The sequence below is a fragment of the Ciconia boyciana genome, chromosome 8, assembly GCF_034638445.1.
Source record: "Ciconia boyciana chromosome 8, ASM3463844v1, whole genome shotgun sequence".
Classification (NCBI taxonomy): domain Eukaryota; kingdom Metazoa; phylum Chordata; class Aves; order Ciconiiformes; family Ciconiidae; genus Ciconia; species Ciconia boyciana.
The window spans coordinates 2,771,555-2,888,481 of NC_132941.1; the positions used below are offsets into that span (position 1 = coordinate 2,771,555).

Genomic DNA, 116,927 nt, shown 5'->3' on the forward strand with positions numbered 1-116,927 from the left:
GCTCCAGATGTATTTACTTTTTATACAATGCTCCAATGCAAAATATGATTATTTTTAATAAGATCTTTGTTCTACTCTTCCTCACTTTCTAACCCCATCTTCAAATTCACCAACAGAGGCTCAGGAATGTAAAACAGATACTTTGGGAAATTTGGGGAAAATAGTGCTGTTCTACAAAGCCTGTCTGAAACTTTATTTAAAATGCTTAAAATTGGTCATCCCACCAATAGTTTAACTGGATTTAGCAGCTAAAAATATAGTGCATACACAGTAGCATTTTAAATTGATGCTGGAACTGGATAAAAGGGACATAATCAAGATAAAAGCTGCAATTATTAAAAGTGCAACACTTGCAAGTATTAATTTTCCTTTTCAACTTCCACAAGGTTTGTTTCCCTTAAGTATTTAGGTGGCAAGATGTTAGCAGCATAATCACTCTATTTCTTGCTCCTACTCAACAATCACTGTTTGCAGGGTTTTAATTACTGACACTGGTGGGACAGTTTGAAATCCAGAACAAAACAGCTACCAACAAAGAGACTTTTAGTGTATAGTAAAGATAAGTAGCATGATGGAAAATATGCAGGGAGTGCTTTTAATAGTTATAATTTTGCACTTCTTTCTTCTCTCATTTTCATCACCCTGCCAGAAGCTTAACGACATCTTCCACTTAGCCCAAGGACTGCTTTTAGCCTTCAACGAAAATCATACCCATTCAGCAGAAAAAAGAAGCTTTTCCTTTTGATCACCCTAAGCCTACTTTGTAGAGCGGCAACACCTGACAATGCTTTTCTATTTTATCAGGCAGGAACTTGCAGAGAACACTTTGCAGTGATGAAATTAACAGCAATGAAGACTTACCTTTTGAGAATATGGTATATGCTTGTGCTGGTAATACGGCTGAATACAGCTGAGGATTTCCAGTGGACAAAGAAAAATCCAGGCTCCTTCTATTATGGCACTTTTCCAGCTGGTACTTTTGAACTACAATTGATTGTGGTTTTTATAATGCTCTAGATCCACTTGTCTGTTCGCACAATAAAGCTACCAAAAGGTTTTCCTTGTCCTTCCAGGGAAATGGCAGAAACAAAAACTCAGGCTCTTGCAGAATGCATACTTAATATCATCCTCTGCACCTAGCCCTGGAAATATAAGGATTTGCATAACTCTGCACTTCATATAGTCACTTAGAACAGTAAACTTAGAGTAAATGCTAATAGACTAATCTTTCATATCCAGATCTCCCTTTCCTGTCTATGATTAAGATGCACAGTATAACAAATCACACCTGAGAACACTTCTCCTTTTTCTTAAGTTATCTACAACTAATGAAGAATTATAAACTAAAAATATCCTTTGTGATGCAGCTAAGTTAAGAAATGAATGTGAGTGAAATAATTGTGTTGGGTTTGTTTCAAGCTGTTCAGTATTATCTAATTCACTCTTCAGGACTGCTTTATGAAACGGTGTCCTTTCTTCAACATATATTTATACACACTCACACATTTCATTCAACCAAAATCAAAACTAAAAAGATATAGGCACTGATTTGTTTTCATGCTCAAGTGTTTAAGTGGCTTATGAAATGGATTAATCATGTCCTTTTGTATAATACTAGGAAAATAATCCAGAATTTTTCTATATATTTTACATAACAACAGCTAAACTTGTACTCGCTAAAAAACCCATAAAAATTAGCAGGCAGAAATTATGTGGGAACCTAATTTTTTCTTACAGTAAGACATTTCTGCCACGCTATCAACGCACTACCTCATCACTTTAAAATAATAGTAACAAGGTTCAATATATGAAAGAATTAGATTCCTTTTTCAGTGCATGAGAAAGGGATACCTTTGGTCTATACCACATTTTCAGACTCCCTTTTAATGCACCAATAAAGTTTCACATAGAAAACCTTGGCCTCTTGTTGAGTAGGCATGCAGCCATGTGCATTTCACACCAAGCTATGCAGCTGTGAAGGTGTATCAATTACTTTCTCATACGAAAAGTTAGTACGAAGACGAGTTTTGCAGGAAAATGTCTAAATCGTAACTCACTTCTTTTTACCTTCAGGTTTTTTATGGGGTGTTGGAAGTTCTGCATACCAAACTGAAGGGGCCTGGGACACGGATGGGAAAGGACCAAGTATCTGGGATGCTTTTACTCACAAGAAAGGGAAAGTGTTTAGAAATGAAACAGGAGATTCAGCATGTGATGGCTACTACAAAGTTAAGGTATCGTTATCCCTCTAGAAACATTCTGGAGCTACCTCATGATACTGATTTCCCATTTTGAAATAACAGCAAAGATGAAATGCTTTGGTTGCTCTACAGCCACATTCAACTTAGGAAGCCAAAGGCTGATATTTTCAATTAGTTCAGTAAAATCTTCTTTCCTGATAATCTCATAGAACCAATAATACCCCACTATTCCCCAAATACATCTGTTTTTCAGGATTTTTGTGTCCAAATAAATACTCCAAATTTTGTGGGAAGTCAAAATACTTAGTTATAACAACCACAAAGAATGCATTTGAGCTTTGAATAAGATTAACATCTTTTTTGTGTTTGAGCAGCTTTGAAGGTTTTCTATGCATATTTAAGAACAACAAAACTATCAGGTGTTTTAAAATTCAGTCTGAATGTTTTCCATTTTTTTGAATGGATAACAAATAAATAATCAATGCAGCTCTATTAGCAATATGTTTCCAAGCTTGAAACTATCAAAAACAATTTTAGAATTACTGTCCTGGAGGAAAGACAGACACACAGACAGCAAGAGGAATCTAAATGACTGTGATAAGCCAATATTACATAACTGGAATTCCAACTAATTTGATAGAAATTATATTCCACTGAGGTTTTTCCACATATATGAAATCCAAGGGAGAACCAGAGGTCTCAGCAAGAACTAAGAGGAAAGAAACTAATTATGCCTTGCTATCCAAAAATGGGAAAATGCAGGAGAGATTTCATTTGATCTCTCTCAAACAAGTAAAAGCTTGAAAGAACAGCTTAATAAAAACCCACAGAGAGGTTGGAACTCTGAAGCTCACTGGGCTGTTGCATCAGAAGAGATTGACACGATGATCACAGAACCTATTTTTCAGAGAGGATTCAGGCATAAAAGATAGTATTTCAACATTTACTCACTACTGTAGGCTTGCATTTTGAGATACTTTCTAAAACTTGCTTGTATGTGTTCAGTTACACGGTCCTCTTTATATAAAAGCACTCTTCCTCTATTTGCTTTCATCATCCGAATTCTCTGCATTGGCTCATATACCATCAATTTCTAATTTCATTTAATATCAAAGATGTATGATTTCTTAGAATAACATGTATTTATACTGAATTTATTTTTTGTGCTAACTCCAGTATGACACAGTAAATGAAAGCCTGTGTAATCATTGTTTTGTACCTAAGCTAAAATGTTTGAGGTTAAGATTTACAGGCTTACGTTATTTTTTAAAACATGCACACCACAAATTCTGACGTAAATATAATTGTGTTGCAGAATACCTCAACTCATTTTTCCATCCTCTATTTGATGGTGAATCCATTGTTTCCATGGTTGTTAACACAACACATTACAAGACTTCTTTCCAGAGTCAAGAAAACAAAAGGTGCAAAAAGAAATATACAAGTAGAAAGAGCCATCATCTCAAAGCAAATGCAGTAAATAACTGATGGAATCCTCTTTTCTATAGATTTTCTGCATTCAGTACTATTTAAGACAGATGAACAACTGAAGAGTTATTCTGCTTGGACTTGAGATATGTTAACTGGATTTTCTTTTCACAGGATGACATTCAGTTACTGAAGGAGCTGAAAGTTAATCACTATCTATTCTCTATCTCATGGCCTCGGATTATGCCCACTGGCATCAAAAGTAAGCATAACAATTTCACCATATTCTTACCAGTATTAGTAGGCAAGTAATTTTACTCCTGAGTATACCATAGTTGTTTAACATTACAGTTAAACAGATTTCTGTTTCTTTGTCTGCAGAACAGAGTTGAACCATTACACATCCATTACAGTATACCCAGCACTGTAATGTAAAATTCCCTGGTTAAAATTTTTACATTTCTATTCTTCCAGTTATTTGAAAAACAGTCCAGGTAATTTCTTGTCTATGTGATTCATCAGCAGAGCAATTGAATGAGAAGGGAATACAGTTCTACAATGATACAATTAATAGTCTTCTGGAAAATAATATTATCCCTATTGTGAGCCTCTACCACTGGGATCTGCCACAGGTTAGACAATACTTAAGTTAGTGAAATGTCTAAAATAAATGCCTCTGACAGGAAATTTATTTCTAAGTTTAAGAACTATGTGTACTTTAGAAAAATCTTTAAAGATGCCTGCATGCTTTTAAGTGTGCTTAGTTATTTTCTGTTCATTTGCATTTTAGCTACATTGTAGTTTACATACATTTAAGTTTTGAAAAATCTCCTTCTGAGCTACTGAAATATAAATAAAAGTCTTTAATAGGCAGATGAACTTTAAATAACATTATTGATTCTTGAAATTCTTATTTATGAAGGTTCTCCAAGAAAAGTATGGTGGCTGGCAAAATATAAGCATGATAAATTATTTTAACGATTATGCAAATCTGTGTTTTGAGAAGTTTGGCGACCGTGTGAAACACTGGATTACTTTTAGTAATCCTTGGGTAAGTTATCCATGCTTTCCTTCCAATCACTCCCATTACACAGTTCTGTTCCCAAAATTCTGCAGAAGTGATGCTACAGGAAAGTAGGTTAAAAATGGGAGAGGAAGAGGGAGAGACTTACGCCATTAACCTTTGTGCCCAAAAATCTCAGTGGCCAGATTCTGCACAAGGGCAGAGTTTCAAGGCATGAAATTCCAGTGAAGTTTTGAAAAATCATCAGCTGGAGAGGAGGGAGGCACAGAAATCAGCAAGGCAGTTATAACTTGCCTTCATGCATTCCATCAGGGAACAGCAAGCTGGCGCATTAGTCCACTAACGCTAGCCACCAACACATTGTTTCCAACAAGCCACAGCATATTATCAACCAAGCAGTGGGGCAGCAGACGGGAGCCAAGGGGAGGGGAAGGAAAAAGGGGACTGGAGAGAAGAGACTGAGAGACACAGACCACACAGAAGAGCACAGGATCTTGGTCCACAGGATGGTAGCAAATTCATTAGCTCTGCTGTTCACAGAATAACTAACTCTATGTATTTGTAGGCAGTTGCGGAAAAGGGTTATGAAACAGGAGAACATGCACCAGGACTGAAGCTCGGTGGATGTGGAGCATACAAAGCAGCACACCATATAATTAAAGTAAAACTAAAACGTGCTTTAAATTATGTCTAAATTAAGAATTTTTGGCAGACTGATTAAGTTTTTTTTATTCTGCTCTTTAAACAGAAATATAGTTTTGCAATTATATCATTCATTTCCAACTAGGACATCAAAATTATCACCTGACTTTAAACTACTAATGCATATTCAGGTGTAGGATGAAATGACACTGTTGCAACAACTTAAATTTTCCCTTATAATTTAAGTGTCTCTCTTACAGATGTTTCAAACTGGTTGAATAAGAAAATATCCAGGTTACTCTAGAAACAAGGAATAAAATCCTGACCTGTTGAAACGAATTTGAATTTTGCAAGTGACTTCAGGAAGGCTAGCTCTCGTGAAAATAAACTTTCACTTGCCTGAATAACTTAGGCAAAGACATCCAAAGATTGGAGACGCTGGACAGAACACTATACTGAATGCTGTGTATTACCTTCATGGGGACCTCCTGGAATTTAGGGAAAGAATCTTGCATAAATGCTTTTTTTTGACATCTTATACGAAATGAAACCTTCCACAACATACATAAATTATGTGCTATTTTCAGATGCACCTTAGTGCAAAAACTGCTCTTGATCTTCACTAGCTTTCTATACTGACTGTGGCATAACAGATTAAAATGTGCATATGCTTTTTTTTTTTACTTTTAACTTTAACTTTTGAAACTTTTTTTTTAACTTAACTTTTTTAACTAACTGTAACTTAACTTACAGACTCATGCGAAGGTATGGCACTCTTACAATAACACATGGCGTAGTGAGCAGCAAGGTAATAAGGATTCATCCTGTAATTACGCTTCTACTTATATTAAGGGCTTAAAGATGATGCATAAACTGCAGAATTGTCGGTTTGTGTTTTAAGGTATGGTTGGAATTTCCCTAACTACTGGCTGGGGTGAACCTGTTGATCCACATAGCCAAACAGACAGAGACGCTGCTGAAAGATACATACAGTTTCATTTGGGATGGTTTGCAAATCCAATTTACAGAGGAGACTATCCAGAAATTATGAAGAATTATGTAGGTAAGCCCCAGTAACCAACTGTAACATGCATATTACAATGGAATAGCCCCTGACCAACATATAGTTTAGTCAAGTACGGGGACACAGGCGAGACAAGGCTAAGCAACAAATGGCTCATGGGCCAGACAGCTCCTGAGCGGTTTGGGGGGACATACTAGAACTAAAAAGTTGAGCTGCTGTTGAGCCCAACACTTGCACATCCAAGTGCTCCAAACTGGAAAAGCAGCAACTACCTCACTTTTCACGCACAGTCCATTTTTACCGGCCTAACCAAGACAGGGAGTTGCTAAATATTTTTCTGGATTTTCCACCTAAGGACAAAGAACCAGCAGTTTTTCATCACTAAAGCTTGTATTTCTACAGGCTCCACTCTTTGTTTCACAGAATGAATAAGATAGGCAATGTACCCAGCAGCAAAGCACTTCTGTTCTTGTCATGTTCTGTTTCCAAGCATTCTGTTGACATCTATCACGCTCTTTGGAAAAAAAACCACTTTAATTCACTGTCTTCTCCATGTATTGTACCCAACTTACTTCTCCAAACCAAAAGGATGAAAGATTATTTCATCTTAAAAAAGCAATCAAACTAAACTGTCCCCTACACTAACACTAAGTTCAGGAAAACCGTATTTATCATTGGTGAGGTAAAGAAAACAAATTTCTGTGCTCCTCAGAAGTATGTTTCCTATAATTATTTTGATAGGTAGGAAGAGTGCCCAGCAGGGCCTGGGGACATCAAGATTACCAACTTTCTCAGTGCAAGAGAAAACCTATATTAAAGGCACATCGGATTTCCTGGGAATAGGTCATTTCACTACTCGTTATGTTATACAGAAGAGCTTTCCCTTTCTACAAGTGTCCAGTTACCACACTGACCGTGATTTGGCTGAACTGGTGGACCCAAAATGGCCAGCTCCAGGACCTAAATGGTTATATTCTGTGCCTTGGGGATTCAGAAGATTACTCAACTTTGTTAAGGTGATTACAGAGTAAATCTTTAAAAGGAAGTAAACAAAATGTCTAGTTACGTGCAGGAGCTGCACTTACACTATTTTAGGTTTTCAACAGTTTCACCTGTATCTTTGGAAAGTTTATTTGCCAAAAAAAATCACCTTAATTTCAGTTCAGAAAACTATAGAATTAATTAATTTTAAAAACTGTAGTTAAATTCCTAGTTGCGTATTTTTCTTACTAAAGGTAACTGTAAGTAAATCTACAAAATTTATTTTAATACATTTTACTAAGAATCTCACGTTCTGTCAAAATAAGACAATTTTGTTTATATGAACCGGTCTAAACATATCTTTGTTTGTAGACACAGTATGGGAACCCTCTCATTTATGTGACAGAGAATGGAGTTTCTGAAAAGGTACAGTGTACTCAACTATGTGATGAATGGCGGATAGAGTATCTGAAAGGATATATTAATGAAATACTGAAAGGTAACTTTAAAAACATCTTTTTAGTGCATGAGCTTTTTGAGCATTTTCACCTTCTGATTATTTTTTATTCCTGTAATTTACATCCTACAGAAATAAATGTTCACAGATCAAAATGGACAGCAAACTAGACTAATAAATTTTCACAAAAATGACAACCTAGCCAAACGTACTGATACTGATAAATGCAATAACCTACATGAGATTTAATGCTGTAATAGATCATCAGTTTCCACTTTTAGAAAAGAGAAATTGCACCTAATTACCATTCTTATAGAGCTTTAGTACCTCTAAGCTAAAGATAACATTTTCAAAGAACCTAAATTACTTTATACTTTGCCACTTTTCTGTCCTCCTCCCCCGTCCCCATCTCTTTCTGGTCTAAAACAAAACACCTACAGAACCATATTTTAAGGATGATAAACACAAGCAACAAGCTTAACAGAATAATTTGTGTTCTGTTTACAGCTCTAAACGATGGTGTTAATGTCAAAGGTTATACTGCCTGGTCACTGCTGGATAAATTTGAATGGAGCAAAGGCTTCTCTGAAAGATTTGGATTTTATCACATTGATTTTAAAAACAAGAACAAACCACGATACCCAAAGGCATCCGTTGACTATTACAAAAAGATTATCAGTGCAAATGGATTCCCAAATCCAAGAGAGGTGACGTCAACTGCTAATTTTATTCTTTTTTCTTTTTCTTTTTTCTTCAATATATGGGGCAAATATCAACATTGAATTTCATGAAACAACTTGCATGAATACGGTACATGAAATTTGATGCTTTGGTTCTGTAAATTAGGCATGTGTTAAATACACAGGCCTCCAGAGACAGAGAAAGTAGAAACAACCTCAGTTACTGTTTCTAAAGCATTTAACTGGACTTAACTGACATGAACAAAAATTCTAAATCCTAAGTTACCAGTGCTCTGTCAGATTTCTAGGCAGAAAATTACACATATGTGCTACCTTATTGGAAAATAATATGGAATATATTATGTTGCTTTTTAAAAATTTCATTAAACAATTAACTATAAGAAATAGATTGCAATAAAAATCACAAAGATACAAAGAAACTTTCAGAAAATAATGTGTTGACAGAATAAAATAGTTTCAAGTCAATTGTAGCGGACAAATGTTCAGGGACAAAGACACTGCTATGAATGAGACAGAATATTACAGTCTAATAGAACTGCTGCATGTCAACTTTCTCAGGTGGAAAACTGGTATCAGGCAGCCATGGACAATTGCTCTACCACACACCAACTCCTCGCTACAGGTAATTATGTATCTTCTGTTTTGTTTTATAAAAGCATATTATGTAACTTTCAGATTTTAAATTTCTCTGTGAATACTGCTATTAGTGGGTCCTAAAAGAAATTTTCTCCCTGAAAGCACAACAGCTTTCAAATACAACAAGCCTCTAAAGACAAATGTCTTTATTTACTCCCTCCAACTAAAACCACTGTAGCTTAACATCCAAAGTTGATCCATTTATGGAATACACAAACTGTAAGAGTTACTACTTAAAACTAAGGCTAGGGATAACAGTATTATCCTTAAAATAATAAATGTGCTAAATGCTCTTTCAAACATAAAACAAAACCAGAGAAATCAAGACAACCATGCAGACAGAAAATCTCTAAAATGTTTGGCTTCTACATAAAATGAAACTATTAAAAAAAAATGGGCTAAGTACTAGCCCAAGGTAGTGTTAAGCCACGTTTCTGCTCTTTCATACTCCTCGTAACAAAGCTAACAACAGCACAACTTACAGCAGCTGCTCAAGAACACGTAAATACAGCAGACTTTGCCCGCAGTTTCCATAGTGCCAGACTAATCCACCTCTCTTAAGACCTTCCCAATGTAATTCAGGACCTTTCATAATTCCTGAACTAGGAGAATAGTCTACCGCAGTGGATTTCTGAAACTTTTAAGAAAGATGAAAGTCTCATAAGAAGGATGAGAGAAATTCCACATGGTAGAAAATGTCAAAGCAGTCATCCTAAGTTTATCCTACTTTGCCTCAGCTGCCAAGTGATATGTTCTATGTGAATTAACTGTGTTTACTGAACTCTTTGAGGCTTATCTGTGGAGCAAAATTCTACAAAATAAAACCCATTTAATTCTTCAAAGAGCTGCAAAACAATCATAAAAAGGCTAAAGTGCTTCCCAAGGATTTCTCTTTGACAATTTTCTTTGCTACCCTTCCCTTGGCGGGGGGGGTGGGGGGGCAGGGTTGCAAATAAAAATCAAAGGAACAGTAGAATACTGCTAATGCACTGAAGCTAATTCATAGTAAGCATGATTTTTGCAGCCCTTTGAGCACTGACATATCTTCAAAAATTACCTGAGAAAGAAAAAGAGGAGAGGGAAAACTATCATGGATTTGCTCCAGCTTTTGCAGACTTAAGAAATTTTGTTTGGTTTGTTTGCTGTTTATGCCAATCTCAACATTTAACAAAATAATCTTAGCCATAAATGGCCAAAAAATCCTTAATCTATGTTAACTCTAAGTTAACAATTAGTATATTCCAGAAGACTACGTTTCTTACATATTACTCATTTCTCAAATTTTAGATTCCCTGATTACTCACATGGAAGTGGTGACAGAGATTGTTCTTCCTACAGTTTTCACACTCTGCATATTCATCAGTATTGTCCTACTAATATTCTACCTTCGAAATCATAGATAAAATTGTATGCTTACATACACCTTCATTTTGCATAATAAATAAAATGCAACTGGTTTATTATATTGGTTAAAGTTTACCACAGATGCCTCTTTTTATACCACTGTAAAGGTAAAGAAATATTACTTTACCTATCCACCTAGCGCTTTTATAGTTTTTTCTATTCAATTCCCAAAACATAATTTAATTTTTTTTATCAAACCCAAAGTATATTTTCTTTCTGCATTACTTTCTACTAATTTTAAGCAGCGGACTTTATGTTTCTTATTATTTTGGAATCTACTATATATTTTGTTCACCAGAAAAATCATTAGCTAAGTCTAAAGTGATTCAAATCGTGCCAGTACAAATTTCAAGTGATAAAAAGCTGTTTGCAAATTCTGATTTCAGTCTGTTCATCAATAGACTTTTAATTAGCATGTAACAGCTATTTGGAGACAGACATATAATTTTAAAATGGAAAAGGATTTAAATATTCCAAGAGCACTGCTTAAACATTAGCTTACTTTTCATGTCTAAAAGTTAGAATAATATATGCCTTACTATTTAGGTGTGGAGAAGAATTATTTGAAGTGATTAATCAAAGATGACAACTGCTGACTCAGATTTAAACCAAGGACTCTTATCGCTCTAGTTTTGTTTACAGGGAACTAGGTTTACCTCATACGACTTTATAATATATTACACACAGAAATGTGTATTATAAGTAATCCAAGCACTTCCAGAATGTAATATTCCACCTCAAATTCACTTCTACTGCAGGTAGGAACAAGTTAAGTACATGATTATAAAAAATTTGTTCCAGAATATGGCCATCGGGCTATAGTTGTCCTTCTGTTGTGCTTGAAATTATTCCTCTAAAGCAAAGCAACAAACAAGTTTCCTATTTAGCTTGCACTATAGTTTCAACACTGCATGTGCATATACCAAATGCAGAGCAGCAGTACATAAATCCAAAAAAGGACCTTGTTCTTAGCTTCTCTTCAAAGGCTTTCACTATTAAACCGATAGCTATTAAAATGTAATATTAGGAAAGGGATAAGAAATAAGATTTACTGAGGAAAAAACAGAAATGATAGAAATTTATAGTTTTTAAAAAGCATGAATACTGGAGTTTTCCTTATTCTTATTTATCAATAGCTAATATTTTCTTTTATGCAAAACGTTTCTGTCTTGATGCAAAATGCTTCTGTCTCAAATGAGTTAATCAGCATATACTACACTATGTAATTGTTTAAAGTTACACTACCAAAATGCTACATACACTATCTAATCAGTGTAAGAACATATGCAACTGTCAGGAATTAATCCCAACAACATATTTAAATGATTATGCCCAGCCAATTATACTAAATATTTTTTTCAGAAAATTATGCAAAAGTATACAACACTTAAAATAATTCACTTTGCACTGAGGGAAAAAAAATGAATGTGAAGAGGAGAGAGAAGTATAACCCACGAATACTCCACAATATAATACAGGGACAAAGAAAATCAAACTGTCAGAAGTTCACAATGTCCTGGATGAACAGCTTTCCAAATGCATGTGGATGATGAAATGTCACTTGACACCAGGAAAACATGACAATATTGCTTGTTTTGTTGGGTTAAGACAATTCACAGTTTGAACAGTCTCTGACTGCATTCTTCATGAATAAAAATAAAATTAAAAACCCCAAAGTGCCGAACTTTATTGAATGTTTGTAAAGATACGAACAAAAATATCTTCTATATTTTCAAAATAATTATACTGTACATTCATAATTGCACAACATTTATAAACAGACTAGATGTGTACAGATGAATTACAGCTGTGTATGTCACACTCCAAGCACACCAAAGCAAATAACTCAGTAAGATGTACTGTTCTTCAGATCACAGAGTGTTTCTAAATATACTGTTGGGACACAGATAATACTGAACTTTGCTCTTTACTGTACCTTTCAAGTGCCTGCCTGTAGAGTAACATGCATTTATGTGAAATGCACCTGACTGCACTTAGCCATTGTAATAAAATACATTCTTTCTTCACTGCTTCCATTAACTGTGGAATCAGAAAAGAGTCCTGCATAGACAAAAGAAAAAGATGTGATTAGACACTATTCTCGGAAAGAGAAATTGTAGAGATTAGTTCCTGTAGCAGCTTCAAGAACTGGTTTCAAAACTTCAGTTTTACTGAAGGAGCACTTCATGACAAAAATTGAGAATGACAGGAAAGCTTTACCAAAGCATTACCCTGTATCAAACCTCACCCCAAAAAGGCAAATTATTTCTATACCTGTCTATATGCTTAATTCTTCCCCATTCTCCTGCTTTTTCACTTGTTCTACATTTGATTACAGCAAGGCATGTCTTCCCTCCTTAGCACCTGCTTGCTTCTCTGACTAGAGGCCAGCATTCAATAACAGATAAATTACTCTTCAAACCCATTCTCAGATACACTAGCAAAGACTTTAGAAACAAATTATAAGATACTGTGTAGAGTATTTAACAATCACATCATAGTTGGAACTATTCTGTCATTTTAACTCTAAAAACATAAATTCAGCAAAGGTGAGAAGGCAGAAAGTCACCACTTTGTGAAAATCTTTTACATTCTCTAAATACCATCTCACCTTTTTATTAAAAGACAAAACATTGTTTTGCTTTTGCTGAAGACATGAGTAAGAAAAAGTTCAGATCCACTGAACCCAGCAGAAAAACTGAATTTGAAATGCGTACTTTCATTATTTCATGTCACCACAAATATGCCCTACCTGTATTGTTTGATGTCGTATGTTCAACTGGAGGATTAGTACTAACTTGCCATGATGTTTTAACCTCCTTCTGTCCATGCCCACTACTTATGTCCACCTTCCATATTTCTGGGTGATCACTGATAGAATAATCAAGAAATGTCAAAATTCAGTCAGGTAGTCAGTCACATCTGAATTTTAATGCTGCAAAGACTGAAGTTTCTCTTACTTTTGATAGAACTTCCTGACAAGTGCTGGTCTGATCGGCAGCTGAAACACATGCTTCTCATTTAGAGGGTTTTCCTTATAATACTTCATGCAAATTCTACAATAAGAATCAACTAGTTACTAACTTTCTTTGGAGAAATTCTTGTGCAACACTGCATAAACCTTGTGCAAAATTAACTATACTTCAGATCTTATGATTTCCTTTGGTTTTCAATTTTAGTCACAAAGCAAATTTTAACAGGAAGATCCAACGGCTACTTCTGCAGTCTCATAATCATCAACGTTAAGGAGGGTTGCTTTTTTTTTTTTTTGAAGAGAGTTTCTTTACAACTATCGAGGAGAATCTATTTGTGATTTAAAGAGCAAGAAGTAAAAATGAAATAATTACTGTGTCAAAGGGAAGAGGTTCTCATGTTTAAACTGAAGTAAGACTGTACAGCTGACCATTATTTCCAGCATATGGTGAAGCTTTTGAACACGATGAACTTGTTCTTGTAGATCTACTGATGTGGAAATGAAGTAATCCTGCAACAGCAAACAGCTTCAGCTCTTAACTGGACACTCAATTTCTACACACACACAAGACATCCTCAGTATACTAAAATAATTTTCTTGCTTCTTTTGAGAAGCCAAAGTTTTAAGAACAGCCCAGCAGACTCAGAACAAAGTTCCATGCTATCGAAGTATGAACAAAGGTTCACTGTCCTGCCTGACAATGACCCCTATCAGATACCTAGAAAATAATATATGAATAAGGAAACAATACAATGCCATTTCTGCAGTATATTGTCCCATCCTCATGATTTGCAATTCAGTTTCTCAGCTTATAGGAATGATATGACTTGCATCCCACCATCAGCTAAGTGTGCTCTACTTTATACTGCTTTCAGAGTTAAAAAAAAAAAAAAAAGCATCTCACCAAGTAGGTTAGTGTTGCAAGTTCCTGGCCTGTAAATTGAACAGGGGGAAGAGAAACAAAAAAATTTAAATTTACTACATATATTTACTACATAGTGTCAGATGAAATGTAAGCAACATTCAGGTAATCAAACAGGGAATCTTCTACCAAAGAAAAGCACAAAGTCACTAGGACTGGAATGTTATTTATTGACATGATTACTCATTCAAAACAAGAAAGACCCTGTAAAGTGGCATGGTAGAAGCATCATCTTATTTACCACCAAGGCTGTACAATGAAGAAACCTACCACATTGAGACAACCATCTTCCTTGGGACATATAGGTTTACAAATAGTGACAATAAAAAAGCAAATGAAACAAAGAATGAAAACAGGATGACAAAGCAAAAAGGAAATCAAGAAATGAAGAGATGAAGGAAAAGTGGGTAACAATGGTAAAACACAACCCCCCTCCCACAGATTCAGAAAAAAAAATAAAGCTATACTACTGAAAACAAAGCCACAATGTTTTCAAGAAAAAAAAAAAAAATGTACTTTACAAAAATCTTTCCACTTTTGTTTCTAGTATAATATACATATGAGTAATCAAAAATATCTTCCTAAATACTACAGAATGTACAAACGCACCTATTACATATAAATACCCTTGCATGATTTCCTTTTAGCCCATGTAGACCATAAAGGAAAACACAGAAAGAGCATGAGGGTCTTATTTTTTCACCTACAGCAAACAGCTAAGAAAACTAAACAGTCCACAGTTATATAAATCTGGTATTTATTTTACTTGAAGTTCAACCTAAAGGTTTTTTCAAACTGAAAAAGAAATACACAGTTATGCAAGCTATAGTTATTTTGAAACAAATTAATTTTTTAAATGTTGAAACCATATACAACTGAAAAGTACAATTACTAAGGAGGCTGGAAACAGCACTTCAGCAGATGGGAGCAGAAGTGAGATCAAGGTTACCAAAAACTCCATGATTTCGTGCATGGAGTACCTTTTATCTTCAATTTCTAATCATGTTAACAGATATCAGGCTTACCTATGAAAAAACTGACATAATCTTTCTTCATCTTATCCAAACCAATCTCCAAGAGCATTTGAATTGGAGTGATGCCACTGAGGGAAACGACCTCTATCTTTCCATGATAAGACTGTTGAATCAATTTACTTAGCAAACTGCTACTCCCTTGATGAATCTAAAAATTAGAAAAGTTTTCTTGTGATGTAACTGTGTACAAAACATCATAAACATCGTTTAGAAGTACAATACCGCGGAAACAGAGGCAAACTGTGACATATGAAAGTAATTTAAAAACAATACAACAGAGAAACGAGGAGCAGTTAAGTGGCAAGAACTATATTCTACTTCAAACAACTCAAAATTATAAAATTTATTGTGAAATACAAATACATACCCATGGCTGTATCTCACCATGTTCCAAGGATTTTATGATCAATGTGAAACACTCTATCAACTCCTGATAGGAACTGACACCTTAAGAAAAAAAGATGCAATATTTTATTTATCAACCCAGGCTCACTCTCCAGCTGTTAAGTCAATAACAATAGGCTAACACAGACTTGCAAGAACGAAACCCCTCATTTAAAGAATGATAGCTGAAATGACAGACTGCATTGCTTTTTGTTAAGTTTGTCATAGCATGACTTTAAAAAGGGTTACTCTAAAGAAACAATGATCAAAAGAGACCACTGAACTGCGTATGACAGAGTACAGCACGCAGCAGAAGCAGACTGTCATATAACACATTTTGGCTACATTCTCTCTACATACACTGCAGCTCAACACATTTTATAAATTTAACGGAACAGCATCTATCTAGAATATGAACTATTAGTATCTATTAATCCAACTAACTGCTTCCTAAGCAAGAAACAAGCCTCTACACATCATTGTGCAGCTGACACTGCCCTTAAGCAGGACACTTGCAGTCATCACAGTACAGTTTAGCTATCTAGTTTTGATTCAAACAACAATGGTTGCACTAACAGGAATGAAAGGGATTTAGAAGTGACATACTCCATCCCTCAAACAGAAAGGAGTTGTTATAATCTCTGGAACAGCTTATCAAGTTAATGAGTAATATGAAAAAATAGTAACAAATAAATAAAAATGCATTTTACTGAAGGGCTGTGAGTTGCATTACAAGAACGATAAAGTTTGTGTGCAGCTTTATCAACTTAAAAATTGTCCTTCAGATCTAGAAAGACAAAAATTTTATAGATAAAGTTTTCAGTTTGAGAGCAGATGAGTACTACCAATTGTTTAGTACCTTCTACAATCAAATAAAATGAAATATAATATCTCCTGCTAGATGTTGGTCTACCTTTATATGTTGTAAGAAAGTATATCATCTTACGTACCTAAAATTAGCTCTTTTAGAAAAAGCATGTTGCTAATTTTCTGAAGAGCTGATCAGTCCTTAAAACTCAGGGAAATTTATATTCATTTCACTGAGAAAGCAAGACAGTATAGTAGATACAGAGAACAGAAGAATTGAAGGAAAACAGATGGGGTAAAATACCACAATACACTTACTTCTCATTTTGCACCATAATTGTTCAGCAAAATCAAGGTCTCCTCGCTCACTGAAGACTGATTTTATTGAACTGTCCACTGCAGCAGTGTCACATTTGATTTTCTGTAAGAGTTTGTTTCGCTTAAGTAAAAAAAGTATGCCTAAGATTCAAAGACCTTAAGAATTCAAATTTTCTCCAGATATCAAAATTGAGTGCATCACTAATCTTTCCCCTTTGCCAGGGAAACTACTGCACAGAAACTACTAGTGCATAGTAATTGGGAAGCATATTTTTATTTAAAAGTGAGAATAATTCTTTTCAGAATTATCATACTGGATAATTGCTAGCTTTGGACCAGGAAGTGGAGCCTACTATCAGAAAGACTTTTGATCATAGCCAAGTAAAGCTCAACCAGACTGTCTAGTAAGAACCAGCTGCTTAGCTCAAGATGGTCCTTTCCGCCTTACAATGGCACGATGCACAGAGCATTGGAAAATAGCAAGAGTACAGTCCAGCAAGCACTAACTCAGGATAAGACCTATGCGAGACTGAACCCAGAGAGAGTTAAATAACTGTACGTATACCTAGCAGTGCCCTGGGAGGCCAAAATTAATACATACGTGTATTTTCAGAACAATTTTCCTGTTCTGATCCTGAATATTTCTGGTTTAGCCAATATAGAAATCCTTGTATTTTTAGCTCATGAACAAAACGCAACTTCCCTCTCAATAGGAAAAAGACCCAAACCTTTCCTTGTAGACTGAAAGGGGAAAAAAAAATCGTAATATAATGGAAGACATTTTTATAATTTGAATTTGTCCGTTGCTTTAGAACATCATAAACCTCTAGATAAATAGGACAGATATCAAACTGATGCCATTAAATTGGCCCCAAACCATTAAGTTAGGCAAGAAAAGCAAATTAGTGATAGCACACAATGGCACAAAGGTCAGAGTTCCTGAAAGAAACTATGACATTATGAGACTGACAGCTTTAGGAGATGACAGACAATGGTTAAGAAAAGGGAGTGCAATTGCAGTTGATATAATACAGTTCAATTTGCAAGCTTGTGGTAGTGAAAATGGAAGGGAAAAAGGGAAAGAAGTAAATTAAAATAGCTTCACACCACTAAATTATATATATATAAAAAAAATGTATAAGGGACACTGGTAGACCATTTAGAATAAAAAAAAGAGGGAGGTTTTCTGAAGGTAAAAATTACAGTGGACTTTCTATTAGAGGATAGCTGTTGTTGTAATAATCAAGTGTAAGTACACAATTCACATAAAGACTGATGCTGCTATAGAAATCCACTGTAAAGCACTACCCTATCTCCATAGGAACTTATACAATGCACCTTTGTCTAATAAGCAGGATGTGGCTGTCGAAAAGCCGAAGTTTAACTGATGTATTACTAGTCTAGTTAGTAAACCACGAAGAACTGCTTAGATCTGCCAAAAAGGTAGGAAACTAGGGGAAAGGTAATTCTGGCAGGGGGGATCACGACCACCGACTCATGGACCACCTACCCCAATTATACTACTGACTCAAATGATGAAGTTGAAGAAGAACAACTAAGCATGCATGCTAATTTACATGCTGGGCAAAGAGATTTTAACCAATCATTTAATAGAGGAATACTGCATATGCATTAGAAAGTTGAATATGTTAATGCTTTGTGTATAAATAACTGTTAATTTGAAAGCTGGGTGTGCTGTCTTGAGCCAGGCACCCATATGTGTGCAAATATGCAGTAAAATACCTCTGCTCTGTGTGTATATTGGCATTTTGCACACCAGGTAAATGAACCCTGATTTTTGGGACAGCACTATGGAATTCCTAATTTTGCCTGTAAGGCCTTCTGCCATTATTTCTACACAGCAGAAACAGGAAGAGATCTATCTTTCTTTACATCTTTATGTCTATGTATTTACATATATACATAAATAATACACAAGACGTAGTCAAAATTTGAAATAACTACAGTTACAAGGCAAACAAGATGACACGGTAATGGGTAGGAAACTGCATATACCTCTGTTTCATTACTGTTTCCGGATATACAATATCCATCCAGTTTCTTCTTTAAATCTAGTAGAGGAGAAAAATAAATTTCACCACTATGAAAAAAAAATATCATCAAACCAATCAGATAAATTCCTGGGCACATCATAATTAACAAATACACTGACTGGATGGCTAATAGACAAAATTTATCCATTTTAAAATTGTTTTTACTGGGTAAGCACAGAATCTGAAAAGATCATTTCTTAATATTTTTTATTATAAGCTATACATTTTCCCCATATACCTTTACTACATTCTGTTATCTAAGCATTAGCTTGTTAAATTCCAGTGACGAAGCAGTAAGGGGTAGCAGGTGATCTAATAAGTGACTCTAGTTTTCTTCCACACGTATTTGTCAGAGAGAGTTTTTGTCTGTTTCTCCAAGTTTTATCTACATCCTAAAAAAAAATTACAGTTTCATTTGAAAAATCTCATGGTGCATTCCTACATCTGAGTCTCTTTTTAGATTTGTTTTCTAATATCTTAAACTCCTGACAAGACACATATTGTTCACAACAGTTTTCAGAAGGAATTAGTAATTTTGGATGCTTCATTTTAAGATGTCATCAAAGTATTTTTTTCCACCACCAAAGGGACACTTAGCAGGTTTAAAGTTCATGTGAATGTCAGATAACTTGAAAGACACATCCAGAACTCTCTCAATTGCTTTTTAAACATAATTGTGTCATTTTATAAAGAAACAATTATTACTTTTATACAAGATATTAAGACAAAGAGAAATGACAGAGATGTACTAACCTATTTAACTACTTTGTGCAGGTGGTTATAGCATAGAAATTAGCACCTCTAATTCTAATACTTTAAAAATTGTATGTGGAATTTCCTTTTATTTCTGTGAAATGTGACATATCCCTCTCCCCATGTAACAAGCAGCAATTACCAGTCAGAAATTCCTGGACCAGTTCAAGAGCTGATTCAGACTCTAAGGGCTCAGGCCACTCAGTCACACCTGTCTTCAAACCTTCTGCCAAAGCCTAAAGGCAGCATCAAAACCAAAACACCACAAATCAGTTCTTGTTTGAGGTTCTGCATGTGTCATACTTAAAATTGTAGTTAACATCTCCAAGAATCATACATCTCTCTCTGTACAGCTAACCACAAATTTAGAAACTTCTTGAATTTCCTGGCTTTCGTGTTCATTATTTGTCCTCTTTGTATTCAAGATTCCCAAAACTGAACTCAAAGTTTATTCTAAACTAAAAGCTTAAAGTTATCTGTGAAACACCTGATGAAGTTTTAAATAAAGTAGATTATTAACACATAAAATCACCATTCCATGTAAATCTGAAATTGGAATTTCTCACTCATACTTACAAGGAGAAACTGCAGTTCTCTATATAGCTGATATACAGGACTTCTGGGGTCCCCAGACTCCAGTGTAATATTCTGAAAGTTCCAGAAGTTTATGTCAGTTCCAAACTTTAGCAATCAAGTGTCCTAAAATTTTCATTAGTGAAATGCATATTACCATCAATCATAATGTAGATTATGAACACATTGTATTGCTTATATGAAGAAGAATGAACACAAATGTCAAGAGTCAAACTTATTTTCTCTCCTTCACACTACTCATGACTTAAACCGTGGCAAGAGTTTGGGGTTGTTTGCTTTTTCCTTCTTGACTTACCAGTGTGGCAGCTGAAATTAGGGGGGGTGTCTCCAGAATCTTATCTACAGTATTCCATGTAATATCAACATATATATTGCTTTCAGATTCTACAATTGTGTCTTCTATTGCAGCAGCTCTAATAAGTTCATACTGAGCAAATCCTTTTGTCGTCACCTAGAAAGAACAGATTAAAAAAAAAAAAAAAACACAACACCAAAGCCACCACAACATTGATTGTTTTGTACCCATGCAAAATACTTTTAAAAGCATTTCACACACACACACAAATAGATCTAATATCAGACAACTGCATTACAACACAGGGAGCCCACATATTACTTCAAAAGAGACTATTATACTACAGAATCATACTAAGATGAGATTCTAAATAGAATCTATACAGCTTCCCAAAACCAGTATCATAAATCCAAAACCAGAGTTTTTAAACTTAGATTGAAGGCATGATAGATCATAAAAACCTACAACAGATGAATGATGTTTCATTTTATGTGCCATTTTGAGCTCTTCCAGGTTTGCAAAACAGGTTTTATCAGCTGTGGGACCTAGGAAAGGAAAAAAGAAAGAATCGAAAAAACATTTGACGCAATTCAAATTTGGCACTTAAAATTAATTCTCAAATACTCCATTTGGTCAAGTACAACTCATGTTGTCCTTTAGAGAGCCAGCATTCTTCTTTCATTTGTCCTATTGATAATAAGAGCTGGTGTTAACATAGAAATGTTTAGTAAGAGTCAGTACTTGTACAAGGAGTTGAATGGGAGCAATTTCAATTTGCTAAGTTATTGCACCTGAGTGAAGGTGGGCCTGCACAGATACTGCTGCACTTAGTATATTAAAAAGTTATTTCCCCCACACAGCATGGGTTGAAAACATCTTTTCTTTTCTCTCTCTCTTCCCCCCACCCCCCTCTTGTTTTTCAAAACGAAGAATATAGAGCAGTACCAAGCCAACATCACACAAAGAACAAAGACAGCATCGCTACATCAATATTCCCACATTTTTAAGCCTTCCTCATTTAATTTTCTGTGTAACATTATAAACTTACCATCACATGTAACCACATAAAAATTGATTCCTGTGATTTTGTTTCCAGCTTTGAGAGGCTCAGCTCCAAGCCAACAAGTATGTTCAGGATCAGAACCGTCACACCTTATCCAGAGGGGAGGAAGCACAACCAGTTCGCTTATCTTCAAGTGGGTCATGTTTGGATTTTGCACCATTGTATATAAGGAAATCAACTGCCTAGAGATATGAACAGGAAAAAAAATAAGATGCCAGCAAGTATAGCTAAATCTATCCCTTACACAAAACTTAACACCTATCTATCATGTTTCCTTAGCAGACATCTAATCATTTTACAAAAAGAATGCAGTATTATGATCTTCTTTTTGCAGGTAGAACAATGAAGACACAAAGGAGGAAGTAAGATATCATAACTGAGAATATATTTAATATAATATTTTAATTTAGACTAAAGATTCTGAAATAATAATTGAATTTTACATTTTAAGCATGTTAAAAGGATAAGTTAGCTAAGCAAACTAGTCACCATGTTTTGGTACCATGCCTTGGTATTTTAATAACAGCCAAAGACCCCAATCAGACTTTTTTTTTTTTGTTTAACAGAAGCCTTACAAAAACAAGCATTGAAGTCTTAGTAAGCTTTCTTTGCTCACCTACACCCGGACAGTCCCATTAACCTAATGGGACAGCTCATTGTCATGGTTTAGCCCCAGCCAGCAACTAAGCACCCCAAAGCATCTGTGCCCATGGATTAGCCCATGCCAGAGCAGGTATATCTTGAAATGTCTGTGGCCATGGTTATGTCTGTGCCACAGCAGGTATACCTCTGAAGGGATTGTGGCCCATGCTGGATAAGGTGCACCTCGAAGCATCTGTGGCTGTGGATGAAGTCCATGCTGCAGCAGGCACACCTCGAAGCATCAGTGGCTGTGCACGAGGGCATGCTGGAGCAAGTTTACTTCTGAAGGTACTACATTCTGTGGATAAGTCCAAGCTGGAGCAGGGGCAAGGGGAGGACTTCACTGCAATGTTAAACCTGATGGTCTGGTCCAAAGGGACCAGGGGTGGAGATCGTAATGGAAATACCTTTAAATTGTTGTAACCCATGATTTGAGTTTCATGTTATAGGAATTACTACAGCCGGAACCACCTGAACAAATGGAGGAGAAGCCTTACAAGAAGCAGTGCAAGTGCAGCAGTGACCTGACCTGAGCTGGCTTTGGTGCCCAATAACTCCAAGAAACACACCACCTCTCCTGTCCTGAGTAACAACCATAAGAGATGAAGCCCAAAGTCATGGACTAAATGAACTCAGTGGACATCTTGTGGACATTTCTGGACATTTTACAGACATTTTATAGGGGTGGTCCATAGACTAAGGGAAAGATATGTGTGTATTATATCAAAGGATGGGAAGGGTGGTGGTGGGTAACGAGAATGTATTGGATAGTGTGAGAACTGAGCATGACGTAAATGGTATGGAATAAGGGGTGGATACTGTCCTGGTTTCAGCTGAGATAGAGTTAATGTTCTTTATAGTGGCTGGTGTGGGGCTATGTTTTGGATTTGTGCTGAAAACAGTGCTGATAATACAGAGATGTTTTAGTTGTTGCTGCACTGGTCAAGGACTTTTCAGCTTCCCGTGCTCCGCCAGGTGCAGAAGAAGCTGGGAGGGGACACAGCCAGGATAGTTGATCCAAACTGACCAAAGGGCTATTCCATACCACATGACGTCATGCTCAGTATATAAAGCTGGGGAAGAAGAAGGAAGGGGAGACATTCGGAGTGATGGCGTTTGTCTTCCCAAGTAACCGTTATGCGTGATGGAGCCCTGCTGTCCTGGAGATGGCTGAACACCTGCCTGCCCATGGGAAGTAGTGAAGGAATTCCTTGTTTTGCTTTGCTTGTGTGCGCGGCTTTTGCTTTACCTATTAAACTGTCTTTATCTCAACCCTCGAGTTTTCTTACTTTTGCTCTTCCGATTCTCTCCCCCATCCCACTGTGGGGGGAGTGAGCGAGCGGCTGTGTGGTGCTTAGTTGCTGGCTGGGGCTAAACCACGACACTCACAAATGCTTTTCCAGTAGCTTGACTTTAGTTACTTTGTTAGGAATACTTTTAGCCAAGCGAGGCCACTTTGCAGGATGAAAAATGGTCATATCTCCTCACTAAACTAATGAGTAATTTAATTTTGGGGGACTGAAAATAATACAGGTTCTGAATATTAGGAAGAGAGACAAAAGTTGCAAAAGAAAATGACATCAAAAGGGGAGGCAGACCTTTGACACTTACTTTGCTCTTCTGACAGAAAGAGCCACTGGTCCAGAACTCTCCTTTGGTAAAAGCTCAGAGGCATAAATAGCATCATCTGTTTTTGACTCTTCCATTGGGTCAGTTTCTTCGTTGTGCAGCTTTAAGAGAAGTGCACAGGTAAGTCAAAACACAAGGAATGTGAAAATATTTCATGGGAATTCAAGTCTAGATTACATTTAAAAATTAACAACTAACATACACACTTACTGGTTTCTGTAAAATATATATCATATTGTTTCCATTCCAAAATCCTTCAATGGGACTTTTGCAACTACCACCAATCAAACAGATCTCTACATCAGTCTGAAAAAAAAAAAAATTAAAACTTTTTAATACACTACCTATAAATGCTTCATTTCAGCAATTTTTAAACCAGAAATTGCAAAATTAACTAATTCCACAAACTGTTTTCCAACCCTATTGCAACCATTCATGAATCTAAGGCTTTCTTACTTCAGGAGAACACAGTTACTGTATGCCATAGGTGGAATCAAATCAGCTGTGAAAATGCAACAACTTTCAACTAACCAACAAAGAAAATTTAATTTCTAGCAGGTTGATTCCATGAGAAACTGAAGTTTGGTTCAATGAACAAAACTTCAGATAATGTGAGATATGAGGGATCATTGTTGTCAAGTAGCGCCTGCGGTCACTAGATATCCTCGAGATGGAGAATACTTATTTAAAGTAACATTAAATATCAATTGATCACTGCTCTGATTGCCTCATGAGAGCTCTAAACACTGTTTGGAGACATTAAATAACTCAAGCCTGTTCTCAAGAAGGAAGGAATATCAATCTTTACTTAGGCTTTTGCATACACACAGAGAAGTATTGCTTGAATCTTCATGTCTAGTCACTTTTTCACATTGCTGTATCTTTAAATAACCACCTGATTTTATTTTCAAACTATTATCAAACTCGTACAAATCCCAACATTAATACAACTAAATAGTGTTAAGGGATTTTCCAGCCATCCCTATGTTCCAAAAGCTATTAGAAGCAATTACCATTTTCATACCTACATCCCATTCCCTATAAAACTACTTAGATAAAAAGCATGCCATCAGAAGTTGCAAGTTTGAAGATCTGGATTACCTGCATGAAAATACTACCCCAGGGCAGCTGCTGTAGCAGCTCTTTCCTCTCCTCCCAGCAGCCACACACACTGCACCACCCACCTTCTGCACTTCGCACGACCTCCACCTCGTAGCACTCTCACGTCTACTTGATCCTTACAATCATTTTAAACAAGTTAGCTCTTAACAGGGGCAAAAGATCAGGGGGGACGCAGGAATGAGCGGGGAGGTGAAGGCTGGTGATGGCCCCGGGAGGGCGGCACTCTGGGTCTCTACCCGGGTCTCCTTCTCCATGGTGAGGTAGATCTAAAGAGGTATTGCTGAGGTAAACTTTCCTCGGCATACTGAGGTAAACTTTCCTCAGCAACGTGATATCCCTGCACGTATCTCGGCTGTTGATCAATGGCTGTGTTTTAAACATACAGACTCATGTTACATGGCTGTATTTTCACGTATGTATTTACCTCAAAGAGATACGGATGTTCGGGGATACCTTCCCTTCCTTCTTCATATAATCTGAAAGAAAATGAAAATGTTAAGGCACATAAAGTTTTTTTTCCTCTGTACTCATTAAACAGTAATTTTAACTGCGTAAACTAAAATGACGCGGGTCTACAATCAGAGCCTCAGCAACCTCCCCACAAACTGGGGCCCCACCCGGCACCCCCACCCCTGCCAGCCTCCCCGCCCCTGCCAGCCTCCCCGGCCGAGCCGCCTCCCTCAGCAGAGCGGCCGTCCCGCGCCGGGCCGCGACCCACCGGAGGAGGCGGCCGTACAGCTCGGCAGCCGCCCGCCGCCGCCGCTCCGCGGCCATCGCCGCCCGCCACAACCGAAACGCGCGCCTCGCCCGCCCCCCCGGCACTACATCCGGGGCGGTGTGCCCAATGCAGGCAAAAAAATCATTCTCCCCCCCCCAGAAGTGCGTTTTATTCATATTTATTCTCGCCGCACGCCTCTCCATGGAAAAAAAAAAAATCTTTCAAAAATTTTATAATTTCTGTGAGAGTGAATGACTCGTCACGCCGAATCCCTCCGCCAGAAAAGAGTCCCGTGGTTTGAGAGGCGACCGAGAGCGACGGAGGCGCCCGGAGGGAGAGGGCTGGGCACCGCGGGTCGCGGCGTCCGCGCAGGAGCTCGGGCCGGGGCTGGGGTCAGGGGCTGACCGGCCGGTGTGGCAGAAGGCGGCGGGCAGGCTGCGGAAGGACATTGCCCATAGCGAAGAGAGAGGAACAAGTCCTTCCTTTTCCGGTCGGGGCTGCGGCGGAGGCGGGTGGGAGCACGAGACGCTCCGCCGCCGCCACCATGGTGAGGCGCGGGCCGCGGGAGCGCAGCGGGCCCAGAGGGGCAGGGGCCGTCGGTGATCCGGGACGGGTAGTGGGTGGAGGCGGGTGGGAGCCAGGCCCGGCGGGCAGAGCCGTGCCGCGGGCAGCCCGAGGGCTGGAGGCGTGGGGCGGCCGGCTGGCCGCCATTTTGGAGCCGTCAGCCCTCGGCCTGCCGCGTGGAGCCCGTGTGGGGAGGCCGCGCTGGCGGGCGGGCGGGCTGAGGAGGGGCCGGGCCGGGCTGCAGAGGGGGTCGCGGCCGAGAGCTTGGCTTGGTGCGCTGGAAATCGCCTTTTCCTCGGGCTGTGGAGATGGGGCCCACATCGCCTTGTGGCAGGGCTTTTTTATTTTTCTCACGTATTTTTCTAAAGCAAAACAAAGCCCCACGGAAGCTCTTGAGCTCACGTTGAGATAAGAGAACGGTTTCTGTAACACCCATTTTTAATTTTTGTTTTTAACCTTTTTTTTTCCTTATTCTGTAACAGGCTTTAAAAGGCCTTGGTCTGAAAACAGGTTGCAAACGAACAACTTTTATTGCTAATACAATTCAGATTGTAAACTGGTTCCTTCACCCTGGTCAAGTTTGTTCCGTGCTTGTGCTGGAGTCTCTGCGCTAACTCCAGGAGTCAGTGCCTTGCTAGTAACCAGCGTTAAAAACACAGATGGTACTTTCATTGCTATTCGTTGGTTAGTTGTGCGTTTGGTAGTGTTTTTAATACCTCCCAAGTGAATTGTGGATGGAAAAGGGGAGGAAGATACTTTGCCTGTATTATTGCCTTGAGTTCTTAGTTTAATGACAAATACAGTATAACGCTGGAAGATTCCTTTTTAAAAGGTGTTGTTCAGAGTGGCAAGCTATTATTTGACATCTTTTCCGTTTTTTGAAAGGAAGCTGGTGCTGCAAGCAGTTGAATTCTTCACTTCACAAATTTTGAGGCACCAGGGGTTGTTCGGAGGGCCCAGACTTTACACAAAATTAACTCTGATACTAAGTTTGCTTGCTTGTAGTCATTGCGAGTGTCTAGATTGTGTTAAAGAAGTTAGTTACAGCATTTCAACTGTTAAACGTAATCTAAATAACAAGCTTTTGGTAAACTGCATAAACACAGGTGGGTTTTATATAGGCTTTTTTAATGGTAGATGGGAAGTAGTTTAGAAGTGTCACTAAAGAGCCCGGAGATTCAATTCTAGATTAATTTTACCCAAGTGACTTGGAAATCTATTGAATTTCAAATCTCAGATATAGTTTTCTGAATGTGGATTGTGCTGTGGAGCAGTTTTAAATGAAAATTATTGCTATGATGATGTAATTTGCGTCTTATCCAGTGTTCAGCGACAGTTGCCTGCTGTCAGTGTGCTGGTACTGTTGAACTGAAGACTCCTTCATTCTGAGCAATATCTGATGGATTCAAATACTAGCAGTTTACTTTACTTGTGCTTAAGAGTTTTTTCTTTTTCAGGCTTGCGCTCGACCGTTAATATCCGTCTACTCTGAGAAGGGGGAAGCATCAGGCAAAAATGTCACCTTGCCTGCTGTGTTCAAGGCTCCCATTCGCCCTGATGTCGTGAACTTCGTTCACACCAATTTGCGCAAGAACAACAGGCAGCCCTACGCTGTCAGTGAACTTGCAGGTATGGCTAAACCACAAAATGGAGAGAACTACTTGTATTAGCCTTCAACTTTAATACAGGTGGGCTAAAATTGAAACAAATTTAGAACTGAAATAAGAGAAGCACTGTTCAGGGGGATTCTGTATAGAAGGGAAGGCAACTGTTCTGGTTATTAACAAGCTGATTTTAAATTGTATGAAATACAACTTTTTTGTTATTCTGAAGAACAGCAAGGTAGTGTAACAAGTCTTTGACTACTCTGGGGTCTTATCTGAAATGTATATTACTGAAAGTATTGTGGCACCTACGTCCTCAACTGGAATCTATATTCTTTGCAAGAAGAATACAAGATGTCTGACAGCGTATCAGGCAGAAAACAGTGATGAAAAACTGCGCTTTATAATCCCTGCTCCATGTTGACCACAGGTGACTTACCTGAGGCATTCGCCAAGAAGAAACCTCTGCAAGTGGGTATTGGTTAGAGCTGCCTCAGAAGCTAGTAGGTGCAGACAGCTGCTGCTTCCCAAGAAGTTAGTGCCAAGAACATGCATTTTCAGGTTTATTTCTGATAGTGTTTCACATGAACATTTTAACCCACTAGGAACAGCAGTGCCAATTCAGACCTCCAAAGTGAGGATCGAGCTTAGAAATCAGTATGTTAATGTACTTGCTTCTGACCTAAACAGATCCTTAATACGGTAAGAGTTAATTTAACTGATCAGGATTTGTTTCGCTGAAATGATGAGATTCCACTTCATTGGTCCGTGTTTCTGAAGCACATGATAACAGTGGAAGTTCTGAGTGGCGGTCCTGAATTCTGCCTGTCAGTGACTTTATGCAAATTGCAGTGTTGTCACTCTCTGAATTAAAATCTTTCTGTTCCAGGTCATCAGACCAGTGCCGAATCTTGGGGTACTGGGAGAGCAGTTGCTCGTATTCCTCGAGTACGAGGTGGTGGAACTCACCGCTCCGGCCAGGGTGCCTTTGGAAACGTATCCTTTCGTAGCTGCTGTTTGCATTGGGTGTAAAGCTGAACTCATCAAGCAGAAAAATTATTTTAAGTATCTAAATGTGAAATGGAATCTTCTACTTGATGTAATGGCTACCTACAGGGATCTGGACTGCCGAGTTTGAGAAATTTGTAATGCGATTAGAACCTTCTGTATGCAAATTCAGACTTGCCTTAATGAACAGCAGCTTTCATTGATTCTTTTTTTCCCACTGCAAAAGCGGTGGATATCTTGAATCTCGTGATGCGTGCCGTCTTGCCGTGATGTCGTAATTTGCGTCTTACTCTGTGCTCAGTGACAGTTGCCTGCTGTCAGTGTGCTGGTGCAGATGGTTGACGAACAATTAACGCTGAGCAAGGATTAGAGAGTCACACTAGAAAAAGAAGCTTCAAAAAGGTGGTTCTTAACTGTCGATGCATAGATGTGTCGTGGAGGCCGCATGTTTGCCCCAACCAAGACGTGGCGACGCTGGCACCGTAGAGTGAATACGACTCAAAAGCGTTACGCCATCTGTTCCGCTCTGGCAGCGTCCGCTCTTCCAGCACTGGTCATGTCTAAAGGTGGGAATTCTGTCTCTGGAAATGTTTGCCCACAGTTCGACATTGCCTGGGCAGTGTCAGTTACTATGTGATTACTCTAAATGTTTATCGTGGATAATTAAATTCTCTTCTAAAGAGTTCAAGAGGCAGCCCGTTCTTCACTAGGGGGGTATTTTTGTTACGTACAACTTGGGAAGGTACTTTGCAGTTATGCGGTGTTGGAAGTTTGGTGATGCTGAGGTGCTTTGGTGCACGTTGCTGACATGAATCTCATCCGTGCAGTTTATGGAAACTGAATTTTGAACGGCATGGCAGTTCAGGTTGATTTCTGCTCATGGGAGCCAAAGGTCTGCTCAATATTTACTCGGGTACAGGAAGGACTGCCTGAGGCAGACCCACGAGACTCCATTGAAACTTCACTACTGTAGTTATGCCTGAATATTAGATCGGGAATTTAATTTCCACTGTTTATCCTGTTGTATCATTTCTGAATATGCAAGGCGATAACCTTGAGAAATGAGTACAGCCAAGATCAGTGGGTAACTTTGTGTCTTGTAAAATCTTTGCTAGGTCACCGCATTGAGGAGATTCCAGAACTTCCTCTGGTTGTTGAGGACAAAGTTGAGAGTTACAAGAAAACCAAGGAAGCTGTTCTCCTCCTTAAGAAGCTTAAAGCTTGGAATGACATCAAAAAGGTGAGTTGTTCTTAAGAGCAAAACCCAGGTGATTCGACTCTGCAGTGGTTACAGGAGGAATTCCAAATAGTTCTGTTTTGATTTCCCTTGAAATCCCTTTCCCCCTAGAAATCCCTTGGTAACAAAAATACAAGAAACTGTAAAAAAGAGTTTAAGCAAAGTCAGTTTCTTGCTGTGCTGCTTTACTCTGTGTTTAGTTGTCTTCATTTCGGTGATAGCTTTTTCTTTTTTGACCTTTAAGAATGATGAACTTCTCACTGGTCCGTGTTGCAGATGAGCAGTGATGATTGTGAAGTTCTGACTAAAGCAACTTTATTGTGTCTTACTAATGGGATTTGGACTGTTCTGAATATTCACAAGTTTCATTTTTATATAGGTTTATGCTTCCCAGCGTATGCGGGCCGGAAAGGGTAAAATGAGGAATCGCCGTCGCATCCAGCGCAGGGGACCCTGCATCATCTACAATGAGGACAATGGTATCATCAGAGCTTTCCGGAATATCCCAGGTAATTTGAACTTGGTAATTTTAGCCTGCTCTTGTGTTGCGAGGCTGCCTAGAATGATGAGATTCCACTTCATTGGTCCGTGTTTCTGAAACACATGATTTCATGGAAGTTCTGACTTGCTGAAGTAGCTAATATATTATTTCCAAGAATCTCTTTTGGTGATGGTGAGGATGTTTATGACAAATTTTATGGCTGTCACCAACCATAAACTGCATTTGGAGCAGTTAAAAATGAACCTGTCAAGTTTGTTGCTGGAAAAAGGCCAATTGATATTATTTTTAAAAATTTAACATGGTGTATGTAACTGTAGTGTAAAAGCTAATAAGGGCACATCTGTTTCTGTGTGCTTTCTGGTCTGTTTCTTTCTTAGTCTTGCATTCCTTGAGTTTAATTACAAATGAAGAGGATTGGTTTGTCTGTCTTGCTACAGGAATTACTCTTCTTGATGTGAACAAGCTGAACCTGCTGAGACTTGCTCCCGGTGGCCACGTTGGGCGTTTCTGCATTTGGACAGAAAGCGCCTTCCGCAAGCTGGATGATCTGTACGGCACCTGGCGCAAAGCTGCTACTCTGAAGAGCGACTATAAGTAAGCACAGCCAACGCGGGGGACAGCTCAACGGGGTAAAACAGGCTCGGGAGAACAACCCGGTAGCGTCACAGGTTCTTCCATGTGGAGGTGGAAAGGGAATACTGGTGCTTTTTCTGAAATGCCTGTTTTCATTGAACTAGCCGTGGTTTTATTGTCCAACTCAGACTATGAACGTTTGTTCCGCAGCCTGCCGATGCATAAGATGACCAATACAGACATTGGAAGAATCATGAGAAGCCAGGAAATCCAGAAGGCGCTGCGTGCTCCAAAGTAATAATTTTCATCTAACAAATGCAAAGTGCAGTCTCTTTAGAAATTGCCAAGTGTGAGGCTTTGTAGCGAGGTTGGAAATCTCTCTGCAGTGGGATGTCGGGGAGGGCGGGATTCCTGTAGTTTCTGGGTGTAACTAAAAGGAATTATGGTTCCCCAAATTTCAGGGGAAATTTAGCAGAACTTGAATTGTGAAACGAGATGGTGATACGTGTCTGTTCTGTTCAGGAAAAAGATTCGCCGTAGAGTCCTGAAGAAGAATCCACTGAAGAATCTGAGAATCATGATCAAGTTGAACCCGTATGCCAAAACGATGCGACGCAACACCATTCTGCGCCACGCCCGAAACGTGAGTGAGCGCAGAAGCTGGTACTAGATGAAATTGGGTTTAGTACTTCGGCATCTGTGCTGATGATCTTTTTGTCTCTTTCAGCATAAACTTAAGGAAGAGAAGAAGGCAAAGGCCAAGGCCAAGCTTGCGGCCAAGGCCCCGGCTGAGCCCAGGGCAGAGACCGCAGCCAAGACCCCTGCAAAGGCCAAGGCTGAAGCATAAACCCCGTGCAGTGCTTCATCCACTTAAGTTCAGAAAACTGTACCGTGGATTGACAACTAATAAATTCTGTTGGACCAGAGCAATGCTGTCATGTTTTTCTGAGGTGGTTTTTTTCTGATACGCGTTTTTGAGCGGCTTTGAAAATGGAAGGGGAAGGAGGCGAGGGGGGCTTTGCTGCCGTTCTTTAACGCCCCCCGGGGCGGGGATTTACCTTTTTCCGACTGAAACTGGTCCCGCGTGGGGCCATGACGACAAGCGGCCACGCGGTGGCAGCTGCTGCCCGGAAATGTGCAAATGGCGGCGGCGTGACGTCAGGCGGAGGCCTGCCCTCACCGCCGGCTGCGGCGCCTCCGCCCGCGCTGCAGGGGGCGCCCTGCTGGCCGCTTCCCGCCGGCGGGGTCACGAGGGCGGGCGGCGGCGCGTGGAGGATGCTGAGCCGCCTGCAGGAGCTGCGCAAGGAGGAGGAGACGCTGCTGCGCGTGAAGGCGGCGCTGCACGAGCAGCTCACCCGCCTCAAGGTCCGGGGCCGGCTGGGCCCAGCGAGGGGGCGAGCGCCGGGCCCTCAGCGGGCGGCGGCCACTGCCGGCCCGGTCCCGCCGGGAGCGCGGCGGGGAGGGGGCTGCGGGAGCGCGGCCGTGGGCAGCGGCAGGGCCGGGCCTGCCCCGCCTTTCGGGTCTGCTTTTTGTGTCTTAACGCACGTAACGCTCTTGAGCTGTGAAGGAGCCGGCGGAGCGGCAGCCCGGCGCCCGGCCGCGGCTCCGAGGGGTCTGGCCTGTTTGCAGTGGCCTCCGTGCCTTTCACACCGCAGCTGTTGCACGAAATAAGCGCTGAGCCCTTTACTGGTGTCCCGCCGAACACGGCCGGTGCTGGGGTCATCGGTGTCCTGCTGCGTATTGAAGCTGAAGAGCGGGGAAACGGGATTTAAAAGCTTTGCTGTTACTGCTGTTGATTATTCCAAAATACTTAACGAAATTTTAAATATTTAATACTTTAGATAGAGTCCAAGAAATAATGACTGCAAAGGCTTCTGTGTTCCCGTGTCTGCAGGTGGAAGAGCTGGCGCTGCAGTCTATGATCAGGTCCAGAGAGGAGAAGGTGACAGTCTCTTCGTCAGCTGTTGGCGAGGAGACTCAACAGGTAAGGGGAGTCCTTGCCTGGTGAAACGCGAGGGACTGGCTTTCCCCTGCGAGGGGCTGTGTCAGCGTGAGCAACAGGGAGAGGAGAGCTGCATCGATTTTGGCAGCTGTAGGTGCTCCTGTGGGTGGTTTTCATGTAGAGTTCTTAATGTTGACCCTGTTTATGCTGCTCATTAACTGAAACGCTCAGCTGTAAAATGTCTGGTTTGTTGCTGGTTTACGTTTCAAGGGCTTTGCCTTTTCCCATCCCAGAAAGCAGCGTGTTGTTTCCAGGGAGGTTGGGAAATACCTGCTTTATATTGGCATCACTTCAGTTCGCCATTATTAAGCGTTGTGTCTGATGATACTCTTAACTGTGGCGTGCTGGTTTGGCCAACTGTGAGTGTAGGGGATGGAGGCACAGATATCCTCTGAACTTTTTACCTATTTAGCATGGTGAGCCTGGACTAGTCGAAATTCTTCTATGGAGAACCAGTGCTTGTCACTGTGATGGGCTTGTGCAGCCAACAGTTCCAGTACCAGATTTCTAAAAGATGCTGTGACTGCACAGTTCTCTTTCTTAGTGGTTTGAGAAGCATTCTGTATCGCTGCTGGTCTTGCTAATTAGCAAGTTACACTCTTCTATTGTGACAGACTCTTGGACAGATGGACAATGAGGCTGCTATCAATCAAACTGAATTACACCTAAGTCTTCAAGGTCATGAAGAGGAGGAGGAGGAAGAGGAGGAGGAATCTGATTCTTGAGAGAAAAAAATCAGAGAGGGTTTTTAATACAGACTCAGGAATTTCTTCTTCATATAAAATTCACCAACTGGTTTTCATGTTGTTCTGTATATGGATATGAACTGTATGATACGCAAGACTTAGAGTCTAGGGAAGTTACACTTGAACATGCGAATGTGACAAGCTTGGCACATCTTGACTTAGATGTGTAAAGAATGAAAATCTGCTGCACAAATATGTAGCGTAATCTGTTCCACATTTAAAACCTAATGTAGCTTACTACATCTTTATATGTGGATGGGAGAAGTCATTAATCAAGTCAGACTAATTTAACATGTACACTAAAAGCAATAATTTGTCTGTTCTTATTTCCTGATGCTGAAAAATAAAACCAGGCCATGTAGGCTGGTTGCTGAACCAATGATTATATTATAACCTCATCTGCTTAAACTGGGAATTTTAAGATATGCGGTGAGAAAAGATGTGTCCAGGATTGTCTCCAGGCTTTCAGCTGCTGTGTTCTCAGTTACACGGAAAACTGGACTTGCGCTCCCTGTAAATGTGATGGCGATGTAGGTGTTCTTACATTGGGAGAAGCGGGTACTGCACCCTCAACCTAATTCTGAGGGCAGTAACAAAGTGGCCTCTCTTTGTACCCACTGGTGCTCTTCAGTACTGTCAGTCTGACTGTAACAGTGAAGTATTTTCTACGTCTTGGTCTTTCAGAGTAGCCGCTGATTAGGCTTTTATTTGTCCATGAATTGAACGGTAAGAATTGGTCCGTGTTACTTGTAATAAGGAACTAATTTTTTTAAATTAGTGTTACTTTTTTTTCCCCTCACAGTAACTTCATAAATCAATGTAAGTCCACCTTCTGCTTTCAAGTGAGCTCCAAGGAGGAGTATGAGAACTTAGTTCTTAGTTATAAGAACTTAGTTATAAAATGGAAAGTGATGTGAAGTCCCCTCCACGATTTCTTTCATGGTACGGTAACGAGCTAGTGCTGCTCTTGTCAGTAGAGAATATGTTCTTTCTCCTCGTGAAGTGCAGACACCATGTGGTGCAGCTGGTCATTTTATCAATTCTTCAATACTTGTTTTAAAGCACAGAAACCCCAATCTGTTAAGCTGATTAAAAACAGACAATAAAAGTAATATTCTAACTCGGCCACTTTGTCAACTGTTTTACTAGGAAAATACTCAGTTATATCCAGGGTTGTTCATTGCACAACTAGTGCCTAAAGGTGCTGCTGCTGTCTCTGGCATCATTTGGAGAAAATAGAAGTCTTCTGAAGTTTGCTTTTAAGAGCAGGAAAGGAAGCTGGAAAAGTGTGCAGTGTCCTGGGTGGGGTCTGAACACATGACTCAACCTCCAATGAGTTCCTGCCACTGGTTGAGGAGAGATTGTTTATTTGGCTCTTAATTTGGTTTGTAGCAATAGAAACTGAATGTTGGAATGTAAATATTGCTTCATCCTGTACTAAAGACTAATTGGTTTTTGAGAATCCTAGGTGTCTTAATGAAGGGGCTTAGAACATGAGTGTAGAAGAGTCAGCAAAGCTTTCCCAAGGCTCACAGGTAAAAAAAAATCCCAAACATTTGAGCAAAAAATGTTATGGCTTGGAGTGTCAAATAATTCTTTGAAAGTGTGTGTGTGTGAAGAGCTGGTTTGCCAGGAGCTCAGTAGCCAGCCTCTCTCTTTCCATGTCGCAGTGCTCTGCCTTACAGCAGGACCATGTGCCACCTTTACTCTGCTTCTGGGCAAGTCCCATTCTGGAGGGTTTTATCTCCAAAGGGTGATTTTGACTGTTGAAAAATGTTATTTGTCCCCAGCTCAGTCCATAGAAGTTTTCATGGATAAACCTCCTGCTGCCTTTTGTGCATGAGTCCCTTGCTTGCTTTTGGATTAAAATAGACCTGTTTATTGCATGTTGCAATAAAGTACTTCACCTGGTGTCCTACTACATAAAACTGTGCTTGCATTGTTCAAATTATTGCTGGCTGTGGAGCAAACAAGTAAAAGGGGATTTAAATCTCTAAAAACTTGCTGTTCCCATACTGCATTTACCAAACAGTCTTTCACCAAATATTCTTTTACCAAATAGTAAAAAGTACTGTTGTTTTTCTGTGTGTTAGTGTGTATAATTCACATATAAAGCACAGGACAGATTTTAAATTAAATGCTACATCACCTTGTCACTACTACCAACAGTCACATCCATGTGAAGACAAGCCGAAGGAAGCCTTGGATGTGTCAGAGGCACTTGCTGCTGCTGATGATGGGTTGAGGGCTATTCTATAGTACTGATATAGTACTGATACTCAATACTGATCCAAGCGGAAGTTCATGTCTAGAATGATTTGGATTCCTTTTGGGAAGGAACTTCAGCCATTTCCGTGTCCAAAACATCCTTTCAAGGAGCTGAACTTTTTATAGCACTGCTCAGCATGGCTGTTAAAAACAGCAAGACTTTGTGCTGTGGGCACATAGCAGTACTCACCTCTCCCTGTTCCCTTGTATGGCAACAGCAACTAGCTTGCCAAGTAACTGACAGAAGCTGAACTTCTAAAGAAAAATAAGCTGAGGAAATCAGTGTAGTACAATCACTCTTGGTTAATGACAGATGCAGGCAAGCAGGTCTTCCCTCTGCTGGGTGGATCGCTACGTTCCTGTGTTTTGTGCCACAATGCTGGTTTGCCCTAGGAAAATGCCTGTCACACCCCACGCAGTGGGTTACAGCACCCAACGGAGCATCGAGTGCTGTACAAGTTGTGTGAGCGCTAGACAGACAAACCCTCTGCAGTCAGACTTCCCTCAGACATTCCACAGAAACCTGGTAAACAGGATATTAACACACTGCAATGGCAACTGACTCGAGCCCTTTTTCACACATTGGCATTTTACATATGCCATCTTGTACCTCTTGGAACTAAGGATGTTGCATGGTTGTGGAAAAATATATAGAAAAAGGTGTGTAATGCAGCAGTGACTTTGGATTAAGGCTTTGGTTAAGTTTCTTGAGTTTTAAAAAAAAGCTTCAAGAAGTTACTTGATAATATATTTATTAAGAGAATCCATTGCTAAACATCCGAGAGAATAAAACAATAGAGGATCTTCATACACTTTAGACACTAACACAGTTGTCATGAATTTTTAGGTTAAAAGAAAGCAAATTGCTGGGATCTTTGTCTTGATTCTGCAGGACACTTCCAAGAACTAACTTTTAAAAATCAATTAGAAAGACATACATCACTAAATCCAAGTATGATGATATGTTTTAAAAATAAATATAGAAATATGAACAAGTCTACAATTAGAATATTGCCCTGTACATTCCAAGAAATGCAGAGCTCTTGCCTTCTTTACCTGGAAAGAGAGATCTCTAAACAACAGCAAAATTGGAGCCAGTAGGCTTAACTTTCAGGTACAGTTTGGCAGCAGCAAAAGCATGCTCGACAGATACAGTTTTGGAGCATCCCTAACCCTTTTTGCATGGAAGATTAGGTAAGCATGATTGAAGTACCAACAATTTACAAAGAATCCTGATAAAGTTCAAACAAGCTGGGGGTAAACACCCCCAGTGATATTTTCATTAAGAAAGAATATCCATAATCACTTAAAATCAGCAAGCACTGTAACTTAAACATCTTAACGTTTTGGTCAGTAAACGAATGTAATCCAATACAATACCAATTAGTTTATGACAAAATTTAAAACCATTTGGCACATGCTATAAAGACATTCTTCCTTAAGAGGTGAAATACATGTTTGAACAGGTACAAGCTGAGGAAATAGGACCAAAATAGCATTGTTGTTAACAGATGTACAGTACAGGATTTGCTCTTCCATATTCAGACTCCAGCAGCATGCGTGGGTGTACTCGGTTGGTTAAGGCCTATGGTTGAACAAAGCCACCCCGCAAAATCCACCTCCTCCGCTTCAGATCTCTTAATGAAAGCATGAATCTGAGCAGAGGAGAAGAATATTATTATTCAAGCACTCAATCTGTTAAATAACAACATGATGAAATACAATAAATCCAGTTTACTTTCAGTATTCAAGCTAGCTATAAAGTTTGGCAAACCACATGAAGGGACCATGAGAGCTTTTCTGCAGGATTACCAAAATAACCAGCATATGAAATGTACACATTGCCAAGTATTCCAGAGGAATACTGCCTACGCAGTGCCTATTGCAGAATACTTACACCGCAGTATGCGATAAGGATGTGACTCAGCCACTTGAGATAATACTCTGGAAAATACCTGCCTGTGCACAGAAAGGCTTTTTGTAATAGAAAGAGTCTGACTGCATTTTGCACCCTTATTGTACAGCAGGATTAGGGCAGGAAAAACTTGATTTTCTGCAGTAGAACTTAAGTCCTACCATTACACTTCAGGCCATGAAAAGACCCACTGAAACTGATAAGGTCATTTCACACAGAAAAAAATGCAAGATTTGTTTGTGTCTAGTAGTTCTACAGATTTTGCAAGGCAAAGCTAATTAAAAAGAGAGAGGGGCAAATTTTGCATTTCACAGAAGATGAAAAAGTGTATGTAACTAGTCCACAATGTATGTGGAATTTTGTTCTTTCCTCCTCTTAAAAGTAATCACCTATATACTTTATTATTGACTAATAAACCCAAGAAAGAGAATTATTTTGCTAATTAATTTAATAGCATTAGGTCATATACTCATTGCAATTATCAAATGACAGACTCCAAAAACCACCAGTTTCGGTCTCCTTGACAGTCCCTCTTCTAGGAGTGCATGAAAACCTGAGGCCCCTTGATCTCTGGATCAGAAAAGCAGCCCCCTCTCAAACTGTTTGAGCTGCTTGTGTCAGGGGCCCCAAACTACACTGTAGGCCATATGCTCTGATCCTGATCTCAGGTCAGCTGAGGAACCCAACCTGCACAGAAGAGTGCTCTTAGTTCAAGTTAAGGACTTTCACTTACCATCAGCTGCTTCAAATCAGCTCTCTCAGCAGGATTTTTAATTAAACTAGGGAAACAGAAAGTGTTACACAAGTTACACACAATTATCTTTTAAAATAAAGATCGAGTTATATCATGTTGGTGTACTTCTTTGGGCCCAAGAAGATACCACTCTAGATAAAAGCATTAGGTAACATAGTCCCTCTCAAAACATAGATCTGGGTCTGTAAGCAATTCCCTTCTGTAGGTTTCACTGGTATAGTTTTAGGTATGAAATCCTGAGTTGTCTGATACTGTTCAGTGGGGACAGGAGTGAGTGTCTATAACCACGCTGGAAAGATCAAATTCCCATTTAAATAAGAGCTCAACAATATGAATCACTTTATCCCTCAAGTTTCTTTTACCCAAGTCTTTTCAAGCTCAGTATCAAGTACAGCTATTGTGTTACTGTTCTTCCTTCTGGAAACAGTAAATATACATACATAGCTTTTAATAAATAAACTAACTTTTCAAATTGTAATGAACTGCTTCCCTTAGCACTGAATATACTGGTTCAGTGCAGGTATCGCTGAACCGCAATTGGAAAAGTAAATAGATGGGAGAATGACTGGTGTGATAAAGATGTTAGTTCAGTGAAGCACTCGGAAAGAAAAAAAGCATCTGGAGCCTGCAAGACTTCTGCATCATATGGAACGGTCACTACAGAATGCTGTGAAGGATCCTCCTTTAGAAGTGTGTTGTATGATCAGAGTCCATAAGTACTATGGTGTCTTCAGTGCTGAGAAAGTACTAATCTAAGTTGCACGCAGAAGCAGAGATCATATCTTAAAGAGGGGAACATCTCCCAGCTTTGGGGACCTCTTTGGATGCATCCACTGTCAAGCTGGTGCCTGTAAAATGCACTTGAGGCACATTAACCATTGGAGAAAGAGGATTATGCTAATTGAAATTACTCCACATTTGCCATGACCTACAAGTAGGGACTCTAATTGCCAAGTTATTGATACAGTAAGACAGCAGGGTTGATCCCAAATGAGTCCCACTGCAACTTAGCCATAGAGAAAATACTCACCATTTGTTAACAAAATCTTGAAATTCAGAACCAAACACACCATTGGGCAGTTTTGGAGGTGGCTAAAAATAAATTAAAAAAAAATCAGCAGTCATTCAGCATAACTAATACCTGATGATGCACAACCTACCCAGAGATCTACCAATTGTATGTCCTATACCTGGGCAAAGCTGTAAAGCCCTAGCACTACCCAGGCCTTCCTTCAAAGCTGAGCTCTGAAACATACGTCACGCAGACTTCAGCTTCCATGCATATAAATAAAAGGACGTGCTGTCATATGATTTATAAAAATAAAGGTGCTGAGTTTATTACTGACTAGTTTTGGTTATTACTCACAGCTGCTGGATTTCAGGTGTTTCAGTAATAAATCAGACCAGAGACAGTTTTTAAGGCATGGGGTGTTTTTTGTTGTGCTTTTTTTTTCTATACACACACCTGAATGGGGTTAACACAGCCTTGAGCTGTCATTAAAGACAACTCAGAGCAGCTGACAGTAATTAGCACTGTGTTATTCTCCTCACTACTAATCTCCAGTTTGGGGAAGGGAAAATGCCCTGCACACCATTAGTTCCATAATCCTTTTGATCTAAATATTCTGTCCCAGGGAACGAGTTTGTTCAGGTTCTGAATTCAAAAAGAATTCTGGTAAAGAAAGAAGAGGTACTATATAAACCTGCATATTATTGTCTTGTTCTCCATGACATTTGCTATAGGATGAGAGTTAAGTTTTCATTCTTAGACCATGGGTCCTGCAAACACACTTGGGTTACACTTAGACTCGAGTTACTTTTATGCACAGAGTTGAGATGTGGCCTGCATTCAGTTACTCACTGGTGTACAGACTTTGTTGGATGTAGCAGCTCATGCTGAAGACTGCCTGCGCTACAGCAGAGGTGGCAGAAGACAATCTTGCCAAGTTCTCAACTACTGCAGCTTTTCAGCTTAAACTGACCTCCTCAGGGATGCTACAAGAGCAGGACCATAGTATCTTAAATAATCCAATGCTAACTCTATTCCACGAGTTAGTGCTGTCATATCGAAGTGTTACATAATATGCAAAATACATTTGTAATGTGAGAGGAAAATTGTGCCTGCAGATGAGGAACAGAAGCAGTTTATCAGTACATGTACAGTAGCATAAGCAATGCTAGTCTTTGCAGGGACCTAGGCACCAACTGTGCTTTTTAAATAGGTGTGTCAGACACACTTTTTTATAATTCATTCACCTGGAACAATTATATTATCAAGCTGTTACAAGTGATAGCTAACATGAGCATGCTTTTTTTGTTTGTTTGTTTGGAAGGACACAAGCAGTGGAGTCATGTGAGTTTCAGTAGCACTTGTGAAAATATTGGAAACAGGCTATCAATTCTAACATACCAATCTATTAACTAGCCTTGTAGCTGAACTATTTGAAAGATACAGTATTATAAATGAGGTTGTTCATAAGACTAAAACAAATTAAATTTAAAAACACAAACCAGTTTGGTATATGCTTGATCATACTGTTTGCTATTAACTGTCCTAATAGGTTGCATGATCCAGGCTAGAAAACCCATAAACCTACCTAAATGATGCAGAGAAATAAACTAAAATTTTCCTGGGAATAATTTAAAAGTCAAGCCAACACACATAACAATCTGCCTCTCATACTGCAGCAATAAAAGATCAGAAGACCTGGCTTATCCTCACACTAACCCCACACCCCCTCAAATTCTGGAATGCTTTAAAAATTTACAATTGTATTAGTACAAGTGCAAATAGTTAATTACCTCATTGACAATGTAATCAAGAAGTTCAAAGATTGCCATTGGGGGTCTGCTGTCTGGTCCATAGGCTAAGAAGAAATTGTAGAAGTGGAAAAATACAGTGTTACTCTCCTCCCGTGGTAGAGGTGTTTTAAGAAGCTAACAGTCATACACTCTATTCTTACATGGCATCCAGTAGATTCGTAGGGAAAAAAAAAATGAAACAGCAAGAGGGTAATACTTTTATGCAAGGAGACACTGTTTTTAGGTCTGATCCAAACCATTAACCTCTAACTGGGAATCACCCTACTGTACTTGATCAGCATTGCATCTTAGAGAGATGAGCCCTATCAACAGAATGGTATCTTAATGGAGCTCACAAACAGCTCAGTTATCAACAAAAGGATCTTTGGTCCTTGATTCTCAAACTCAGATACCTCCTCATAGTGAGACTGAGCCAGGTGCCCAATATGATCCTGATTTTTTTTAAGTTTAAAGCCACACTATGCAGACCAGTATCAGGTAAGGACAACCTTTAAGCTGACAGAGAAGGGTATTAGAAAAGAATTTAACAGATTGTTGTAACTTACAGCTCACTGGTCGACCAGGTGTTCTTTGCCTGGGCGAGGTCTCTGTGACTGGAGAATCTCCCTCCACTGGGCAGCCAAACATTAATTCAAGCTCCTTAGAGTCAGGAGGAGGGATTGGGTATCTGCCAATAGCCATTTCTACCAGCGACAACCCCATACTCCATATATCCGATTGCACTGAATAATGAGTTCCCTGTAGTCTTTCCGGCTACAAAAAAAAAGGCAGAGGAGACAGTATCGTAACAAGAAGGAAAAAAAATTGCATTCTGCAATAGCCTGGACAAAATGAAGGATGAAACCCCAACTTATTATTATGACACATTCCAATGAGTGACTTATTGATCTTGTTCTTTAAATATCTCATCTGGAGTTCCGTAAGTTCCAAAAACATTGCATACCACCACTGCAAATAACTTTCAGACTCTTTAAAAATGATGCTATTATGTTGCTGGTTTACTACTTTAACATAATATCTAAATGTTACAACTATTAATAATGATGGGATAATTAAAGAACAAGAAAGCAAAACTAATATGGGCAACTGAAGATTCACCTCATTTCCCTGAGAAGCTGTTCTTGGTTTTCTGCTTTGGGAAGGAGAGGGAAGATGACTTTATTGATTCTATATGGGTCCCAAAGTGACTTGGTGCTCTAGGAATAATCTTGTGGTTTGTGACACTTCTCAGCTGATACGATTCTGATAGCTCCCTATAGCAGAAATGCATTTATACAAGGACTATTATATACATGCATACTGCAGTTTTAGATCCACATTCAAATAATTTCTAAATAAACTGTTGAGCTCTATAATCCATTGAAGTGATAATAAAGTGTAACATACAAATTGAACTATGAAGTATTACGCAGGGCACAGACCCTTCCTGGAGGTATAACAATTGAAAAATACATACAACATAGGAAGATACACATGTTCTGCCAGCTTAACCACTTGCACATTATGGCCTGACAAACAAAAATACAATAGGCTTAAATTTTTTCCTCAGGAAAAAGCGAACTAGAAAGGGACAAACACAAGTTCTGCACAGATTATATACACGTTAATGTAAGTATTACAAAAATGTACGCAGGTAAGAGACTCAGCTAATAATATATTTTGTATTGTTCTTAGGAGACTTGAACACTGGAAAGATACTTTAGGTATGGGATTTTTTTGTCAGTTGAATGGTGATTAAAACCGTATCTGGATATCCCAATCACACTGCTCCAAAGATCCTCAGTTCTGATCAGTGTACCCATCTTCTGTTTCTGCCTAAAGAACTAAAACATAAGATTGGTCCTTAACTAACTCCTTTTGCTTAGTTTTTGCACTTGCTTTATCAGTACTAAGTTAAATGCTGAAGATAGTTTCTGCAATTTGTAATACATCGATCTATATCACCCTTGGATCCATTTTTACTAAGACTTCAAAGAAAATGCTCACTTTGCTTTTCTGTTCTCTTTTTTAAAATCAAGATCATATTTTACAAAAAAGGTGCAGATTCTTGCCTGACTATATGCATATTTTGGGAAAATATATATGATTTGAAACTTATTCTCATAGAATATAAGAACGCAGTATTACTGTAAAGTCTCTTCCCTCTGCTATAATGGCTGATAGTTTTAAGTCAGTTTTGCAACATTCACTGAGATTATATTGGAGCTTTCTCCAGTGTCCCACCTCAGCTAGTTCCAAAGGCATCTGTATAAACTACACAATTGCTAGTCAATGGATAAAGATGCCCAAAGCCAAAAATACACAGTAGATTTTCATAAAATATAAGTGTAAAGAAGTGAGTGGATGAGAAAAAGCGGGAAACACAGTAGTAGTTATATAAAAATAATTAAAATCTAGAAAATATGTTCAAGTTAAGCATTGTTGATTGTATACACCATCATTTGGTAGAACAGGATGTTGTTTGGCATGTTATAAGTCTCTAGCTGTTATTTGAAAAAGTATGCTAAGGAAGATACTGCAAGAAAAGGTACTTCAGTTACTATCAAGAATAGGAAATAAAATCACCGCCGTGGCTTGGTCTGTGACATAAGGTGACAGAGAGCAAAGCTAAATCTCAGTCTGGTAGAAACAGTAAATTGAAGAAAACTGAAGGCAGGCAGCACTTTGCTCTCATTCTTTCTACTAGAAGAAAAAGGGAAAGCCAGTCATATGTCAAGGGTCCAGAAGAGATGGAGCTGAGAAATTTTTTTTGCTAATTAGCAACAGCCCCTAGATATATGTGGGAACATAAGCCACAGTTTTATTTCAAGTATGTTACCAATATTAAATGACAAAAGAGAATACTGTCTCTGACTTTGAAATGCAGGTCCCATGCTGAGCAGAAGCAGCGTTATTAGGCTTTTATCCTTTAAGTTTAAGCCCACACAGTTTCAATCCTACAGCAGAATCTCTGAACACTCTGACTGTATGAGTCAATTGGCTGTATGCTGAACAAGGCGAGTACATCAGAATACAGAGATCCATTATTTCCATTAACTGCGACTTCCACATAATGCAAAGGGTTCCTCTGAAGAGCAAGTTTCAAGGTATTCCTCATATACAGGAATAAAGAACACCCTGTAAATAGTCTGAGATTAGCTGCTGTGGCCTTGTCCACACTAGCCACTCCTATGCTTTCTCTTGTTGCTGCAGCTGCGTTGGGTTCCCAGGAGCAGTCACAACAAGATTACTAGCGAGGCAGCAGCTTGCCTACATAAGTGACTGCAGCAAAATGCTGGAGTGGGAAGAGAACCACACTTAATAAGGAAAGCAAACTATAAATACTGGGCTTTTTTGGAGATACATGTATACAAACCCCAAATGCATTAACCTATTGGATTCTGCAACGCAGACACAACTGCATCTCTTTTGAAGTGTTACAAAATCTTCCAAGTTGCTCGGCTTTTGTTGCGACAGTTCTTTCCCCTCATACACAATCTCATATGATACTGGAATATTCCTGGAATGCAGGAAGCGCTGAACTATGAACAACAGCAGTAACAGTAACAGTAGGTTTCTTGTTTGATTACTGGCATTGTGATAACTCTACCATAATGGATAGTAAACTCAAAGCTATAAAATCTGTACTTACAGACATGTAGGAGCGTGTGCCAACAAACGAGTTTGCCATAGAATCTATCAGTTGTCCACTGACACCAAAATCACAAAGCTTGATTTCACCTCTAGAGTTTACCAAAATGTTAGATGGTTTAACATCTGGAAAAAAATGAATGGATGATTTATATTTATAATACTTAAAAAGGGAAATTTGACAATGAAAGTAACATGAAAGGTGAGAATTACTGTGTGTCTCCCTTTGTTTCCCTTCTAACATGACACAATTCTATCCCTTCTCTGGGAATACTCAGGAGAAGAGATATGGTTCCCTACCCAGGCCCATTTCACAGGCTCTCTAAATACAGATTAACAAAAAGAAATCTTTTAACTTACAAGTGCAAAAAAGCTGTTAGTTTTAAGTTTTTCCTTCACTCTGCTTCTTGGCTTTCAAATATTAAGTTTAGGCATCTACATCCTCATTGCAATGACTACAGTTCGAGATAAATTTGAAAGTATGTCAGCATAACTCCTCTTTAATTATGTTCTTTTGCCTAGAAATAATCAATAAAGAGGCCCTACATATTTATTTTACAAAGGTCAATGAACTACAGCAGCCACACCATCATCCCTAACTTAGCCTTCATATGTACATAAGCATAAATCATCCTATAGCAAAACAGTTCTTGGAGTTTGTTCTTGCTTTTCTGGGTTTTGTTTGGGGTTTTTTTGAGGGGGTGGGTAGTCTTGTTGGTTTTGTTTGGTTGTTGTTGGTTTTTTTTTTTAAAGCTCTGAAAAAATAATTATCCTATTATTGAAATGCTGCATTAAAAATACTTTGAGATTGTTTACCTGTGATAGAATCCCCTCATGATTTTGAATTCATCGCTTTTTCTAAATGGAAATTTAGTAAGGGTCACTGGTAGCTAAGCAACTAATAACAGCTATTTGTGAATGCAAAGGTACAGAGAACAATTGTTTAGCATTTCTTTTATAGCTGTAAGAAGTTTTTTTACTGTATCTTGCTGTTTAGCTGGTCATTACCAATGCATTATCAAGATAAGTAATCAACAGCTCACATTTGCAAAGTAATCCTACAGAAAAAAAGGGTACTATAAATTGGTTTTGAAGAAAGTGATCAGCTCAGCCTATCAGAATTTCACTTTAGACTCTGCTATTCAAGAGCAGATCCAGAAGTCTAGAGTCTGTAGTGTATTTTCATTTGCTTTTCACTTTTAAGCACAAATATATTCCAGGTAGCTTTCATTTCAGTGACTGAGGAACTGACCTTAGTTTGTGATGTCAATGGGATGTCACTGGAAAGATGATACTAATGTGACTCCTCGTCACTGGAAAAAAGGTCTCCCTGCAGAAGGTTTTGCCTCGCTGAACAAGATCCTTGGCAATTGGAAGTGAAGACAAAACTATATTTTAACTGTTTCTCCCCCCAGCCCCCTTTTAAAGAACAAAACAAAGCTTGAATAAAAGTTACCTACTTTCGGAATTTGTGGCTACATTTTCTGGTTCCTAACATCACCTTTCTAGGTAACTGAAACTGTCCAGGTGCACTGGAAACAGTGTTTTGTGACGATTTGTGTATACACAAGTTCTTCTAGGCTCAGCTACAGGACAGTGAGCCTACAGCTTGTCCACTTTACTTGGAGCAAGCAGCCGCCTGTAGAAAATCCACAGTCATCTAACACAAACTGCTCCCTGGTCTTAACACAGAGGAAGTCATGCCTGCATACATCTTCCTTCTACCACAAAGAAGATCCCAGCTGCTTTTGCCAGGTACAGTCTTCCTCCTTATAGAGGGGGAAGAATATGGGCACATTATTTGTGTGTACTGCTTTTAATTCCCCATCCCTAGGAAAGTAACTGGCTTATAAACTTTGCTCTCCTCCATAGATTTTCCTCCTGTAAGCGTGACAGAGGTACCGGGCAGTTTCTGGAGCTGTTTACCAGGCAGGAAACAGAATGTTACACAGTGGTTAACTCTAGGCAGAGCTTCAGTAACAAGAGATTTTAGAGGCCTTCTGGGCAGACAGCTGAACCTTCTGCAAGTTCTGCCTCCTTTGTGCAAGTTTTGACTTGCAGAGACCTCACCACAAGTACACCTCACAATGTAAAGGAAAAATCCAGTCTAGGAGCTTGACCTATCAGTTTAAAATTCCATCAGGAAGAAAAAAAACAAACCAAGACACCACAACACCCAAGCAGATGTTGGTGCAGTAAAGCAGGCAGCAGAGATTAGAGATTCCCAGCTACACAGGAATCTGCACCTAAAGTTCTGTGTAAAAGCAAGGTGGAAAAAAACAATGTTTGCAAAATACGCTGGAAGCACTGCAGAGCCTGAACAAATTCTAGATATGGCCTTTAGATTTGTACTGCTTATCTATGCACATCTACTAGTGCAATTCAGAACAAAGACATAAATCCCCGCTTATCTCTACAGCTCATGAATACTTCATGTTCATAATTAAATGGCAAAAAATAACATTAGCATTCCACTGTCAGTGAACCAAAGGACATTCTCTTTATAAGCATCTTATGTGCTCTAGAATCCACCTGGTCTTTTGAAGACTTAACTTTCACCTTCAGTGCTTCTCTAGCTGATAATCCCACACCGTACCTTTCTCACAATAGCACAGCAAACCATGACTCCTCACTGGAGTTTTATATAAAGCTTACCTTTCCCTGAGCATTTTCATTTGCCTCGCAAGTGTGATCAGAGTGTGATGTTTGGAAGGCTGCTGTCTTTCCACCCCTCTACATGTAACACGCTATGCTATTTTAACTCCAGAGTGTCTGAGCACTTAAGCAGTTTCTCTGGAAACCAGAGATTTGTATTGCCAAATGGAAGAGGAATGCCAAGGCATCCTTCAAAATGTATGCTGTAACTTGCAAGAAACAGACAAATCTAGAAAGGAAGACCAAGTGTGCTACATAAATGAAGCATTTAAGTTTTAAAGACAATGAAAGGACATTTCATATATCACCCCAGACAACCCAGAAACAGAGCTGTGCAATTCTAGAGAAGTCCTCAGCCAGTCCAGAGGCACGGATACATGACACTGAAAAGGGAGCTAGTTAATACGAAGACGTTTCCAGGATGTCTCGTAATCTCTGTAAGAGGTATGCCTCCTCTACCCGAGCCCTGCTCTCCCCACAGGCGCAAGCCTAGTTCATTCTGAAAGAAAGGTGGCCCTGGACATTATCATAACCCCATCAGGCAAGAATTTCTTTTGTATGGAAGTTACCAAGTAGCCAGACACTTGAGAACATATTTGTCTTGCAGCACATTATTGGTACCTTCCAATCAATTTCAATTTCCCAAGGCAGGATCTCATGAGAACACTCTAGGAACTAACACACTAGAACAGACCATTGACAGCATCCCTGCTGTGTGGTACCTCCTACCCTGGAGCTCCTGGCTGCAACTGGAGTTCAGAAATCTTACAAAGCACTTCCTATGCAAGAGGAGACTTTCCAGAGATAATTACACTCCAGACTGTGCTCAAAACCAACTAAAATTATGTTCTGATTAACTTATAGGATTGTTATCCATCCAGAGACAAAACACAGCAAAAAAAAGTTTGTGTGTCTTAATAACCTGCAGCAATATACTTTGTAATTACTTACAAGACATTTCTTTCCTTGTCATTTAGTGCCTTCTGGTATTAGCCACAAAGGTAAACAGGACCATAGAAGTAGCATTTTCTATAACATTCCCTGTTACAAATATCTTTATTTAACAGCATAGGAGATATTATGAAAATATCTACCACAGTCACGCTCGTTGCCCCTTCCTTTTCTGTGCCTGCTTTGTATCCCACCAGTTTGTCTTTCAGAAGTTTTGCAATGTCTATCATGTCTTTTCAGAGATGACCAAAACAAAGCACGGTGGTCCAGATAAGCTAATGGTCTATAAGACGACTGTATTTTCCATTCCTTCCTTAATAAGCCCTAATGACTTCTTCCTTGAGGTGTCTGCAATGACAAGTGAATACTTTTCCTCAGAGGTCACAGTTAGTCCAGGATACATCTGTGCATGGAAGCAGTTTAAGCTGAACCTCATGTTGAGCAGCTACCATATTCCATTTGGTGTTTTGCGGTCCTTTATGACTGTCATTACTTCTTGATCAATCCAAGCAAATGCATCACTGATGACTTTCACTGATTTATTTTTTATTCTTTTCTTTCAGTTCTGCATTATTATTTGTCTAACAGCTGTCTCTTGCTTTCAGAATACTGCGTGCTAGCTTCTGCTGTTCATTACAGAAAAACTGTTAACATCTTATAGAATCCTTACCCTGGAAGACACTCCTGTGAATTTTTGCCTTACAGTGATGTTGTAAGTCCTTTGTTTTACCGCCCCACAATAATGTCAAAGTCTCAGTTGCACTAACCAACCTCAGCTGCCATCAACTACACCAACATACAGACCTTCACCACTCTCTACCCAAAGAGAATACTCAATCTCTTATCTTAAAAATAGCACTTCGATGAGGTTGCATAGCCCAAGAAAAATAGGTTGTCTTAAACTGCTCTGTATGCATTTCGGCTATTGAACAGTTCATTAGAAGACTAAAAGCTAGACAAATAAAGCATTACCTGAAGCTCCTGACAAATTGATTTAAACTGATTTTTCTTCCCCATATTTATATACAGTGCAACAAAACCAGTGATATGAACACTTGGTTTTTAAAATCTACATTAATGGGTGAGACTAGTCAAGAAACCAAAAAACAAGCTGGATGCCTACGAGTTTCAAAGGAGGGATCCCATACACAAATTCCTCCCCGCCCCAATTTTATTTTGTAGCATTACATTGCCTCAAAAAAAAAATCCCCAACCAAAAATACTGAGAATGGTGTGTTTATTTGCTGGGTAGGCAATACAGCTGTTTTGACGTGAAACAGTTCCTTTTTTAAATAAAAAGATATAAGCTCACATTTTGCATCTTGCTGTTCGAAGATGTTTTATAGCATTATACTTTTACTTTTCCTGGTAATCTCAATGGGTCAATATTACAAACTTGCTGATATTGCCATGTCACACAAGTAATAAAACATAGTAATGGAATAAATTCCTCCCTGAAAAAGAGTTATCACAAGCCTTGCTCTCTTTAGATTTAAGACGACATTTTTTTGGCCTTATGTTGCTATGTACTCATGTTTAGTGAGGACATCTACTCATTTTTAAGGCTCCCACTCTCACCACAACACAAAACCAAAAAACCTTACTAAACCAAGGCCACCAATTGCACACATTTTTCCCCAGGGACAGGATGAGTGAGAACAAGCAGTACGTGTCAGATGTTGGTCACACCATGTCAGTGCAGTGCTAGATAATCACGGAGGGCAAACTATAGGGGGCTAGAGAAAGTAAACCACAAAAGTCTCCAATTATTATAGCTGTGTCACCAAAATAATGCTGACCCAGTTATACCAGGATAAATGTGCTTTTACTAGTACTATTTATTTCAGCTGGGATTCAAGAAAGAGGCAGTCTGGAAAAGCATAACTTTGCAAGAAAAAGCTTCACCTGCACTACAAGGGTTTTCCTAGTACAACATATTGCCATTCTTATACTACGGAGCTGGCTTCATTTTGGCTTCACTAGGTAGCATCCTTAACCCAGGGCCACATGACTCCAAGAGTTCTTAACACATAAGAAATTTTAAAAGCCTGAGAAAGAAAGTAAAATTATAACTAAGAGGCTTTTTTTCCCCCTTTTTTTTTTTTTACTACAAAAAGGCCAAGCATCTAATATGTCAAATAGCAGAGAAATCAGTACATTTACAATGGTATTCTTGCATTTTGAAGCCACATTTAACATTCAGACATGGATTACCTAAGCATGTTCTGACAATGCTAATCCCTGACACCACTTCAGTCTACATATTTTTCCTGTATTACATTTTTTCCACTTGCCAGTCCCTCCTTAATCACAGAGTACCACACAAAAGTACAGCCAGTATACCAGTTGAGCATCAGTCAACCCCCAGAAGAGAACTTCACGCTGCAAGACAGCATCTTGCTCATAAATCTGATATGCAGGACGCTGAACCAGGGCCCTCCTCAACTAAGATGCTAAGCTGTAACAGCTCAGTTTAAGTGTGCCAGCTTCTACATGAGGTCCAACTTACATATGGGGAGGTCTACAAAGAATGCACAAAGGGCAACCTGTAAAACAGACAGACTGGTGGACAGTATCAAAGATCGGAGCCAGAAAGTTTGGCTCTGTATGTCAAGAGATGAGCAAGTTTCGCTCCATATATGAAGAGATGGAAACATTGTTCTCACTGGTTTTGCTTTTAGCTGCTAGCACTATCTATGATCAACTTCCAAAATGTCGTTTTAGCTCCCACTTTATAAGACATCACACATTTCAATGAGAGTTTCTGCAAGATGTGTACAAGGTCACGTATTCCTGATGTTGTCAGAGCACACGGCATGAAAACTGAGCTGAAAAAATATAAATCAGAATCTGTACATGGAACTTTGCACTGCAGTAACACTGGAAGCAATGACTTCTATTGGTCCATACACTTAAAGTGTAATCTCTGATGTAGCCAATACTGTGAGGTTAAGCTGCACTTAAACAAGATCAGAAGGGCTTTATTTTGGATTTATCAGATTTACAGATTGTAAAACTGGAAAGGGGGGGGGGGGAGAGAAAAAAAAATGGCTGTCTCAGCAAGAACAACCTAAAAAAACTCCAAGCAACCAACATGGTAACAACCACTGCTGTGGCTGAATTGAAAACTACAAGATACAATAGTCACTCTTCCAGTATGCCCTAAAAATGATCATCTCCTTCCCAGGAGTCTCCCTTATGCTCTGAACAGAGACAAATGACTTTGCAACTATCATCAGAAATCTTTACAGAGTCTACATCCAGCCTCTTTTCTCCAGAAGGGAGCTATATTTGATTTATAAAAAAACACACCACCACAAACCCAACACAACAGAAACGTGTAATAAACCCAGTCTACTTCATGTGTAAGGTGATCCCACAACAGATTGTATAAACTAGGATTGCTAATTACTCTTTTTGGTCTGGCCAACAAATGTAAACTCAGACAAATATTAGTGTCTGATGAAGATATTTTTATAATCTGAAGATTGATCTCATATGGTACAAAACCCACCAAACAGTTGGCATGGTTTATACATATTGCACGATGACTGCAATGAACAATGCCATTCAAACAAAACCATGAAATGCTCTGCCTCCAGTCTTCAATTTACACTCACGTCAGGAATAACGGAATTTATTACTTTACCATATCAAGTGTCTTTTTTGTTTAATGGAACACACAACAGATTAATGAAAGAGCTGGATTTTAAGAAGGGCAACTATGAGCTGAAAATAAGGCAGGGCATTTATTTTACAGTAAAGTAACTAAAGACCCCAGGAGTGTAGAAGCAACACTCTCATTTTACATAGCTTCATGTTTTTAAAATCGTTTAAGTATTAGAAAAGATGCAATTCTGCACAAAAGATGTCTATAAATAGCATGTGAATGTAAGACAGCTGGTAGAAATAGTGTCTTTCTTTTAGAAGTTTTAATAGCAATAATGAGTGTTGAACCGTCCAATTGTAGGTCAGAAGTTTTAATTGTGAATGTCTCCAAAGTTTTTGGTGTTACACTTAATATATCTGTTACTATCAAGAGACTAGCAGTTGCAATGAAGAAATAGATATAGTGGGACAATGCTTTAATACAGTTTTATTCATAAAGAGTTAATTATGCCATTACAAAACCCCACTCATAGCTATCTTATCTTAACTGTCTTCTCCTTCTCTTTCTCTCTTAACTGACTACAGGAATGGAAACTACATTAAGAGCTTACCTCCATCCATGTTGCATCATTCAAGTGCTGACATTTCTAAGAAAGATCCTGCCCACAACTATACTAGACAGGGTATATCTTCATTGCAGCTACGCTAGGCAATAGTTAACTTGGCCCAAGTGCCACTGCTGCAGGTAGAAATGTTTGAGAGCTTCTTCAGTGCATAGTACCATCCAAGACTGCAGCCTCTGCTTCTGTACCTGTTTGTGTTTACCTAGAAGTTTATCACGTACTTTTTTGTGTTGAAAAAGTGTTCTTCTCTTCCCGGAAAGTGCAGGAAAACTTATTTGGTATTTAAGGGAAACAGAGATTGAATCACTCTGGTCCTTCAACATATTCCTACCTTCACTGCAAAGGGAGTACTTCTGGTCTCAAGTTAGATTCCCAGCTCTAGTACATAGTCCCAATCGGCCAAGTCACTCTGGCAGCAAGCAGCTTCAAACACAGACAGAAATTCTGTGTGCGCATATAATACAAGCATACTGGGTTTTAGCATGATTATAAACCCAGATAAACTGCAGTAAGATAGCAGAAGTTGAAGAAACATGATAGTCATAGTAAGATATTTAGATTTAAAAAAAAAAGTTTGCCTTACACTACCTGAGAAAAACCCTCTGAACCAGTCGTATTGAACCATAAAGAACCCATCATAGAAAAAACACGTATTTTAACTTGAATAAAAATTATATTCAAGAAAAGTTACAATGTAAAATTTTATCTCACCTCTGTGCATTATTTTATGCTTTTCTCTCAGATATGTGAGTCCTTTTATTACCTAAAAGACAAAAGAAAAATTTTCAATTATGAAACAGAAGAGATAATTGCATGCTTTGTCTGGACAAGAATTCCAACTGAATGCAACATAACAGAAATCCTAAAAAGTAATCACTGCAAATCAGTATTTTGTTTTAATTTGTACCTCCAGCTCAGACTAGAAAAACAGAGTCAACCAACCCCTTACTGAAAGTTTTGCATACACAGCTTGTTGCACAATAGATATGAGAAGGTAACATTCAAAATTTTTAAATGAAATGTTAATTCTGTTCTTATCCAGAAGCATCAGCTGATACAAAAGCAGAAAAATCAAAGCAAACACAATAGAATGTGTTACTCATTCCAATGCCCTGAGCTACCAAATAATGACGCATTACAAAGACTGCTTTTTAAAAGAAAGCAACACACTCAAAAATCTGGTAATACTTCTCTCTCTCGCATCCTTCAGTCTTGAAGTGGCGGCTTCCTGGATCTGGCATTACCACACTGAGACACAAACATACCCACTTCCAGTCTTTGAAAGCAATGAATACACTTACCGCAATGCTAACTTTGCCCAGTATCTGCTCTGGAATTCTTCCAGCCTTTTTCAGTACTTGATCCAAGGAGCCACCATCCTAATAATAAATGTTTGATTAGGCAAGCTTTAATCAAATTCCTCTAAAACATTTTAAACAGAACTGTAGTCTGAAGCCTAAATTTGGTGAGAAATAAAAAGGTTGCTTTTCATGTCTGATTTAACATTGTTATAGTGCATATCTGAAAAAAATAAATCATTCCTCAGTAGGAATTAGTCAGTTTTATGTTTATTTTAAACAAACATTTGGCCAGTAACAACATCCACTCAAATAAACACTTCACACAATGATCTTCCATACTCCTATTTCCATGGTTTGGCTCTTGTTAAGGAAGCACTGTCCACAAGTAGCTGTTGACCAAGCATTAGGAATTTTACAGATTTCTGTAACTTTCAGACCAACACAACAACATGCATTTTTTTCTTGTCACAGCCATCACATGATACTCTCTCCCCCTCCAAAAACAGTGAGGAGGATTGAAGAATGATTACAAGGATGAAAACTCATCACACTGGAAAAGACAGAGTTCTCTTCCTGAATATAATGCGTGCTAGTGCCACTCCATGATCATAACTGAACCCAGACCCCTGTTCCTCTCATCTCCCAGATGAGATCCTACATGGAGAAAGTTGGTGTCTTAGTTCTGCGTATCCAGGGTGACTCTATCAGCTTCCAAGGATGGAGGGTTGATGATTTGGCATGGCTCTCCAGGAACCAAAATAGGAAGAAATGCTTTTAAAGTTTCATGGTAAGTAACAGTCTTGCTAATCTTATTAGGTTAAATAAATTGAATGCATGCACACACCCCCCCCAGCAAAGTCAAATATATTCCACTGTTGCTAAGGGCTTCTGAGAAGGAAAACTGTAAAAAATCCTATTTATTTTTAGCAACTGATTCAACAATAGGCTTGTGCATAAGTTCTAGATTCTCTAGAATAGAGAATATACAATCAAAGAAGAAATTAGAAAGTTATTTCTCAAATTAAAAAACAATATCCTGTTGTCCAGATCAGCATTTGATATCTCCCAGTACTCAAGGCAAAAATCCAACTTGAGAAAGTAATTGCCTTCTGCCTTAACCTATCCTTTGGAAGTTTTCATTACCATTTATACACGTAAAGAGAAAAGCTAGAATGCAGAGTTTTATTATTTGAGGACTAAAATCTAAAACTCTTATGAGAAGGAAAGTATATAAATACTTATTTGATCATGTATTTTTGTAAAAAAAACCACACCCACATACACCACACTTGATTAAAAATACACCAACTGAAAAAAAGTCTATATAAATCTCTTGTATAACTAGTCTGCATTTCTGGACAGCTGTCTCTGCTGAGACACCAGTATATTACCAAAGATTTCATACGGACAAAAACTTCCCCCCCCCTCCCTGAGGACTAGCTCCAATCCTGGAAGAGGCTGAATACAATTCAATTCCCTAGCGTTGCCTGCAACCTTCACTGTCTTTCAGGAGCAGACTCCAATCCTTTTGCCTGTTAAATACCTGCTGCTAAGCAAAGTTATGCATTGATTTTGAATTTATGTACTTAAATACCAAACACTCAAATCTGATTTCCATGCCTTTTCCACCTCGAACTTTTTGTTCATATTCATACTTACGTTTTGTAACTCACTGTTAAAAACAAGAATTTTGACTGGCAGCAACTCAAAGAAAGATATGTACAAAAAAGACAATGGAGATTCTCATCTGGTCTTTTATCCAAGAGGAGACCAAAAACTTCCACCTAGTGATCTGCATTAAGCCAACAGCTTAATGGCTTAATTAAGACTACTATTTAAATAATCCACCTTCTCCTTCTATTTCAGATCTTATTGATCAATTGTTCTACGTGTAAAATCTTGTATCCAGTGTGACTTAGACCAGATTCAGCACTGAAACACCAGATTTCATACTGCCTTCTCTTAAACTGAAGAGATGTCTGCTGTCAGATATATCATTCCCTGCTTAGAAACTTGCAAACCCTGATTGCTCCTGTTAATTTTCTCATTGACGAATAAACTGAGATTCTTTAGGCCTTTTAATTCTACATGTAATTATATACCACCACCATCTCTCTTTTGGCATGCGTTAACAAACACGCTCTTTTAGCGACTGCAGATGTGCACATTCGTGACATTTAATAATGTATTCTGAAACAATGCCCAGACAATCATTTTTAACATCTATTTTCCCATTTTTCATTATTGTTTTCAATTTTGAGAAACTAACTTCTTTATAATTCCCAACAGTCACTTGTATTTTGGGGTATGCACACCTTCCATTCAGCTAGCACATGCTTAAAAACTGGATCATGATCACTCGTTCCTAGGCAACCATCGATTTCTTCTAAAAATTTCCGTAAGAGAAGACCAGAGAAGCATTAAAACAATCGCATGTACTTTCCAGAAAAAATAAGGTTTCTCTCCAAAGAAACAGTTTTTTCAGGGAAAAAATAAAAAGGTCTTCAGATTTATTGTATTTCATATTGTTAAAAACATCCTCTACCAAGCAAGTGAGGGAAAAAATTTGACTGACCTTTAATTACAGAAAATTTACTTTTAGTGTTTGGCTCCATATGGTTAGAGAAAGGCAAACAGATGTCGAGAAGAATGTGTACTTTTCTATTAAAATGAAACAGTTAAAAATATTTTTGGCATTAAAAAAGTTGTATAAGATCCCTCTGGGCTTGTTCACTTCCTGTACACTATTCTTTATGTTTGCATTTTCTGAAAAATTTGGAAAAAAAAATAGACAAAATATGCATTCATCTAAATAAAAATAACTAGATTCTCATTATCATAGCTACTAAGGACTACACAGCTGTAGTAACAGAGTGGTCTGGTCCATTCTGCGTAAAAACAAATCAGAACAAGTGTCTAAGTAGCAGAATTGTGTAAATATTTTTAAATAAAACGAAACGGACCATGGATAAAGGAGAAGCAATTGGGAGGCTACATTTGTACAGCTTAGACTTCCACAGATACTAGATATCTACAGAAGAGCAGATACTGGAGAAGGGGATAAAACAGATCTTATCAATCCCAGCCTCAGATTTGCAGAGTAAATCCAAAACAACAGTATTTGATTCTTTATTCATGCAGAAAGGTCTACCTTGTTAACTTAAGTCCTGTTGACACTCAGGTTTCGTATTAATGGTCTGTTAATAACTTCAAGCTAAGACAGAATTATATGTACTTACCATATGTTCCATGCAAATACTGATTTCTCCATCACTGTAAAAAGCTCCATAAAAGCCCACTATGTATGGAGAGTTGCACTCGTGTAGAACTTGCAGCTCACGAATGATCTGGTTTCGAATAGCCGGCTTGATCTCTAGATGAATTAACTGTAAAATAATCCACTCTTATTATTTTCTTAGTGGCAAAGTGCCATTCAGAAGGAACAGGTTGTTCAGAGAGGTTTTCAATACCTAGCTGGATAAGGCCCCGATCAGCCTGCTCTGATCTCATAGCTGACTCTGCTTTGAACAGGAGGTTGGACCACATGAACTCCTGAGGCTCCTTCCAACCAGAATTATTCTATGACTTAACTGTAAAATAATCCATCCTTACTCTTAGTGGCAAGGGGAAAAGAAAACACTACAACACAGCATGGCAAAGTTGAAACATCAGCACCCACGAAAAGGTGGGATTACCATCTCTTCTTTTCACAAAATATTTCTCTATCAAACTTTTTGTTCCAGCACATTTTCTTCACTTATCTGTTTTTTATGAATAGTTCAGAAACTGAAGCTCTTTATGTTGAAGAAAAGCCATCAACAAATGTTTAAAGGAAATGTGTCAAAGACATACTGACTCAGAAGCAGCCACTGAAAAATATCTGCACAGGTGTTTGTAAAGCATTAGTGGAAGGAATTAGCTGAACCTCAAATTAAAAACTCCCCAAACTGAATCTAAATCTAAAGGGGAGATTACATAAAATACTTTGTTCCACTAGACTATTTATCTTGTACAATACAAGAAATGTATTTCTTTTGTGAAAGGGAACATTAAGAGACATTATGGAAATAAAATTTTAGTCAATATGTGGAAGAAAAATTGCAGTTCAGCAAACACCTCAGTTGCATCAAATATTAATGAATTGGGGCAAAATTTCCTGTTAAATCCACAGTAGGCAAAAAAAAAAATCAATTAAATTGATTTAGTTCAAGAGAACCTCAGTGATTTGTGTATTTTGTAATTCTCACACCTCAGAAGTGGGTATTTTTCTTTGCTTCTCTCCAAACTCAGTGTACTGAGCATGCTTTATTCTTAAAGTCAGTATATGCATATTTTCCTTTAGTTTTGCTGAAGATAACAGTGTACTCTTCTTAAAAAAAGAAATACCTGAAGTCTTTCAACTTCTCAATTTAAAAGATGGAAGTTTTCAGTCTAGTATAAAAATGGGATCTGGGATTTGAGCGTGACCTGTGTTTTATCCTTCTCAAAGGCTAGGTTATGTTTCCCATGAACCACAGTAGTCCGCCTGCCATCTCGACCACTGCAGTACAATAGCGTATGTCCTGCCACTGCCTCGTAACAAGTGCCACCTATGCAAGGAACTTCGCTCCTGGAAGGAAGAAGCATGAGGTACCCAAACAGAAATAATCGGGCAGTATCACAGATGCATTTCCCTTACTGTATTTGGTTCCCAAGGATATTGAGAGAAAGTGAAAGCTCCTCACATAAACATGAGAATTAAAACGTCAAGCTATTTCCGTTAAAAAAAAAAAATCTCAGTTCTCTTACAAACTAGGTCACAACTGCTATTGGTTGTAAAGCATCAAGCTGAATCATTGAGAAAATACTCTCGCCAGAAGGACAAGTACCTTTTTGCACAGAAGCCACCCGCACCCCATGATGAAACTATAAAACAGGAGACATCACTGTACTCCAATGTATTCCCTCATTCTCAGGTTTTTTTGAGTTCTCATTTTTTCCAGCATCATCCAGAGGCCCTTTTCTGGTTTGCAGCTGTGAAGGAAGATCTTAGGACAGGTGATATCTTTTCCATTCCTCTAAACTTATGGCCCAGAATACAGGATATTGTCACTTTTCCCTGATTTATACCTTTCAGTAACTTCTTTTAGGCCTCGTACTCATTAGTGAGTCTGCCACGTTTTCTCTGAAAGATATATACCCAGCTGAAAAGATTGTATTTGTCAAAATGGGAAGAAAAAAAAAAAGGGCAGGGGGGTGAATTAATGCCTATCCTTTCATTACTAACACATGGGACACTATTTCTAAAAACCTGGGAAGTTTAGGATAAGCAAGTGCAACTTTTCCTATTTTTTGAAACACATCAACTTCTCTGAAAGCTGGCATTAAATAGCCTTTTTTTGGTGTGTCAACACCACTTTTTTCTCTAAATAAAGCCACTGTATTTCATCAGAGACAATCTCCTTAATAAAAATCATCCCTAAGTTCCTATTTTTGAGGCACTCACCTTTCTTGCCATTATGAGACCAGAAGGCTTGTGAGATACTTTGAAGACCACACCACCATTTCCTGCTCCCAGCTCACTGATCTTCTCAAAGTCATCATCCTTCAGCTCTCCAACTTTTTGTTTCTGGGTAAGGAAAGCTTCAAGACGCTTTCGTTGCTGTTCATCCAACTCTAGTTCTTCCAGCTTCTTCTGAAGTGCTTCCAAATTTGTCCTGTACAACAGAGAAAGAATAGATGATTATTAAGCTGTTTGAGCTTACCCAGCAGTGTTGCAAGAGGAAGAGCAATAGAGCATTGAGGTCAGAGATTAAATCCACTACATTTTTGCACCTATAGCCATTATCTAGAAGGACCAGACTTGTACAGTCATCCCTATGAGACACATATTATTGGAACTCTGATTTCAGTAAACAGTATTTTATTCCAGATAAAACAATGACATAAACACAAACAGACGATACCCAGTTTCCCCATCTTTGAGGTTCTGTCCAAATTCATGCATGTTAAGTTTCACTACCTACAGGAGTGGCTTAATGACTCAGCAGTTATGATCAGAGATCTCATGAATCACAGCACATCACGCTATTTTTAGTTTTGCATTTTCAAGGATTGTGTTGTAATTTCCTACAGAGTTTGTCCAAATGTTTTATCTACTGATTTTCAGATAACTATATAACTAATAATCCATTCAGAAGCTTCTTATTTAGATAAAAAGTTACCAAGCACAGGCAAACAAACATGCATTAAAAACACGGCCATTGGAAACAGGTTTTATTTATTTATTTAAAGTTTTACTGGGGAAGAGAAACAGCTCAAAGGTTTTAAGCTTCCTTTTTCTTTTGTTTACGGGCACATCTACTAGAAACCTAAGTTTAACATCATTAAGCAATAAAAAATAAAAACACAAAACTTTAAACAGTAGTTAAATTTGGGACTACAGACAGAAGTTCAGTTTCCCAGGAAGATTCTTTTTTAATAACTTAACTTCAGATCCTCTGAAAACTCTTCATTCCAGTAATATGACAACTTAAAAGCTCATTTAAAATTTCCTGCTTCCAACTGCAACAGTAAGTTGCTGCAAGAGTAAATACTTAACAGCAAATATCTGTTTTGCTTAGCCAAATTTAATGCAATGTTCCCAGGGAATACAGTGTTGCTAGGATGAAAAACTTGAGGAACAGAATCCACTTCTTCAGAGCCTAAACCACTTCCCATTAAAAAAAAATTAAATTTCACCAATAATCAAGAAAACTATTTCTATCCATCACTTCATAAAATGTCCACTTCCAAAACACGCTGTACAAAGAGGCATTCTCTGAATGCCCAGTAAGGTGCTGGTCAGCTGAGATGATACAAAGTCGATCCTCCAAGAAGCAACAACAAATAACCCTCAGACTCAACAGAAAGACAGAATTATAGGATGAAACCCTCAACTCACTCAGAGCGCCGACATTTCCAGGCAGGATGACAATCTTGGTTTGGCTATATCTAAGGTTTAATCGAGGCAAATAAAAATAATATAAACATTCACAGCTCTTCCTTACTACACAATCACTCTGAAAGTTTAAGCAATGATGTGCTCCTACTTCATTTATCAGTTTAAATGTGTTAGACAGGATGCAATTGCTAAGCTAACTTAGGAAGTGATCATACTTAGAAGAGCTAAACAGAGGAAACAGAATGAGACCTTTGATGGAAAGGTGAGTTCTGTTCAGTCTGTTATTTGGACATTTTAAGAGTTCAAGCATAAAATTACCATGCAACACTTGTGAGCAAGTTTCACAAAACACGCACCCTGAGCAAATGTGATTTGGCAATGCTGCTCAAAACCAGAACAGTCTTACATAGTAAATTTCGATGTACTTATTCTACTGTAGTTATACTACCATAAGTGTCTCTATCTTAGTATAAAAATAATTCCATTCTGGTGCAGATACTTCATTTTCAGGCTATCCTACAAAGAGGAACACACTCTTATTTCTGTCCTTGTACCATGCTTTATACCAGTATAATCATACTGGAATATAATAATACAACAAATATCCTAGAGCATCCATGATGAGAAATTTCCCTGTGCAGACAAGCATGGCTTATAGGAACATTCAAGTTAATCTGACTTACAGACTCTGTTTTAAAGATGAACCATTAAGAGAGAGACACTTTTTTTTAATCCAATTTCTAAAATGCAAAACAGAAAGCAAATTAATCAGTGGATTTCTTTTTTCCCCCTCAAGCACGCCTAATAAAGCAAACAAATCCCAGCCTGAAGTCAAAGTAGTATGTGTCTTTTCTAGAACACAGCTGAACTAGCCCTTCTTACACTATGAACGCAAGATAAAAATTGGAGCACAGTTAAGCACCCCTTACTTTCCTACAACACACGCCAGAACAATGAATGCTGGACGCAAACTCTTTATTTTACCCTAGAAGGTCACCGTTGTAAGAAGACGTAACTCATGCTTTTCAAAGAACATGGACTGACAAACCCTGCCAGTATGGGACTCTGACACACTCCCCACATCAGACTGCCGGTGGTCAGCGGGGAGGTGAAGTGCTCTGGTCGGTGACTGGCGAGGCAGGGAACATGCTGCTTGCTTGCTCAGGTGGTTCACTCTTGTAGCAGGCTTGAACAACAGCAAGCTTTCTACACACACTTGACAGATACATAAAATCAGTATTTTTTTTATTGAGCAGTATGTTAAACATTGGCATTTTTCAGAAGTACAGATTATTTTTTTATTCTATAAAACCCTACACAACTAGTAGAAATGGAGAACAGAGATACCTGGTATTTTTGGGGCCCCTTACCAAGACAGTATCCTCCAAATAATTCTTGATACCAGAAGCTGAGCAACTTTATAGTTCATGTTCAGTCATTAAAAATAAACTTTTACCTGCTTTTACCCTGTGCCTATCAAAAAGTCATGAGTGCCCAGAAAATATGGCCTATGAAACATATTAAATCAATGAGGCAGTTTTATTGCATGCAACTTTTGCAGCGACAGACCTATTGCTCTGTATCACTGCTTTAAAGAAGTCAGGACTGCATAGACAAGAGCTCAGCATCCACTACCTGGATCTCTCTTTCAAAAGAAGCCAAGACAATTTAGAGTATACAACAGAATTTGAAGGAACATCCAAATAACTTAACAGCAACAGGTTTGTTGAATTAAGTTGAATACCTCTGAAATACAAATATATCAAGCTCCTAAACATAATATTTCAATATTAAATGCCCTTTTGATATATAGGGCCAGATTTTCAGAGGAGGTCACCAAGCAACGCCTTTAAGTCTATATGCAGACTTCAGAGAGAGCTAACGCCAAAACGGAAGCAAACTCTCCCTCAAAAAATCTGACCTTAACAGGAAATTTCAGTTTCCTTTGAAAAATCTGGCCCAGTAAGCCACAGCAACAAATAATCTTTATTTACAAGTTTTTTTGAGAAGGAACTTGCTGTCATTTTAGGGGTTACTGAAGAAGGTAGGGCTGCTCATTTGGAAAAATAAAGAAACTAGAGACACAGAAACAGGATGCAATAAGGCTTTTCTTGCTCGGTTTTGAAGAAAACAGCTATTCAGTTTTTCTCTCAAAGCAGAAGGGGTTTTCTGGGTTTGAAGACAACACAGATATGCTTGAGCACATGACTTGGAGCAGACAAAATGCTAGTGTGATGAAACAAACCACTCGGTCATGCTGATGCTTTAATAACAAAAAAATTTGCTAGGATAGCATTTATCACATCTATGTTAGTTTAATGTACATCTATATAAAACTTTTTTTAACATTGCTCATTTCAATCTCAATAAACTTGGCATTCACTTAAAATACAGGCATTTCCCTGCTTGAAAGCGTAAATTATTGTTGGGGTCCTTGCTCAAACGCTAGTCAGAAGATTCCAAAGGCTCCCATAGATGGAAAAGTATTGGTCCCATGAATCTCAGCACATCAGGTTTCTCCATCTAGAGTGTGGCCACCAGCAAAATCACCAGAATGTTCTAAGCTCTAATGGTAAAACCTTCATTACTTGCAGTGACGTGCAAGACAATGACAGCAATGAAGTTCTCGGATCTCACTTGAATTTTTCAGGACAATTCTCTAACCATAAATTAATCTGAAGACTTTTTGTGAAAGATATTAACCCAATAAATGCATTGTCAGAATTACTATTCAGCATGTAACTATAAGTAACATCTCCAGTTAGTTTTATGATAACTGAATGACAGACATCAGGGCCAAATTTTTTTTTTTCATTCTGGTCCTTTGCTTAAAGCACTAAATATTAATCAATTTCAAATGTAAATAGATAAATTAAAAAAAGGAGTATTGGAGTCATCGAAATTGGTGGTGGTAATCTACTCTCGGTATTTCTAGGAGGCAGGACTTCGGTAGTTTCAGTTTTGAACTCGAACTACTGCAAGAATACTATCCCCTGACCGGTAACTATGACTGCTATCTGGACCCTCACCATATAAAAGCATCACAGCCAAGTTGCAGTGCAAAGCACATGCAGAAACAGGTGGCTAAGTAAATCATTGCATATGAAGTGTTACAAACGAAACTAAACCAACACATAGAAAATACAGAAGAGGGAAAACTTAAGTCAGTTCATCACTAGGACACCATGAAAATGTTAAGGAAGCTTTGGTAGCTAAAAGTAGCAGCATGCTAATGTGCTAATGTCTGCCTGCAGAAGGAGCACTAGTAGTTACTTAATCTTATATAAAACTTTTATTCAGAAACAAAGATTCCTATTAAAATTCACCACCATTACCTGCTGCAGTCTTGGAGTTGTTTTTTCACTGTCAAAGCGCTATGCCTTTGCCAGAGTTCCATCAAAGCAGGAAATCATCGAATCACCTCAGTGCTTCACTGTTCCAAGCACAACTCTGAAGCAATAGGTTATCATTTAATTTATTGCTATCAGTTTTAAAGCCAAGCACATACTAAACATACTGCACTAGGGAAAGAATCCAGCTTTCGTAATGTGATCATCTGAATGAAGCCGCAGGGAGGTCAGTGCTGTTTTCTCCATCCGTTAAAGAAACAGTGTAATTTCACAGAACACTATCAATAAATATATTCTTACTCAGCTAGCAGAAATTGATAAATATGTTGTACAGCTAGCAGACAATACCACTGTAGAAAGTGTAGTGTCTTAGCCACTGAACTTCAGATACAATTATTGCAAGATCTCTCTCTTCCAGACTAAATGAAAAGTTAAAAAATAGGCACTCAGGACAAGTATTTTGGGGAGTTGTTTGTTTGTTTCCCTGCTCCAAGTGCAGCACCGCGTACCAGGTGCTCTAGAGGGGGAATTATCTGCATCCACACTTGATCAGGTAGGATCCTTCCTATTAAGTCAACATTACTACTTCTTTTTTGTACTGAAGGAAGTATGCTGACAGTGCAGTGTCCTTCCAGTCACGCGGCACTTCTGTAACCTCAAAAGTTTAAAAAGAATGCAGAACAGGACTTAATCAGAGTACGATCTCCTACCAAATACACACAACCACACCCCACCTCCCCACAAAACAATGACCCTCTGATGCGTGCAAAGGAACTTCACCTCTATTACTGTCAACTTACACTTTGCAAAATCCACATTTTAGAGGCCAGAAGAAAACTGCAATCTGACATCCTGGGGGAACCCACATCCACCCCTTCTGCAGCCAGTTTGTGGAATATCACAGAGGTGAGAAAGGTTTTCCAAAGAGAATCACAGCATGGGATACCGGGAGATTTTCAGACTCAGTGCCACCTCACCTGTATGGAAGCTCATCTAAGACCTTTAGAATTGTCTCACCTATCCCAGTATCTCACCTCCTGACAATGGCCAAAAGTAGATGCTTAGAAAGTAGTATTCTGGGTGGCAAGAGCAACAAAAGAAAGTGAGTGCACAGCAACACCTCTAGTTACTGCTGGACTAAGTGTTCTGTTCTCTGCTTCCCAGAGATGCACATGGTCTTATCCACAAACTCCTGAATAGACAAGATAGTCACAAATGCCATCACTTCACCAGGTTACCAGGTCACTTTTTGAGCCTATCGTACTATTCCCTTAAGGTTTAGTTGTAGGTTTTTTCAGACTAACTTTCTTTTTAAAGATCAAAACAAAACCCCATGATTTATAACTCCTGTAAACATGTGCCATTACACACAGGTGGGCACTGGAGGTACATATTAGCGAGTCAGGGGATACTGAGCAAACCTGTATTTCCTATGCACAGGTTGGGCAGGGAGGAATAACAGATTCTGCAGAGTGCTCTCACCCTATACACAAAGATGGGCAAAAGGCAAGAAGAGACTTCTCAGTTCATGCTTTTGGGGGCAGCCACCCCAGCACTGAAGAAAGCACTCCTGGAAGAGACACATTAACATTTTAGATCATACTGGCTCTCTTTGAACCAGTAACGAGAAGAGAAATGCTGCCTTTAGGCTGATAGTACATAATGTCATAACAAAAACAGAAAATAAATCCTTATTCTTAATTCATACTCCAAGTCCTTGAGAATTTTTTTTTTAAATTCACATTAGTGATAAGTTAATCATATACTCAACCCTAAAGGCTACATTACAGCTGTACTCAACCCTGAAGTCTACTTTAGAGAGAGAAGAAAAAAAATGTAGTAGAGGAAAAAAACGTCTGACAGTCTTTAACAGTAATTTGTCAAATAGTTGTTCAAAGTTACTACTATCAGTTTTGCAAGCTGAACAATTAGTATGAGTGAAAGCATAAAGAAGTACATTCACTTTCAGATCCACTGTCACATGAGGATACAGGCTTGGGGGTTGTTTTCCAGAACGGTGACAGTAATGCTTTCCCCAAGCCTACACAACTGTCAATTTAGAGAGGAAAGTAGGCAGCTCACTACATAATTTCCATGAACAACCTCAATCAGGGAGCTGAAATAAAGTATTAGGAACATGAAGACATTCTGCAATTTGGAAAAGACAGACTACTATTTCGCATGACTGTGCCAAACCCAGGCAGTAAGACAAATTTTTATTTAACTTTTCCTTTAACAAAGAACAGTTCACAGAGTAACATGGAAGATAAAAGTAATTTTTAAAGAAATTTTTAAAAAAGTAGTCTCACAGCTTACTGCACAGGTGTGTCTATGTCTGGGCTAAACTCCAGTGCAGCCTCATAAAAAACTTGCAGTTAAAACAACAACCCAAAAAGATCCAAACTCACTATAAGTGCAAAGGAGTCTTGTTTTGGAAAAATACCCTATTTTTCAATTCCTGCTTTTTTTCAATTTTTGCAGCATGTTAGAGGTCCTTCATAAATTACCCTTACCTTTAGGTGGGATATATGATTGCCCAATACACCTGCTCATTTCTAGCACGAATTTTAACATCTGAAAATACTGTTCCACTTTCACAACACAACAGACATGGCAGGGCACATTTTGAGGTTTAATACTGCCAGCAAAAAATTACCCAGTAAGAATGAGAGGCAGACAATTTAATTAATCTATTTCTTAGTAAAAGGTATGTAAAACGAAAGTATTAGAAAAGTATTGTTCCGACCAAAAAAGTATCCTGCTAGACTAATTCAATGTAAGAATTCTCATTTTTCTAAAGCTGAGAGGCTTGTATTTTAAAGAAGAAACTATGCGATACAACTTCAAGTCTCCTGTTGAGTCTCCACCAATGGGATAACTTAACTTCAAAAACTCCTTATAGGCTGAGCTGTTGGGTATGAATCTTCGCTTTAAGCTTCCTCCCTCTTTTGCTTTAGCCTAACCACTATCCCATTAAACATTTCAGACTATTTTTTCTTAAATAAGCTGAAGCATACCAAATAACTTGTTTGAATTGAAGATGGAGCTCACCAAAGAAAGTAAAGCCACAGATGTGAGCAGTGACACAACTGGACAGAGATCAGATTCATGCCCTGGGTGCCTCTTCCTACCAGACTTTTTTGGAGCTGTTCCCAGCCACCACTTGGGGTTAACAGCCCTTTATCCTGGGTGGCAGCAGCAGCCGCCAGCAAGGCTCTGGCACCCCTTTCACATATTTAGCTCTGTGGCTAAACAATGCAACTGGTGGGTTGTTTTTTGTGTTTTGTTGGGGTTTTTTTTTTTTTCTCCTCCTCAGCTAAAAGGCTTCCTCAGGACTTACTGTAGCATTGAATTCAAGGTTTGCCACAAATAAACTTTGCCATCTCTAATTAAGAAATTCAAGAGCCGAATCTCCAGCACCAGAAATCCAAGTTCTCGATCTCCCTTTCATAAATATCTGTGCGCCTACCACTCATTTTTCCCAGCCAGCACTACACACAACCAGAACAAGAGAGCCACAAGGCAATTAACACTGCCTTATGGACAGAAAGAGGAACTTATTTATCAGGTATTTGAAACACAACACAGAGGATAAATGGAAGTTATAAAATTCTGATCATCAGCTGACACACGTATTTACACAAGTCCTGCTTTTCCATGGTTTTATGTTTCTGAGCTCCAAGTTAAATTTAATGATAAAAACAAGGGATAAATATGTGCAATAGTAATGGTAACAGTATCTTCACAACTCCCTTATGTGGTATACACAGCCTTTGAGAGACACTACAATAATTACAAAGATGAAGTTACAGTATCCGTTTACAAGGCCCATGAAAAAGCCAGGATTAGAATTGAGACGCCTTCCGTAAAAGAGCTGAGACAGGAGCACAGAAGCACAGACTTCATCAAAAGCTGCAGTTAACACATCAGGGACCGGGAAAGAAAATTGCCAGAATGTGCAGATGAAAACATAAAAGAAAAACCCCCATAACTGGGATTCAGAGAAAGCCATGGGCGGAAGGTTTAGATCTTTGCCTGTATTTGAAATTGATGGATTGCATAACACAGAACATTTGCCAGTATAGACATTTAGTGGAAGAAATTAGTAATTTTTTACTTAATATATGTATAGACTGTACCAATACATATAAAAATATTCACATATAAATACACACAGATCTGTATCCAGAGTATTTTTCCCAAAAAAAAATGCATTCTGCAATTGTTATATTTTCTACATTAAGTCTGCTGATTCATCTTCCCACCACATTGAAAAAAGTTCCAGAAAAGCACAGAACAATGCTGAGTTGTAAAAAACACTGAAAGAAGAGTTGCCAGGAAGTTTCAACGGTTTGTTTTAAAAACCCGTAAGTAGATTTCTAAGATACTTGTTCATCCAAAGAATCACATACTGCTGGAATATCTCTGTCCTAGTTCTCAGACTGTAAAGTAAAATAATCTGCTTCCATTCTTATTCCGTCTGCATGTGTCACGCAGTCACGGACACCACCGTATACCTCCTTCTGCTGGATGCTTGTGAGGTGACTGAATCCAGGTGAAGGACCACATCCTCAGCTGTCAGTAGGCAGAAGTTCTGCTGGAATTCACTCTTCTCTTGTTCAGAGAAGACTCAGGATGACAACAGCTTCTCAACAGATGTTTGCAAAGAGATACTGAGCAGTGAATTAGTCTTTCCCAGTTGTTCAATTCCTGTGGGCATTAACTGGCAGAAAGCCTTGCACATTCATTCCAAAGTACAATCAAGATTTTGTCTAAGTAATATTGAACATCTATCAAGTCAGAAATCCGATTGCTAATTTCTAGCAACAAATTAGTAAGTCTTCAGAAAAAAAAAAATCCATTGCTTCCTTTAAAAAAAAAAAAATTTAAAAAATCTTTGGAAGAAAGAACCCGCTCCCTAAAAATTCAGCAAGCTAGAAACTGATGTTGCCAACTAACATTGCTTGGTCAAAGAGACATTTTTGTGTTTTGGCAGTGGAATCTGTACACTTTATAAAGCCCAGTCAATCCCCAGGGCAATGATGGGAGAACAAATGCAGTTGTAAAATGGGTAACACAGGGAAGAAAGGGGGGGGGAGCAGGGCAAGCTCTTTTACTGGAAAATTTAGAGCTTTATAATTTAAAGGGAACATCTAGGTTTACCATACATAAAAGAAAATCCCCTCCCCAGTTCATTTCAGAATGTTTCTCCTGTACACATTGAAATACTTAGTCAATATCCACTCAAATAACTGGCTGATGTATTTCCTGTCTCATGTAAATTCCCCACAATTTTCATGGTTTGTTTTCTTTTTTTTAAGCCAGCGCTAAAGCAAAGACCCTTTGCCAGATTAACAACAGTAGCACTGTTGTTATGCCAAATAAATAATTCAACTACATATTGGGTTTACCTAGTCCCTTTCAATTCCCTTTTTTTTTTAAGCCTTCTTCGGCTACTAAATAACACTGGAAGGTCTCAGAGGTAATCTGTTCCTCTCGAGACAGAGACCTGAGACTATTCAATTAAAAGATGTGCTACTCTGAAATTGTTGTAATTACTGAATTTCAGCATATCTCAATAGTATCTCTCAGGCTGTGAGTATACTGTCACTTAATCCTGCAAAAGCCTGGGCTCCTGCCAAAGGAGGTGGCTCTGCCTCATTCTGCCCCTAGCCATTCATTCCTAAGTAATCAATTCAGGTAACAGATCCATTTAAAAGTTAACTAAAAAAGACTGCAAATTTTCAGCCGGATTATTTCCCTGATTAAGTTCACCATGTGGCTACATCAATGCTGCTGCAAGCGCAAGAGGACAGCCCTCCGAAAACTAATCTGGGCTTCTTTGGTGGGCAAGTTCTCAGTCAGATCAGCATGCACAGCTGACTCACTGTAAGAGTTGATGCAAGAAAAGAAGCATCAGGAAGACATGGGCATAGTGAGGAGAGGACGACTTCAGAAGGAGCAGGATCTTGCACATGTTTAATTGTGAAATCACACCTTCATAACCATCTACAAAATTGGTGCTGTAAGGGACAGAAGAGGAAAAGTGGCTGGATCCATATTTACAGCCTGAACTTTTCTTACCTTTCATCTCATTGGAATGCAACAACATTTATTTTTACACCCACTTTTTATTTAACTATCCTAAACTGATTTAGGCTTTTTGAACACAGACAACATCATAGTAACTAAAGGACAACTCCATTACTGCCACTACGCTTAAATATAAGTGTAAGTACATAACAAGACTTAGTATTTACTGTTACCTCAGTATTAAGCATCTTAAAAATCTTTCCTATATCCATAATTGTAAACTAAAAGCTGCCTATCAAGTAAGAACAGCACAGGCCAATTTGCCACTTGGGTTAATTTCTGTACTAGTCGTGTACACTTACTTAGATGTAAATTTTTTCAGCACATCCATCCAGAAATAATATAAAAAGCTAGTAAGGTGATGCAGGCTCTTACTTCCTGCTATTTTATTATAACAGATCACGTGTTCTATTAGCTTCTTAAGTATTATTAAAATGCTATTTCTAATTCAGTGAAGGACTATGCACAGGCTCATGCACATTTAAAGAGAACACTATGAATGAGTTTGTTTTAATCTAAATTTGGAAGACTTAGTGAATTACAAAAGGCTCACAGTTTTCTTGGAATTATCGAGCATTTATTATTGCCTGCCTAAAACACATTCTCTCATACCACACATATTTGTAAGCTTGGTTAATCCTTCATTAGTAGGAGATTAAAAAAAAGAAGAGTTTCTGAAATTTTTATGTTAAAAATATTTATAAGTTTGCAGTAATTCCACATACACATTCAGTACAACTGCAATCCAGCCAGATCAGTCATAAAATTCCAGGACCTAATCTTCCAGAACACCACACACATGTGCGATGCTCCTCTGAAGTCAAAGGAATTCCATAGCAGGGCTGCCCCTCCTCAGAGCCTTTTTGGTTTTGAAAACAACAAAAAAAAAACCCCCACAAAACAAAGGCAGAAGTGACCCAGCAAGCATTAAAATTAATAACTATTTAAATCTTCCTTCCATTTCATCTAAACTCACATCCAAGAAAACTGACCAAAAAAATTACTCCATGGAGGACAAATCCTCTCGGAACAAGGTCTACTGGGAAGCAGCCCACTAGTTCTGCTGCTTCCCTCATGCCACTCCATTTCACAATGTAAACTTAAAACCCAAAACACTCAAAACAAAAAACCCCACACTACAGATGATGGGAGACAATCTGCCTTTCTACTCCTACAAAGCTCAAAGTGAAGTTCCCTTGAGAAAGATATTGAAAAACATGAAAATTCCAAGATGCCTGGTAAGTAAGCAACTATTTATTTTGCAAATTGCAATACAAATTGAAGTTCAAATCAGTTTTGCATAATTCCTCAATTCTTCTTTGACTATCAAATACAGGCAGTTGTCCTTGGAGATCATGCCAGCTACTCAGGGACTTCCTTAATGCAATTTAAAGAGAATAAACAGCAAGAAGCAACAATAACAAGCTGACAAATTAATACTGCAATTCTTAGCCTATGACTGGAATCTGCCAGTCATCCATTTCTACAAAATTACTCTTTGGTTTGAACAGTTCTAAGGCATGTATATACTCTATAGTTAAGACTTAAAAAAAGAGAAAACCCAAACCTGTTCATCATGGGCATAAGCACCACGCCTGATGACCTGTTTTCACTCACAGTTGTCTTTGGACTTCCTTTCAGGCCATGTCCTTCAAAGAAATACAGTTCCTAAGGTGGTAGAGACCTATAGACAGCATCTTAAAGTCCTCTCAAAGACCTACTTCTTTACAGCACTTTAAAGGAAGATGCAAATTCCATGTTCTACTTTTTTCTTTACACTTTTATCTAATTAAACACAAAACAGAAGTGTTCTTTCATACTGTCCTTAGTCCTCCTCGCCAAGAATATAATCTTACTCTGCTCATTCTACCTCGTATTATGTCTCGCTATGTCACATCTGATTTGCTTGGCCCTGTCTTCCCAGAGCAGAGATCATAGCTTCAGCTTGATTTGGAAGATACCAGTTGTGGATAAAACACATACACAGTTTATATATTTTTGACTTCTTTAAACAGATGAAAAAAAAAAAAGAGACATTTCAATCCCAACCACTTTTTCAATGTGAACGCTTATACAACACAAAAAAGTCAGTGGCACTCAATTAAAAAAAAATTATTTCATTTTTATATTTAAATAAAGTCCTAGGCACTTCTGGAAGGCTCAAGTTATAATGCTAGAGACAGGGAAGTTGTCTTTATTTACTCAGTCAAGGCCAAAAGTAAGGCTTTGGAGCAGTTAGTTAGTAGACATATCCCAATGTAACTGATATACAGGAAAAGCAATCAGAAAGTGTCTCTTCTGTAATTAGAAGTTTTAAGCAGTGACAAACATTAATACACACTCTTAACTGCAGCAGTAATCTCTTCCATCACAGACAAATAAACTAAAAAAATAATTATAATGAGCATTTGGTGGCTCCTTGGATTGTTGTGCTCTATGACAAAATATATTGTAGTGACTATTTCTTTAACTTTTTCAAGTAAGCACTTTTAAAATAGGCTGTGAATATAGTCTACATAGAATGCCTTGGCATATAATCTCATTAAACAATTTAGGATGTCAAGGCACATGTTTAATCAATTTTTTTCTATATGTATACTTCCAGACATGGGCATTTTAACCAATAAATTTTAATGCACTTTCCCGAGATCAGTGGAACAATTCAAAACTCATTATGCAGTCTAACTTACAGACAATAGGTTTTAATGAATACAAAAAAAACCACTGATTTTTTTAAACATTTATATTACAAGGCTGTAATATAGGCTGCATTTTGCGCCATCTCAGCCAAAAGCACTTTAACTTAATCATGTTTAGATATTTGTTTTGAATTTTAAAAAAAATTATCAAGCATCTATTTGGATCTCATTAAATACCAATTTTAAGAAGCCAAAGCAGTTAAAAATCAGTAAGAATCTGACATGCCCTATTAATAGCATCAGCTGTTTAGGTATTCAGCAACAAGCCATAATAAGACTTAATGTGTCAAATAAATTAGCAGAAACCAAAGTTGGGGAACAACGAGGTGCCCCAATTCTGTTCTGCCATGCGAGAGAACAGTTAGGCAGCTCCTTAATGTTCCATTTTCACCCAGGGAAGAAAACAAACAAACAAACAACAACAAACCCCTACATCTAAAATATGTACCTCAATATAAAATCCTATTTGAGACAAGACAGTAGAACTTCTGTTTCAGCATGGTTTATACATACCATCATACATGCCCTTATCTGGCATTTAGTGGACTACAGCAAGCTAAAAACTAGTTGTACCTCGTTTTCACTGGCATTTTATATCAAATTAACTTTCTCGTTATAAATTTGACCCTTCCCTCTGCTTACTTTTTTTGTAAAGACTCAATTAAAGAACGACATGAAGTAACTCTCTTTCCATGTGAACAAAAAAACTTACTGTAATACAGGAAGTGGCATTATCTTGAAACCCACCCTCCTGCTTCTTTGCAGAGCTTCTACTCCATGTTCCAGGTCTAGCTTGGATTTAGAGAAACTTAGAAATAGAGTAGCAACTATCAGATATTCAAAGGGACAGGGAGTCAGAAGTTTGAAAGAAACAGAAAGCAGAGATTTTGTTCTTGTTTCTTTTGGCTTTTAAGACTGTAAACTATCCCAGCATGTTCAGTCAAAAGAGAATTATTCCTTTTATTAATTTTCTTTCAGGTTTGTTTGTTTGTTTCCCTGTTTTCTCTGCAAAATCTCTGCACAGATATAACTCTGCAGCTCCAGAAGTACCAGAATGAAATTAAACCTGCAGCTGGCCAATGTCATCTTGGTTTCATTCTGATGATCTGAAGCAACACGGAGCTCAAGAACAGCAGCACAGGTTCAACTCTCTCTGTGCAACTGCTTCTCAGCAGGAAGTGTCAAAAACAGAAGTGAAGCTCACAGTACAGGAAAATCTTTTATGAAGTTGTCTCTCTTGTCCAGCAGGGTAGATAGGGATTTGGAAGGCCTCAGAGAGAACCACAACATCCTGTACAAATAATTAAAGGAATCGCTACAAATAACAAAAACTGCTGTCAGGGAAAAACAGTGTGAAATTTTCATTAAAATATTCAGTATACATATATTTAAATTGCAAGTACGCTAATTCTCCTTTATACTACCTTGCCAGGGTACAAAAAAAAAAAAAGTCATGCAAGTGAGAATCAGGCCTCATATGCATACTTCTTAAAGCCCTTACACCTCACACTATAAGCTTTTTCTTACTCCAGTCAATGAGTTCCCATCGCCAAATAAGGACGAAGACACAGAGGACAAGACAGGAATGGAAAGCAGGACATCCTGAATCATCCAGTCCCTTCTCCTTGCATTTCCTCCCTTTCCCCTTCCTTTCTGCCAGGAAGTCAAAGTATCATATGTATTCATTCCTAGAATTATTAGGCTTCAATATTTTAAAACTAGCAAGAGATTCTGGGGGTCAAATACCTGTCAGAATATGGTAAGAAACTTCCACCTCTGACAGCTAGAAAGTTTCCGAATTCCAACATACAACTACTGATGGCCCAATGTATATCGGTTTGATTTTGTGCCAACATTGCCTTTGGGCCTAAATAACTTCCTTTCTTTTGGATGTTTAGGTCCTTCATGCATTTACAGACAGCAATCATACCACCTCACTCTGAATCTTCATTTTACTTAGCTAAGTAATTTGAGCTCTTTTCATTCTTTCCCTTGAGAGCTTCTCTTCTCTGAAAAAGAACAGGGAAGCATCTGAGATCATTTGCAAAGTGACAGGTTTGTATATGGTGGAAGCAAATAAGTAACTGGCAACTCACATAGCCAAAATTCCATTATACCAGGAACAGAGCTTTAGAAAGCGTTAATATGGTAGTCCACAGAGGCACAGCATACTTGAAACGCTTGACAACGCATACAGGCTGACAAACACCTCTACTGTTGATTTCAAGCAGTAACCAAAAGGGGGGGGGGGAAGCACAGAACAGGAGAGGGAAAAAAAAGAAACAGTCTTACAGATAAAGGGGAAAAAAAAATTTTTCAATTTAATTCCAAAAACGTTTCTAAATTGTGATGCAACTATTCTTTGCTATTTGAAGTCTTTCACAATAAGGATTTAATATTAGCAGGATGAGGGGATATTTCCACGATTAATTAGTTCTGGCTGTTTATAGGACAACAGGTTGCTGGATTTACTTTCACTAAGCTACTTCTTTTAAAAATACTTGACACATCTCTAAGCCTGGCAAAAGCTAGGTATAAGGTCTTACATATGACAAAGAGCAGAAGTCTAGGAGACACACATACCAAACAAATCAACATACAAAACAGAAAATGAAGCAAGAGAGTTCATCAGTGTAAACAAGACTCAACACTCCCATGAGTCTCCAAAGGTTTCCAACAAGTAAATGAGTATCAGACATGTAAAAGCAATTTAAAATTAATGACATTTGTTGAGTGAAGAAATACAAAATTTAATATATTACATGTTTGGTGATTAACTTCAGGTACTAAAAATCAGCAAGCGATAGGTATATCAGATTTATTCTATAAAACAAGACTAAAATGCAACAGGGATCCCTGAAGACTAAATCAACATATCCCCCAATTACCTTGCCGAAAATCAACTGGAAAGTGCTATATATGCAAATACAAAAATAATATTTTCCCCCATCAATCCAGAACAAAAACTGCATAATATTCGGATCATAATGCTTAGAGACAATCAGTAACTCCTGCCAAAGAATAGTTTTTAAACAGCTCATCTCTCAGTTAATCATCAAAAGAGTTTGCTAGAAATGTCACAGCTGGAGATGCTAGATGCCGAATTTTTTTTTTTTTTTTTTTGAGATGTTTGGGTGGTTAAATGAGGTCTGAGCCTGTCTGAAAATGTGGCAACAATGATACATGCGGAATACTTTAAAGTCCCAGACTTGTACCTCTCACTGCAATTCTGTCTCACATCCCCTCTGCCAGGGTGGTAGATAAGCATATCAGAGCTCAGTTTACATATCCAAGAGAAGACTGAACAGGGCAGGAACCTGTTCTTCCAAGACGTATCTTTGTTTCAAGGCTCAGTTACGACCTAGTCCATCACCTTAATCTAAAAATTAAGTGGTGAACACAGACCTGTTAACCTCAAAGAAACTCCTTTTATAACACTTCATTACTTTAGGGTGCTGGCACTGTATCTGTGTAACTGAAGCCACCATGCTCACCCAGATCCATAAGCTCAGAGGCTTCATAGGCAACATATAACAATCCAACGTCCAGTCTTTTTGTTCTCTCCCAAGTGTACCCACGATTAGTTTAGACCTACCTTCCACGCATTTATACAGTGTAATGTTTGCATTACACATAGGGAAGCTCAGAAGCATTTTCTCCAAACACATTCACTGACATGCCTAGTATTACATACTAATTACTGAAAAACAGATTTACTGAAACTAGCGTTAGCTTGGTTTAGAGCCAAGGAGAAGGAAAATCAAAACACTTTTTCTAGAAATCTGGGATTTTCAATATAATTTATCCCACACACGCATTTATGAAATACGCTATTGGAAATGTATAATTTGGCACTTACTAGATAATTATATAACCTGAGAATTCAGCAGATACCATTATGGACTACGAGAAGAGAGTTATACAAGTTTTCCTCTATTTTTCCCCAGCTTATTTACCTTTCTTATCTGACAGAAGTTTATTTATCGCCGAAGACATCGTCCACTTATTCCGTTGAGGAGACTCTTAACAGCTACCACGAAGGGGGCATACACCCCCAGGGATCAATAATTTTGATTTTTCTGGAAACCAGGCCGTGCCGGTTTAAAGCAAGACGGCTTAAGGAGACATTAACCCAGCAGCGCTGGTGCCACTCCGCCGCCTCGGATACGCGCCCTTCCCGGCGCGCAGCGGCGGGGGCCGGTCCGCGGAAGCCCACCCCACCGTTCCGGGCGGCGGGAAGGCTGCAGCAGGGGCGGCCGCGCCCGGCACCTCAGGGACGCGGGACGGCGGCCGCCGCAGAGCGCGGGCAGCCCCGCCGGAGCCCCGGCCACCCCCAACCGGCTTCACTCACTCTGCAGAGCTGGTCCCGTTGACGGCGGAGCCATCCGGAGCGGGGTTGAGCTGAATGGGCCCGGGCTTCTTCTTCGGCATCTTCGCCCCCAGACGGCGCAGAGGGTAACGGACGGGGAAGCCCCAGCCCCACTTCGGCCAGGTTCGAGGGACTTCCTGCGGCGGAGCAAAGTTGGGGGCTCCCCTCGCCGCCTGTGCCCCCGCGGGCTGCGGGCAGCGTCCTCAGCAGGCAGGTGCCTGTGCCGCCGCCAGACCCCGGCCGCGCCGCCCCTGCCGCCCAGCGCCGGCCTCCCCCGGCGGAGCAGCACCGAGCTCTCTCCCGTCAGCTCCCGACGGGGAAAACTGCCCGGGCTCAAAATGTGCCCTTCTTCGGGACTGCGCCTGCGCGCACCGCCCCGGCCCGCCCAGTGCGCAAGCGCGGTGAGCAGGCGCGTGCGCACTGGGGGGGCGAGAAGCCCTGCTGAAGCCCTGCCCTCACTGTGCTTTGCCCGCAGCCGCGGGGCTCGCACGTCGCGGGGTGGAGGCGGGCGCGGGGGAGTCGCTCCCCTCCGGGTACCGGTACCGGTACCGCCCGGCCCCGCCATCGCCTCTCTCCGGTTCATACGATTTATGACTTGGTCTTAAAGTTTTTTGGTTGGGGTTTTTGGTTGGGGTTTGGGGTTTTTGTTGAGAATTCCCTTAGCGATCAGTTAAAGTCGCTGCTTCCAACAAGCGAGATGGTTGTCTCCGCGGAGAACCCCCCCTCGTTAAAACGATGCTTCATGGCGCGGTTTGTTTGTCTCCCTCGTCTGCAATCATTAACGTACCCCGAGGTGGAAACGACTGTGTCTTTAATTAAAACGCAAGCCTCAGTTGGGGTAGTAACGGCTGCTAAATTTTTCCCAAAGTAAATGCCTGAATTAAAAATGGAAACTGAGGATTACAGTTACAACACTGCGAAGCAGACATAGTAAAAAGAATATGAAAATGAAATGCCCAAGCTGGTTTTGTTAAAACGCGGCCGTAGCTGCTAGGAACGGCCAGATTGGGTCACATGTATTTCACACATTAATGTGATGATGGGTTTACATGTGTATGTTTGCGTGAAGTTCCGACTTACAGCACTATGATTTTGGGGCTTGCTAGGTTTTTGTAATTACATTATTTTAGTGAACCTAAAAATACAACCAATAAAATTTTATTTTCCAGGAGCTCTCTTATCATGTTTTGGCATACAAAAGAAAGAATGTATGGCTGAGAAAGTATGATTTATAAAATAAATTTAAAAATCAGTTTTGTATATTGGGATTGTACTTTGTGAACCCACTGCTTCTTTAACGGTTTTAAGGTTAGACATAGAAGTCCTGAACTACTAGAGAGCAAGGGTGCGACCCATGCCATGGAAAGAACAGTGCCTCTTTTACTTGGGTAATTCTGGGGAGAAAACACCAACATAAACAGGAGGTTCAAATTTCAGAGAATTTACTGCTGAAAAAAGCTTCCACACTGGGATTTAAACTGATCACTCCCTCTCTTTAACATCCACTTGCGCCCACACACCTATAAAGTACTGATTTTATCGAAAATAAGCCTGCCACGTAATACTAGAGAACGTATGAAGCACACCATGAAGAGCGGTGGGAGCAGAGGGACCCCACTGGAGAAGCGGTGGCAAACGGGTGGGATGGCAATGTCCTGTGAGAGCTCAGCTGGACCTGGGTGGCGCGCCCTGTACGGCTGAAAGAGTGCTGCTCACTCAGCCTGAAGCGCACACAGCCTGCTACAAGCCGGGGCTGGCTCATGGGCCGGTGGTGCGTGTCACCCTGCGCTAAGTACAACTGAACGTCCTTGCTCCGGCCCAACGGTGGTCTCCTCTGGGGCAGGCAACGGTCACAGATCTCCTTTCTCTTCAGTCAGTAGCAGCTGCTCCTCCATGCCGGTTCTCTTTCCAAGACAGAGAATTTAAAGATTCCTGTTACTTAGTTGTAGATCTTAGGGGGGGAAATGGAATATTATAGTACTACCAATGGCCCTGTTTGGATCAGCAAAGCCAGTCTGGATATTACACATGTGCAGTGCTTAAAACTATGATGTTCCTATGCTAATCATGTGCTAAGATTCAGGAGATAACAGGAGTTACATGTATTTGACTTTCCTGAAGAGAGTGACAACACAATCCTGCATCTACTGCTGAGATCTGTAAAGAAGTTTGGTAAAGTTTGTGCTTGTTTGGAAGATTTATTTCTCATTGTCTGAACCCAGCAGAAGTAGGACGAAAACTCTTTTAAGGCCTGTACCCTGAGAAGTTACCCATTAAGCAGATTCCTTCTGCCTTCTGACACAGCTGAGAGTCTCTTACCACTACTACTGTATGTTTTTGTAGCATACAGTGCTCTCATCTGTCAACAAATGGGACACATCTAGAAGAAAAGACTCTACAGTTACTTGTAAATTTGCTTCTGTGGTGAATGAAATCTCTCACAGACACCCGTGAGCCAAGAACTGAAGTTGTACCCAATGACTTGGTGCTAAGGTGGTGGTTAATGGCTTGGTACTGGGTAGAAGAGTGAAAAATCAGTTTCTTTGGCAGTTCCAGCACCGACCGCTAAAACTGGTATTATATTTCTGTGCTTTATGTCTTTTGCCTGAGAGCAGAAGATCAATGCCTAGAAATGCCTTTCTTCCTCGCTCAGCAGCTGCTCCAGCGGGAGCTTCAGCGCGGTGTTTGTGTCTCTAGGCAAGGAGCGGGAACTGTTCGCAAGCTCCTGCTGCATTCAGCACTGTCAGAAATGCTGCGCCTGTGGTTTCAGTGCAAAGGCGGTGACCTCCATCTTGTGAAGCGGTTCTCAGTCTCATGCTCTTTATCACTCATTCCATAAAACACAGTTTTTGCTGAGATTCCCTAACTTCTGAAGCGATATGGTCTTTTTCATTTACAGTGCAGACATATGAATACATCACTTAAATTAATAACTTCTTTACAACTGTGGACAGGTTTTATACTCCAATGAATTGATTCAGCCACAAATTAAAACGCAAGAAATCAGGATTTATATAGTTATTTGAGAATTTTTAATTATATGTTATTTTCCTTTCCTTTTTGCCACAGGATTAAGGTGCTATAGTAAAATCGAATGACCAGCATTTACAGTAACTCATGAAGTATTAAGTCTTTCCATGCTAAAATCAAGACTTTTTTTTTCTGAAGATGACATTGAGTTGCAGCTGAGGTTGTTTTTCTCTTTACACAACCGTGTGTGGGGAAACGCAAGGACTCCTTTGCCAGAAACACTGAACTCCTTTGCAGAGAAATGTGAATATTAGACAAGTATTGAATGCACAGTTACTATATATGCCCCGTATAATTGCAGTTGCACTATGCTGTAATTGCCCACACAAGTTACTCAACTATAGTTATTCTACTACGTTGCAAAGTATGGCCTCTTTTTCTCTGAAAAGATTATTGCAAGAAGTTTTTATTTTCTTTTAAATATTTGGACTGAACAAAGAATAATTTTAGTTGTGAATTGTGACTTTTCATAGAGAGTTTGAATTCTTTTTCTCCTTGTAACATCGTTTGGTTTTCTCCATCAGAAAAAAAGCCTAGACAAATGAATGACTGGACATATCTACTGAAAACAGGTTATGGTATGCAGAATTCTTGAAACACAGCGATAAAGAAGTGTGATTGACACATTGACTGACTCAGCTGACAGCAATAGTGCGGAGTAAATTCCATAATAAAATTTATGTTGTAAATACTTTGTATAAAGAACCACTCTGAATTCCATGTTTTAATTTTCTGTGGTTCACAAAAGTAAAATAATATTTTTATTCAAAGTAGTCATTAATGCTTCTCTAGGAACTGAAATTATGAACAAACTTCCCTATATATTATGCGAAAATGCTATATCGTTCCTAATATCGTATCCATTTCTAAAGTAGAAAAGATTAAATTATTATTTTCACAGCTTTGCCGTTCAAAGGCACGTTCGCTCCATCCAATTCCAGCTATTAAGAGATAGCTCCCTCCTCTGGAGCACGTTATACTTGCACTGCAAACATGGAGAATCTGAAAAATTACTGAATTCACTCACCTGTTTTAAAGTCCCTTTGACCTATAGCAGGGAAACAAAGGTATTTTGCATTGACTGAATGTAGAAATATAGTCACAGGCATATGGATTGATGCCACCGCAGGACTCATTTCTGTGTAACGGCTGCTGCCACCGCCGAGTTCCTCAGGCACTATTGTACCCCTGGAACTTCAGAGAGACCCAAGAGCTGGGTGGCCTCTGGGCTTTGCAAAAAGCATTGTAAGACACCTTATTTGGGGTTTTTTTGTTGTTATTGATTTTTATAATGGTTGTCACACTGATCTATATAGACATACTAAATGACCAGTTTTCTTTTATGTGAGTTTACAGCACATTTAAAATGTTTCAAGATTGTTGTAGGTTGGTTTGAACTTCTGTGAAACAAATAGATTTAACTTCAGTGTTATTTGCAACTGAAAATTAAGCATATTTCCCCAGCCAAAACAAAGTACGTGCTTTGGAGAATTTGAACATTCTAGGTGGAAGGAACCGTGTTTTGCTTTACAAACAGGTGTTTCTGAAGGTGAATCACAGAGGAAAAGATAAAGAAAAAATATAAGGTAGTGTAATCTCTATGAAAGACTTCTGAGCAGGGTGATTTTCTGATTTATTGATTCCACTGCTGCTTGGAAAAATAGAACTGAAGGATGTCCCTGTAAATAGAAATGGATCAAAGAGGCTTGTCTTCATTACCACTTTTTCCCCCCATGGAAACCCGAATTTTATCTAGTTTCTTGCATGAAAAGGAAAACATGATTACTAGGTACATTAATTGCATCACTAAATTAGCCCAACTTTTAAAACTCAATTGCCACATAAAGGCTGCATATTTTCCTGCCAAGACACATGCACACAAGATTTTATTTGTAACATTTAATACTTCTTAATCTATTTAGTGTTTAACAGAGCAATTTAAGGAAATAATTAGTACCATAAGCAATGGAATTTAAAAAGCCTGGTTCAAATTTGATTGAAATTGGCCAACAGGATCAAAAATTATTAGAAGGGGGCTGACAGACAAACTGACTTTCAAACAGCCAGAGATCACAGGCTTTCTTGCACATCTTGTTTTCTGCAAGAAGCAGGGATTGAAAAGAACACTGTGGATCAGATCACAATCTTAATTGTTTAGTAATATACTAAAAGCTTAGAAATTAATGTTTAAGATGACTGTATAACATAAAATTTAGATTAGATTACCAAGGTATAAATCACATATAGCCGAAGTTTGCTAAATCCCTAAGATGTGATCTCCCACTTAACACAGCGACAATGGCACCAGTTTTGCCTAGGGTTTATTGCGTGAACAGCTTTGCCAACATAATATTTGGAGGGTTTTTGCAGAGCAAGTATTACTCCCATAGGAGTAAAACCCTTCAAATGCAGAAGTAGCCAATTATCCATTTTACAGATTTTCTTTGCCATGTTTAACGTGCAACATAAAACAGGAAATGAGACTGAAATATAAAATAAGGTGCTAATTTTCTGCAGCTTTTCTAATGAAATGACACTATTCAATACAGAAACAAACAAGTAATATCTCCGTTTCACCTAAACTAGAAACCAGAAGTGTTTTCTAGAATAAAGGCAAGCTATGGGGCTTTTTTCCCCTGACTTATTATTTTATCAGCATGTGGCTGGTTATTCATTTCCTGAGGAAAAAATGATAATCAATGCCTGCCAGCATATGCTTTTCATTTAATTAGGAACATAGGACTGGAAAGAACCACCTAGGTCATCAAGTCCAGTCTCTAATTAAACACTCTTCAAAAATATTGATTAATCAAAGTTGCATAAATATGGTAGGTTTTGTAACACTGTACTCCTCTGCAGAGACTGTAAGTGGTCTTCTGCTTTAATCTTTGTATAGTGTTTTTTATACCTTCCAGCACTTTTTTTCCTATCTGTTATCTACCTGTTCTGGCAAAGACAAAACACTTACCACAGGACAGAGCTCTGCTTATGCAGACTGGTTGACCTGGGTATATGGAGACTGGCAGCCACGTAAATTAATACTATCTATCTTCTCCCTGCCTTTGCTCTTGGAGAACCCTACTATGTTATTTCTTTTCTACTTACCAGTCGATTTTGCAGAAAATATACAGGGACTTAAGGGAATTTTGAAAGCTTGAGCTCTCTTTTAAGTTCGGCTGATATTAGCTAAGTATTTAAAATGCAATTACTTCACAGACCAAAAAAAGCATTAAATGTTAAGGAAAACATTTAAGTGAAAAGATGTATTACACTATTTGTTGGGATCAGATATTCAGGCTACACCCAAAACCTAATTCATTTTTTTGTAAAGATTTTTTAATATAAAGAGTGACTACTATTTTCAGTGCAAAGAGCTCATCATATAGATATTTAATTTTCAGTAATTTTATATGACACAATCTTTGCAGTGTTTTGAGCTGGAAATTAGCAGCACTTGATCTATAATTATTAGTATATCTCTGTGTTTATTTTCATACTTCATGTGCCTCAGCCAATTGAAGAAATCGGCCATATCTAAAAAGTTAAGATAAATTGATTCAATGCTAACAAATCCATTAATGTGTTCTCCCTATATTTAATGTATTCTTGACTATAAAAGATGCTGCTGCATTTTGGAATACACATTTTAAACATTAACTGCTAAAATAATTTTGACTAAAGGATAACACATCTATTTTTTTTAACTGGACAGTAACTGCAATTGATTTTGTCATATTAGAAGAATACATTAAATTACTAGAAACATTATATGTCAAATTCGAATTTATAGAGAAATAAGGGAAAATTAATTCATTTAATGTATTAAGATTTGACATTAATTTCCTCTCACTTTGCTTAAATGAAGAGCCTATAATTTAAGTCAGATACACTTCTATGGACTGACCTGTAAAAATATGAAAATGGAATTTTTCAGATGCAACAGCACTGGAGACAGTTGCGTGGAGCTTCTCTCCTATTGTTTCTGCAGCCTGCAGCCCAAGTCCTTAAATGGCATTTTATGCACACAGCTGCCAAATCTCAGAGGGCTTGGTGTACTTGTTACAGCCTGAACAACTGCAAACTGTTTAGTTTTAAATTACCACAAGGCTCTAGCTGACATCTGTATGGAGAAAAGCTTGGGATCGCTACCTGTCCTGGAAGTCCTTTCCTCAGAAGTAGGGAAGTGAGAAAGGGCTGAACATACGCTATTTTAAATCCCATTTCTGGGGCTGATTCATCGTAGGACCTAGCAACTTTAGATACTTCGAGTAAAAACCTCATCCCCAGCAACTTTTGCCTGAAGATGTGACACGAAATGAAGCTCAGCCGGACAGCAGTGAACGAAACCACCGCCCCAGCTCTGAAAACGCCTCAGCAGCCCCACCCCGCCCATTGGGTTTTGGCGCCAAAAGCGCCGCCGCGGATCTGCCGTGCATGCGCTCTGGTACGGAGCCGCAGCCGGCTGGCTGCTCTCCTCAGCCGACCGGTCCGGGAGCTCGCGAGAGCTGCGGTTCTCGCGGCGTTTCCCTGGCGCGCTGCCCGCCCGGCGCCGTTGCTCACCGGGGCAGGAAGCGGAGGCGGCGCGGGGGGGCTCGGAGCGCCGGTGGCTCGGGTGTGCGTGGACCTGTCTGCTCTGAGAAGGCAGGCGAGAAGCTTTCTTTGCCCCACTTCCCGCCGGTGGGAGGGGGAGAGCCCCTTCTCAGTACCTGCACGCCTCGGGGCTGCTCTGGGGGGTGTGAGGGGAGCGGGGCCTCCGTGGCGCCCGGCAGGTTGTAGCTCTGGAGGTCTGGCCCTGGAGACCCTAGCGAGCTCCTTCACTGCCCTTCTCGACTCCCTCAGCCTCCGGCTCCGTGAGTTTCGCAGCCCGAAGGTAGGGATCTCGCCTCCGAAGGTCAGTGTAGACGGGTCAGTGCCTGGGGTGTTCTCTAAAACAGTCTGAGAGACAACATTTCCTTAAAAAAGAGCTGTTCCTGAAGCCTTGGGAACGCAGCCCTAGTGGGACCGGGTCATCCTAAACCCGGTTGTGCTGATGTGCTAAAGTCTCTGGAGTTAGCTTTGCTTAAGGAGCCGGAAAAGGGGAATCCTCCTCCAGACTGCATTTCTAAGTGGGTAAGCTGTAAATCAGAGGAACTATCACCCCACCCCCCGTAGTCTTTGATAATCAAGGATGTGAGTGGTACACAGCTGTCTTGATAAGTGCTTTGGTTAGAAATCCATTACTTTTGTTTTATTCGCTGACCCGTACCTGCCACTCCCAAGTAACTTTGATGAGTTGAAACATGACAAACCCATATGTTATTCGGCCTAGTGAGGCTGGATTGTGTCATCCATCTGTACGGTATCTGTTACTTAATTTGTACGACGCTATTTTTTCTGGTTGGCAAATTTTCTGGAAAAGCTGTAGACATATTGTATATAACTGATGTTTAGCTGCTTCTATGGCAGCCTTTTCTTCTCGCTGCTTCTCTTTAAATGCATTTGGTATTTCCTGCAGGAGGGGAAAAAAGTTTATCTGTGGCAATGATAGATCCTTTAGAGAACAACTTGTTTGATCTTCCTGATTATGAGAATACAGAAGATGAGACGTTCCCACCTCTTCCACCTCCTGCCTCTCCAGGAAGAGACGATGTTGAATGGGCTCAAGCTAATGGAGGTGAACACCTCTGACCCCTAAAGATCCCATTTTGCAGTATAGACAATGAAATACTGTGAAATTAATATTACTGGTGTTGTACTTCACTATCTTGAGTTTACTGTATAAAAATCTTCTTGTGTAGATAAGAAAGCAATTTGTAAATTTAAATTGTTACTGATTCTATGCTTCCAAGCTTGTGGGAAAAGTTTATTTTTGTAGATTCCATGAAAATATGCACACAAATGAATCTTTATAAAATTCAAGCTCTTCTGACAAAATGTTGGTAGAGATATTTATACAGCGGTGATCTATAGTTACCCTTTATGACTTGGATTTCAGAAGAGGTAAGAGTGTTGAACATAGTATTCCAAGGAGATGTTGGTAGATTTTCTAGAGCATATGACCTAGGAAAAATCCAAGACGCTTCAGGACAGTAACACTTAATTATTTGTATTTGAAAAGATCTTACTGTGTACTGAACAAGGTAATAGAAAGTATAAAGATTTTATTTTAACTGTTGTTTAATTCTACTCATATTTGCCTATAGTGTTAAACATATGTTTTCCTTGATCCCTGCTCTGTCTGTTCACTAGGAAATAGGATTTTGGATAGATTTAATTCCTTGATATGTGAAAAGGAGAACTTCAGAATTCCTGATGTTCAAAGTAACAAAAAGTAAACCAAGAAGCTGGTATGATAACTAATTGCTAGCCCTGAGACGAGATGGGCAGTGGTGCCTTGTCTTTTGCAGTCAAGTAATACATACTGGCCCTGATCAAAAAGTGTGTGGACTTTGGTTCTTAAAAGACACGTTGATTGTGGTCACACATTGCCTCTTTTTTGAAGGTGATGCTGGTGGTTTAGGTCTGTCTTTCAGATCTATCAGTGGAAATTTTGGGACACACCTATCGAATTATGTGTATTGATAATTTGAGTTTCTTAACTTCTAGAAGCAGCATCTATTCTCAATACATTTCTCATCAGAAATACAATATAAAAGTTCTAGAATTGGGAAATTTCCCTTTCAAGGAACCTACTTTGCTAGAAAAGTTGATTCCTCAGTATATTTTGAAGAGACAGATTTATTTCCAATCTGTCTTGTGGGAGAAGCAAGGTGAAATATGCAGACGTTTGTTTGGAGTACTATACCTGCAATGTAATACTTGTGATGCTGCCTTTTTGATAGGGTAGAAACTTAAAATTTACATGATGCAATTCTAGTTGATGTCAGTTGCATTATATAGTTCAAGTATGTTATTTTCCTTATCAGAACCAGATGGAAACCAGCAGTCACAAACAAAGGATTCTGCTGTAGCTACACAGAAAGCAGTTAAAAGACCAATGCCTAAACTAGATGCCCAGAGGTAATTTTTCACAGAATATTTCCTTCTGCGATGAATTTGGTGTATGGCTGTGGGGGAATGATTTAAGGTTACTTGTGATCCCTGCTTGGTCATAGCCAAGTCAAAGATCAAGAGTTTTGGAGATGAAAGTGCCTCTTGTATGCTGTATCTCAACCTTTTTATTCCTTGCTTACCTGTGTAATGTTATTACTTGTCTAACTTTCTTGAAGTCTCTTTGGGACTTATTACATGACTAATAATTTATTATATTTATTATTCATACATAGGACTCTTCCAGCTGAATCTTCTTTATTTTGCTTCAGACATAGTACTGTAGATTTCTTTCTTTAATAAAAGCGTGCTTCAAAATAAAACCTCAATATAATGGTGACTGTAAAGTACTACTTAAAGTACACTTACACCTGACTTGTGTACAAGCTGGATAAACTCTGTATAAAGGATTTTAATATATTCTTTGCTGTTAGCACTAAAACTGGTGTAAGTTCTTTATAAGCAATGGAAAGAATCTGAGCTTTCAGTTTCTTCTGTTTTAAATATACTGATGAAGTCAGTGGTATCACAGGTGGATGCTCTGGTCATGCATCTAACTAGTTTTACTTGGCCAGTATAGATACAAGAACTGACTTTCCAGGTAATCAAAATAAAAAAGCTCCTTGGACTAGGAATATATGTATGGTGAATTTTCCAAATCAGTCTTTGGTCTTACAGAGTCTTTATCCTATTTTGTGCGTTTTCTTAATGACTTCTAATTCTGTACATCTTTCAAATAGAGCTCTGTAGCTTTAGGCTATTTAAAGGAATGTCAGGTTGTTTGTGTGGTTTGTGGGGTGTTTTTTTGTTTTGTTGTTGGTTTGTTTTTAATTAGAAAAAGAAAGTATGGGTTTCAAATAACTTCACCCATTTCCTATTGACAGGTTAATTTCAGAAAGAGGACTTCCAGCCCTGAGACACATGTTTGACAATGTAAAATTCAAGGGTAAGGGGCATGAGGTAAGACATAGTGAGCTTTTGTTTTGTTTCCTGGGAGGTTAATCTAGACTTGATAGATTGCTGCCAATCTAATATGGGGAGAATTGATATTACACTCTGGTTAGCCAGCTTTCTAACAGTATTTGAATGTACCCTGATTTCTAGTTGCAAATTTAAAAAACAAACAAAAAACCAAAAAAAAAACACAAAAAAACCCCCACCAAACAAAAAACCTAACATGAATGTTTTAACAAAATCCATGTTTTGATCTTAAAACTGTCTTCCTCTACTGCAAAACTAGAATATCATGTCTGTGACTCTTTGCATTGTCCATAGAAAGGGGTGTTTTAAATTGGAACAGGCTTATAAGACTGCTTGCTACATCTGGAATGCCTTTACAGTCTCATTTCATGATCAGTTTCCTCTGTTAGTGAAAATCTTCTGGCTTTTGTGACACCTCTATCCCAAAGTTTTTAATATTGAAAAAAGTGTGACATACCACGTAAGCAAAAGAGAAAGCAGTATTTTCTCTACAGACTGTCCATTGTCTTGGATACACTTAAACATACAAAGCTCATTTTTCTTTAAATATCACTAGACTGTTGGTATGCTTGCAAGGATGCCTGTGTATCTCTAGTTTACAGAGAACATTCATGGTATACATTTTCTCTTTTCAGCTGGAGGCAGTTGTAACTGAAGAACTAGGCAATACTGCTGATCTGAGCAAAAATCTTGACGAGATAAGGTTATTTAGATGTACATTTTTCTGTGTGTTCTAAACACCAAAATAAATACCAGCTGTGCCCCTATGGGGTTTTTTTTCCGTCGGGGTTCAGACCTAGGTTGGTTAAGGGCAACTTCTCAGAAGCCTGTCAGATGTTTTACAGTATATGCAAATGCTTTTCCTGAACTCGGATCACTATTCTGATAGCTTGAAGTTGCACTTACAGAGTTGATGGTGGGAGGAAAGGCTACCCACGCATTCGTACTACTTACATTTTCAAGAGGCTTTCAAGCTGCAGATGCTGAATATTTTCAGAAAAGTTCCTGTGATGTTTCCCTCTGCAGTCTATTGACTTAGTCAACTTTTACTAGCTGGATATCTTGTTTTATGCTCTAGGCAGAAGACCTGAAGACACTGATACGACATATGGAACACTGGGCTCATAGACTATTTCCAAAATTGCAATTTGAGGATTTTATTGACAGAGTCGAGTCTTTGGGAAACAAAAAGGAAGTTCAGGTACATATTGTTCTTGTCAGTTTCTTTTCATGCAGTACTGAATAGTGTAAGAGGTAGGTTTAGGAGAGCAGTTATGCAACAAAAGAAGACTTAAGTTGTGCATACTGCTAAGGAGTATAATGTTATTTAAATTAATTTCTCTCTTTGTAAAAAAACAAAACAAACCCCACTCTTTTCAGTATCTGAAGTAACAAAGTTTACACTTAGATATAAGCTTTCTTTATTTGAATTAGTACTTCAGAGAACTGGCTTCAACTTTTTCAGGACATCTTTAACCAAAGTAATTTGCTTAAGAGTGCTGGAACTGGTTGGTTTTTAGGGTTTTGTTTGTTCGGTTTTTAACGTTTGAACCTGCAAAAGAAGACTATGCAGAATGCTGTCATGCTAACAGGTGATAGATGAAGGACTAGGAAGACAATCCACAGCATTGAAAGCTGTGGGTCAGACAGACATGTAGCGAAAGGAGTATTTTTTCAGAGTAAAAAAGCGTAAAGAGAAATAGGAAGTAGTATTAAAAACATAGCAATGTTGCACAAAATATTTTGTTACAGATGAAATATCAGTATTTTAATCTCTCATTTGCAGACCTGCCTAAAGCGGATTAGACTTGATCTTCCTATTTTACACGAAGACTTCGCAAGTAATGAAGGTATGCTCATTATGCTGTTTGTTCAGTAGTTCAGTGCTTAAAATTACTTTACTTCCCCTCCTGCTGGCCAGAAATTAATGATCATTATACATTTTTCTAATGTAGAAGAAATTATTGAGTGGTCCTCTGTTTTAAAACCAAGCTTCTGTGAGACTTACAATTACAAAACTGAACTGGTACTTGAACTAAAATGCTACATATATATATATATATATATAAAAAGTGCATGATATACGGAAAGGAAATGAAAAATGGGTATTATTACCAGCATTGTTAGAAATGTTCTTCAAAAAAAACCCCAAAACTGCAATTATTAAGTGAACATACTAGTTTGTACTCTTATGAGCGTGCAGTCCGAAGAGCTCTTAGATCTTACTAATGCAGAAATCAAAGACTCATTATACTGTTTATACGACAGGCTGTTACAGTGCAGTCAGGGTGTAGTGTCCTCTATAGGGAAAGCACTTAGTAATGCTTGTGGGCACTGTTCTGGCTGTTTGTCAGTCTTGGTGTATAGCTACTATTGAGTATTTCTTCTTCCAATATCAAAATCCTGCCACTTAACAAGTAGATAATTCAAGAGTCTCTTCCAATCAGATGATGTTTTTAGATAGACTAGAAGTAAACCTTTCTTTTTTTTTTAATAAAAAGAGGGAGTAGAGTTCACCTGGTAGTTTGAAAGAAATGAGAGAATTTCATAGTCGTTCCAAAGGTCCTTTGTAGGTGTTCACACTTCCACTGTGAGTCTTGAAACAATTATCTACCCATTGTCCAGTTTGTCTTCATGTGAACCTCAGCCTCCAGACAAGCCAGTGCTTGGGAAGGGTGTTCTGGTGGATGAGTTAGCCAATGGTAAAACCTTGCCTCACCTGTGGGGAAGACCTTTGGGCAGTTAGTGACATGTGGCTGTCTTCACTGTTGGCTGCATTTGCTAGAAATTGAATGCAACCGTAAGCAGCCACGAACAGTAAAGCAAATGGTTCCTGCCGACAGTGTCTGTAGAGTTATCAGATTTTTCTGTGCGATGGTTCCATACATCTGTATTTAAATGCGGTGCTGATCTGTTCTTGAACTGTGTTAGTGAGCGTACAGCTACAACTGGTCAGTCTTCAGTTGAAACAGTTGAGTAGGTATCTTACAGTTTTGAAATAAAAACTGCAGCTAGAGTATTGTATTAAAAACCAAAACCTTGTTGTCAGCTAACTTCTCTATTCACAGGCTTAAAGTGGTGCAGAGGCACAAGCATACTTGGCCTTAGGCACTCTTGAAAGAGTGCTCTGCTTCTCTGTTGGTGGGTGAAGTTTGTCTCATGGAGTTGGACTGCCTCTGTTTTGCATGTGTTAATGTTGTCAAATGAGTAAATATTGCATAATAGCAGCGCACTGAATTAAAACCTGACTATTCAATGCCTATGTTCAGACCTCTGTCTATGCCCATAACGAGTCCTGCCACTTCCCAAAGGACAGTCTTGTATTAGTAGGGGTGGGAAGAAAATTATCTGGCCTTTCCGTAAGGATTGCCTGAATTTACTGTCTCTTTAATCTTCAAGCACAGCTCATGATTGCTAACTTAGTACAGAGAGCTATGCTTCTAAGTTCAGGTGTTTATTATTGTTGTGTGTTTGGGATCTCTGATAAGCATTTGTTGTATACTTTGAATATCAGGTATGTGGACCTAGGCAGAAAATTGCCCATTAAAACTAAACTACAGAATGGTCTTCAGCTGTCAATATAACTGTAAAATGTAGAACATAGACATGCTTTTAAAATGTTCTCTTGGCAGATATTTAGCAGTGGATATCTCTGGGTTTAAAGTGTTGATTTCTGCCCCTCTTCCCCCTCCCACCCTTCATTTCTAACCAGATGGTGGAGGGGAAAGCAATGGACTGGGTCCAGCCACTGGAGATGTTCATTCCTGCTCTGGAAATGCAGAAGAACTAAATTCTCTCTCTGGTACAACTCTCACGGAAGAGCAACAGCAGCGGATCAAGAAGAACCGGCAGCTGGCCTTGGAACGTAGGCAAGCAAAGAGGCAGTGTAACAGCCAGACACAACACAACGGTAATCAGCTCTGTACCTTAAGGGTTAATGTTAAGGTCAGTAGCCTGAGAAGCTTGTACAGCTGAGCTGCTGAGTCAGTTTAAAGGAAATGGCAGTGATTGCTTTTCTACTAAGTAGCAAAATGTGTAACTCTCAAATTTAAACTGTGTTCCTGCAGTTAGACTCCTCCAAAGCAAAGTCAGAACTACTCTCCTTAGTTGTCATGCCAAGTTGTGATAGCTTTGAAATGAAACTCAACTTGCTGGTCATCTCTGGAGTTGGCTTTCGTGCAGACTGTGATTCTGGTGATAGAAACTGCAGTTAAACACAAAGCAACAGTGTTTGCTCATGGTAGGAAATTGGCTTTGTTTTTGTTTTGTTTTGTTTTCAACAGAGCTCTCTGCTAGTTACTTGGAAGAGGAGTTTAATACCCCAGTTGCTCAGGATCCTCCTGACCTTATTGAAAACACTCAAGCTACCATAACCAAGGTTGCTGTTACAGAAGCTGAAGATACAGCTGGAGATACGGAATTGGAATGTTCTGGTGAAAAGCAGTAACTGTTCCCCATGCTTTGAATGACTTTCTTGACAGAAAGACCCCAATGTTTTAAGTACTATAATTATATTGAAAGTTGCTGGCCCTTTGCAGTCTGACTCCAGAAGCTTCGTGGAAGTCTTCACCATGACATGTGTACGACACTCTTCTCTTGAAACTGCAGATGAGCAACTCCATACAGTGGAAAACAGAACAAAGTTCTTCAGCTGCATTTGAGAGATCCTTCCCCCCACTCCCTCCTGACATTGTTTAGGAAATGTTAAGGAGGTTTTTGACCTACTTGGAGTGGTGTTGACAACTGATGTCAAACTGAATTCACTGGGATATTGACAGGTGAAGTTTCTATTAAAGTTGTTTGTTTTGTTTTTGCCAATAGAGGCTATATATACTAGGGGGTAGTGCTATGTCTGAACAGGTGTCCTGGACTTTTTTAACTTGCTTATCAGGTACCTGTATCTTGTTCTTATAAAATGGAAGCTATTAAATTTCAGAAGTCAAACCTGAAATCCTTGTATGAGGCTGTTACAACTATAGGCCCTCCAAGCCTCCACCCCCCCCGTGCTAGTTGGATGTCTCTTCATAGACAAGTATGTCCCCTTAGGTGAACACGCTTTGACTTTGACCCAATCAGTTCTCTTCCTTCAGCTGACTCTGTTCTCTGTCTGGAAGCCGTTTCATCCTCTTCTTAGTCTTGTTTTTCCTACTTGCACAACAGCTTTTCCCTTTGTGGAATGAACAAGAATCACCATAATGGCAGAGCCCTGAGGCTGCCCTCTCCAGTATCATAGGATAGACTGTTGTTTGTAACAGAAACTGAATAAAGATGGGAGCCACACTTACAGCAGATGAAATAAGTTCATGTCAACAGGTGTTATTTTATGCTAGATGTGCATAAAATATCCTTCAATAAACAAAGATTTGGCATTCTAGATTACTGTGAAGCAGTTTGCTTTTTATATCCTTGTAGCTATGAGTTAAACTCACTGAACTATAGTGGAAGATAGCCAACAGCTGTAGGAAATAGTTGGGTTTTAAGAACTTCATTTATGGACAACATGGGAAAGTAACTTTTTGAATGATAATTCAAAGAATTCACCACACTGCCTTTAGTCTGGAAGATGAGATCTATCACATATAAAATCTTTTAAAAACTCAGACATGTTCATAATCAGATAAAAATAATTATTATTTAAAATAGACATTTAGTTTCTTATTAAAAGGACTCAAATATTTAAATAGACTGCTTTTTAAAAAAAACCCAAACTTAATTGTACAAAGTGAATACTACAACCAAGCAGATGTTGCTAGGTTATAGTTCAAGTTCTAATATCAGCTGAAACATCTAATAGTGCCAAATCCCTAATCTCCTCCAGCAGCTGGTATAAGCTTGCTCCCTTGGTCTGGCAGTACTCCTGATAGTCTTCATCAATTACTTCAACTCTTGCTTTTTCTTGGGTGCGCTGGGCTTCTTCTGCAGACTGACTGACTTCTTTCACTAAGTCAGATTTCACTACATGAAAATTCTTCTGGGACACCTCTGTGTCTGAAGTCTGGTATGGTGTGTTCCTGATTATTTCAAGTTTGATTGTGTCAGCATGGCAGCGGGAGGTCTGTACAAGTATTTTCACCTTAAAAACAATATAAAAGTTATTTTATTTCTGATGGTGCTATTTCCTTTTACTTCCTTCAGATTAAATACTTACTGTAATATGATCAAAAAGGCTTAATGTAACTGATTCTCCAGTAGTTGTAGTGGAAGTAATTTTATTCTGAAAGCGATGAAGTGATCCAGGCTGCCACCCACAGCTCCTAGCACCTTGGCAAGAGATGACTAAGCCCTCTTTGTTTTTCATATATGCAGCACCTTTGATTCCATATCTACAAAAAAGCAGATGAGCAGACAGAGGCTGTTCTAATGATTTTCACCCTTCTCAGTTCTCTTAACTTTGAAACCAACACTAGGCTAGAAACCAGTAAATGCAACATAAAGGGGCAAACACGGTAGCCTGCCTGATAATCCTGCTTCAGGGACACTGATGTGCATTGCCAAAGAAACCCCTCAAGTATAGGAAGACAGCATGAAGGCTGTGACTGAAGTGTTTTGAAAGCAGTGAAGCAAAAGTAAAATACAGTCAGTGATCCATTACCTTACACGTTGGGTGGAGCCTGGAATGGCCAGATAATGGAAGCAGAGCAGTGTTACAGGTTATTCCAGACAGCACAGTGAGGAAACAGTTTCCATTAAAAAAAAAAGTTACTTAAAGACTAGCAGCGTATTTGCACTGGGTTCTCTGGAAGAAGCCTTTCTTGGCTGGGTGGGTTCTGGCTCTTCAGCTGTGCAGCCAAGCCAAGCCATCTGGAATGCTGGAGATGAGAGCCCTACAGCGAGCTGGTTTATATCCAAGCTCAGTCTGTGGCCAGGATCAAGCAGCCCCTGGCTGTATTCATGGAAGTCCAGGGTATTCATGCAATGGTTTGCTTTACCTAATGTGCCTGTAGAATGTTTTTTGGGTTTTATTTCTTTCTTTTTTTTTGAAGGAGAGTTCTTATGCCTACTTTTCTTGTACCTGTTAGCTAGCCAGGTAGATAGTGTTGCTACCAGTAATGCACAAACATGAAGATCATTAACTAATCCAAAATGTCCAGAGCCAGGAAAGGAGAGGAAAGGCAGTTCTCTTCCCTGCAGCCTGAAGAGCTGGCCAAGTCTTATAGGAGGCACTGTTCTCCAGTTTTGTGGTGACTAATGCCTTCTTACATCATTAACTAGTCAATTTATAACATAAGCAGAACACATGTAGTATACTTTAAAATATAGATTTAAAAGCTCATAAATTAAAATGTAATGTCAGCTTCGTGCAAAGAGTTGCTTTCTACTTGGAGAAATCAGAGGCAGAGCTGAGATACAGGCACTTAAAAGAGCCCAACTGCTATAAACAGCATCATGTAAACATTTCTTCTGTGCTCCCCTGCTGCCTGCGAGGAGCAGCTGTTCAAAAGGTGCCCCTCGCCTGCATAAACTAGTCTGTAGTGAAGGAAAAGAGCGCTGAGGAATGCACGGCTTTGTGATCTGGAAACTTAAAACTGCCCCTTCTTTAAGTAACTCATCACTTTCTGTGGTTCAAAAAAAAAAGGGGAAAAAATACTCCAGTCATTGTTCTGCCCTAGCAGCTGCTTGGGCAAAAAATGGCCTTTTAATGTTTTGAAATAAATACATACTGTGCAGTACAGTCTTACCATGTCCTCGCAGGAACTCCTTTTCAGAGTCAATGCACAGAAAAGCACTGCTTATGACTTAACAACAAAAATCTAAACTGCAGTCATCGGTCAACACCAGGCCACACTATAAACGCTTCCTTTCTCAAGGACCAGAGGTGTCCTCACAGCATTCCAGTGACACTCCTGTCTTACTTTTAAGCTCAGTCCAAGCTCTAATCAACTCACCTTGGTACAAAAACCAGCACACCATTTGTTCGAATTGAGTAAATAACACCATCTGCTATGCAGCGCTCATCTGTTTCTGGGGTTTTGTCTTTGAAGTACATGCACTGGAAGAGTTCAGTAGACTGTTTCTGAGCATGCTGGGCTGCCTGCAAGCACCCCCCCAACAAGAGAAGACAAAACAACCTAAATAAATATTTAAACGAGCTTGTTTGGCTTGATTTCCATAGTTTCTTTTCCCCATTACTTACTCCCTTACCCATCCCCTAGAAAAATTACATATAAAAGAAAATCCTCCATGTGGTACAAGTGAAGTACAAAGTCACTTTTAACACCACTCTGAAGAAAACTGATATTTAAGTAGAAAACCCCCAAAGCATTATAAATAAAAATGAAGTGATTCTATGTCATTGGAGTACCCAAAAGCAGCAGTCAGGACTGGTACCCCATTCCATTGGGCAGCACACAAGCATATGGAGATGCACATAATGACCATCTTACCCGGTTTCTGTTATTAATGTGTCTGCACAATTCCTCAAGATCTTTATTACTGAATATATAACCCTTAACATCTCCTTTAGTTTCCTTCAGAGTCGCTGCCATCAAGAGTCTGTGGACAACGATATCAGCATATCTTCTAATTGGAGAAGTGAAATGAGTGTACTTATCTAAGGCAAGCCCTACAAATAAAAAAGGAAGCAGCATTAAGCCATCAAAGCAATCTGCTTCCCGCCCAACAGTTCAGAAATAGTAACAGGAATCGCATAAAAAAATAAAGTGAGAAGATACCGTAATGATGAAACTCTTCCTCGGGACAAGAGCCGGTTGAGAAGTACAATGCATTAGACATTGCGTGAGTGGCCATAGATCGCAACAGTTTATTTACAATTGGATCCAGTGGGTCATTTGCTTTATCCAGGGACTCGGCCAGTGCTTTGTTAGACCTGTCAAAAAAATGTTAATTCTGAAGAAAATCATGCTATCCCTGATCATAATAGCCTCTAGTTAAAAAGAGCATACAAAGGCACATAGAATTTTATTAATCATTAATAATATAAAAATATGAATGACAAGCAGAATGATATTAAAACTTTCACCACAGTTTAGTAACAGCTCTGCTTGAGAAAGATGTTCAGGAAAAAGCCCAGTTTTCACCAACAGGCCTGTCTTCTGCCACCTGGAGAGCCCAGGAGGACTGGAGCAAAACCCACTTCTACGCAGTACAGAAAAGTCAGTGAGCTGGTCCAAAACCTGTTCTGTACAGGAGAGCACAAATGGGAGAAGGTGACACCCAAATAAAAGGAGGCGCTACTGATGCCCTTCACACTCTCTGATGTCCAGAAATGATGCCTCCCAGTGTGATGAAGCTCACAGGTAATTCTGAATTATTGAGTCATTTAAGATGACTATATTGCACAGAATTAACTTGATTTAAACAAGTACTCTCTTACACTACTATTACAGGAAATATAGTGCAAAGGAGGCTATTATAGAGCTTAACCACTACATAGTGACTGAACAAATTCTTCTTGGATGTGTCTAAAATTATCCAGATACTGCCATTTTCAGTCCAGCCAGCAGAATGCAGGCAGCCTCTCTTGTTTAAAGCATCATCTCCTGCTTACAGAAAGGTCATGGTAAATTTTTTTTAAGAATTGCTATACAGTGTCTATTAAGATTGATACTAAGAACTGTAATGCTTTGTGATGATAACATAGCCAAACAGTTAATTGCTTAACTTTAATTAAAGTGCTTAAGATAAGTAATAAAAGATACCGTGTGTCTATTGAGAAACCTTTGGCACTGGCACATTCTCGAAGTTCAGTAAAAAATTCCTGTCGCGGCGGAGGGTGTTGACGCAACAAAGCTTGATGAGGAAAATATTCTGAGATCTTTTTTGCCACCCAGTGGTTGGCAAGAATCATACATTCCGCCACAGTCTCATGCACCTCCAGCGGCTGCTTAGGCATGAGATCATGGATCTTATTTTTATCATCCAGTTGTACTCGGATTTCTACCCCTTCTAGTTCCAGAGCACCACAGCTGTCCCGCTTAGCTCTAACATGTCGTGCTATATCTGTGAGTTTTGATATTGCCCAAACCAGTTCATCCAGCTTCTTCTGTCTAGTTCCTTCATCCAAGTTTTTCAGTTCCAGGATATCACCAACAACACTTGTGTCTCCATCTAATAATCCCTGTGCTGCTTCGTAAACTAGCTTGTATGCAGATCGAATGATGGTTTTGTTGTAGCAGACTCGCAGCATTTCGTACGATTCTTTTTCTAGTTCCCACAAGACACTTACAGCATACCTTAAAGATAAGATCACAATTCTAGAAATAGTTCTGGTTGACTTAAAGTATCATTTCAAGCACATCCAACTGTTACAAATTTACAGGTTTAATTCTGCGTTTTTTTTACTGGAAACAGCTTTTTCTTCATGAAACAAACCAGTGCTCAGCAATGCCACTAATTAATGCACTTGCCTTTCAGTCTCGTGTATCACAACTTAATAAATGAGGACCAACTATGTCAGCACCCATTGAGGCAGAGTACCATAAGATATAAGACCACATCTATTTTAAAGCACAGCTACACTGCAATAGTTGTTTTTATTCATTTTTATTTTATTAGTCAGATGCATCCACAATGAACATACCTACACCCTGCATATCCTCATGCCAGCCAGCCAACTAACCCTGTAAACTGTAATAAAACGGGGTGATGGCATGTTTGAGGAATAGGACAATAGTAAAAACTGTGACCATTCAACATGGGTGCGTGCACTCCAGACTGAAACCCACGTGAAAAAACAAGTGAAGGACAAAGATGCCTTCACCTTCAGGTTGCTGTTTAAATACAAAGCAAATTGCTAAGGGTATGGGTCAACGCTACAGGAGGGCAAGACAGTCATTGTATAACACTGTATTTCAGCTTTTTGTGACTCCCTACTACTCCCCTTACAAATAGTAACAAATAATTCAAAGAGCAAGTGCATAAGCAGTTACGATGCAAAATCTTACCTATCAACTCCACTAAGAAGAGAGCATATGTCAGCACTCAAGACGGAGGGCAGCATGTCATAACGACGATCCGCTAAATAATAAGTTGTTGCCCTGAGGAATAAAATACATTTACTGTTCTTCTCACAAGGACTCATTGGTGTGTATCACCCAAGCAGTTTGCAGTATACGCATAGCTTCAGCAAAACAAGACACATAGCATGATTTTAAAAGGTTATTCTTACAGAACACACACATGCACAATACCAAAGTCAAATTATTTAAATAATTGTTTGTATAGTACAAGCCTAATTTTGCCTTTCTCGGTGTCTTCAACTGCCATTTAGGCCAGACCTAGGGCTGTACAAAATATGCTCAGCTAAGAAGAGGTCATTTAATGGCTATACCAAACACCTCTGCTGGCTGTACAGTTTACATTTCTTTGCATCTACAAAGAATACATTTCATAAAGTGATTCAGCAGTTTAAGTTCAAAACAGTGGCAATAAAAGAAAAAGGAATAATTGGCATATTGAAACACAAGATTGAATATTAAAACATAAGCCTGCCAAATACCTCTGGAATTAAATTCATGTAAAACTTAATTCCATGTTGCGGGTGTTCTATGTTCTGTGTGAAGATTCATCCCCCTTGGAATGCAAACGAGTGGTTTGTAAATACTTCAAATCACAAATGGTAAAGTAGACTATAAAGCAAACACTAGTGATTAGGGAAAGATAAATCATGACTTTGTGGAAAAGAGCAATTTAATAGTAAAAGGGTGAAGCAGTAGGTCAGAAAGCAGTTTCTTCCCCAGCAGGCCTATTTTATCCAAATAAAAGCGGAATACCATTAGTTATATATTAGTTTTAATAAGCTGTTTCCATGACACGAAAGAAGAAAGAAGAAGAAAGAATGTTTCCTTCCTTCCAATGCTTCTCAGTGTTTCCTTAGGGTAGCATCACAAACTTCTAAGCTCCATAAATTTTCTAATTTTTAGAAAATAATTTACCTTGCTCTGGCCTCAACATCAGTGTAAGAATTTGCTGCCACAAAATGGGTTACATCTGCAATGTGGACACCTAACTCTAGATTCCCATTAGGCAGAGTTCTAACGGAGAGTGCGTCATCCACATCCTCGCAGCCTTTTGGGTCAATGCTGAATATCAAGTGTGTATCTCTCAAGTCAAGACGGTTTTTTTCCTCCTCTGGATTCACCTTCCATGGATTCTTTGAGGAACTCATGGGCATTTCACTCATCTGTACAAAAACATTATGGATGAACATACAATAATCTCTTTCTACAAAAAGAAGCCAACAAATTAATTTTTTATTAATTTATTAGATTTAATTAGCTTTTCCTTTTCTACTCCGTTAATTGTTTTGCACACTTTTTCATCCCAGACAAATTCTTCTTTCCTTGCATTTTCCAAGTCAGTCTATTACATTCACAGAAAGCATGAAACAGAATTGAAAAGAATGCTACACATATTATTAACAACTGATACTCTTGTGGTGATATTGCAGCTCTGGCAAACATCAGCACTGTATATTGGTTTTTTGCATTCTTTTTCTTTCAATTAATTGTAGGTATAATACTTATCTATGATAAGTAATAAGATAAGTAATAAGAGATAAGTAATAAGATGAGATAAAAATACTTATCTATGAGAGCTGGTTCCTCTCCTGGGTGAAGACAAAAGTATTTAAGACAATGATTTCAGTAGCTCTGGGCCTTTAGGATCAGTACCATAAACACATACTAAAGACAGCAGTATCTTAAAAGTCTACCTCAAATTAGAATTAAGAGTTTGTAATCTTCTCCTCATAGCAAACATATTGTCTTAAAATCACTCTTGACTTGAAAATTCGTAGTATCTATAGAACCACTGATCCAAAAGTAATTCCAGAAAGATAGCCTATAAATAGTTTTCAGCTTTCAAAAACCTGTTAGCAACTAAAGACATTCAGCTGTAAGAGGGTCCCCCTCTTTGAGAAACAAGACCCTGGAAATCAACGGAAAATAATGTATCTAATCACAAACACTAACCTGGACTTCTGAGAAAGGGGCAACACAAATGCTGTTCTCCACCAGAATAGCTGCAATTTCCCCCTCGAGATCTCCAATTCTTCCTAGAACTCTCACGAAGTGTCCATTTGGATATACAGAAGTTGATTCCCAAGAATCAATACGCACAACAACTCTGTACTCCTGCAGCAAGACAATTCTGTTAGAACAGCAATCTGCTCCTGACAAGCAATCAATATAAATACTCCTTCAGGGGCAAACAATGTTATCCAAAGAGACTGGCAACTCTAAAAACTTTATAGAAAGCAAAAAGAAACCCACAATGAGAAGCATATGAACAAATACTGAGAATTACATTTCTTTCCAGAGCAAAGACCCACTTGGGGTCATTATACGGAGAATCTCTGTCTTAAAAGTATTAAAAAGAAAAGCAAAACCAAGATGTACACAAATATTCTTATATCAGAAAAGACACAATTGGAATTTACTTCTTAGCTCTGAAGAAGTACTTAACATTACAAGGTAAAAGCAGCTAGGAATGAACAAAACCATGTTTCTTCTTTCCACAGCAATGGCAGGTGAATCATCATAATTCATTATCAATCTGTTAAAAAGCTCTCCTTACTACTATCATCAAAGTTCTATACAGTCATAGATCCAATAAAGCCACAAGGGCTATTACAATTCATACCCCTAATATCACCTTTAATTTATCAGAAAAAAACCCAAAGCAATTAGCATATAAATGCTTAGGGTACCTGGACTGTGGCTCAAATTCAAGACTCAAATAAGCTTTATTACCTGAAGCCAACGCAGTTTTGACAGGAATTGCACACATTCCTTCAAGGCAGAAATTGAACTACCCTCTAAGACTTAACTTTATTAATAGTTTTACCCATGTTTTTGCCAAGGAAAACATCATTAGAGCACCTAACACCCACACAATTTTGTAGGAACACAGAATAGAGAAACAATTCTGTCAAATTACCTGTAATGCTTCAGCTTGCTGGGTACTGATCCGGATTTTGGGAATTCGGTAGTCCCAAGGTGTAACAAGGATTTTCTGAGCATTTCTGCCCTGGGACTGGCTCTCTTCTTTAGAGGGGAAAGTGACCACATAATCCCTCCAGTTCTTTTGAATGATTCCAACAACTTTACCTTTTAATAAGGAACATTGTTGGCTGTACATTAAAGAGTTAAACAGGAACATGAAAGCAAATATGTAGGAGGTATAGAAGATTCATTGCTTTGTAATATGAACAAATGTGTCCACAAATCTGTATTACAATTGCTAACAACATATGGCATGCAGACAACAATACAAGTTTGTTATAAATAATTGTTAGCACAGCCAGGTTTTAATGAGCTTTTATTTATGTGGAGACTAACTCATTGTATAGATTTCAACTGATACAGTACATAAATTATTCAGGGAGATTCCCACTACTGCTGAAATGTGGCCAATTTAGTAAAAAATACAGAAAATTTTTAATAGCAAAGATCAAAATCAAACAGCATTTTCTTGCAGGAAGAGAATTAACCTCCTAAAACTTTTAACTCTGACCTCAGCAAACTTTTAAGATGTAGAGTACTTTTATACCTGCAGAGTAATAATTTTCAAATAAGACTCTATGTTCCCATGGTACATAGGCATGTCACATTGTAACGGGAGCTGGATACGTCTTCACCTAATAAAAAATGTTTTCATCTTGAACATTATTTGTCATCAAGGAATTAAAAGGATGCTGTTATCTTTCTGTATAATCAACAGTGATAGTAGAGGACTTCAGTGCGCACTCTGGTAAATTGATCTGTATTAGAATGGCAGTTCATCTCTTGTAGAGCTGTGAAGAGTGACAGCATGCGTTTGGGTAGCAAAGTATTCCAGACTCAGTATTTTAGGAAGATAACTACAATAATTCAGCTATTTCTGAGAATGAAATTAAAGAAAAAAAAGAGGGGGGGATGGGTTCACATGTAGAAAGAATCTAGTGGCTTTCTTGTTGGGGTGTGTTAGAATGCTTTAATTTGGGATCATCACTTCAAATTTACTATGGTGCAAAAAATGTGACTATCACAGAAATCGAGGGAAGGGACTGTATAATGAAGAGTACAACACAGCTGGGGTCAAGGAAGTGAGGTAATCTTAACAAACCATTGTATCACGCTATCTACTTTACCTGTGGGCATAGGGTCACCAGTGGTGTCTGCAGGTGCTTTATCCTCAGTCTCATTTTCACAAAGGGCAACAGTCCTTCCTTTCCATTCATGCAAAGGGAGTAATTCAACAGCTACCACATCACCATGGATTGCACGATTTCGAGCTCTGGCCCCATAAATAAGGATGTCACTTTGAAGTTCTAAATTTAAAATAATAAAAAAAAAAAATAGAACTATAAACTGCTAAAAAATCCAAATCCCTCCACTCTTGGCAGTATTCTGCTGAAATAACGAAAAATGACATTTGCAATATGATTTCTTCCCAAAAGGACTACTGGCAAGTAATTAATATTGCAAGAAAATTAAAACCTTTTCCTCTTTTTTTTTTTTTTTTAAGAGGAGATATTAAGTGATTCTGTAAGTGAACTCTTGGATAAAAAGCAGCATAGGCTAGGATGAGTTAATTGTTCTTAGGCAGCAGCTTTAAAAACACAACACAGTTAAATTGTGGAAACCACTGCCACAGGATTCTGGGCAGGGTCCAGAATAAAACAAGTTTTTAAAAAATGATTAGTATATTGAACACTGGTTTGACTGCAGCGTCTGTCACAGGAACATTTGAAAGTACTTATTAGTGAAAGCTGGGACAATATATCTGCACAAGGATAATCGTCTGTTTCTTCAAAGGTATTTATTACTAACTCATACCAGAAAGACAATACTGGTGTTCCAATCTGATCCAAAAGGCATTTTTCCTATTATGTTCACAATGACCAGCTTCCTAATCCTGCCAACATCTATGCAAACACTTATTTCAGTCAAAGAAGTGGTCACCTGAACTTAGAGCAAAGCACAGAGATAACTATTAACACCAGTATTCAACTTCAGAAAAGGTCTAGGGAAACCTGTTAGTAGGACAAGAGTCCAAAACATGGCCAAAGGTACTAAGAAAGAGGAAGGAGGACATAAAGGGTATTGCTTTCTCATGAGGCCCACCCTCTGGGTTAATCTTCAGCCTCCTTTCTGGCCCATGAAAATAACCCAAGCATTGGAGTATCTTAGCTTTCATCTTTAATAACTGAACAGCTACATACGTATGGCTACATGGCTTCCTGTAAAAAGCGCAGACAGTGTCAAAAAGGCATCGAGTAAATCCTCTCATTGTCTTTTCACCTGTTTCTTTGCTGCCAAATCCCTGAAGTCGAACAAAAGCTTCCAGTTGTGCTCTATGCTTATTGACATTCAGCGTACCCTAAAAGAAAATAACAAACCGATAAACAGAATGAAACAGTCACACCTCTAAATAGCCAACTTCAAAGTATAAATTTTTTGGTTTTACAATTATTTTTACATAAATTAGTAGTTTTTATTGATATGTAGGTTATTTTGAACGCAACCGTTCTCTCTGTAGGGGGAGAATGTACTCACTTCTGGAAAAGAACAGTAAGCTCTTTTTAAATGCTCAATTTAATTGTAAGATGGTAAAGGTCCTTTTATTCAAAGCACAGGCAGTGTAAGATTACTTTTGCTGCCTGCCTTAATATGGAATGTGGAGCTATTCCTACAAGAAAGAAAAACCTCAGTCTTTCTGTTCATATTCTATTCCCGCCTCGCTGCTGAAATTGTCAAGAAAGGAACAAATTACTACCTCTAATTCTTTAAATTATTTTTAAGAGAAGGACACTTGTCCACCAACAATCTGTGTTAAGGTCCCAAACAGCCATAAAACCGTCAATTAATTTCACTGACTGAGAGATCTCTGCGCAAATGAAGTACGAAATGCTGCCCTTGTGCAGCATTATTTATATTTAAGAATGAGGTCTAGCTGCTTCATATCACACCTAGTTTCTCAATTTACAGGTATATCACATATCAACCTGAAGAAAAATCCATAGCAAATTTAAGATACTCAGTAACAAGTTCTCATTTTAATTCCTCCAAGAGAAAAAAACCCCACGTGATGAAGATGAAGTAGGGGAAATATTTTGAGACTCTTAATCCCTTCCGTCCTCTTACTCTTGCTTTTTTGTTTTCTTTCCCTCTTCCCACTACAGCAATATTCCTTTATCTAATCAGTCTAATTCAGGCAACTAAATGGACCAAGCACAAGACGGCACTGTTCCACGTATGCTCTCTGTATAGCAAATTACCTGTATATATCTTCCAGATTTGATCCCAGCTTCCAATATTTCCACAGGTAAGTGCTCAGGATATTCTTTTCCATTGTTTTCTTGGCTTTCAGTCTCCCGTTCACGCCGAGCTTGAAGTATAGAGTCAAAGAGTTCATGGGCAGCCTTTAAGTCAGGCCAAAAGTTATCCAAGTAATTCTGTATGCACATATATAAACAAACATGAAAGTATTTAGAGGTCTCTGTTCTTTTAATAATGCATTTGGGAAGCCCATAATGGACAAGAGCTGTCTCATATGCTATACTCAAATAGCACTTCCAAGTGGTAATGATGTGTCTGCTCTAAACACCACAGATTTGTTCTAGATTCAACCTCACTCATTTGCTAAATACAACAAAGGAGGCATGACTGTTAAGATAGCATCCTAGACTAGAGATTCACGAACTTTTACTGCCAGTATACCCCACCCAGGCTACTTACTTCTTGTAAAGTGCCATAGCAGAAAAATCAAACTGGCAACCCACTATTATTTTTACACTTTTTATATGATTTTGTACGCTACATTTGGGCCACTTTCCATTGCCTCGTATCAATTAAAAAAACCAAGCATCATCATTTTTATATAGCTTCAAGGTAAATCCACTTGGCCCTGTTTTTACTCAACATCCTTTCACAGCTAAACATAAACATCCCATCCACATATCCCACTGAATACAAGCGGTATCAGAGATCAACAGCCAAATGAAGAATGAATTATCTTCTCGTGCATCACTGCATCCCAAGTAGTCAAGGCTAAAGTAAACTGGCAGGATAATGCTGATGGATACTTAGGCTACAGCTGTTTATGAACTGCTTGCTGATCTAGACAGTTGGCTGAGGTAACTGATCATTTTTCATCAATGCCAAATTCTTTAAAAACCAGGAAAACAATGAAAAGGGCTCATAAGAAAGATGACCTCTATCTTCAGAGCAGCTGTTTTTCTTTTCAGTTCTCTGGTTTGCTCGCTGCCACCATTTTTTATGACATTCCCATGACTGACATCTTTGCTTTCTTTGATAAATGAAGACATGAGTTAGCATCATAGTTTTCTTAAACGTAAACTCTGAAACGATTTGCACTATACATTGGGCTTTAATGTACTTGCTTCAACATTTTGATGCAGCATAAAGGAAACCTTTTTCTATTTTTCTGGCATGTTACCTTGAAGGAAATCACAAACACTCCTTCTGTTTCATTCCCGTACTGCCTGATAGCATCTTCATCTTCTGTTACCATAACAACTGGCATCTGACCCAAGCAGTGATTATAATACCAGACTGCTGCATTGTAAATACTCCTAGAAAAGCAAAGTTTGAAATAAGATTTCTGGCATATCTCATTTGCTATTTGCAAGACATTTGCAGGCTTTGTATAAAGGAGATTTTGGTTTAACACACATACTTTTGAGATATATACACCAAGCTACATATACCTTGTATCTGCAAAAATGTTTATGTTCTATACATAAGCACTAAGAGAAGAGAGGAAAATAAAATGTTTCCTCCCCAATACATCCACTTGTGCCCTAGCTACAACATAACATATTGTTCCTCGGAGTGAAAGTTTGTAAAAAGCAAGTTGGAACTGCCAGGACTCCAAGGCTATGGTGCTTGCAGGCTATCAAACACTGCATCTAACAGTCCAATAAGGTGTGCCTGATCTATTTATTATGCTAAAGCATTCTTTAAAATGGCTGTGTAACTTCAAAATGATGCAGCTTTTTTTTAGCATTATTGCATTTAACTGAGTATATTTTTGTCTATTTTCCTAAGAAAACAATGTTGACACTTTCTTAATCACAAAAGGACAATCTAGACTTTCAGTTATTGTGAACTGTTCCAGAGCTAAGTGGAGCAAGAGTATGAACCCTTATGTACCCAATGCGTGCTAATATTCCTAAATACAACGTCATGATGTTATTCAGCGTAGTACTATGTAAGTTAAAACAAACCTGGTCTGCCATTTCTCCATGGATTCTCCCTTCTCTCTGGGCAAATAAGAATGCTGGTGGAATTCATTAGCAAACACAGTACAGTCATGACGGGCATCCTTTACTAGATTTCTTAACTTGTTGTACTGTCTGGAATACAAAAAAGATAAATATAGTCTTGTGCTTTCTTTTGACAATGCAATTTTAACTCCAGATGAAAATACAGCTGAAAAACTCAAGGAAAAGTACTGTCATGCACAAAGAAATGCATTCATTAAATTACACCATAGTTGATAAAACCTAAGCATCACCTGTAAGCAAGCTTTTCTAATTTCCATTATGAATGCTTCTGATTTTGAAACATACTTGTTTTCTAATGAGCCCCACAAAACATCGTAAGTGTTCAGGAACTTATTTTGTCACTTCTGGGACAAGAGCTCTTTCTTCAGAGGTGTTTGTGCTTTAGAAATATAGGAAGGCCTTGATAGCAAATTGCGCTCTTATATGCTATGGCAATACATAGGTTAACAGCTGGTAAGGTAAGTACCATATAACAGTATTAATTGCTCCCCAAAGACAAGTGCTCAATCTTTAATACAGCAAACCAAAACCAGGTCCATAATCTAGCTGTGGCACGTGATATATCGTTACTGCAGTGTCTCCTTAATTTCTGTCACAAGCCATCTGATTAGTTAATAATGCCACAGGTTTAATACTGCTCCTATCAAGTGAAAACTATGACAGGCATTGATGTCCATGGATCACAAAGGATCACAGTTCTTTCCCTTCTGTAAAATTACATTAAGACACTTGAAAGACCTAAAAACAAATTAAGCACAGGATATTTCCTGACTTTGGGTTGCTGTGCTTAAATATACATTTTACAAAGTTAGTATCTTTACTTCAATCTAAATTAAAAATAAGTTATTACAGGATAAGTACCTGCGTCCTTTTTGATATTGCACAGCTTGACATGCTGTTTGCATGAAAATAATACCTTTCATCTCCGGAAACTCGAGAATCTCAAGGTAATCTTGAACAACCTTGCAGTCAGGGACAACATAATGTGTAACATCATCCGATAACAATTTGCCATCTAAAATATAATTCAGAGTTTAAAGGTTTAAACTTCTGGTTGCAATACTGGTTTCTTAAAAATACTTTCAGATGTCAGGAAATTAGAGTTGTGTATCCTCAAACGTATACATATCTCTTCTCCTGATGAACAAAATTATGACTACTATGGTACAATTCTGTGGTACGATCTCTAGAAGTTGTGACAGAACCCTTTTGCATCCACCGATGCCAAAATTTAGTGCAAATTCTATCCAAACAAGTGAAAAAGATCCACTTTCATTATGAAAAGGATGTAACTTAAAGAGTGCAGGTAACAGTCCTTTTTTCTCTACTTCCATATGAAAAAAAGAGACTACACATCTGCCACAGAAAATCTTTTCATGGAATTTTTAAAGGGTGTAGAATTATGGGTACTTCTGTTACACTGCTTCCACAGATCTCTCCATTCAACACTATCCATTTACAGCAGGCTCTTTTTCTATATCTTTACATAAAAGAATACAGATAAGGGTACACATGGAGAAAAGCAATGCTACTGCAAAGAGAAGATGTTCTTGAATCTAAACTCTTAACCATCATTGCTAATTTTCTCTAAAGAGACTCCATCCCTTAGGAATACGCCATCAAAATACCACAACCAACCCATCACAGATGGCATTTTAAGATGTCATCAAAAGTAATGAGTTTAATTGCTTTTTTCAAAGATAAAGATATTTCAAAGATTACCCAATAAACTTTCAGGGTGGGGGGATCTCCACTGGATTTTCTCTCAATGCCTATTTATCCCTTATGATAGTATAGACACTGAACTGCTGAACTTACCATAGTGCAGACAAATTATATATAATAAAAGTATAGAGATTTTGACAAGTCGGGTTATTTTCATGTATTTCTTAGAAGATGACAGAGGACAATCTGTCTATTAACTGCGATCACTAGAAGCGTGAATCCAGTAGGCACAATTCTGCATACAGTAACATGGCTACATCTCACAGTGAAGGCATATAATGGATGATGGCAGAATGCAGACAAGAAAGCTACTATTTATTAATAATTCAGAAGAGCATTAAAAGTGAAATGTCACTTGAAGATTTATGTAATCTGCCTATATTAAGCTATCCTTGCCTAACCTATAGATCTAGACCAGAATAACTTCTAAGTAGGCACAGCACCCCATTACAAGTATCTGTAGATGTGATTTATGCAGGCAGTCTCTCACGGTGCATGAAATAAGTTTGCTCAGCACACAGTGCAGAGTCGGGAATGAAAACAAATGTTCACCTCACCACTGAGTTACCTAGAATAATGACAAAGGGACATGTTCTGACACTCATCTACAGCACAATTTACATTTAAGTCCAGAAGAGGGGAAGTTAGGCATGGCAGGAGAGGAAAGACTTTTTCTGGTATGTGCCTGTAACTTACCCTTAAGGAGTTCATAACCAAATGCGATACATTAGGGAGCAGTAACTATCACTAGTCCTGACATCCTAGATAGCAGTAATATACTAGACTACCTTCTGCCCGCAATTGCAACAGGCACCTAAACCAAAAGTGACATCTATAGCAATTACAGTTCAGAAGAAAAAAAAAAAAAAAAAAAAAAAAGAGTTTAAATCCTCAACCTTTTCTTTTAGGTCAGCAAATAATTTGGTCGATTTAAAGAGGTTGGATATTACGTTAGTTATTTGCCAGTCAGTTTCTTGCGCCAAATAAATCGTGCTATTTAACAACAAAATCCCCTGAAATATCAACCAAAGGTCACATGATGATCTATGATGCACATAATAGCACCACAGTATGTAAAAACAACAACAAATCTAGACATCATAGAGGCTGGCAGTCTTACCACGTCTGAAATGGCCAGATATAACATTGGCAATTACATTTAATTATTTAACAGAAACAACTGTTGATGGAGAATTACAATCGCTTCAAGATAACGGCTGGGCCCCACCGTGGGAACACTTAACAGGTACGTATAGAATTTAATTCATGATATAAACCACCACCCTGCAGAAAGTACTGCATTTTAAAAGATCTTTTAAAAAAGGGAAGCATGAAGCTTGCATTATTCTTTAGCCTTTTATCGCTGTCTGTAAACTGTTCACAGTTAAATCCTGTAACAATCAACTTCTCAATTCCTTTTTCTCTTTTCTTAACACCTTGTTTATTTGGGAAAGCTTTTGCTTTGAAGGAGTACTTTTGCTGTAGCCTTGATTTGGTACCGTTTGGTTCCCCACAACTTCATATGCTGCTGTTCAGCACCGTCCATACCCGGCTCAGGATGCTGAGGCGAGGTCTGGGACGAGCCTCCAGCGGCCCACACGGCTCCAGCGGCCGCACACCACATCGGCCCCCTCCTCCTCCCCGGCTCTCTCCCGCTTTATTCCCCTTTTATTCACGGCTCGCCCCGCTCGCTGGCCCCCTGCGCTGCTCTCCGCACCCGTGCCAGCTCCCGTCAGGCCTCCCCGCCCCGGCAGCCCCGCCTGCCAAGGCCGTGTGGATCACCTCTGCCCAGGGATCACCCTCTGCACCCAGCTTTGGCCTACGTAAGCTGAGGCACAACGGCCCCCGGGGGCAAGCTGCCCACCGCTCCAGCTCGGCCCCCGGGCGATCCCGGGTCTGGCAGTCCGGGTTCCCCTGCCTCTCCCCCCAGGAGCCCCGGCCCCCAGCCTCCCGCCGCCAGCCCCCTCACCGCGAGGACAGGCGGCCCGGCACAGGGCGCTGCGGCACGGCACGTCGGGGCGGAGGTAGTGCTCCCGCACGACGCGCACTGAGCGGCCCTGCTGGCCCCGCAGCTGCAGCACTTTCTCCGTGCGGAGCATCGGCATGGCGGGAAGCTGCGGCCCTCGGACAGACCCGCTGCTCCCAGGGCGCTTGCGCATAGCGCGGGGGGCGGTGCAACCGTACGCGGCAGGGCCTCAGTGGAGGGGCGGGAAAAGCTCGGGCTGGTGGTGGTGGCGCTGCCAGGGCGAGCTGAGGGAACCGGGGCGGCAGCTGAGGGACGGCTCTGAGGGATAGGCGGGATCGAGCTGAGGGGACCGGGGCGGCTCTGAGGGATAGACGGGATCGAGCTGAGGGAACCGGGGCGGCTCTGAGGGATAGACGGGATCGAGCTGAGGGAACCGGGGCGGCAGCTGAGGGACGGCTCTGAGGGATAGGTGGGATCGAGCTGAGGGGACCGGGGCGGCTCTGAGGGATAGACGGGATCGAGCTGAGGGGACCGGGACGGCTCTGAGGGATAGACGGGATCGAGCTGAGGGAATCAGGGCGGCAGCTGAGGGACGGCTCTGAGGGATAGACGGGATCGAGTTGAGGGAATCAGGGCGGCAGCTGAGGGACGGCTCTGAGGGATAGACGGGATCGAGTTGAGGGAATCAGGGCGGCAGCTGAGGGACGGCTCTGAGGGATAGACGGGATCGAGTTGAGGGAACCGGGGCGGCAGCTGAGGGATAGGCGGGATCGAGCTGAGGGGACCGGGGCGGCAGCTGAGGGATAGACGGGATCGAGCTGAGGGAACCAGGGCGGCAGCTGAGGGACGGCTCTGAGGGATAGGCGGGATCGAGCTGAGGGGACCGGGGCAGCAGCTGAGGGACGGCTCTGAGGGATAGGCGGGATCGAGCTGAGGGGACCGGGGCGGCTCTGAGGGATAGACGGGATCGAGCTGAGGGAACCGGAGCGGCAGCTGAGGGATAGACGGGATCGAGCTGAGGGAACCGGGGCGGCAGCTGAGGGATAGACGGGATCGAGCTGAGGGAACCGGGGCGGCAGCTGAGGGACGGCTCTGAGGGATAGGCGGGATCGAGCTGAGGGAACCCGGGCGGCAGCTGAGGGGCAGGCGGAAGCGAGCTGGGGGAACTGGGGACGCAGCTGAGGGGAGGTGCTGAGGGACAAGCGGGAGTGAGCTGAGGGAACCGGGGCCGCGGCTGAGGGGCAGGCCGGAGCGAGCTGAGGGAACCGGGGCCGCAGCTGAGAGGAGACTGAGGGGCTGGGGGCCAGGTGGGGGCTGAGGGGGAGACCGGCCATCGGTGGGTTCTGAGTCCTGGGAGAGCCCTAGCTTGTGCGACTGGGTGAGCAGAGAGGACAGATTCCCTTTCAGTGAGGGAAAACCGAGAGATTTGGAGGACAGTGGAGGAAATGCTGAAAAAGTGGCTGGGGTGTCCATAGAAGGCGAATGAGAAGAACCTGTTAGAGTCTTGTTAGGATGCAGTGGCATTAGGTTGGGGTGGTCGTGGTGAAGATACATGCAGGGTTTTTCTGTTTTTAGGCTTCCTATTACAAGGGCAGTGATGCGGATTTGGTGTTGGAGGCACTGAAAGATTGAAAAGGGCCCAGCGAACAACAAGAACAGAACAAGGCTGTCTTGCTGTGCCTAACCTGTAGTCCTGCATAAATGCATGTGTGTGAACCTCCATGGTCTTTCATAGCATCTTCCAGGAGAAATCCCAGGTCCGTTCCTCAGATCGTCTGGTTTTGTATAATCACCTGCCAGCACCTGGGGAGTTGAGGTGGGGAAGGGGGCTAGGGTGTGTGAGGAGTGCAAGCAAGCCCTACTGTCAGCTAATTTACAGTAGGCACCATTCACATTCATGGAGGGGAAGATAAAGGCACTGAAAGATTAAGTCTTGCTCAAGATCAAACAGAAAAGCAGTGGAAGGTCACAAGTCCAATGCGTTGTTTCTGGGTCTGAGTCAGTGCTCTGTAAATAAGGCTGTAATGCTGTTAGTATGACATTTGGGGGATGGTTATTTTGACTACTAAAAAAGCATTAATACTTTCTCAATATTAATTAATTGCCTACATCATAACCTCACTTGAACATAAATACATGGTGCAAGCTATCTAGTATTTGTCCTTCTGAGGAAAAAAGACTGGGAAAGAGCCAAGGCAGTATGTCACTGTATGTTCCTGTTTATTCTACTTTCTTATTTTTCACATGTTTTATAAAATGTGTATCTCCAATGACTAATACTTCTAAGTAAGCAATTGGTGCCAGTAAATGGAAGTACCATCTGTAAGAAACTGATTTGCAGAAGCTAAGTTCTCAAACATATGAGGAGGAGGAGGTGTTATAACTTAGTGAGAGACGACCGAAGTGTAGACTTGGGTTTGGTAGTCAGGATGATTTTAGACATATTATGTAAGCAGGATGTGAGGGGAAAGGGAAGATGGAGACCAAAATGATGGAGCTCTTGTTTGGAAGGAACAAAGATGAAATAACCAGTGGTGATGGAAAGGGGAAGAAAAACACAACGTTTGGGAGAAAAGACATTTAATTCAGTTTGAAATGCAGGGGATGCCGATTGCTGACACAGTGAAGAACACAGACCAGTGTGCTTACTCAGTGTCATTCAATGACTGCAGTAAAATGAAGGTTAATTAAATACAAGTGACTGAGATCACTGCTCTTATTTGTTCACTGTTTCACAAAGAAAATTGTAAGACCTTTGGGCTAAGTTCAAGCATTGCTGATGGTGTTGAGTAGCTGCATGCTTACTGCGAATAGCTTAGTCAGAAAATTTTTAAAATTCTCAGTTTCCCCCCTCCCTTCCTTCCTCTCTTGGAGAGCAACCTTATATGAGTAAAAGTCAAAGGTTGAGTCACTAAAGCCAAAGAGAACTGTTTACACTTTATCTAACAACTGAGTTTGTCCCAATGAGATCAGAGACAAACTTTCATGCTTGTCTGGTGATTGGCTTTATACATGACAAGAAGTTTGTGCAGGGAGAGCCCAAACTAACAGGATAACAAGAGCATCTTTAATTATTTTAAAATAAACACTGCAAAAATGTTCTATCAGTATCAGAAGATCTTGTTAAATGCTAAAGAATGAAGGCGGAGTGCAGCGCAGCTGCAGGATGGTGAGACATACATTTCTTCATGCAGTTTTCCTTCATTAAGTGCTTGAGAAACAAAACATGGTAGAACAGAAAGCAAGCAGTAGAAATATTCTTTTCATAGAGTATTCCTTACTTCATACAGTGCTCCCTTGGATAACACCAGTGAGTGCTAGAGAAGCTTTTATTTTAAATGAGTGAGAGGAGTCTCTTTAAAGTTCAATTATGTGTTTGTTCTTGCCTATGTTGGGAAGAGTGAGCCTCTCAGGACATCTCCCTGCTTGGAAAAACATGTCAGGAGATGCAGTACAGAATTTCAATGTAGTACCTTTGGATAGAAGTTGCTCAGTATTTTGGCAAAGAAAGGTTTCAGGTCATTGGAGAATACCAGCTTTTGGCTCAAGTTGCCCAAGCTTGAAGCCTGGCTCATCTGACAAATGCCTGAATACAGGGTGACCTAAGAGACTCATTTTGAATGCAGAAATGAAAGTTTATTATGTATGTTATTAGGCATCTATATGTGGAAATGGAATGTGCATAAGGCAAAAGCAGGTATTCAAATATAGGTGTGATACATTGTTGACCATTTAATGTTCACCTGCTTACGAGTATTTGTCAGTTGGCACCACACAGATACACCTTCTGATACCCCTCACTTCTGCCCTGGCAAAGCAACTACTGGGTTTTCTTCTTGCAAAGGGATTTCTTCCTTGTGTTTGTAAAGCCTGTTATTATACCCTCCTCCCTCCCTCCTGTTGTGCGGTGGGCTGCATAGCTAAACTGGGCTTCATCAGCCAAGTTTGTGTTTAAGATGGTGACAGAAAAATAAATAGAAATGTATATAGCAAATTATATTCTGGTCAGCTACTGTGCTTATAAACAACTCTGCAGTAGACAGCCTAAAGATGGGGTTATGTAAGCTGTGAGGTCTAATACAGGCTGTCTGAAGAAAAAAGATGGAGTAACACAAACAAGAGACAGAATATTAAAGTCTGGGATCCACACAGTTGTGGAATCAATAGAAATAGTATCTTTCCATTTGAAAAAGGCCCTTTTATTTTTTCTCCAAGAACTCCATCACTGAGGTAGAGGATGGAAGATTTTATTATCTTACAGCATATCTCTGAAGTTGGTTCTTCCATTCTTAAAGCAATTTTGAAGCAACTGGCAGTTCAGCATCTGCTTCTAATTCATACAAAACTGAATAAATGCTGTCTTTTCTCTTCAAGATTCCTTCTCCTGGATTGCTGGCTCAGTAAAAGCCAAATACTGTAAAAATCGTATCCACATCTAGAACAATCTCAGGATTAATATGCCATTCCTCGCAATCATAAAAAAGTTTAATGTGCATTCTTGCCCAGTTACACTCTGGCTGCCAATACTTAGTGTCTTTTAGACATTTAGTCTCCTTCCTACTCTGCTGCAGAGATAAGCAGCAGATAAGGGAAGCTGCCTGTATTTTCTGAATGAAAGAATGTAAAATCAAGATCGGTATCCATAGTTCCGATACATGTAACTGCATTTCTGAAGTAGAATTCTTTGCCTTCATTTGTGAGAAAGCATATAAAGACTCCCTGCATTTGTTAGCAGGAGTGATGAAATACCTGGTGATGTCATAGCTGAAGGTCCAGGAATTTTACTCCATTAGGTTAGAATGGTCAGCTTGTCAATGAAGCTCAGTCTAACTGATGTAGCACATGCTTTTATGTTATTCTGTTTATCAGCAGTATTCCCTGTTGGAAATCTCTTTCTACTTAAAGGAGCTGTACCAAGGTTAATTATGTTTATTGTTGG

General features: G+C 39.2%; 7 protein-coding genes and 6 non-coding genes across 17 annotated transcripts; 10 read left to right on the top strand and 3 right to left on the bottom strand.

The window, feature by feature from the left end:
• Positions 1-849: 849 nt before the first annotated feature.
• Positions 850-10,497, top strand: LCTL (lactase like). Its single transcript, XM_072870221.1, has 13 exons — positions 850-973; positions 2,074-2,234; positions 3,804-3,891; positions 4,152-4,261; positions 4,552-4,680; positions 5,219-5,314; positions 6,049-6,103; positions 6,197-6,358; positions 7,061-7,335; positions 7,673-7,799; positions 8,265-8,464; positions 9,017-9,080; positions 10,382-10,497. The coding sequence occupies exons 1-13, from the start codon at positions 850-852 to the stop codon at positions 10,495-10,497; spliced, it is 1,707 nt and encodes a 568-aa protein (XP_072726322.1).
• A 1,456-nt stretch (positions 10,498-11,953) lies between these two features.
• On the bottom strand, positions 11,954-25,913 carry ZWILCH (zwilch kinetochore protein). Its single transcript, XM_072870169.1, has 18 exons — positions 25,808-25,913; positions 25,514-25,565; positions 24,178-24,273; positions 23,950-24,068; positions 21,682-21,878; positions 21,099-21,178; positions 20,634-20,789; positions 20,321-20,392; positions 19,887-19,980; positions 18,954-19,009; positions 16,938-17,040; positions 15,796-15,875; positions 15,420-15,576; positions 14,377-14,405; positions 13,846-13,982; positions 13,459-13,554; positions 13,251-13,369; positions 11,954-12,559 (listed from the first exon to the last, which is right to left on the bottom strand). The coding sequence occupies exons 1-18, from the start codon at positions 25,861-25,863 to the stop codon at positions 12,468-12,470; spliced, it is 1,791 nt and encodes a 596-aa protein (XP_072726270.1). The 5' UTR covers positions 25,864-25,913; the 3' UTR covers positions 11,954-12,467.
• A 284-nt stretch (positions 25,914-26,197) lies between these two features.
• Positions 26,198-32,221, top strand: RPL4 (ribosomal protein L4). 2 transcript variants are annotated; one of them, XM_072870170.1, is made up of 10 exons: positions 26,198-26,354; positions 27,829-28,000; positions 28,865-28,971; positions 29,411-29,549; positions 30,099-30,223; positions 30,600-30,729; positions 31,160-31,316; positions 31,506-31,589; positions 31,818-31,938; positions 32,023-32,221. In XM_072870170.1, exons 1-10 carry the CDS (start codon positions 26,352-26,354, stop codon positions 32,140-32,142), a joined length of 1,158 nt encoding a protein of 385 aa, XP_072726271.1. In that variant the 5' UTR covers positions 26,198-26,351; the 3' UTR covers positions 32,143-32,221. The 2 variants fall into 2 exon arrangements, with proteins under 2 accessions (XP_072726271.1, XP_072726272.1); XM_072870171.1 differs by lacking the exon at positions 26,198-26,354 and adding an exon at positions 27,015-27,033.
• Positions 27,663-27,763, top strand: LOC140656248 (small nucleolar RNA SNORD16). Its single transcript, XR_012044033.1, has one exon. It is a non-coding gene; the product is annotated as a small nucleolar RNA SNORD16 (small nucleolar RNA).
• Positions 28,713-28,784, top strand: LOC140656258 (small nucleolar RNA SNORD18). The gene has a single exon (XR_012044042.1). It is a non-coding gene; the product is annotated as a small nucleolar RNA SNORD18 (small nucleolar RNA).
• On the top strand, positions 29,246-29,345 carry LOC140656247 (small nucleolar RNA SNORD16). Its single transcript, XR_012044032.1, has one exon. It is a non-coding gene; the product is annotated as a small nucleolar RNA SNORD16 (small nucleolar RNA).
• Positions 30,461-30,528, top strand: LOC140656246 (small nucleolar RNA SNORD18). The gene has a single exon (XR_012044031.1). It is a non-coding gene; the product is annotated as a small nucleolar RNA SNORD18 (small nucleolar RNA).
• Positions 30,778-30,848, top strand: LOC140656245 (small nucleolar RNA SNORD18). Its single transcript, XR_012044030.1, has one exon. It is a non-coding gene; the product is annotated as a small nucleolar RNA SNORD18 (small nucleolar RNA).
• A 291-nt stretch (positions 32,222-32,512) lies between the features above and the next one.
• SNAPC5 (small nuclear RNA activating complex polypeptide 5) lies at positions 32,513-35,168 on the top strand. The gene is made up of 3 exons (XM_072871360.1): positions 32,513-32,660; positions 33,190-33,279; positions 33,912-35,168. The coding sequence occupies exons 1-3, from the start codon at positions 32,571-32,573 to the stop codon at positions 34,020-34,022; spliced, it is 291 nt and encodes a 96-aa protein (XP_072727461.1). The 5' UTR covers positions 32,513-32,570; the 3' UTR covers positions 34,023-35,168.
• A 1,884-nt stretch (positions 35,169-37,052) lies between these two features.
• On the bottom strand, positions 37,053-78,365 carry MAP2K1 (mitogen-activated protein kinase kinase 1). Its single transcript, XM_072870291.1, has 11 exons — positions 77,988-78,365; positions 60,058-60,268; positions 57,812-57,958; positions 54,573-54,650; positions 53,983-54,034; positions 45,435-45,559; positions 42,349-42,556; positions 41,783-41,847; positions 40,011-40,072; positions 38,960-39,005; positions 37,053-37,966 (listed from the first exon to the last, which is right to left on the bottom strand). Exons 1-11 carry the CDS (start codon positions 78,065-78,067, stop codon positions 37,853-37,855), a joined length of 1,188 nt encoding a protein of 395 aa, XP_072726392.1. The 5' UTR covers positions 78,068-78,365; the 3' UTR covers positions 37,053-37,852.
• A 7,158-nt stretch (positions 78,366-85,523) lies between these two features.
• On the top strand, positions 85,524-93,747 carry TIPIN (TIMELESS interacting protein). 4 transcript variants are annotated; one of them, XM_072869968.1, is made up of 8 exons: positions 85,524-85,676; positions 86,530-86,688; positions 87,941-88,034; positions 88,949-89,024; positions 90,124-90,246; positions 90,832-90,895; positions 92,758-92,955; positions 93,329-93,747. In XM_072869968.1, the coding sequence occupies exons 2-8, from the start codon at positions 86,556-86,558 to the stop codon at positions 93,490-93,492; spliced, it is 852 nt and encodes a 283-aa protein (XP_072726069.1). In that variant the 5' UTR covers positions 85,524-85,676; positions 86,530-86,555; the 3' UTR covers positions 93,493-93,747. The 4 variants fall into 4 exon arrangements, with proteins under 4 accessions (XP_072726069.1, XP_072726067.1, XP_072726066.1 ...); XM_072869966.1 differs by having other exon boundaries at positions 85,532-85,926; XM_072869965.1 differs by having other exon boundaries at positions 85,533-85,905.
• On the top strand, positions 91,798-91,934 carry LOC140656251 (small Cajal body-specific RNA 14). The gene has a single exon (XR_012044036.1).
• Positions 93,748-93,848: 101 nt separating the features above from the next.
• Positions 93,849-112,169, bottom strand: DIS3L (DIS3 like exosome 3'-5' exoribonuclease). Its single transcript, XM_072869964.1, has 17 exons — positions 111,992-112,169; positions 109,159-109,312; positions 108,238-108,366; positions 107,448-107,583; positions 106,267-106,443; positions 105,290-105,368; positions 104,137-104,316; positions 102,945-103,114; positions 101,978-102,139; positions 100,940-101,187; positions 99,950-100,042; positions 98,705-99,238; positions 97,718-97,872; positions 97,430-97,608; positions 96,932-97,077; positions 95,194-95,368; positions 93,849-95,118 (listed from the first exon to the last, which is right to left on the bottom strand). Exons 1-17 carry the CDS (start codon positions 112,125-112,127, stop codon positions 94,807-94,809), a joined length of 3,165 nt encoding a protein of 1,054 aa, XP_072726065.1. The 5' UTR covers positions 112,128-112,169; the 3' UTR covers positions 93,849-94,806.
• Between the last annotated feature and the right edge of the window lie 4,758 nt (positions 112,170-116,927).

Excerpts from the sequence above, each read along its gene's own strand:
- LCTL (XM_072870221.1), top strand. The coding sequence starts at position 850 with ATGAAGACTTACCTTTTGAGAATATGGTATATGCTTGTGCTGGTAATA. Across the intron at positions 974-2,073 it reads TTATGGCACTTTTCCAGCTG|GTTTTTTATGGGGTGTTGGA; the intron begins GTACTTTTGAAC and ends TTTTACCTTCAG. Across the intron at positions 6,359-7,060 it reads AATTATGAAGAATTATGTAG|GTAGGAAGAGTGCCCAGCAG; the intron begins GTAAGCCCCAGT and ends TTATTTTGATAG.
- RPL4 (XM_072870170.1), top strand. Across the intron at positions 29,550-30,098 it reads AGCACTGGTCATGTCTAAAG|GTCACCGCATTGAGGAGATT; the intron begins GTGGGAATTCTG and ends AATCTTTGCTAG. Across the intron at positions 30,224-30,599 it reads CTTGGAATGACATCAAAAAG|GTTTATGCTTCCCAGCGTAT; the intron begins GTGAGTTGTTCT and ends ATTTTTATATAG.
- ZWILCH (XM_072870169.1), bottom strand. The coding sequence starts at position 25,863 with ATGGCCGCGGAGCGGCGGCGGCGGGCGGCTGCCGAGCTGTACGGCCGC. Across the intron at positions 20,790-21,098 it reads TGAAACATCATTCATCTGTT|GTGACGACAAAAGGATTTGC; the intron begins GTAGGTTTTTAT and ends TGTTCTTTCTAG. Across the intron at positions 13,370-13,458 it reads GTCAGGAAGTTCTATCAAAA|TGATCACCCAGAAATATGGA; the intron begins GTAAGAGAAACT and ends TTATTCTATCAG.
- DIS3L (XM_072869964.1), bottom strand. The coding sequence starts at position 112,127 with ATGCCGATGCTCCGCACGGAGAAAGTGCTGCAGCTGCGGGGCCAGCAG. Across the intron at positions 104,317-105,289 it reads ATTTGGCAGCAAAGAAACAG|AACTTCAAAGTGACATCCTT; the intron begins GTGAAAAGACAA and ends TTTTAAATTTAG. Across the intron at positions 99,239-99,949 it reads CTTCTTAGTGGAGTTGATAG|GTATGCTGTAAGTGTCTTGT; the intron begins GTAAGATTTTGC and ends CTTATCTTTAAG.
- TIPIN (XM_072869968.1), top strand. The coding sequence starts at position 86,556 with ATGATAGATCCTTTAGAGAACAACTTGTTTGATCTTCCTGATTATGAG. Across the intron at positions 90,896-92,757 it reads AGACTTCGCAAGTAATGAAG|ATGGTGGAGGGGAAAGCAAT; the intron begins GTATGCTCATTA and ends ATTTCTAACCAG. Across the intron at positions 92,956-93,328 it reads CAGCCAGACACAACACAACG|AGCTCTCTGCTAGTTACTTG; the intron begins GTAATCAGCTCT and ends TGTTTTCAACAG.
- MAP2K1 (XM_072870291.1), bottom strand. The coding sequence starts at position 78,067 with ATGCCGAAGAAGAAGCCCGGGCCCATTCAGCTCAACCCCGCTCCGGAT. Across the intron at positions 54,651-57,811 it reads GTATTTGCATGGAACATATG|GATGGTGGCTCCTTGGATCA; the intron begins GTAAGTACATAT and ends ATTTATTATTAG. Across the intron at positions 40,073-41,782 it reads TTGATTACATTGTCAATGAG|CCACCTCCAAAACTGCCCAA; the intron begins GTAATTAACTAT and ends ATTTATTTTTAG.
- SNAPC5 (XM_072871360.1), top strand. The coding sequence starts at position 32,571 with ATGCTGAGCCGCCTGCAGGAGCTGCGCAAGGAGGAGGAGACGCTGCTG. Across the intron at positions 32,661-33,189 it reads AGCAGCTCACCCGCCTCAAG|GTGGAAGAGCTGGCGCTGCA; the intron begins GTCCGGGGCCGG and ends CCGTGTCTGCAG. Across the intron at positions 33,280-33,911 it reads TTGGCGAGGAGACTCAACAG|ACTCTTGGACAGATGGACAA; the intron begins GTAAGGGGAGTC and ends CTATTGTGACAG.